We start from the raw sequence: 144,179 nt of genomic DNA on the forward strand, positions 1-144,179 counted from the left end.
CTTTCTGTGTCATTGAACCTTACTATTGTTGATAAAACAAGTTTACTGGAGAACGGAGAAAAAGTAGAGACTTTTGGACAAGGTGGATAATTGTATAATATAAGGCAGTTTATTCAGAGGTAAAGATATCTGCAATCGCGTTCACGGACCCGTTCGTCAAACTCTTAGGGAGCTATAAATCAAGCCCCATTACTTACCATATCAGATAAGAGAAATTGCTGCAGCTACATATATTTTACATCCTGGCCCTACATAGTTCACTATTTGCATCACTTACCAAAATATTACATGTGGTCATATATGCTTGGAAAGTGGAGATGCCATAGAACGTCAAAAAAGTAAACATTGCTGGAGACACATTGCCGTTTTGGAGAAGACATCGCGTTTGCTAGCGAAGAGATTTGTTGTGGCAAATGAACTTGGGCTGGGAATTGCCAGGAACCTCACGATAAGATATATGCATCAGCATTGCGAGTCTCATGATTCTATACGTATTGCGATTCGATACTGTGATTTTATTGCGCACCATATGTCTGTTGCAGAGGGATCAGAAAGCCATGAGAACGAGTTTTGATCAGTCATGGAAATAAAAGTGCTGAAAACAAATTGGCTCCCAATGTGAAAAGATTGAGAACAAGCTATGAAGGAACAATAATGGTGTTTTGGTGCAGGTACAGCCAACTAGCGCTAAAATATTGCGATATTGTCAATACAGTATATCGTAAAGTATCACTATGTAACTCAATTTCTTTCACCCCAATCCCTCAAATTAACGGTAAATAACTGAATTGTTTGCCCCACATTTAGCTAAGATGATTAGCTAGCCAGCTAAAATGTTTTATTTAGTTAGCAGTCGCATCTACAATAGTTTACTGTCAATAACATGTCTCCAAAAATGACGTGGTGTCTCCAATTGTGTTGACATTTTACAATTGCAATGCGCATCCATGAGTATCCACTTTCTGTAGCTCAGCTGGTAGAGCATGGTGCTTGTAACGCCAAGGTAGTGGGTTCGATCCCCGGGACCACCCATACACAAAAATGTATGCACGCATGACTGTAAGTCGCTTTGGATTAAAGCGTCTGCTAAATGGCATATTATTATTATTATTATTATTATCTGAAGAGAGCCCTGAAACATTGTGTGCAGACATTTTATGCAATAAATGAAGTAGGTTCAATCTAGTAGTTCTGATCTTCTGATTGGTCCTGATGAGTTGGGCGAGGTCCCCTCCAGGCTACTGTCACTGTTGCATTGGCTCTGAGTCGGGTTCTCTGTCTTCAAATGTTCAGCCTAAGAGAGGGGATTTTTGTGTGTGTGTGTGTGTGTGTGTGTGTTTAACAGTGATGATGTGTGTGTGTGTGTGTGTGTGTCCTCAGAGCAAGAACTCGTGAGTTGGAAGAACTGAGAGGCCTATGGCGTGGGTGTTGTCCTTGGCCACCTGCTGACAAGGCTGACAAGATAGGACCCTTTTGTCCATTGTTATTGGATAGGAACAGAACTTATAACCAGCTCCTGACCTAAATAGATCTTAGCACAACATTTTACTCAACATATCATATTCCATATTCACTATAACAAATATATTTACTACGACATTAGCAAGAACCGCCACATCCTCAGCCGGCTAATCCAGTGTGTGAAGTTTTGCGGAGTGTTTGAGTTAGCTTTGCGAGGCAAAGATGAAACTGAGGGCTCCACCAACCCTGGTAAGCCAACACTTTTGAGATCAGTCAATAAATGCTTCTGGTATTGACTTATATGCTGCCCCTGTCTTCATGTTGTTGCTGGACATATCTTTTTTTAAATGTGTGTAGGTCACCTAAATCATCAGAAAAATTGCCCCTCCTGAGAATTTTTTCAGGAGCCGCCACTGCACATCCATATACATAATGTTTACATGATTTGACTATTGTAGGCCTGAAGGACACCTACTGGTTTTAAGATGTCTACAACACCTACTCTAGCCCAGAACACCTTGGACACTAGAAAATACCCATTGTCTCTCATTTCATCTGTTTGACTCGCTGACGAAGGCTAGATGCAAAAACGCATTAAAGTTCTTTTAAATTGGTTCTGTATGGCTTGGCCACTTGCAATACAAGCATTTTAATAGTTAAAAAATAGTAGTTTGAGCTTTCTTTTATTTTATACCTTTTCCATTAAAAAAGAAACTCAAACTAACTCAGATTTGAGTCCAGGAAGCGCTCCTATCCACATGTTCTCAAAATAATCTTTTTTTTTAAATACATCTTTCTGTTCCCTCTACTACTACATGCTACTCAAAGCTACATTATAGCCTTTATCATGGAGCTAATCATTTTAATATGTTTTATCATGTTTCAGAGATGCACCAGGACAATCAACAATTCAGCCTGGACAGGTAATAAGGCAGAGTGTGGCAGCATGACATTTCTTGCTTTCAGTGTTGTTGTTTCAGACATTTTAATCTTTTTTTCAGATAGTAATATCTGATGCTGAGGATCTGGATCCACCGGAAGCAAATCCAGAAAAAATGTCTTGCTACAGGTAAGTAAAAAAAAAAAGAAAAGATAATGACTGACATAATTTAAATGTATTGAACTGATTACATGGGGAAGACATTTTTGTTTGTAAGATGTTTTAACATGGAAATGGCAATTTCCCAACAGTAAATACACAGACCTGTATTCACCAAATGTTGAGCAGGAGGACGAAGAGCCGGTTGCTGTCAATGTGAAGAATTTCCAACACACAGCAATGTAATATGCTTTTGACTATAGCACTCCAGTTTTTTCACTGTACAATAGTTCTTGTATATCTGGAATATCCACAAATGAATTAACTTTTTGTCATTACAGGGAGGAGACGGACATTGCATTACCTGACATCGTAGCAAACCTGTCTCTTCCTATTGATCATAAAAAAGTCCGCCGGTTTAACATCTCAAGGGATAATGTTTGGGATGGGGCAGTCAGAGGTTTCAAGCGTACAACATATTCTGAAACCTGTGACATGCTGGTGAAATTTACTGATGATACTGGTGTTCTGGAAGAGGGAATTGACACTGGTGGTCCAAGACGAGAGTTTTTAACTCTACTGATGAAACACCTAAAAGACCGGCCCATTTTTGATGGACCAGAAGGACATCGGTTCTTGGTCTACAATGCAAAGGGTATGCATATTGGTTGGATGTGTACTATAGGCTACTAATGGTTGGTTAATGCTCATTGACCAGATATGTCACATGACATATGCTTGCATATTACAGTATATACAGTAATGCATTGTTTTAATTTTGCAATATGAATTCATTCACAGCTGTTAGGGAGGATGAATACTACTTGGCAGGAAAGATGATTGCTGTGTCAGTTGTGCATGGAGGTCCAGGACCCCATTTCCTGTCAGAAGATCTTGTACATTATTGATATAATCTTGCAGGCCAGCCTTCATTCAAAGCAACAAATAATTTAATAACTGATGAAGAAATAGGGAAAGCTTTGCAAGAGGTGAGAATAGCATAAGGGTATGGTAGGGCAGAGTTTTTCATACTTACTGCAGTGTTTTTGAGACAATGTTTACTTCCTATATCACGTGCGGAATATATTTAATTAATGTATTAGTTTTTGATAGTGTAAGATTACACCTTGCTATGTACGTTATTAAAAAAATAGGCAAGGAGATACAGTGCATACAGTTATTGACTGGGGTGTTTTTGCCCATTTTCATGTCTTTCAGATTGAGAATGCTGCTTCATTGGATGCTCTGCAAGAATGTATGATGAGACACAGCACAATGTTACAGACAGCAGGTTGTCTGAGACATGTGGCTACTGTGGAAGAAAATAAAGAAATCGTGTCAGACTACCTCCAATGGTATATCATTGACCGCAACTCATCTGTAATTGACAGGTAAGATGATATTTGTAGTGATGAGATTTTTATTTATTTATGTATGAATTTTTTGTTTGAAATGCCTCATGGTCCCCATCTTTGGTTTATGCAAGTATGTATATATGTTATCAATTTGTCCTTAATCAGAATTTGTACCTTAGTGTATTTCAACGGATATGTGATGTCACTTCATTCTGTGTCAAACTACAGTGCCTTCATTAAGTCTGCACACCTTTATAGATTCAATTTAAAATATATTTAAATCCTTTTCCTCATCAATCTACACACAATACATCATAATGACAAAGCAAAAACAGAAATTAGATCTTAGGTTTCTCCTCCTGACTAACTCTTCCATAGAGGAAAATCAGTCCAGTTACCCCTTAAAGTGATCCATCCACCTCTGCTGCACATCTGGCAGCAGAATGATGGTTTGAGGCTCACTTTACCCATCAAACCCTTGATGACTTGCTGCTGTTTATCCAACCACCTGCTCCATACTGTAGCAGTGTCATTTACATATGGATCTATTTCTGCCCTCAGTTCTCATAGAGATCCTGACATGCAGAGAGGTTTTAGTATCTCTTGTAAATGTCCCTGAAAATCAGATATAAAGAGTGTGGTGATGTTGTGTGTAAAGCCTGTAGCTTCATACACGAGGAATCCAGGCTGGAATTACTTCCAAAGGTGCTTCAACAGTGTGCTGAGAAAATGGTTAATTAACTTGTGCGAATGTGATATTCCAGTTTTTAATTTGTATTAAATTTGCTACAATTTCTAAAAACTTGTTTTTGCTTTGTCATTATGATGTATTGTATGTAGGCTGATGAGGAAAAATATTAATATTACTATTTTAAATTGAATCTATAACGAAACAAAGTTGTGAAAAAGTGCAATGGGTGTGTAGACTTTCTGAAGGCATCGTGTGAGTGCTCAAGCCACCCATCCGTCTGTGTCATTCCAGTCTTTTGTTTCTGTGTGTTATACTTACAGTTTGTAACAATTAACGTTTAATGTGCAATGCAAAAATAGGGTTTTTGAAATCAATTTTCAACAATGTTAAGGTGGATAGTAATTGTAGAGAAGAGAATATTTAATAGTTTTCTTTAGATAATTTTAAATTCAATTGGCACTACACAGCAGTGAAACAATGTTTGTGTTCACTCTGTAGATTCAGAGATGGTCTTTCAACCCTGGAGTTTTTGACTGCACTACAGCAACACCCTACTTTGCTGGCCCCTGTCATGTGCCACTCTGAAAGGCGACTCACTGCTTTTGAACTTGAGAGACTCTTCAAACCTGACCTCAGTCCTTCGGGGAGTAATCGAAGACTTAAAGAAAGTCAAACCATGGCCTACTGGGCAGACTATCTCCTTGATTGTGAAGGTTTGTTAGTTTGTTTTTTATAACTAGTTAAGAAAACACATGGCAGTGATGTATCTGAATTGTTTTTCTTTGCAGAAGGCCAGGCTGCTGTGTCTGTGGAAGATGTTTTGATGTTTGCTACTGGGCTGTCTTCACTTCCCCCATCTGGCTTGGAACCACTGCCTCAAATAGAGTTCCTGGAGGACTCTGCGTTCCCAATGGCAAATACATGTTCAAACTCCTTGAGATTACCACTCCTAGACTCATACACTTTGTTTAAGTCACAAATGGACTTTGGAATTCAAAATAGTCCAGGATTCGGCTGTTTCTAAGCTATATGATGGATGACCCCTAGAGTTAAGACTCTGAAAAAGTTGTTGTTGTTAAAGGTTAGGGTTGGGCATCATTTAGATTTTAACGATTCTGATTCCAATTCCGATTCTTCCTTTTGATTCCGGTTCTTATCGATTCTCGATTCCGATTCTTTGAGTGGTGGAGTTGAAACGGGTCACATGCTTATTTCACAAATAAGAGGAAAGTTTTATTTTGATTCAAAGGTGGGTTGCAGTTTGACGGGGCTTTTTCAATGTAAAATAAAGCCACACTAGAGCACCGCTTACTGTGCTCCATGGCTGCAACACAACAAGCACCTGGCCGCTACAGAAACCAAAACTTGCGCATGTTAAATTTGGAACCCATGATCAGATTTGAAACCCAATCCTCCAAAACGATTCCAATAAAGAAACAATTCCGATGGAATCGTAATTTTTAACTATTCCAAGTAGGAATTGGTTCTTGATGCCCAACCCTATTAAAGGTGCACTTTTAAAGTGCAGTTGCCAAAGTTGTTTTTATAATGTTACTGTATGTGAGCATGTTCTTTTCTCACAGTAAACATTTTGAAAATGTTTTAGATCCATTACTCTCAATACTACAAAAGTGTAATAAATACTGATTACTATTTTTGATTAATTTACTTCACACTTAAAAACTAAGCTTTGGGTGACAGATTCATAAATATTGTGTTCAGACAGACAGCAGTATTCCACCACTACAAAAAACCCTCCCTTTTTGATCATTTCATAGCTGAGCCATTTCTTTTAGTTTCATGTACAGTTCGGATGCAGACTCCCAGTTGTCTGGCTTCTGTAACTGATTGTGTTCCATGGCAAAGTCCAAGTACTCCTGCATGTTTGGGTCCCCACAAGGAGTCATTGACAGGCTAGCCTCAGGAAGGGCATCCAGTTCAGCTTGTTCACTTTGAAATCCGCAGTCTCTGGAGCCAAACCTATGTTAAATAGAATACATAATTGCATTTATTTTCATTTAAGCTAAAACGTTACATTAATGCTTGTATCTGTTTATTATCACCAATGTATCACCTGTGTGGTAAGTAGTAGAGTTCATTGGGCACTCCTCCTGGACATGCTGCTGTTCTGGAAGGGCGAATCCTGTGGCTGTTCCACAGTCTCACACACTCATCCAAGTCCTTCTGAATAACATCACCAAAGCAATATCTCAATAGGCATTGATGCTCATGACTCCCGTTGAAGTATCCGGCATCTCTAAGGTCGGCAAATAACTCCATCCAGAACTGAGACCTATAGAAATGGATACAAATGTTTAGTTATACTATAAATAATAAAGGTTAGTTATAATGAAATGTATGGTCTGTGCATCTTTTGGTCATTCGATTTTCTTTTCAGGAACAGCTACTTTTCCTGACGGGCAGGATTTGCTTTACAAATTTGTATTGATAATTATTGTGCTCGTTTTTCATTAATCGTTCCTGAGAAGAAAATCGAATGACCAAAAGATGCAATGACCCTTTATGAAGACAACTCACCTTCCCTTTCTAAATATAGACCACCAGGACTCAATACGCTGGTTATTTATAGATGAGCCGTACATGTGGCTGGACGCTCCAGAGTAGTAGTCACTGTGATGGTGGCGTAGGGTACATTGAATTGCAGCCATTATGCCGTTCTCAGTGCCGCAATCAGTCCTCAGTCTCATGGGGATGACACCGAGGTTTCGCACACATGACATGAAATAGTGAGCAATCACTGTTGGGTTATTATTTGTTGGTCCACATTGAAGCCACAATACTTTACGTGAAAATCCATCTATGCATCCCGAAATGGCCAAACCGAATGGCTTAAGTTTGTCATAACCATCTGCGTGCCACATATAGTTAGGTCCCATTGAGTAGTTGTCCAGGTCCACGAAGTTCAAATCTGATGGCGTTACTCACGGCGTTTGGCGAGGAATAATCCTTTCTGCGGTACAACCCGGCTTCGTTCAGTTTACTTTTAAGAGTCCTCAAGCTGATGTTTACACCGTGTAGACTTGACATCATGTCCACGATTACAGCGTACGAGTGACCCTCGTTAAAATATTGAACGCAATGATGCAGTATGTCTGGTGTTTCCGTCTGGTCCGCGTCCTTTAAAAACTCCAAACACCGACCACACGTAAAGCAAAACCGCGTTAAGCTGTTCATGTGTTTGCCACAAAACGGGCAAAACATCCCTCGGCCGCAGTCCATGTTCGGGCGGTCACCATAAACTCCACAACAAAAACACGAAAAGACCACGCTCGTCACTTCCGGTATATGGTACATTCCCTTTCCGTGACGAATCTGTCATTTGTAAATTTGTTTCGGGACTGGTAAAAGTGTTTTGCGTCTTGTTAATTTGTTTTCTAAAATGTAAATTTGTTTTCTAAAATGTAAATTTGTTTTATAAAATGCAAATTTGTTTTATAAAATGTAAATTTGTTTTCCAAAATGTAAATTTGTTTTCCAAAATGTAAATTTGTTTTCCAAAATGTAAATTTGTCTCGAGCTTTGTAAAAGTGTTTCATTCTTTGTAATGTTGCTTTGCACTTCCCGGCCACCGTACAAAACGATAGTTTGTTAACAAGAAATTTGTGGGGTGGTTGAAAAACGAGTTTTAATGACTCCAACCTAAGTGTATGTAAACTTCAGATTTTTTTGTTAAATTCTTTTTTAAATCACCAGGAATTCAGCAAAAAAATTGTTTAATTTAGGAAATCTGTTCCTAAGTATTCCCACAAATAAAAAAAAAGGACAGACAGTGAGCTCCAAAAGTACGTAGTCCCCCATTTTAGGGGACCAAAAGTATTGAGACAAATTCACTTACACTGAGTGTACAAAACATTAATAACAACTGTTCTTTCCATGACATAGACTGACCAGTTGAATCTAGGTGAAAGCTATCATCCCGTATTGATGTCATTGTTGCCTTCACTTCAATCAGTGTAGATTAAGGCGAGGAGACTTGTTAAAGAAGGATTGTGAAGCCTTGAGACAATTGAGAAATAGATTGTGTCTGTGTGCCATTCAGAGTGTGAAACAACTTGATAGGTATAAGCAATAGGGTGAATGCACTTTTACCTAAATCTAATTACTGTTAAAAGTATACTCAAGAAAACTTTTATGGATAATAGTGAAAATTCAGGAGTATCATTAAAACAGGTTAATATACCCCACCAACATTAGACAACTATACAGAAAGTCCTTAAATTGTTTAAATAAGTAAATCAAATCAATAATGAGAGAATATTCAAATGAACTGACAAATGACAGAGACATGTTGGAGTAGCAGGAAGATCTGAATGCCGTGAACCGAGTGGTTGTGAGTTGAAATCCCGGGTGAGGACATGTTGAATGATAATTACTGTATAAACGAGCTTGCACAATGTAATCATGTATGTCAAATATGTTATCCCTAACCTTGCCAACAGACAAAAAGAGCTGTGAATGGATCAGTGGTTCACCAATCAAGGCCTTGATGGGCTTGGCAACAGTAACAAGGCATGATGCATAATGACAGGGGGGAAATGTTTCTTTGGGACACTCAGGCGATGTCCTGACAACTGATACACAGAAGTGTTCTTGTAACGTTCCCATTATACGTATCTAGACTTTAATATTGTAAATTCTGAGAATATGGCAACCATGTTCTGTGTATGTTTGATGTGATGTTGATGGAATATTCTTCTCACACTCAGAAAACTGAACACAGGAATGTTCTTGCAACATTCTCATTGGCAACCCGTCATTCAAGGCACCTATTTTGAGCCCCCCCTGTCATTTTTTTTTTGAGGGGGTTGCCTGTTTTGCATGTTATTTTTGCATTAATTTGTGTCACATATCAGTTTGCAAACAATGTAAAAGCAAATTTATTGAGTGAATAAAGCCGCATTCAAACATTCTCTCTTTCTTGCTTTCTTCAGTAAGGCAGCTCCAAAATACAGGTGTATCAGCCTAGCTCAGTGCTTTCTGTGGTGGAGGGGCAGCCAGTGGAAAACACAGCGAGTAGGCGTTGGTAATCTTCTCTAGTTGCGCCGTGATTGGCTCAGTGTTCTGTCATTCATGGGGACACTACATCACCGCAGAATCTACAGGGAGAGATAGGCATTTCAAACCCCCTTGGGTGCTGCCATAGATTTACATAAGAAATTCCCATCCAAGAAGGCTCAAGGTCATTGGCCAAAGATAAAATGACGTCAAATCACGTTATATCTACCGTAGCTTTCATTGATCACGTCAACATCATACTTTCAAAATCTTAGCTAGCAAGCTAAACAAGCAGTCATCATCATGAATCACGTTGACAATCTACTGGCAAATCGTTTTCAAGCCTTCTCATATGAAGAGAAATTATAGATAAAACATATCGGTGCTCATCTGCCATTGGACATAAACATTACACAGCAAGTCTGAAATTGCAAACATCTGTCTGAAAGGGTCTCTTTTCCAAGCTTAAAATGATAAATATTCACACGCAACACCATGGGCCAGAAAATATTTAATACATTGGCCATGCTGTCAATCCAGCATGACTTCTGCCAAGTTCAAAACAACTGGAAACTCTGAACTGGAAAATCTCAGACTTCAGTGAGTTCAAGACAACTGGGAACTCGGAATAAAACGAGCTCCGACTGGGAAAATACGTTTTGAACGGTTATCCAACTCGGAATTCCAATTCGGGAACTCAAGCCTCTTTCTAGAGCTCCGACCTGAAGATCACTGACGTCATCATGATTTGACTTTTTTTTTTTTTTTCAAGTTCCCAGTTGTCTTGAAAGCACCTTAAATCCAGAGAACGCCAGACTTTGATGACAAAGTATGATGACAAAATTTGCCCACAAGAAGGACTGCCGCGCCACCTTCCTGTTCAAATGAGCACAGCACAACAACGGTGAGTCCAAAAATGTATTGTATGCTGCTGCATAAATGATGTCATATGCCAGGGAGATATACTGTAGCTAAGAAAGTAATACTAAGTGTATGTTGTGTAGTAAGCTGTTAGTAGCCCATGTGTCTCACCCTAATAATTTGGTCACTTTCCCCCTCAGAATTTTGCCTACTGTTCTGACTTGGTGGTGCACAAGTAGCCTATAGCCTGTTTTAGAGAAATGTCATCATCGAATATTGTAAGGGCTTTCTTTGTCTGCTTATATGCCCCCTTTCTTTATCCTACGGTTCTGACTTGGTGTACAGGGAGAATATTGTAAGAACGGCCCATGTTCTGAATTCTGTCGCTGTACATTTCAAAAGTGCTGAACAAATAGTTATATTGACTATGTCCATCTTAGCTCGCTCATTAATGTCGTAATTGAAATTACGGATTGCCTCTTATCCACTCATCGTTCCCTTATGCCATAGTTTGTACTTCTCAATTGTAATAGGCCTATTGCTTATAGAGGTCTATCTCATTAGTATCTTATTCATCATTTTAGGCAATGTTGGAATTATTTGTTTTGCTTACTTTGTGTATTATAATTAGCTCATGTGCTTTTCTTGACGAGTATAATGTTGTTGGGTCTGTAACCATGTTTGCCAGTGACAGTCTCTTCCCTTTCAAATATTTGTTTTCCAGTTGATATTGCAAGGGTTGTTTTGTTTGCGCAATGCGCTTATCTGTGCGTCGGTATATTGTATATAAAAGTGGATCCTCATGATTGATTGTATTGTCCTTCCTTTTTAGACCAAATAGGCCTAATAAAATACTTCAAATGATAGGCTAACTGAGTCTATCTCTCTCTCTCTCTCTCTCTCTGTGTGGTGACTTAAAGAAGAGTAAAGTTAAGGCCTCAACGTCTTGCTGAATCTATCTGAACTAACATCTATCTGAATTTCTGTCGGTCTCCATTTTGAAAGTGCTGAACGAATAGGCCTACCTCATTTGCTTCACTTTCTTATACTTAGAGCTAAGTGTTAATGATATAAGAATAAACATAATGAATTTACTGAACATAAATGTAATGTTTGCTTTGCTGGCATGCGTCCCCCCCAAAAATGTTGAGTTTGCCCCACCAAGATTTACATGCTAAAATCGCCACTGGGGGCGGTAAATCCTGTATAAACACAAACTCACTTCCTTGACAACTTCCTTCACAACAGCTCTGCACTGCTCAGCAAAGCGCAAGAAGAATGAATGCCCTGATTTCTGCTGAGGCGTATCACCACAAATGTTGCATGGCAAATGCAGATGTCGGATTGACCATGCGCCCAGATGCACAATGCACTTCTCTCTCCAGAATGTGCTTTCTCCCGCCAATTTGTGCAATTCATTGTTTCATAACTTAATTGTGTGAATTATTTGCGTTATGTATAGTAGTGTATATCAAGTCCCCATTACATATCACCAGTTGTACATTTACCATCAATTCCTATCATTTCTAATCTACCTTGTTTGTTACTTTGGTTATGGTAATTTCTGTTAATGCATTCAATATTACTATTCCAGTTTTACAGTTCTCATTGTCGGAGTGGAGACATTGTTTGCAGAGCGCACAACCTATGCTACACTTGTGAATAACATGTTTTGGTTTATTTAATTCCATTTATGAATTTTGTCAATTTAGACATATTCTTTTGTTTGGAGCGTACCTGTCAATGTTGAGTAAGGACGCATAGAAGTAGGCCTATAGGCCTGCGTGCAAATGTAGGCATATAAATGTGCCCATTTGGGGATATGATAGAATTTCTGATTGGCTTAACGCACCACCACTAATGAGCTGTGGAACTTCTCAGTAACGTTTTCTTCACCTCAAACAGCAAGCAAACAAAGTCTGTTTTTACATCCGTTGAGAATTACAATAGTTCCTCATATTTGAAAAATCTTTCCAGCTCTCTCCCTTTTGATAACCACTCAGCGTGAAAGGGAGAAATGTCATGCTCTGATCCAGTGAAAACATCATAAAATAGGCATACCTGATTGCTTCTTATCAGTGCTTGACCTAAAATAGGTTCCGGTACTCATTTTGGGTGCTGGTACTGTTTATATTTCGGTGCAGGAGCGCCACAATACTTTTGAGCTAATATTCTACAAGAGAAACAGGAGCTCAAGCAGTAGAACATTTGAGGTGCCGGTACTCAGCTCCTGTGAGCTCCTGCCCAAGTCAAGCACTGCTTTTTATCCCTTGCGCAAATAGCCTACAGCTGTGTCTGTCCCGAGCTCACTGGTGTGGGAAACTCTGAGGACCCAGAATATTTTATACAGTTGCAAGTTCGCTAACGCAACATTCGGGCCAGACCCAAGTTAATAGTTGATACAATGTGTCAAGTTCGTTGCAGAAAGGCCATGTGGATCCAATATATTTTATAGGATATTTATTTTTATCAGGATATTTTCTACCTGCAGGCTGTAATATTTTTATTTGTTGGCTTTATGTAGGCTATTTTTACATAGTTGGCAATGGCAATAGAAGTTACTTTTTAGGTTTGTATCATTTTCATTTAGATTTGGATAGAATTTTGATTAACCACATGACAATGATTTTGAGATATTATTATAAATTAAATTAAACTGTTCCACGAAAATGTGCTTATGAAAACCATAACTGGCACGGAGATCGGTAGAAATGGTAAGATAAGTTGGCATTCCACATGAGAAAGGTTGCCGACTCCTTCTGTAGCCTAATACCAGCAACTTCAGGAGAGTAATGGCTGAATCTTCGAAAGCCAGTAGGAGTGGGAGGAGAATGGTTGGGTTATGCTAAGTTTTTTTTCTGGTTATCTAAATCTTTGGCTCCCTCTTGAGGCATTTGTGTCTTATTTCATCAAATAGTAAGCTTAAAGCGTCACACAAGCTCAATGCATATAGTTGATTTTATTAAAACACATCGGGTGTGTCTATATATGGAAAAATACACGTTTTTTGACCAATCAACTTTTGGTCGACTAAGATTTTTGTTGTTGTTGGGGACAGCCCTAGTGAATAGGGAGTACAGGAGGGGACTAAGTACACACCCCTGACGGGCCCCATGTGGAGGGTCAGTGTTGTTGCCTACCCTCACCACCTGGGGCCGGTCCGTCAGGAAGTCCAGGATCCAGTTGCAGAGGGAGGGGTTCAGTCCCATGGTCCCTAGCTTGGTGATGAGCTTGGAGGGGACTATGGTGTTGAATGCTGAGCTGTAGTCTATGAACAGCATTCTCACATAGTTATTTCCCCTCTTGTCCAGGTGGTAGAGGGCAGTGTGAAGTGCAATTGAGATTGCGTCATCTGTGGATCTGTTGGGGCGGAATGCGAATTGGAGTGGGTCTAGGGTGTCTGGGCTGATGGTGTTGATGTGTGTCATGAACAGCCTTTTAAAGCACTTCAGAATAACATATGTGAGTGCTACAGGGTGACAGTCATTTAGGCAGGTTTCCTTGGAGCTCTTGGAAACAGGGACAATGGTGGTCAGCTTGAAACATGTTTGGATTACAGACTGGGACAAGTGTAGGTTGAAAATGTCTGTGACGACACTTGCCAGATGGTCTGCGCATGCTTTGAGAACCCGCCCTTGTATTCCGTCTGGCCCGGTGGCATTGTGATTGTTAACCTGTTTAAAAGTTTTGCTCACATCGGCCACGGAGAGCGAGATCACACAGTCATCCGGAAAAACAGGGGCTTTCACACAAGGCACAGTTTTATATTCCTCAAAGCGAGCATAAAATACATTTGGCTCGTTTTGGGAGTTCTGCATCCCTGGGCAACTCATGGCTGGGTTTCCCTTTATAAACCATTATTGTCTGCAAGCCCTACCACATACGACGAGCATCGGAGTCGGTGTAATAGGGTTCCACCTCCTATATTGTTATTTTGCATGTTTGATGTCTCATCTGAGGTTGTAGCGGGCTTTCTTGTATGTGTCCATGTCCGTGTCCCGTTCCTTGTAAGCGGTAGCTCTAGCCTTTAGCCCTGCGCGGATATTGCCTGTAATCCATGGTTTTGGGTTTGGAAATGCTAGTGGCCATGACTGAATTCAAATGTGAGTTGGTTTTGGGGTGTGGTTTGATGTGGTTGTCTCGTGTGTGTGTTCGCAGGTGGGAAGAGTTAGCCAAATTATTTAGCGAATTAGCTTCAGCTAATGCGACCTGACTTTGGATAGCAGTGCAACCTGACTTTGGATAGCCTATCTCCGGGGCTAGTTAGGGACCGTCAATAAATGACAAAATGTTCATGTTGTACACCTTTTAGTTTCTCATTAAATGCTTTCAATATTTGTATATGGATTTCTACAATTTATAGTTGGTTTTATGTTTTTAAGTTATTGGAATTTTAACATATTGCCCCAATTACTTAGTGTAATTTACCGATGGTCCCTAACTAGCCCCATAGGGATATCCAAAGTCAACCCAAATTTACCACAGGCATTACGATTGGTTTGTGTGCAGCTGCACACCAAATGTATGATTACTTGTGTGCTGCCAGCTGTGGGCATGTGGGCAGGACTGAAACAAACCCAACCTTAATTTACATTGTGATGCAGTCACGACCACAAGTCAAAAAAAAACTCAGTTTTGGACGAGACTATGACTTTGTAGTCAATTTTGACAGTAGAATAACTGTTTCTGACTCATATTGATGCCACATAGTCTGTTTTCAAAGTGAGAAGTTGGTTTTTTGGGGGCAGTTGCTCTTTAAAGTTACTGTACACTGACACGACCAGGGTAACTAAACTGTAAATAAAAATGGAAGTGTCTGCATAACAGCGCAACACAACTCCAAACATGCCAGATAAGAAGCTACATAGTCCCTAGGCTATATGAATATAAAGATACATGAGACCCAAAAAATTGACCTGTAGAATGGAATAAATCAAATCAAATCAAATTTGATTTGCTACATGCGCCGAATACAACAGGTGTAGACATCACAGTGAAATGCTTACTTACAAGCCCTTAACCAACAATGCATTTGTTTTTGTTGAAAAAATTCAAATAAAATACAAAAGTGTTGAGTAAAAAAATTAAAGCAAATAACGACAGAGCAGGGAGGCTATATACAGGGGGGTACCGGTGCAGAGTCAATGTGGTCGACCGGCTAGTCGAGGTAATTGAGGTAATATGTACATGTGGGTAGAGTTAAAGTGACTATGCATAAATAATAAACAGAGTAGCAGCAGCGTAAAAGAGGGGGTAGCCATGATTAGCTGTTCAGGAGTTTTAACCACTCAGCTTGCCGTGCGGTAGCAGAGAGAACAGTCTATGACTAGGGTGGCTGGAGTCTTTAACAATTTTTAGGGCCTTCCTCTGAAACCGCCTGGTATAGAGGTCCTGGATTGCAGGCAGCTTGACCCCAGTGATGTACTGGGTCGTACGCAGTACCCTCTGTAGTGCCTTGCGGTTGGAGGCCGAGCAGTTGCCATAACAGGTGGTGTTGTAACCAGTCAGGATGCTCTCGATGGTGCAGCTGTATAACTTTTTTAGGATCTGAGGACCCATGCCAAATCTTTTCAGTATCCTGAGGGGGAATAGGCTTTGTCGTGCCCTCTTCACGACTGTCTTTGTGTGTTTGGACCATGATAGTTTGTTGGTGATGTGGTCCCCCAGGAACTTGAAGCTCTCAACCTGTCCCACTACAGCCCTGTTGATGAGAATGGGGGCGTGCTGAGTCCTCTTTTTTCCCCGGTAGTCCACAATCATCTCCTTTGTCTTGATCACATTGAGGGAGAGGTTGTTATCCTGGCACCACCCGGCCAGGTCTCTGACCCCCTCCCTATAGGCTGTCTCATCGTTGTCGGTGATCAGGCCTATGCTGAGGGAGACTATCTACATTTAGTTAGCTACCACCAACCCTGCACAGACCTGTGGCTAACTCTGTGCTGCTGCTGCTTCACTTTTACTTTCTGGCTGTTTTGCCCTCCCCACCTCTTTCAATGCTGCCTCAATCTGCTCAACCTGCTTGCTTTTTTTGCCACTCTTTCGGGAAGAAGTTTCGAATATCCGTATTTGCTCTGTGCTATGCTGCTGGCTCTGACTTAGTGACAGGAGTAATGACATTGACATCTAACTGGTTTTGTAGGGGTGGGGGAGGGGTCAAGGAATGTGAGTGGTCCACTGCGTTGTGAAATCTCTACCAATCACAGCAGGCACTGTGTCACACCAGGGGCTTCTTGCAGTTCCTGCTACAGCCTAGCCTAGCATAGTATATTGTATTGTTTATTTTTGTCAGTAAAACTTGTCAGTAAAATAAATGTTGTTTAAATACTGCATAGCGCAAGTGATGTGTGGTTATGGAAACTCATATCAGACTGACATATATTTTTTTATTTACATCTGGGGCTGAATCCCCAGAAGCCCAGGTCTAATGACGCCACTGTCTGTGTATCTAGTCTGTCAAAAACCACATGAAGAAGAAAAAGATAGACCTTATGACAGACTGCACCAAAGATTTGTATAACTAACCCAAGATAGACCAACGCCTGTCATTTCCAATGGGAGCAAATTAATCATAGTGTGCAGAACAAGCAACGAGGTGGGCAGATCCAAGCACAAGCTAGTGAGATCCTATTGGCTCATTCTAACGTTTGCATATTTCCGTTAGGGAATGCCTACTCAATTCGCCCTTGCACTCCTTCTAAACAACGCTATTTATTTATTTTACTTTGGCAAAGGGTAAAGTCTACTAAACTTAGTCTACTCTGTTGGTAACATATTTTAGTTTTGGGAACAGAAAACTACATTGAGATCAAATGTTGGCCAAAATCCATCTTGCTCCAGCTTCTCCCACTGCCAGCCACTGGGCTTCCTCTCATCACCATATTTGGTGGTGAGTGGAACCTCCGTTCTGCCAACAAGAATAAGCAAGACCTAGCAAGAATAAGGTTGTGACCGTGGCGATTTCCCTTCAAAACAAAAGTCCCTCAGTGAAGATGGTAAAAAGTAATACAAATGGTCGAAATTCGTGACATTATATGTGAAAATGTTAGCAGACTTAGAATTTTGTTTAACCAGTGGAGGCTGCTGAGGGGAGAACGGCTCATAATAATGGCTGTAATGGATCAATGGAATGGTATCAAACACATCAAACGTGGTTTCCATGTGGTTGATACCACTCCATTGACTACATTCCAGCAATTATTATGAGATGTCCTCCCCTCAGCAGCCTCCACTGTGTTTAACAATATGAAAAAAGGGGGAAAAAATAATTGCCTTTATAGCACAAATAGCATTATAGCATTTACATTATTGTTAGCAGTAATTAAATTAATGATTACTAGATGGTTATCATCATGGTAACAACAGTAATACAAATAACCAGTGCTTGACTTGGGCAGGAGCTCACCGGAGCTGTGCCAGGCACCTCAAATGTTCTACTGCTTGAGCTCCTGTTCCTCTTATGTAAGGGATAATCAACAAGGCACTATACGTTCTATGGAAAATAATGAATGACGTGGAAGGTGTGTTCAGATATTTGCATTATTTTCCAGAGAACAATGACATGGTATAAATCATATTAGCTTAAAAGTATTGTGGAGCTCCTGCACCTAAATATAAACAGTACTGGCATCCAAAATGAGTACCGGCACCTATTTCAGTCCAAGTCCTGCAAATAACAAAACATTATTGCTAATACTACTGTTAATAATAATAGTAATAACAATATAAATACTTTATTCATAACTAATACCACAAGGAAGTTCATTAATCAAATACTTTTAGTGAAATTGATAATCAACAGCAGGGGCACAACTTTCACTGGGGATGGGGGCATGTCCCCCCCACATGTTGAAATTGCATTTTTGTCCCCCCCAGCTTTATCATTGGAATGTGATACAAAAAGCGGAAAAGGTATCTTTAGGACCATGCGGACGCCTCCGAGCGGTGGGGTAGACTGTTTGGAGTGTTTTCCCATGCTGGATTTAGGACCACGCGGACCCCACAGAGCGGGCTGACAAGCTGGCTGGACCAGCACAGGAGAGTTGAACATAGGCCATCTGGTCCCGCAGGCATCCCGCGGGAATGCAACCCTCTAGTGCAGTCAGTACATAACACTATGCTCATCATGTCTTAGCAGGATCAGATGGTGTCAGGGGACCCAGCAGGGTCAGACAGCCAGGGAAGACCAGTCTACAGAGTGCAGGTGAATTTTGCAGTAAACTAACAATATCAGTGAATGATACAAAAATCCATCTTGAATTGATGGGGAGACCTACAGTAGCTACAGGACAGCAGCTTAAGGTTAAAGCTACAGTCTGGGATCTGGGAATAATGGTCATTTCAATTATTGAACCATTGATTATATTATTGGATAATATCATGTATAAATGTACAGCAAGGTAATTATTTGTCATGCCTCATTTTAGGAGGGTCAGATGGTGACAGGGGTCTCAGCAGGCTCAGGCAGCTAGGGAAGACCTGTCTGTGATGGAGGTGAGGTGAAATTTTGCAGATACAACACTTTATTCTCTCTGTGCAGCAAACACTGGACAAGCCAGATGCTATTTTAAGGCAGTCTGACAAACTTCCAAAGTTGATTTCCAAACAGTATCAAGGGTTGATAGCGGCTTTCCCTGATGACACAAACCATGTAAAACAAAAATGTGGGGAAGACTTGGGAGAAGCTATTGATGATGATGAATGGATACAGATATGTTTGAATGCCCAGGATGTTCATATAATCTCAGACATAAATTATTGCCATTTAAGGCCATCCATTGAGCGTACTATATGCCAGTGAAACTTAATTACATTCACTCAGAAATGTAATTCCTCTGCTGGAGCTGTAAAACACAAAAGGGGACATATTTGCATATCTTATGGTCTTGTGAAGGCTGGCAGAATTCTGGCAAAGAGTATGTTCTTTTATCTCAGCATGTCTACAGATTCTCCCTTCTCCCTGTTTTTGTTTGCTTGGAAATGTTGATACTGGGAGACTTATGTGAAGAAACTGTGTAACCAAGAATTTATTGCGGCTAAGAAATACATTGCCATTAATTGGAAGGTTGGCTATCCTCCCACAATGTCAAGTTATGTATCACTAGATTTTATTTATTACAAGATTGAGGGTACACTGGGCAACTTTCATAAGGTCTGGATGCCTTATATGGAATAAAGTACGACTAAAGGAGACTGTATTAAAAAAACATGCCCACGTCAGGGGAGATACCTATTTAGGCAATCCCTAGCTGCTAGGCTGCTCAGTCCTGGCCCTGGGGGTCTGCCATCCTGTGTGTTGTCACTCTGGCCTTGGCCTAACACACCAAAATCAATAATGAATGTTTCACTAAGATCCTAAAGCTGAGTGGGGTGTGTTGAGTTGGGGCGCTGCAGGGTGGTGGACCCCTGGGGACAGGACGGGGCAACCCAGCTATATTGTGTTCAAGTAAAAAGAGCTCTACAGTACTATTAGTCCTATGAGATTAATTATATGGAGGAATTGCTGTTTCTGTGTGTTAATGTGTATGTGTTTTTATTTATTATTATTTATTTATTTTACCTTTCAGTTGGGAAGTATAACAATTAAATGTGTGAACTGGGAAGGAAACTGTGTTGGGAGAGAGTTGAGTTATTGACTAGATTGGTGTGGGTTGGGCATGCAGGTGGCTCGGGCTGGCTGGTCGGTCTGGCTGAAATGTGATATAGAGGATGTCTTAATAAAGTCTTTGTATTTTTTCAAGAGTTGTTCATTTGTTAGGCTATTGGTTAAAGGTGCAACACAATATGTATTAATGAATTACCTTTGATATAGTTCAATCTTATTAATCACTTAAACATTTTTAATAGCTTGATGACTGTGGAATGGAAGACCCAGAGTTACCTCTGCTGCAGAGGATAAGTTCATTAGAGTTACCAGCCTCAGAAATTGCAGCCCAAATAAATGCTTCACAGAGTTCAAGTAATAATATAATAATAATATGCCATTTAGCAGACACTTTTATCCAAAGCGACTTACAGTCATGTGCGCATACATTTTTTTTAACGTATGGGTGGTCCCGGGGATCGAACCCACTACCCTGGCGTTACAAGCGCCATGCCTGTTCAGAGGGGACTGTGTGAATCAGGCCTTCATGGTTGAATTGCTGAAAAGAAACCGCTACTAAAGGACACCAATAATAAGAAGAGACCTGCTTGGGCCAAGAAACACGAGCAATGGACATTAGACCGGTGGAAATGTGTCCTTTGGTCTGGAGTCCAAACTGGCGATTTTTGGTTCCAACCGCTGTGTCTTTGTGAGACGCGGTGTGGGTGAACTGATGATCTCCGCATGTGTATTTCCCACCGTAAAGCATGGAGGAGGTGGTGTTATGGTGTGGGGGTGCTTTGCTGGTGGCACTGTCCAGGCCTCCAGGCTGTGTAAGGGCTATCTTACCAAGAAAGAGAGTGATGGAGTGCTGCGTCAGATGACTTGGCCTCCACAATCCACCGACCTCAACCCAATTGAGATGTTTGGGATGAGTCGGACCGCAGAGTGAAGGAAAAGCAGCCCAACAAGTGCTCAGCATATGTGGGAACTCCTTCAAGACTGTTGGAAAATCATTCCAGGTGAAGCTGGTATAGAGAATGCCAAGAGTGTGCAAAGCTGTCATCAAGGCGTGGCTATTTGAAGAATCTCAAATATAACATATATTTTATTTGTTTAACACGTTTTTGTTTACTACATGATTCCATATGTGTTATTTCATTCTACGATGTAAAAAATAGTCTAAAAATAAATTCAACTTGAATGAGTAGGTGTGTCCAAACTTTGACTGGTAGTGTATACATATAAAAAAATATATATAAATCACATAACATCTCATATAAATATTTAAATTATTATTTGTATGATAACTAGTATAAAATATATCGATAATTGTGCAACTTTTCCATCATTTTCACCCGAATTATTCATTTACAAAGTATACAGAACTGGACTTATTCTGAAGGAGCCCAAAAACACTTGACCCGGAAGTACTTATTTATTCTTGCCTGCTTCACAGCTGTGTGAGTGGAAATATCAACCGGATGCTTCACATTTATACATCCGGTAAAATATCTGGTTCTGTCTGTGACTGCACTGGTACAGTGCGTATCTTCCTAGGAACATGGCCGATGGTTAGTTAATGCTGGTGCTTAACCCGATGAATGAGTTAAAACTGTTTTGCTACATGAGAAGGTACAAGAAAAAGGAGTTCAAACTTGGCAAGGTGGTTAGCTAGCTAGCTACCGTCGATCGAGCAGAGGGGGTGTTGCTGGCTGGAGAAAAGGAAAACAACATGGCGGCATTGGAGCTCGAATGGATCCCAGAGACACTGTACAACACTGCTATATCAGCAGTGGTGGACAATTACAGTCGATCGCGAAGGGATATTCGATCCCTCCCTGAGAATATTCAATTTGATGTGTATTACAAGGTATGTTCATAGTCTAGTTTGCTAACTATAAAACGTGATGTTCGCGAGAAGTGACTCGTTTTAGCTAACGTTAGCTAGCAAACGCTTTGCAGAGCAAAGCAGCTGATAACTTTACTTGCTATTCTGCTAGTTAGCAAGCTTAACCATAAACCAAAGACTAACGTTACTGGATAGTCAGTTAACATGACTTAAAATTACATTTGCTGTTGATGTCCTAAATAATAGCAGATGTGCTCATGATTTTCATTGGGGTGTCTCTTCCCATCCTATGTTTGTGTGATCTGTGAAAACATTGTCTTTTGGACAGTAGCTAGTGGAGTTGTGGAACGTCGCACACTCATTCTGTGTGTTGGAAATAATTCTCTATGACACTCCTGTCCTTTTTTGCTTTCATAACCTAATGTTTTCATGTTTCCCCAGCTGTACCAGCAGGGTCGGCTCTGCCAGCTGGGAGGGGAGTTCTGTGAGCTGGAGGTGTTTGCCAAAGTTCTACGGGCATCTGATAAAAGGTACTTGGTTGGTTCTGTATAGGTCATTATCAATAAAACGTCACAAAATGGTGCAGAGCGTTCGATTTGGCTGCTCGGGGGCAAGGAGACCCCTGTCTCTGCTAAAACCATTGACAACTGCGTGCTGTTTTCAAGGGATTGTTAAATAAATGTTATAACTAGGCCTATTTGGTTTAAATATCATCAACTCTTGAAGAGCATAGTCAGAACTACGGATTTTAGATTATTCCACATTTAGCTCTATCATCAGAGTTATACAGCAAGTAACTGCATGCTTTTCATGATCAGTAAACATCAATTGATCATGTAATTTCAGATATGTGAGGGTAGCTTATCCATTTGGCGTGTAGCTAGCTAGCTAAGCAAAGGTGTATCATTTAGCTTGCTTCATCAGAGATTATGCTTTTGGAAAGAGCTTGACATCGGCAAGTCCTCGTCCTGGTAAAGTTGTCAGTCGGACTTCTGTCATCACCACTATAGATGGCAAACAAATCAAAAAGTTTATCCCCTGAAAGTTAGCTTTTTAACTAGCCATATTGACTTGATCTGTTATTAGCTAGCTAGCCAATTTGCAAACGGACATCAATCAATGTAGCCCGTCATGTCTGTCAGCAGCAATCGTGATTAAACACTCTTAAAAACAATGTTGAAAAGGGGACAATGTTAGTTAACTTCACTAGGTAGACCTGCTTGTTGCCTTTGGAGTCCAGAGTGGACCAACTTAAACTCAATCATATGTTTGACATCTTAAATGATTGCGCCCCAGGTTTCTATACAGGGGGCCAGTATGATTTTTTTTTACTCACTAACTGTAAGTCTGCTAAATGACTAAAATGTAAATATGAAAAAACACATTGATATGGTCTATAACCAGCACAGTTACAATACCAGAGCTAGTGTTATGTCTTGTAAACAGTACTGTGAGGAGCACGTTTTTCAATACGGACATTTGTCTCCCCTTGGAGATCAAGCAAAGGAAAAGTAGAAATGGCGTTTTGAAAGATTGTTTTTTAAGGTTAGAAAATGTGTAATGATATTATATATGTTTGTTTTTTAAGGTTAGGGAAAAGTGCAATGAATAGTGCCGCTTTCTAGGATGTCAATATAAATACATTTACATTACATTTTAGTCATTTAGCAGACGCTCTTATCCAGAGCGACTTACAGAAGCAATTAGGGTTAAGTGCCTTGCTCAAGGGCACATCGACAGATTTTTCACCTAGTTGGCTCGGGGATTAGAACCAGCGACCTTTCGGTTACTGGCACAACGCTCTTACCCACTAAGCTACCTGCCGCCTGGTTGTTTGTAATTTTGGCTTGCATTTTAATAATTGTGTTATAGTTTTTACCTTTGATGACCACTTAGGAAATCATTGTTTTAAGCCTTGTTTTACTATAGAGAGTTACAGCTGATTTCGGGATTGTATTTTTAGTCTCTGAATTGTTTAATTTAACTTTTCAAGCCAGCTCCTGATATCAGGGCATAAAAACTACAATCTGTCTCCTGAATTAGTTTTTGTCCTCATTGCCAAACTTCATAATTACTGCAACTTCAACTTCAAAACTCCTTTGCTAGTTATACAATCATGTAACTAAGAAATATGCTGGAAAAGAGCGTGAAAATGATTTATTGTTTTGTTGAATGGTCATGACTGGTTATCATTGCTACTTAACGCGTATCCAAGTTGAGTTTTGACATCCATTGGCGTAGGGTTAGCTGGATGTTTCTGACAGGTCTTGGAACTGTGACAACGGGCATCCTCTCCCCGCTTGGCTCTATGGGATATGTAGTGATTTTGCCAACACAGCCACATACACTACCGTTCAAAAGTTTGGGGTCACTTAGAAATGTCCTTGTTTTTGAAAGAAAAATAAATAAAAATTCCATTAAAATAACATCAAATTGATCAGAAATACCATGTAGACATTGTTAATGTTGTAAATGGCTATTGTAGCTGGAAACGGCAGATTTATTATGGAATATCTACATAGGCGTACAGAGGCCCATTATCAGCAACCATCAGTCCTGTGTTCCAATGGCACGTTGTGTTTGCTAATCCAAGTTTATCATTTTAAAAGGCTAATTGATCATTAGAAAACCCTTTTGCAATTATGTTAGCACAGCTGAAAACTGTTGTGCTGATTAAAGAAGAAATAAAACTGGCCTTCTTGAGACTAGTTGAGTATCTGGAGCATCAGCAATTGTGGGTTTGATTACATGCTCAAAATGCCAAAAACAAAGAACTTTCTTCTGAAACTCGTCAGTCTATTCTTGTTCTGAGAAATGAAGTCTATTCCATACAAGAAATTGCCAAGAAACTGAAGATCTCGTACAACGCTGTGTACTACTCCCTTCACAGAACAGCGCAAACTGTCTTTAACCAGAATAGAAAGAGGAGTGGGAGGCCCCGGTACACAACTGAGCAAGAGGACAAATACATAAGGGTGTCTAGTTTGAGAAACAGACGCCTCACAGGTCCTCAACTGGCAGCTTCATTAAATAGTACCCGCAAAACACCAGTCTCAACGTCAACAGTGAAGAGGCGTCTGTTGACAGAGTTGCAAAGAAAAAGCCATATCTCAGACTGGCCAATAAAAAGAAAAGATTAAGATGGGCAAAATAACACAGACACTGGACAGAGGAAGATTGGAAAAAAGTGTTATGGACAGACAAATCAAAGTTTGAGGTGTTCGGATCACAAAGAAGAACATTTGTGAGATGCAGACCAAATGAAAAGATGCTGGAGGAGTGCTTGATGCCATCTGTCAAGCATGGTGGAGGCAATGTGATGGTCTGGGGCTGCTTTGGTGGTGGTAAAGTGGGAGATTTGTACAGGGTAAAAGGGATCTTGAAGAAGGAAGGCTATCACTCCATTTTGCAACGCCATGCCATACCCTGTGGACGGCGCTTGATTGGAGCCAATTTCCTCTTACAACAGGACAATGACCCAAAGCACAGCTCCAAACTATGCAATAACTATTTAGGGAAGAAGCAGTCAGCTGGTATTCTGTCTATAATGGAGTGGCCAGCACAGTCACCGGATCTCAACCCCATTGAGCTGTTGTGGGAGCAGCTTGACCGTATGGTACGTAAGAAGTGCCCATCAAGCCAATCCAACTTGTGGGAGGTGCTTCAGGAAGCATGGGGTGACATCTCTTCAGATTACCTCAACAAATTGACAACTAGAATGCCAAAGGTCTGCAAGGCTGTAATTGCTGCAAATGGAGGATTCTTTGACGAAAGCAAAGTTTGAAGGACAAAATTATTATTTCTATTAAAAATCATTATTTCTAACCTTGTCAATGACTACATTTCCTATGCATTTTGCTATATTTCCTATTCAAACTCATTTCATGTATGTTTTCATGGAGTGATCCCAAACTTTTGAACAGTAGTGTATGTACACAGTCTTGTACCCTAAACTTTTTTTAAACTGACTATCGTATTTGTTGATTAAATCGTACTTTATTGATGTCATGAGTAATCCAGGAATGTGAAGTTAATTGACACGAAAACTCGAGAAAATAGCAACTCCACATAGCGCAATAATATTTACATAATTTAGCAGACGCTCTTATCCAGAGCGACTTACAATGAATGACTCAATTACTTCTGGAGACGAAGGATCCACAGACGACCTCCTCCTCACCACTCTATGGGAATCTGGCCCCATAATCATGTGAAATAAAAGGGATCTGACAAGAGCCTTGAACCAACGTTGAATGTCCTTGTCACACATTTTGACTGATAAGTCTTTATGCTGCTGTTCTCATGTATGTTTGTATCACATCTTCATGCCCTGTCTTTGTGTGTGTGCCTGCAGACACCTCCTCCACCACTGCTTCCAGGCCCTGATGGATCATGGGGTAAAAGTCGCCTCTGTCCTGGCCAACTCCTTCAGCCGCCGCTGCTCCTACATTGCAGAGTCTGATGCCCATGTGAAAGAGAAGGCCATTCAGTTTGGCTTTATTTTAGGTAGGCACCTGCACCCATCAACTTTCCTCACCTTTCTTCAACTTTTGTGTCTGGTTGTACTAATGTTGACCCTGTCCTGTAGGTGGCTTTCTGTCTGACGCAGGCTGGTATGGTGATGCAGAGAAGGTGTTTCTGTCATGTCTGCAGCTGTGCACACTGCATGATGAGGTTCTGCACTGGTACCGTGCGGTGGAGTGCTGTGTCAGGTCAGTTGGTCACAGAGAGTTTGTATATTCCGTTCTGATTCTAGCTCTATGGCTGGTAACTCCTAGTTTGTATTTGCCCACAAAAGCTTACCAGACTCACCAGTTTCTCTTAGGTTGCTTCATGTCCGGAATGGCAACTGCAAGTACCATCTTGGTGAAGAGACTGTCAAGTTGGCCCAGCTGTACATGGACAAACTGGCCAAACATGGTCATCAGGCCAACAAAGCTGCACTCTATGGAGAGCTGTGTGCTCTGCTCTTTGCTAAGAGCCACTATGATGAGGTATGTTGCCTGGTAGAGATACTGTATATCAAAGGGTTATGTAATTTTTTTTGGTGTTCTGGTTTTTCATGTGGATGTCATCACCTATATAATGTCTTGTGCAGGCCTACAGGTGGTGCATAGAGGCAATGAAAGAGATCACAGTGGGTTTGCCTGTTAAGGTCGTGGTAGATGTCCTAAGGCAGGCCTCCAAGGTATGAGTGTTACTTTTTCCTGTGTTATAGACTATGAATGGATAAACAAATACTTTTTGAGCTGTCCCCATACTCTTCCCCTACTGTCACATGAGCCACTGTAATGCTGTGTTAGTCATACAGTGGGGGAAAAAAGTATTTAGTCAGCCACCAATTGTGCAAGTTCTCCCAGTTAAAAAGATGAGAGGCCTGTAATTTTCATCATAGGTACACGTCAACTATGACAGACAAATCGGGGGAAAAAATCCAGAAAATCACATTGTAGGATTTTTAATGAATTTATTTGCAAATTATGGTGGAAAATAAGTATTTGGTCACCTACAAACAAGCAAGATTTCTGGCTCTCACAGACCTGTAACTTCTTCTTTAAGAGGCTCCTCTGTCCTCCACTCGTTACCTGTATTAATGGCACCTGTTTGAACTTGTTATCAGTATAAAAGACGCCTGTCCACAACCTCAAACAGTCACACTCCAAACTCCACTATGGCCAAGACCAAAGAGCTGTCAAAGGAACCAGAAACAAAATTGTAGACCTGCACCAGGCTGGGAAGGCTGAATCTGCAAAAGGTAAGCAGCTTGGTTTGAAGAAATCAACTGTGGGAGCAATTATTATGAAATGGAAGACATACAAGACCACTGATAATCTCCCTCGATCTGGGGCTCCACGCAAGATCTCACCCCGTGGGGTCAAAATGATCACAAGAACGGTGAGCAAAAATCCCAGAACCACACGGGGGGACCTAGTGAATGACCTGCAGAGAGCTGGGACCAAAGTAACAAAGCCTACCATCAGTAACACACTACGCCGCCAGGGACTCAAATCCTGCAGTGCCAGACGTGTCCCCCTGCTTAAGCCAGTACATGTCCAGGCCCGTCTGAAGTTTGCTAGAGTGCATTTGGATGATCCAGAAGAGGATTGGGAGAATGTCATATGGTCAGATGAAACCAAAATAGAACTTTTTGGTAAAAATTCAACTCGTCGTGTTTGGAGGACAAAGAATGCTGAGTTGCATCCAAAGAACACCATACCTACTGTGAAGCATGGGGTTGGAAACATCATGCTTTGGGGCAGTTTTTCTGCAAAGGGACCAGGACGACTGAACCGTGTAAAGGAAAGAATGAATGGGGCCATGTATCGTGAGATTTTGAGTGAAAACCTCCTTCCATCAGCAAGGGCATTGAAGATGAAACGTGGCTGGGTCTTTCAGCATGACAATGATCCCAAACACACCGCCCGGGCAACGAAGGAGTGGCTTTGTAAGAAGCATTTCAAGGTCCTGGAGTGGCCTAGCCAGTCTCCAGATCTCAACCCCATAGAAAATCTTTGGAGGGAGTTGAAAGTCCGTGTTGCCCAGCGACAGCCCCAAAACATCACTGCTCTAGAGGAGATCTGCATGGAGGAATGGGCCAAAATACCAGCAACAGTGTGTAAAAACCTTGTGAAGACTTACAGAAAATGTTTGACCTGTGTCATTGCCAACAAAGGGTATATAACAAAGTATTGAGAAACTTTTGTTATTGACCAAATACTTATTTTCCACCATAATTTGCAAATAAATTAATTACAAATCCTACAATGTGATTTTCTGGATTTTCTTTCCTCATTTTGTCTGTCATAGTTGACGTGTACCTATGATGAAAATTACAGGCCTCTCTCATCTTTTTAAGTGGGAGAACTTGCACAATTGGTGGCTGACTAAATACTTTTTTCCCCCACTAGATGCTGCTTCAGACTGTAGTTGGCACTTAATGTGGTTTCATGCCTTCATGTGTTTGGACCTACAGGCCTGTGTGGTAAAGAGGGAGTTCAGGAAGGCAGAGCAGCTGATAAAACATGCTGTTTTCCTGGCACGGTAAGTTAGTTTCACAACACTTTTTGTTTGTGTGTTGTAGAATGTATGGGCTAGTAATTTCTGTCTCCTTCACTAATGTCTGTTTCCTTATTGTTTTGCAGTGAGCATTTTGGACACAAGCATCCCAAATATTCAGACACTCTCCTTGATTATGGGTTTTATTTGCTGAATGTGGATAACATCTGCCAATCAGTTGCAATATACCAGGTGAGAGTTAGTCTGAGATGTAGATGGACAGCAGAGAGGGGAAGTGTATCAGATGTGTGATATTGAAACTGTGTTAATATTCCAGACGGCTCTAGATATCCGGCAGTCGGTTTTCGGGGGAAAGAATATCCATGTGGCCACAGCACACGAGGACCTGGCATACTCCTCCTATGTGCATCTGTACAGCTCTGGCAAATTTGACAACGCACTGTGAGTAATCCTTTTGTCACCATAGGGCTCGGCAGTATACAATATTTTACTAAATACCGGTATTGATACACAGACCGGTTTGGGTTTTTACTTTACCTTGTATAACGGTATTTGAATGTTTGGTTTGTTAAATGTGTAATGTCCGTTTTTATAGTTTACTCCATTTGCTTCTTGAGTCGTCTCTCTCCCTCCTTCCACACACACCAAGCCCCACCTCCTGTCACTCAAGGAAAGCACTTTTTGCGCTACCACGAGTCACAACAACCACTCACAGTGACAGTCTGCATGGTCAATGCTGCTTTCCACTTTGCTTCTTTATATAAATCCACAAGCTTTCTATAATAACGCTATTAGTTTGTATCTTACTGTTTGCAAACAGCCTCTATATTCCAACTTTTGGTTAAAGTTTCATTGAACAGTATAAAACAATCAGAACATTTTTGAAAACACATCAAATGTATGTGTTGCCACCCTAGAGTCATACACTACTCATAAAGCAGATTTAGAACTTTTATTATTAAAAAAAAACTCAAACCATTAAAGAAATTGAAAAGTATTGTAATATGATATTTTGGCCATATCGCCCAGCCCTATGTCACCATCTCTTATGACCTTAAAAATATACACCAAGGTACTTGGATTCCATTCATGTTATGTACTCTTACTTGTATTTTGACCTCTGAAGTTCATGCAGGCCATGTTTGTGCTTTTAGCTACTGATGTAACTGTGTCAATTAGTTCAATTTGTTCCCCTGCTGTGCCCTCTGGGTATGTTGTGTACAGATTCCATGCAGAGCGGGCCATAGACATCATCACTCACATTCTCCCTGAGGATCATCTGCTGCTGGCCTCCTCCAAAAGAGTCAAAGGTACAAACGGCTTTCACAACTATCTGTGTACTCCTGTCCCCCAGTCTCCGTGATGGGCTCAAGGATGTCTGTGAATCTCAAAGATATCAAACACGTTCCACTGCGGTAGAGTAAATTACTGTAGAGGAGTTGTTTTATCATGGAGGTGAGGAGAGGTCTTTGTAATTTGGAGAATAAATAGATTGGATCAGTAGATATCTTTCATTTCCTAACTAACTTGATGTTCAGATGATCATCTATGACTCTGTTTCTGGCTGTGCTGTTCCCTCAGCGCTGATCCTGGAGGAGATTGCTATTGACTGCCACAACAAGGAGACAGAGGAGAGGCTGCTCCAGGATGCCCATGACCTCCACCTCTCCTCCCTCCAGCTGGCCAAGAAAGCCTTTGGGGAGTTCAATGTTCAGACAGCGAAGCACTATGGCAACCTGGGCCGCCTCTACCAGTCCATGAGGAAGTTCAAGGTCAGATTTTCCCTCCCTTTCAACCCCTGCAACAACTGTCTGTAGAAAACATGTAGAGGGTGACCTCTGACACACTGTCATCTTATGCTCCATCTGGTAAACTTCCATCCAAATGTTCTCCACAGTGTTTAGCAACCCTGTGATTTCACTTTGGGAACAGGAAGTATTACTGCACTGTTGGAGCTAGAAACACAAGCATTTCGCTACACCCGCAATAACATCTGCTAAATGTGTATGTGACCAATACAATTTGATTTGAAGTGAATCCTCTTTCTAAGGAGGCTTAAATGTTACAGGGTCTCTGGGGTTTTATGGTAGTTGAAAAGCCTTATGCAGACCACAAGGCTGTGGATGACTGTGAGGTCTCACTTAGCCTGTTTGTTTCAGGAGGCAGAGGAGATGCACATCAAGGCCATCCAGATCAAGGAGCAGCTTCTGGGTCAGGAGGACTATGAGGTGGCTCTGTCTGTGGGCCACCTGGCCTCTCTCTACAACTATGACATGAATCAGTATGAAGATGCAGAGAGGCTCTACCTGCGCTCCATTGCTATCGGTCAGTCTTCAGGCTAGATTGGAGTCTATTCTACCCTTGTGTACTCTTTTGTGATCTATTCTTCCTCATTCTCCCATTCCACATTCTTACCAGTGTGTGTGTGTGTGTTTCCTCCCTGCAGGTAAGAAGCTGTTTGGCGAGGGCTACAGTGGACTGGAATATGACTACAGGGGCCTAATTAAACTTTACAACTCTGTGGGGAACTATGAGAAAGTCTTTGAGTACCACAATATTTTATCCAATTGGAACCGGCTGAGGGACCGGCAGTTTGCTGTGGCTGATGCCTTGGAGGACGTCAATACCAGCCCCCAGGCCACCGGGGAGGTGGTGCAGTCCTTCCTACGGTCACAGAACAATGGGGCCGGCCCACCTGCTTAGGCTCACCACACAGACACACACATGCCCACACACATAGAAATGCTAAAGGTGTTCACTGCTCACTTAAATGTGTTGAACACACCCTCTCTCCACATCAAGCTACATGGTTGGCCTTGCAATGGGACACCTGGCTATGGGAAAATGCACTATAATCTAGCCTTTTTGTCCTCACTTTCGCGCCCAACAGTGGGCATTCTCCTGTGACCAACCCGGTATTGAACATTTGATGGAAGGAACCTCTTGCCATCCACTTTGCATCACCTAACACCGCTTTCATCACCTTCAGTCTTCTGTAAGAGGAATTGAGAGAAGGGGGGAAATAAAACAGACATCATAGTGTGTTCTAGCTATAGAATAGAAATTGGTTTGTTTTTGGCTTCATTTTTGGTCAGAGCTTGCCCTTTTATTGACCATTGGGATGACCCCTACAAGCATGGATTGAGCACCTCTTGGCTTTTTGCTTTGGTCAATTTTAAAAGAGACAGTTACTTTTTCTGGGTGGAATCCTTATTTTATTGTTCTAATGTCATGAGGGAGTTTACAAAAGAGCTTTCATCCATGGACCAAATCTTCAGTTCTTTCTTTTTGTAACACCTGTTTCTGTCTCAATCTAAAGACGTTGGTGCAGTCTGTATGCTTGTGCTTAAAGGTTGTCAGTGATTTGAAGAATTTGAAATGCACCAGCATGTGTATTACATTTTACCACAATTGTGCTCAATAGATTTGTTGTTGGAGCACTGACGTGTAGTATATTTGAAAGTGTATGTCAGTACCTTTTTGAGGAATTAAAATGCCAAGTATTTATAAGGAATTTCATAGAGCTAAACCAAAAACAAGTGAGCTTAAACCTGCTATTCAGATCACTCCCTCCTGGTGTTCCAGTGCAAACGCCCAGAAGGAGGTCCTCTAACCTCGTCCCCAGGCTAATGAGCACAGTGCATATAAGCCTGGTACATCAACGATTCAAAGTTGGCCTTAGTGGGAGTGACCATACTGAGTAAAGTATTTGGCGTCATTTAATTTGAGCGAATCACATGACTGCGAGGCATGGATCTGTGCTTGTGGTATGCTAGCGTACGGGGGAGGGTTAGGGGGAAGGTGTTGTGGGAGATGATTGGTTGGTAGATTAAGCCTATGTGTATGGGAGTTTCTCCCAGGCATTCTGTACTGGCTAACAAAGGCCAAGTTTGACCCGTTGGACTACCAGACTCTTCAGGCATTTGGGCGGAGGTGTCTGGGAATGAGATTAGAGGTCCTCAAACACACCATTAACAATAGAATAGGCCTTGTGTTTTCATTTTAGAAACCATTTGTTTAGTGAAGGATTACCTATTTCAAAGTAAAGTAGTAAGTACCCCATTGTGTATGGAGTAGGGTAATGGAAATTATTGCCTTGCTTTTGAACAAATGCATGTCTGTAATGTTACATGTGCTGTTATGTTTCAAACTGAAGTCCAAGCCTTGCCTTAAAGGACGATCAGCCCAAGGTGCTTTTGTTCTGGTTCTTAGCATGCTTGCTTTCCAAATCCCCACACTGGAGAGAGACAGGAAGGTCATATGTTTGACATACACTATATATACAAAAGTATGTGGACACCCCTTCAAATTGGTGGATTCTGCTATTTCAGCCAAACCCATTACTGACAGGTGTATAGAATCGAGCACACAGCCATGCAATCTCCATAGACAAACATTGGCAGTAGAATGGCCTTACTGAAGAGCTCAGTGACTTTCAACTTGGCACCGTCATAGGATGCCACCTTTCCAACAAGGCAGTTCGTCAAATTTCTGCCCTGCTAGAGCTGCCCCGGTCCTCTGTAAGTGATGTTATTGTGAAGTGGAAACGTCTAGGAGCAATAACGGCTCAGCCGCGAAGTGGTAGGCCACCCAAGCTCACAGAACAGGACCACCGAGTGCTGAAGCGCGTAGCATGTACAAATCGTCTGTCATCGGTTGCAACACTCACTACCAAGTTCCAAATTGCCTCTGGAAGCAACGTCAGCACAATAACTGTTCGTCGGGAGCTTCATTAAATGGGTTTCCATGGCCGAGCAGCCGCGCACAAGCCTAAGATCACCATGCGCAATGCCAAACGTCGGCTGGAGTGGTGTAAAGCTTGCCGCTATTGGACTCTGGAGCAGTGGAAACGCGTTCTCTGGAGTGATGACTCACGCTTCACCATCGCAGTCCGACGGACGAATCTGGGTTTGGGGGATGGCAAGAGAACACAACCTTCCTGAATGCATAATGCCAACTTAAAGTTTGATGGAGGTTAATTAATTAATTTCCTTCTTAATGCGTTTCAGCCAATCAGTTGAAGGTCAATTAATACGGAACATTTCAAGAACTTTGAAAGTTTCTTCAAGTGCAGTCGCAAAAACCATCAAGCGCTATGATGAAACTGGCTCTCATGAGTACCACCACAGCAATGGAAGTCCCAGAGTTACCTCTGCTGCAGAGGATACGTTCATTAGAGTTACCAGCCTCAGAAATTGCAGCCCAAATAAATGCTTCACAGAGTTCAAGACCGACACATCTCAACATCAACTGTTCAGAGGGGACTGTGTGAATCAGGCCTTCATGGTCGAATTGCTGCAAAGAAACCACTACTAAAGGACACCAATAAGAAGAAGAGACCTGCTTGGGCCAAGAAACACGAGCATTAGACCGGTGGCATTTGTCCTTTGGTCTGGAGTCCAAACTGGCGATTTTTGGTTCCAACCGCTGTGTCTTTGTGAGACGCGGTGTGGGTGAACTGATGATCTCCGCATGTGTATTTCCCACCGTAAAGCATGGAGGAGGAGGTGTTATGGTGTGGGGGTGCTTTGCTGGTGACGCTGTCTGTGATTTATTTAGAATTCAAGGCACACTTAACCAGCATGGCTACCACAGCATTCTGCAGCGATACGCCATCCCATCTGGTTAGGGCTTAGTGGAACTATCATTTGTTTCTCAACAGGAAAATGACCCAACACACCTCAGGCTGTGTAAGGGCTATTTTACCAAGAAGGAGAGTGATGGAGTGCTGCATCAGATGACCTGGCCTCCACAATCCCCGACCTCAAACCAATTGAGATGGTTTTGGATGAGTCAGACCGCAGAGTGAAGGAAAAGACGCCAACAAGTGCTCAGCATATGTGGGAACTCCTTCAAGACTGTTGGAAAAGCATTCCGGGTGAAGCTGGTTGAGAGAATGCCAAGAGTGTGCGAAGCTGTCATCAAGGCAAAGTGTGGCTATTTGAAGAATCTCAAATATAAAATATATTTTGATTTGTTTAACACTTTTTTTTGGTTACTACATGATTCCATATGTGTTACTTAATAGTTTTGATATCTTCACAATTATTATACAATGTAGAAAATAGTAAAAATATAGAAAAACCCTGGAATGAGTAGGTGTGTCCAAACTTTTGACTGTTACTGTATATACACAGTATCTACATTTACATTTACATTTTAGTCATATCAAGGACAACCAATCTTTCTGAGTGAAGACCCCCAGCACCATTTGTCAGCCAGCTTTCCTCAACAGATTTGGTATGAAAAGTATTTAACCATGGGCGATGCATTAGGATGAACCGAGTTACAGAGATTAACACTGAATTACGGCTTAGAAACAGAAGGTGACAGCGAAGGCAGAACAAGGGACCGACAGAGCAGCTACATAGTCATAATCTGAACAAGTGAAACGAATAGACATCGTTGTTATCTCAATTTTTTACCGGTTTACACCCAAGTGCTTTGCCTGTGTACATCTGACAATAGAAAGTGTTGATTTAGGAAATTAGATGTTGAAAGAGGTGATCTACCTTGTAAGCAGAGGTTGTGGTCACCCCTGACTGCTATATGGTTGTCTGTATGTCCCTAGTTCTGTTTACAAGGCTCTAATTGTTTCTGGTGAATGTTACTGTAAGGTCTCCTTAGAAACTGTAATGGAATTTGTGATTGCTGCACACACCCTGTCCTTTATCTGTCAATGTCAGCAAGACTGCTATTAGATTCATTGAAGGTGTCTCTGGAACCAGACAGCTCTTAAATCAGGAGTTTCATCTTGGTTTGTTATAGGTGAAACAACTGAGTTTCTCTTCAAGACAAGTTTTCCACTGGAACTGGAGCAAATACAGCCCATGTAGCGTTTTTATTTTGTTTTTAATACATTACTATATTCTCACATGCATTGAAGGCACTTTTGTACAGCACATTAATTTCCACACTAACATCATTTTAACCATTACTCACTCTGAAACTCCCCTGTATATACAGTTGAAGTCAGAAGTTTACATACACCTTAGCCAAATACATTTAAACTCAGTTTTTCACAATTCCTGACATTTAATCCTAGTAAAAATTCCCTGTTTTAGGTCAGTTAGGATCACCACTATATTTTAAGAATGTGAAATGTCAGAATAATAGTGGAGAGAATGAATTATTTCAGCTTTTATTTCTTTCATCAAATTCCCAGTGGGTCAGAAGTTTGATAATTTTCCTTCCTCATGATGCCATCTATTTTGTGATGTGCACCAGTCCCTCCTGCAGCAAAGCACCCCTACAGCATGATGCTGCCACACCCGTGCTTCATGGTTGGGATGGTGTTCTTCGGCTTACAAGTTTCCCCCTTTTTCCTCCAAACATAACGATGGTCATTATGGCCAAATACTTCTATTTTTGTTTCATCAGACCAGAGGACATTTCTCCAAAAAGTACGATCTGTGTCCCCATGTGCAGTTGCAAACCATAGTCTGGCTTTTTTATGGCGGTTTTGGAGCAGTGGACTCGTTGATATAGGACTCGTTTTACTGTGGATATAGATACTTTTGTACCTGTTTTCTCCAGCATCTTCACAAGGTCCTTTGCTGTTGTTCTGGGATTGATTTGCACTTTTTGCACCAAAGTACGTTAATCTCCAGGAGACAGAACGCGTCTCCTTCCTGAGCGATATGACGGCTGCATGGTCCCATGGTGTTTATACTTGCGTACTATTGTTTGTACAGATGAACGTGGTACCTTCAGGCGTTTGGAAATTGCTCCCAAGGATGAACCAGACTTGTTGCGGTCTACAATTTTTTGATTTCTTGGCTGATTTATTTAGATTTTCCCATGATGTCAAGCAAAGAGGCACAGAGTTTGAAGGTAGGCCTTGAAATACATTCACAGATACACCTCCAATTGACTCAAATGATGTCAATTAGCCTAACAGAAGCTTCTAAAGCCATGACATCATTTTCTGGAATTTTCCAAGCTGTTTAAAGGCACAGTCAACTTACTGTATGTAAACGTCTGACCCACTGGAATTGTGATACAGTGAATTATAAGTGAAATAATCTGTCTGTAAACAATTGTTGGAAAAATTACTTGTGTCATGCACAAAGTATATGTCCTAACCGACTTGCCAAAACTATAGTTTGTTAACAAGAAATTTGTGGAGTGGTTGAAAAACGAGTTTTAATGACTCCAACCTAAGTGTATATAAACTTCCGACTTCAACTGTAGGTTGTCTAATTCTACAAGTATAAATATGGGCAAGTTTCATAGACCTACATTAAGGCCACTCTTGGACTAAAGTTTTGATTAAGATCATGACGAGATGGCTAAACTTCATTTAAAAAAAGGTTTGCATCAGAAACGACCCTGTATTTCATCCACAGTTAACTATGTTCTTGAAATCACATTTTAAGGTCTTGATTATTAACATCATTTGGCCAACTCCTGGAATCATTTTATCTTGCTCTGTGTTCCTACATGTGTTAAGGGGAGTATAAGTACTGTGCCTCAAGGTTACAAGTGCAGACACATTTTGAGTTTAGTTATGACCCTGAGAGAAGTATCTGGCAGCGTTTGCAGAACTAGATTGGCGATATTTCATGCATGCATTATCATAGTTTAATGGGATTGGGTCTTTAAATGAAATTGCACAAAAAAATATGAAATGAGAGGACTTTCAAGAATCGACTTTTGTTTCATGTCAACACTGTAGCTACCATGTTTTTGTACATTTGTTAACATTGGAAATATGGTTCTCTTCAAAGCACGGTAAATATGAATATTGACATGTCTATAAATTAAAGACGTAATATTGCTGAGCGACTTAAACGACATTTCGTTGATTAAACAACTGATTGACAGACATCGGTTCAATTAATTAAATTCCATTTCGGTGTTTTTTTTTTACGCGCCGTTTCTCTAGAGATAAATAAATCACGTGAGAAATGAAGTCAATAACCATATGGGACGCTGGGCTGAAGGGAGTTGTAGTTTTAAATTAAGCAAATATTCGGCCTAGTTCAGTGCAGAAACATGGTAATTAACTACAATGACCATGATCCATTGTGCCTGTTTTCTGCGACGGATAGATAGATGGATACACTTTTACCAATGACCAAACAGTATGATTAGGAACTCTGTGCTTATACGCTTGGTACGTTGGTTAGATAGACACAGAACGCATACACCGCAGCATGCATGGGGAATGTACACAATACAACGAGGAGAGAGGGGGATAGAGACAGTTCGTGAAAGTATGCCTTATCTACTTTGAAAAACGAGTAAAATGATTGTCGGACAGCTCTGCAGACGGTAGGCTAGCCTACCTAAATAGGATGACTAAAGACAGTACAGTATGGGGAGAACAGAGGTAAAGTTAGATGGTTGTCTGTCTGGCTACTACTGCCTGAGCAGCAACCTGGTCTCAGAGCATTTGGTATTATTCTGTCCCTAAATACGAAATACTGCATTTAGTATGATATGTTACGTTTCGTATTGTATGTATTAATTTGTGGATATCCATCATCCAATTCGTATCATATGTACCAATTGCAATTCGTACGATGTTACGAATTAGCAAAATGTACAATATTTTAGGAATTTTCTAAATGTATGATATGTTATGTGGGGATCTATTCTCTTACAACTAGATGTGATGTCTAGCTTAGAAAGAATACATTAATGATTAAACATAATAGGTTTGTGCTGTACTGATATAGATTGTTTAACATAACAAGCTGTGATTAATGTGAGGAACCGTTAGGGGGTAGGCTGAGATAGACTTGTGACACACACACACTGCCTCTTTGTTAAACTGCTCAAGGACATGTATACTGCTACAATGAAGAAGTGCTGACTTTCTAGACAAGTTGCAGAAACAACTAATGCCCGGCAACAGGGATGCGCCAAGGGGCTGGGACCAGCCTGAGCGTTTAGTTTAAAACCACACCCAGCCTCTACTCTGACAGGCCCAGCCTGGAGCAGGAACTATCACTGTCAGAGTATTAAAGAAGAATCTTGGGTTGAAAAAGTTAGTTCTCTGACTGCCCTGCGTGGTGTTTCAGTGGGCCCGTATATACGAACATCAGCTTTACCATTCAAGTGTTTGCATTAATTAAAATACTAGTCTATCTTAGAAGACGTGTATTGACCTCTTTTTGTTCCTATACCAGATTTGAATTGACGCAATTTGACAGTTACTAATCCAATTTGTTGTAACTAACGTTAGCTAGGCTAGGGGTTAAGGTTAGGAGTTAGGTTAGGGGAAGGGTTAGGGTTAACTAACATGCTAAGTAGTAAAAAAGTAGCTAAAATGGTAATGATGAGATTTGAACACGCAACCTTTGGGTTGCTAGACGTTCACTTTATACATATTAGTCATTTAGCAGACACTTTTATCCAGAGCGACTTACAGTTATTTTTCATACTGGCCCCCCGTGGGAAACGAACCCACAACCCTGGCGTTGCAAACGCCATGCTCTACCAACTGAGCTACATCCCTGCCGGCCATTCCCTCCCTTACCAATTGTGCGCCGAGATAATTAAGTTAGCAAGCTAGTTTCTAGCTAGCAATAATAAGGCGCAGTCCTACTGTTAGCTAGGTAAGTGCCTTAGACCACTGCGCCACTTGGGAGACTACACCCACCCCGACCAACCACCCTCCTTTAGTTTTTGCCTTAAGTAACCTTCTGTCTTATGTAACCATACCAAATGTAACATATCATACTAATTTGAGTTTGATGAATTTACATTTACTATGTTATGTCTAGTCTGAGACCAGGCAGTGTGCATCGATGATGAGTTTAAGGAATGAAAAATTATAAAGTAGTTAAGTAAAACAAATATTTTATTTCATAGTAATGTCCTATTTTTCTATGTGGACATGACAAAGACAATGGCATACTTTCAATTTTTTGGCAATTGAATGTTCACTATTTTAGGCTTTGGAATGTCCATTGAAAAGCTCATCATTTTAATGTAATTATTTCATAATGCATTAAATGTAACAACAAAAAAAACATCAAAATTGAAAACAGTGTATATTGTTTAATAATTAAACCGAAACGACCTCAAAAAGCATTAATCGCTCAGCACTAACATGTAAACATTGACATCATCATCAGTGCATGAACGTTATTTGGCTTGTGTATGTAACGCGGGCTCCAGCAGGACTCTGCTAGACTGGGTAGCAGTCTTGTTAGCTAACATTCCAATGCCAGTAGGTAGGCGTGGAATGTTAGCTAACAAGACTGCTACCCAGGCTAGGACTCCGCCACTGCATAGTCCAATGCACCACCATTAAATTATAATGATATTAAACTTGTTTGTACATTATGAATCTGTGTCCGTTATTCTTTGGCAATAAATACAAGCTTTACTAAATAGCTAGTCAGTAAGTCTTGAATATGTAAACGCACATTCCTGAAATAATTAAAGGGCCTTGACTGGTGATCACGTGACTCAGGGGGGGGGGGGGGGGGGGGGGGTGGTGTTGGCAAGGCGTCAGTAGACACATAGCTAGCTAGCTTGCAACGTCATTAGATAGATTTGACAGCAGTGTACAAGCTAAACGAATAAAGCAGTTGCTAACATCCTATTATATTTGTTAAGCTGTTGCTATGAAATGAGTAAAACATGGGAGCCAAAGAGTCAAGGATAGGTTTCCTCTCGTACGAAGAGGCCATCAACAGAGGTAATATAATTGATGAGTTGCTAACCTTGGCTAGCCAGCCAGTTAGATGTAAACACTAGCGTTAGCTTCATTAGCTACCTGGCTAGCTGTCTCTAAGGCTAGCTGACGTTAACTGTTGGATGGGGAATGTGTAACTAACGTTATTAGCTATAGATGGCGAACAACATTGGGACAGGCAACTAACTAGCTAGATAACCGTGTCAAGTGAACTAAGGTGTAATTAAAATATACTAGCTGGTCCAGGTTAGCTAACTAATTAAGTTAGCAAGCTAGTTTCTAGCTAGCAATAATAAGGCGCAGTCCTGCTGTTAGCTAGGTAAATTAACCCTCCTATTATGTTGTGGGTCAATTTGACCCATTTCCACTTTTGAGTTGTCTAAAATACTGGTTAACCTCTCTTTTTCTTCGTGAAATTAAATGACTTTTCCTCATTTAGGGTCATGAACCTAACTGCAAAATGTGGACACACTGATGTGTTGTGGAATGTATGTGTAGATTGTGTATACAAACATGATGCTGTGGGTCATTTTGACCGGAGGCTTTTATGAGTATAGATAGTTGCACAGGTCCAAAATAAACAAGTGTCTTTGATGTATTTTGTTTTGACTGGTTCTGGTTGCACTTTTATAATTATGTTTGGGTGAAAAGGAGCTTTCCCAAGCTTCTTCTCAGTGCGAGAGCAGCAGACCTCTGACACAGACAATCAAAAATGAGCTCCAAAATATTTTGTCAATGAAGCCTTATCAGTAATTTTGGACTGTGACAGTGAAATAGAAGAATAGGTTTCAGAGAGAGGATATTTCAGAGATAGAGGACAATGCTGTTGATGATCCAGATTGGGAATTTTTCTTTGGTGAAGAGGATTCAGAGGAGGAGTCTGCCATACATCCCCTCCATCAGATGAGAGAGAGCGAGAGCATGCAACAACCATCATCCAGAGAAGAGAGGACATGGAAGTCTAAAGATGGTAACATAGTATTGTTACCGTCACCACAACGAAGTCAAGGTAGACTGTCAGCTTCCAATGTAATCAAAATTGACTGTCTTGAGTGTGTTTAAACTGCGGGTCAATCTGACCCATACCACAATGGACGTAATTTTTTTTCAGAAGGCTATCTTATTGACCCTAAAAATGCTACTGCCCTCTGGATCAGGTAGAGGCCAACGACTGGTAACTAAGACCTAGAGCTATCTGCATTTCTGTCAACTAGAAGTACATTTATGACACCAAGTAGCCGCTGCACTGAGAGGCTAACGTCAACGCTAGCTGTTTGTTGACATTGTGTCTGCTTGGTGGTAATGTGTGGATGGGCGTATTCGATTATGCTGAGACGCGGGGCATCGGGCAAAGGCCAGTCACGTAATCGGGCGAAAACGGGGAGGAGCGCCATTTTCAAATCGAACAGTAATCTGTGCCGCTCAGTCATTTTATCAACAAGGCATCGTCCAGAAACATACATTTCTTTCCATAAATGTTTAAATTTTCGAACTATTTGCATTTGGAAGGCAGATTAAGCATTTTTATCAAAAGCAATAACTTTTGCATGGGAAAACACAGAATCCTACTAATTACTACATGTGCTTAATTATGTGACCTTTGTTTTGAGCTGACATCGCGGGGGCTTTGAAAGGGGCTCCTGGCTCACGCCCCGGAGGCAGCCCAACTCCAAATCGAATGAAATCAACTTTCATCAGATGCCAAACACACCTTCATGGGCACCCGGGCGAGATTAATCGAACCCCCTCAGTGTTTCAATTTGACATATTCATTAAACACTATATATACAAAAGTATATGGACACCCCTTCAAATTAGTGGATTCGGCTATTTCAGCCACACCCGTTGCTGACAGGTGTATAAAATTGAGCACACAGCCATGCAATCTCCATAGGAAACAATTGGCAGTAGAATGGCCTTACTGAAGAGCTCAGTGACTTTCAACGTGGCACCTTTCCAACAAGTAATTTGGTCAAATCTCTGCCCTGCTAGAGCTGCCCCGGTCAACTGTAAATGCTGCTATTGTGAAGTGGAAACGTCTAGGACCAACAATGGCTCAGCCGTGAAGTTGTAGCCACACAAGCTCACAGAAGGGGACCGTAGAGTGCTGAAGCGCGTAAAAATCGCCTGTCCTCGAGTTCCAAACTGCCTATGGAAGCAGCAACAGCACAAGAACTGTGTTAGTCGGGAGCTTCATGAAATGGATTTCCATGGCCGAGCAGCTTCACACACTTCTAAGATCACCATGCGCAATGCCAAGTGTCGGCTGGAGTGGTGTAAAGCTCGCCGCCGTTGGAGTCTGGAGCAGTGGAAACGCGTTCTCTGGAGTGATGAATCACGCTTCACCATCTGGCAGTCCCACGGACGAATCTGGGTTTGGCAGATGGCAGTAGAACGCTACCTGCCCGAATGCATAGTGCCAACCATAGTTTGGTGGGGAAGGAATTATGGTCTGGGGCTGTTTTTCATGGTTCGGGCTAGGCCCCTTAGTTCCAGTGAAGGGAAATCTTAACGCTACAGCATACAAATACATTCTAGACGATTCTGTGCTTCCAACTTTATGGCAACAGTTTTGGGAAGGCCCTTTCCTGTTTCAGCATGACAATGCCCCCGTGCACAAAGGGAGGTCCATACAGAAATGGTTTGTCGAGATCGGTGTAGAAGAACTTGATTGGCCTGCACAGAGTCCTGACCTCAACCTCATCGAACACCTTTGGGATGAATTGGAACGCAGACTGCGAGCCAGGCCTAATCGCCCAACATCAGTGCCTGACCTCACTAATGCTCTTGTGGCTGAATGGAAGCAAGTCCCCGCAGCAATGTTCCAACAACAAAACCCTGGGATGAGTAGGTGTGTCCAAACCTTTGACTGGTACTGTGTTATATATAAACTCAGCAAAAAAATAAACATCCTCTCACTGTCAACTGCGTTTATTTTCAGCAAACTTAACATGTGTAAATATTTGTATGAACATAACAAGATTCAACAACTGAGACATAAACTGAACAAGTTCCACAGACATGTGACTAACATAAATTGAATAATGTGTCCCTGAAGAAAGGGGGGGTCAAAATCAAAAGTAACAGTCAGTATCTGGTGTGGTCACCAGCTGCATTAAGTACTGCAGTGCATCTCCTCATGGAATGCACCAGATTTGCCAGTTCTTGCTGTGAGATGTTACCCCACTCTTCCACCAAGGCACCTGCAAGTTCCCGGACATTTCTGGGGGTAATGGCCCTAGCCTTCACCCTCCGATCCAACAGGTCCCAGACGTGCTCAATGGGATTGAGATCCAGGCTCTTCGCTGGCCATGGCAGAACACTGACATTTCTGTCTTGCAGGAAATCACGCACAGAACAAGCAGTATGGCTGGTGGCATTGTCATGCTGGAGGGTCATGTCAGGATGAGTCTGCAGGAAGGGTACCACATGAGGGAGGAGGATGTCTTCCCTGTAACGCACAGCGTTGAGGTTGCCTGCAATGACAACAAGCTTAGTCCGATGATGCTGTGACACACCGCCCCAGACCATGACAGACCATCCACCTCCAAATCGATCCCGCTCCAGAGTACAGGCCTCGGTGTAGCGCTCATTCCTTCGACGATAAACACGAATCCGACCATCACCCCTGGTGAGACAAAACCGCGACTCGTTAGTGAAGAGCACTTTTTGCCAGTCCTGTCTGGTCTAATGACGGTGGGTTTGTGCCCATAGGCGACGTTGTTGCCGGTGATGTCTGGTGAGGACCTGCCTTAAAACAGGCCTACAAGCCCTCAGTCCAGCCTCTCCCAGCCTATTGCGGACAGTCTGCGCACTGATGGAGGGATTGTGCGTTCCTGGTGTAACTCGGGCAGTTGTTGTTGCCATCCTGTACCTGTCCTGCAGGTGTGATGTTCGGATGTACCGATCCTGTGCAGGTGTTGTTACATGTGGTCTGCCACTGCGAGGACGATCAGCTGTCCGTCCTGTCTCCCTGTAGCGCTGTCTTAGGCATCTCACAATACGGACATTGCAATTTATTGCCCTGGCCACATCTGCAGTCCTCATGCCTCCTTGCAGCATGCCTAAGGCACGTTAACGCAGATGAGCAGGGATCCTGGGCATCTTTCTTTTGGTGTCCGTAGAAAGTGTCCGTAGAAACTCTTTTTCAGAGTCCGTAGAAAGGCCTCTTTAGTGTCCTAAGTTTTCACAACTGTGACCTTAATTGCCTTACCGTCTGTAAGCTGTTAGTGTCTTAACGACCGTTCCACAGGTGCATGTTCATTAATTGTTTATGGTTCATTGAACAAGCATGGGAAACAGTGTTTAAACCCTTTACAATGAAGATCTGTGAAGTTATTTTGATTTTTATGAATTATCTTTGAAAGACAGGGTCCTGAAAAAGGGGCGTTTCTTTTTTTGCTGAGTTTATATATACAGTTGAAGTCGGAAGTTTTACATACACCTTAGCCGAATACATTTAAACTCAGTTTTTCACAATTCCTGACATTTAATCCTAGTAAAAATTCCCTGTCTTAGGTCAGTTAGGATCACCACTTCATTTTAAGAATGTGAAATGTCAGAATAATAGTAGAATGATTTATTTCAGCTTTTATTTATTTCATCACATTCCCAGTGGGTCAGAAGTTTACATACACTCAATTAGTATTTGGTAGCATTGCCTTTAAATTGTTTAACTTGGGTCAAACGTTTCAGGTAGCCTTCCACAGACTTCCCACAGTAAGTTGGGTGAATTTTGGCCCATTCCTCCTGACAGAGCTGGTGTAACTGAGTCAGGTTTGTAGGCCTCCTTACTTGCACACGCTTTTTCAGTTCTGCCCACACATTTTCTATATGATTGAGGTCAGGGCTTTGTGATGGCCACTCCAATACCTTGACTTCGTTGTCCTTAAGCCATTTTGCCACAACTTTGGAAGTATGCTTGGGGTCATTGTCCATTTGGAAGAACAATTTGTGACCAAGCTTTAACTTCCTGACTGATGTCTTGAGATGTTGCTTCAATATATCCACATAATTTTCCTTCCTCATGATGCCATCTATTTTGTGAAGTGCACCAGGCCCTCCTACAGCAAAGCACCCCCACAGCATGATGCTGCCACCCCTGTGCTTCACGGTTGGGATGGTGTTCTTTGCCTTGCAAGCAACCCCCTTTTTCCTCCAAACATAACAATGGTCATTATGGCCAAACAGTTCTATTTTTGTTTCATCAGACCAGAGGACATTTCTCCAAAAAGTACCATCTTTGTCCCCATGTGCAGTTGCAAACCGTAGTCTTGCTTTTTTATGGCGGTTTTGGAGCAGTGGCTTCTTCCTTGCTGAGCGGCCTTTCAGATTATGTCGATATAGGACTCATTTTACTGTGGATATAGAGACTTTTGTACTTGTTTCCTCCAGCATCTTCACAAGTTCCTTTGCTGTTGTTCTGGGATTGATTTGCACTTTTCGCACCAAAGTACATTCATCTCTAGGAGACAGAACGCGTCTCCTTCCTGAGCGGTATGATGGCTGGGTGGCCCATGGTGTTTATACTTGCGTACTATTGTTTGTACAGATGAACGTGGAACCTTCAGGCTTTTGGAAATTGCTCCCAAGGATGAACCAGACTTGTGGAGGTCTACAATTTTTTTTCTGAGGTCTTGGCTGATTTCTTTTGATGTTCCCATGATGTCAAGCAAAGAGGCACTGAGGTTGAAGGTAGGCCTTGAAATACATCCACAGGTACACCTCCAATTGACTCAAATGATGTCAATTAGCCTATCAGAAGCTTATAAAGCCATGACATCATTTTCTGGAATTTTCCAAGCTGTTTAAAGGCACAGTCAATTTAGTGTATGTAAACTTCTGACCCACTGGAATTGTGATGCAGTGAATTATAAGTGAAATAATCTGTCTGTAAACAATTGTTGGAAAATGTACTTGTGTCATGCACAAAGTAGATGTCCTAACCGACTTGCCAAAACTATAGTTTGTTAACAATACATTTGTGGAGTGGTTGAAAAACTAGTTTCAATGACTCCAACCTAAGTGTATGTAAACTTACGACTTCAACTGTATATATAAAAAACCATAGCCAGTTGTGGAACCCAAGCCTAAAGTTTTAGAGCTTGGCCTACTGTGCAATCACAGACCTATTAAGGCTATCTATACTGAACAAAAATATAAACGCAACATGTAAAGTGTTGGTCCCATGTTTCATGAGCTGAAATAAAAGATCCCAGAAATGTTTAATATGCACAAAAAACGTATTTCTCTCAAATTTTGTGCACAAATGTTTACATCCCTGTTAGTGAGCATTTTCCTTTGCCAAGATAATCCATCCACCTGACAGGTGTGGCATATCAATAATCTGATTAAACAGCATGTGCTGGGGACAATAAAAGGCCACTCTAAAATGTGCAGTTTTGTCACAGAACACAATGACACAGACGTGTCAAGTTTTGAGGGAGCGTGCAATTGGCATGCTGACTGCAGGAATGTCCACCAGAGCTGTTGGTAGAAAATGTAATGTTCATTTCTCTACCATAAGCCGCCTCCAACGTCGTTTTAGAGAATTTGGCAGTATGTCCAACCGGCCTCACAACCGCAGACCACGTTTAACCACGCCAGCCCAGGACCTCCACATACGGCTTCTTCACCTGCAGGATTGTCTGAGACAAGCCACCCGGACAGCTGATTAAACTGAGTATTTCTGTCTGTAATAAAGCCCTTTTGTGGGGAAAACTAATTCTGATTGTCTGGGCCTGGCTCCCCAGTGGGTGGGCCTATGCCCAGCCATGGCTGTGCCCCTGCCCAGTCATGTGAAATCCATAGATTAGGGCCTAATTAATTTAATTCAATTGACCGATTCTTATATGAACTGTAACTCAGTAAAATCATTGAAATTGTAGCATGTTGCGTTTATTTTGGTTCAGTATAGCTAGCTAACAGCTGACAGAGCTAACATTAACTAGCAGTATACTAATGTTGTTTGTGTATTTGTGTCTCTTCCTGTACTGTATTGTTGACATTGTGTCTGTCTGGTGCTGTGCCAATGTTTAAATTTATGTTATGTTATGATATTCAGGCCTAGCCTAGAGCTGGAACTTGTGCAATCAGGGACCTAGAAAAGCCATATAGCTAACAGCTGATGTAGCTAACTAGCAGTATACTGTTGTTGTTATTGATGATGGTGGTGTATGTGGCTCTGCCAGTACTCTATTGTAGTGCTGAGCACTTGCAAGCATTTACAAATATGGCTGGGTGGCAGACATAAACCTTCCCGCAATTACTGATTAGTTATGATAGTTGCTATAGTAATACAATTTAACAGCCATGGTAGTCGTGGTTGTAGGTTTGGTTTATGAAGATAGCCTAAGCTTGTATTGGTGACCATGGTTTAATGCTCTGCCTGACCATACAGTCCATGTTTAATTTACAGAAAAGCGATTGTGTATATTCCTCACAATCACTGTGTCTCTAACCCTCCCAGTCACTGATGTGGAGCTCCAGCGTCTGAAGGATGCCTTCAGGAGGACCAGTGGCCTGTCCTGTTACATGAGCCAGCAGTGCTTCCTCAGGGAGGTGCTGGGAGACGTCGTACCACCCAGGGTTGCTGAGGTGAGCCTAGTTCAACAGACAAGACGGCCCCGGTGTTACATGAGGTCTGATGGGAGAGTCTCCATGTCATTTCAGCAAGCCATGGCACCCACCATCTCAGATTGTTCTTATATCGTTTCTGTAGTTAGAAACAGATAAGATTAGCATTCCTGCTAGAGGTCTTCACGGATCCACCTGTACCCGAGACCACCTGTCCGGATCCAGAATTCTAAATAATGTCACAAGTCTGGTTTGGATCTGATATGATTGTGATAGGTCTCGGGTATGTGTAATTTTAACTGACTTGTCAGGAAGGCCGAACGCGACTGTTGCAGTAGAGAGAGAGCGAGAGAGAAATGTTATAATTTATAATTTGTTTTTCACGAGAGTGGCGCATGTAGCTTGTTGTTGGCCAATCATAAGTCATCAAAGCGGCAATAGGCTACAGCCATAGAGCCTCGCTCCGTGTGTGGCAAAAGTTAGGAGATATCTAATCGATGGAAGATGGAATTAAAAGTTAAAGGAGAAGGATAGGCGTCTCTAGCAACCGAACCGATAGAATGAACGACCAGCCGGCTTGGGTAGCAACCCTAGATTTGTGTTGGGACTATATATTGTGGAAGGATGAAATAGTAAGTTAATGAAAATATGTCAATCATTATTTGAATATGTTGGTATCCCGTTATATAACGGGTTACCAACACCCGTGCCAATATATCCTCCAAACACCGGCTTCGAGGGCATGATCACTTAACAATAGGATGAGAAAGCGCATGCACTGCTTCCTCAGTTAGCCTAGCTAGCTAACGTTGGCTAATTTAACTAGCTTCTCCCGGTTCGACACAGTCAAGACAGGTACTACGTAATCATATTTGATGATAAATAACCTAGCTATGGAAGCTATTAGTCTACTATAGCGCGAGTCAGGTTGGTTGGTTGCTGTCTCTCCCTCCTCCTTTTTGGACACGTGAAGACCTCTAATTCTTGCAACATTATCTGAGAAATTAAGCTAATTGATTGCACCCAAATTGGCCATTTTAATTGATAGGATTCACATAATATTAAATAAATATAGTACCTAACATCCGATTTTGACCAAACTTCTTTCCAGACATGAAGAATCCAAAGTAATGGTGAAAAGCCACCCACAGATCCCCACACCCCATGCCAATCACACCCCAACAACCAGTATACAGTATCAGTTCTCCATGTCTGACAAGTAGTATGGAGCTGTGGCTTGGGAGTATTGCTTCTTCATCCTTTGTAATGTATTCCTTGTTAATCTGATGTCCCCCCCCCCCCCCCGTTCAGAGAAATTAGTCATTGAAGTTAGGTTTATGGCCCATCAAACAACCTGATTAACATATTCTGACCACTAGATGGTGCTGTTCCTGTCATTAGGTAAAAGTGTTTAAAAAAAAATCCACCTCAATGTTATTTCAAAACATAACATTCAGATGATAATGATTTATACATGTAGAGTGAATCGTTAAAGTTATAACTATTTTAACTATCTCAAAGAAAAATCATATGAAAATAAAACCACATTGAGGACTACTCATTCTTCAGTTAATTATTTCACTTTCTTTTCTTTCTTCAGTGCATCTATTGCAGTGATGTCGCCATATCCTAAATTATATTGATGACCCGTTGCTGTGGTTGGTGCCTTAAAGGGATACTTCGGGATTTTGTCAATGAGGCCCTTTATCTACTTCCCCAGAGTCAGATGAACTTGTGGATACCATTTTTGTGTGTCCAGTATGAAAGAAGTTAAGAGGTAGTTTTGTGATTCAATGCTAACTAGCGTTAGCTCAATGACTGGAAGTCTATGGGTATCTGCTAGCATGAAGTATCCCTTTAATGGTGCAGATTATGCTTGTTTTTGGAACATAACATGTGTTCTCTCTATTTGGCCAAGAAAAGAACCTTGCTGGATAACTTGGGATGCGTTAATTTCACCTTTTATGTCCATGTTATCATCCACAATTACAATCCAGTATTCATCATCAAAGCAGCAAACTAGAAAATCAGATGCTCGCACATTCACCATTGTATACTCATCTATGGGTTTTACGAGGACTAAGTCAAACTTAATGTCAGTAGCTAGGTTTCCATCCAATTTGTGACAGATTTTCATGCAAATATTCTAAAATCTACATTAAACAATATGCGCCTTTTCCCACCAGAGATGTTTCCATAAAACTGACGTATTGTGGATAAAAGTGTGCGTTTTGACGTAGTGCACATAAAAATAACTTTTGCAGTTAAACTCCTATGTACCGAATGAAAAATACAAGTTAAATGGGTATTCATCGCATTTAATGCTACTGATGGCTCTAGCCAACAGCTCGCAGATACAGTACGGGTAGGCTACCTATATTGAAATTATTATGGATATAGCGATATCATTTTTATTTGTCAAACGGCTGCCAAGCATCGATCATCATGTCACTAGAATAAGACCCTCGCTATTTAAAGGAGCATCAAGCACATCAAATGCACTTTGACCACCCTGTGAAGTTCATCATAACTTATTTCATCTGTAGCCTACAAAACTGCATGGTTTCCCAAGTCGTAGTGAGAGGACCACACAACATATCGCGTGACTCCAAGTTTACTTCGATTTGATGGTTATTATATCAATATTTGCCCATAAATGCGTTTCCACTGCAATTTCTCGCATAACACATTTTACTGACACCATGTCGAATGAACAAATTGTCTGTCGGCATTTATAAATTTGTACCTGCATATCCTGTTTCCATCAGCCCGGTCGTGACTTTTTTCTTGCGTCAGGTAATTCAGTCGCATGAAATGGTTGGATGGAAACCTGGTTACTGGAGACTCTTGATGAGGCTTTTGGAGAGTGGAACAAAGTGATGGAAGCTGCGTGTTCCTGGCAGAGGTCTTGTGTCTTTCACTGAGTTCTATGTGCACATTTTCCATGTCCTGTTCTATGATAAACACTTTCACATCACATCTATGCACAACACCATCAGGTCCACTAATGCATGGCAGTCCTTATCCACCTTAACTGCATTTAGCATTAGTGACATTTTGGTGTATTGTACATACACACAGAGTGTGTTCCAGATGAGCTGACTGCCACACAATGCTTCGGACATAGACTGCATAATTTGGAAAAAAACTATTTTGTATACTGGACATTTATTTTTGAAAGCTGCATACAGTTCTTTAAGGTTGCACAGAATGAGTCTCTTCTGCTCATGAACTTTGAATTTGACAAAATCCTTTTCCCCTGGCATAAGTCTACTATATATTACATTGTCATTGTAGAATCTAATGACCAAATCCTCCATTCTTTGGCAATGATTTTCCAGTTTTCTGCTTTGGCAACTCCATGATACCTTTCTCTGAAGCCAGTTTTCTTGCTGCCCATATGTAAACACGGACATTAAAGACCTCTTTAGTTTTGACTATAGACCATGATGGTGGAGCCATTATTATTTTTGAATCTTTTACTTTCTGCTGGATAATTAGTTTTTATTTCATTAAGTAAACGAGCCTGTCAAGATCTTCAGCATTTTGCTGAATTTCTTTAAAGATCTCAGGCTGCTCTGAGGCGCCAGTTCCTCAGGAGATACATTAACAGATTGAGCAGCCTGCTGATGTATGGTGGATTGTGCATCTTTGAACTTCATCTGCACGTGAAGATTTATTTTTGCACAGCATACCTTGGAATGAGATGCCACTCCATGGAGCCGTAGTGGACTTACACCAATGTCACTTAAACTGGAGTCAAGACAGGACTTCATTCTTTTAGCAGCCCCTCAACATCATGACCAGATTAATTATGTGGCTCTCCATTGTCACTTTTTTCATTGAAAGCAATGTGACATCATGGACACAGTTTCATTCCAGGGATGACATTGTCACTGAACATTCCCTTAATTCTTAGCCACCTACACATTTACTTCTGAGTGATCTATTTACTGCTTTCATGTGTTTATTAAATGAATCACAACATTTTCTTTGGAAGTTTGGGTAGATAATCAATAGCTTTTGCTCATGATGAAAGCAAATTGTGTGGTCATCCTCACAAGTCAAACCTGTCCTCCATGAAAACAATTTAGTTTGTCCTTCTTTTAGCAACCTAAAATGCTTCAAACTAACTTTCCTTGAATAGTCCAATGAATGGCAACTCTGAGGTCTTTCCCTATGGTGCAATTCTCATGAAGACATTTCCTACTAGCCCAAAACGTTGGAGCAATTGGCAAGTGGCTGAAATGCTGAGCGTGACAACCCTATAAAAAAAAAAAAGAACCAATTAGAACATTTACCATTAAATCCATTAGAAACCATTAAACCTACGCAATACACCATTATATAAACAATTTAAGCCACTCACCAATAGAAACTATTGCAAAACACAATGCAGTGTGTTTTTGGGATATTTACCTTTTGAAGACCATTAGAGACCACAACCATTAAAACCATTAGAACTGCTGTAGCCTAGTGGTTTGCTTGTTCACTGGAAAAGGTCTAACTGCTCCAGACCTTTTTTGAAGGGAATAGGCCACACACTCAATGTATTCTCAACCAGTAAAAATGTTGCTCATGAGGTTGAAAATCCCTGAGCCTATCCCTCTACCTGGGTAGTACCCAACTTCCGTGAGTGGCTTTTGACAATTTCTTTGGATTCCTCATGTCTTACTCATTGTTAGAAAAAAGTTGGGTCCAAATCGGATGTTAGGTACTATATTTATTGAATATTATATGAATCTTATACATTTAAAATGGCCAATTTGATGCACTCAATTAGCTTAATTTCTCAGAGTTCAAATGGTCTTTCAATAAAATGTTTCAGGAACGCTTATCTGTTTCTAACTACCGAAATGATTTCAGAACAATCTGAGATGGTGGGTGTCAATTCTCTTTCTTGTGCTTTTTAAGGTGAATGACTCGGGAGAGATTGTAGCCGATAGACTCATATCAGAAGAGCACAAATTTAGCAAACTAGCTAGCTAAGCTGGCATATTTTAATTACATTTTAGTCCACTTGACAGGGTTATCTAAGATAATATACGTTTTTATCGATTTCTAAGAGGGCACTCACTCTCCAAAAAACAATCCGTCAAATAAAGTAGGTCAGGACTGGACAGGAATAAGTTGACATATTTACCTGAATTGAACCCAGCTCCCTTCCTCTGTTTCTAGGTGATATACAGCTCATTCGGTGGGACCTCTAAAGGCCTGCACTTCAACAACCTCATTGTTGGCCTGGTTCTCTTGACTAGAGGACGTGATGAGGAAAAAGCTAAATGTGAGTATTGTAACAGACAGACTGATGGAACCACTATAGATGTTTGTGTTGACCATGTAATTGCAAGAATAATCATAGAATGACATAATAATTTAATAGGATCTCTGAGAATAATCTTTAAACAAAGGCTTTGTATACAATATGTGAAGTTTTAACAAATAGACCCTCTTCACACAAATGGACCCCTCTTTTGGACCCCCATTGTGAATGTCACCTGTGACAGAGTTTCATATCAGGCTAAACTTCTTTTGTGGCTCTCCTTCAGATATTTTCAGTCTGTTTGCCAGTGATTCTGGCAATCATGCAACGCGAGAGGACATGGAAAGCATGCTACAGACTGTGGATGGAGAGATCCCACTTTCTCTTAGGAAGTGTTTCTCTGAGGTTAGCTCATATGCCTTATTTGAATGAATATGTACGGGTAACTGCCAAAATAAAGGAAATGCCAGCATAAAGTGTCTTAAGAGGGAGTTGGGCCACCACGAGCTGCCAGAACAGCCTCAATGCGCCTTGGCATAGATTCTACAAGTGTCTGGAACTCTATTGGAGGGATGCGACACCATTCTTCCATGACAAATTCCATAATTTGGAGTTTTGTTGATGGTGGTGGAAAACGCTGTCTCAGGTGCCACTCCAGAATCTCCCATAATTGTTAAATTGGGTTGAGATCTGGTGACTGAGACACACACCCTTTAAACCCCCTATGCTCCTTTGAGACCCCTCTTTCAAAGTTACTAAGATCTCTTCTTCTATCCACGGTATCTAAAATAATGGGCAACTGGGCATTTTTATACATGACCCTAAGCATGATGGAATTTTAATTGCTAAATTAACTCAGAAACCACACGTAGAAGCACCTGCTTTCAATAGGTTTTGTATCCCTCATTTACTCAAGTATTTCCTTTATTTTGGCAGTTACCTGTATTTTACTGTTTTAAACACACATTTTGACAGCCATGTTTTCACATACTGTATGACCGCCAGGGTGGGTGCAAATCTGCTATTACTCGCTTACCAGGTCAATTTTAATCTGCAACTTTTGTTCACTACAAACATGCCACATATCCTAATGTATCCTCATGTCTTATCTAATTGTAAGCTGCTGACAGGACTTCTGTTATCTGTTTAACCAAGTGCACATGGCTGCTAATGCTACTTGACATAAGAAGATAATTCCAGTATGTGTTTTGCACCTTTGTTCAAGGCTTAGTGGAGGTCCTGTCAATATGTTGATCTCTCTTGTTATTTTCTTTACCAGGGTGAGAAGGTAAACTATGAGAAATTTAAGAGCTGGCTCCTGAGCAACAAGGATGCCTTCACCTTCTCCCGCTGGCTCCTGTCCAGTGGGGTGTGTGTCACCCTGACAGACGATAGTGACACACCCACCTTCTACCAGACCTTGGCTGGAGTAACACACTGTGAGTGACTGTCATCCTGATCCTTTGGGAGATACACTACCAGTCAAAAGTTTGGACACACCTACTCATTCAAGGGTTTTTCTTTATTTTTACAATTTTTTACATTGTAGAATAATAGTGAAGACATCAAAACTATGAAATAACACATATGGAATCATGTAGCAAAATATATTTTATATTTGAGATTCTTCAAATAGCCACCCTTTGCCTTGATGGCAGCTTTGCACACAGCTTTGCACATAATTGCCTGTTGTTAAGCACGACGCAACGCCTGGATACAGCCCTTAGCCGTGGTATATTGGCCATATACCACAAACCCCCGAGGTGCCTTATTGCTATTATAAACTGGTTACCAATGTAATTGGAGCAGTAAAAATAAATGTTTTGTCGTACCCATGGTATACGGTCTGACATACCACGTCTGTCAGCCAATCAGCATTCACGGCTCGTACCACCCAGTTTTTAATAAATAATAGGCTAGGGGTCAGATTTGATCTCTAGTCTTGTCATGCCACTTATTGATTTTCTCTTGCAGTAGAGGAATCAGATATCATTGACCTGGAGAAGAGATACTGGCTGCTGAAAGCTCAGTCTCGGACCGGACGATTTGACCTGGAAACCTTTGTCCCTTTAATTTCTCCCCCTATTCATACATCCCTAAGTGAAGGTAAGAGAATACGCAGGATGTGGATTTGATTTATTGGATACTTCTTTTGAAGGCGATCGTTACGTCCATTTCTCCTTCTGTGTAGGTTTGTTTCATGCCTTTGATGAAAACAGGGACAATCACATAGATTTTAAGGAAATCTCGTGTGGACTATCTGCTTGCTGCAGAGGGCCTTTGGCAGAGAGACAGAAGTGTAAGTAGATACACAAGCACTAAGCCTTGCTGTTTGTCATTCTTTCATCACATTGACAGTTTCAATGTGTGACTTTCCCCTTGTTTCTTTTCCCCAGTCTGTTTCAAAGTGTTTGATGTTGACCATGATGGGCTTCTGTCTCGAGAGGAAATCACAGAAATGGTTGGGGCATTACTGGAGGTGTGGAAAGACAATCGCACAGATCTTCTACCTGTAAGTTCCATTTGGCCAGACTGGACATATGATGGACATACTGTAGAGAATGATAACTGTTGTAATGTTTGTAATTAGATTGTTTTGTTTGTTTGAACCTGTCCCATTACCACTCTGGTTTCTTACCTAAGCCTTACCCTGCCTCTGTCCCTTAAGGAAGCGCACAGTAATGTCCATACCATTGTGGAAGACATCCTGAAGGAGCATGACACCACTAAGGTATTACCTTACTGCTTGCATGACTTGGCATTCATACAGATTTCTTTAATGTTGTCAGAAAATTTTGAAACCGGCTATTGGTGGTTATTGTGTTCTTTAGCAAGGGCATTTGACCCTGGAGGACTACCAAATATGGAGTGTGAAGAGTGCATTTGCCAATGAGTTCCTCAACCTGCTGTTTCAGGTAAGAGCCAGCCACTGTGTGTTTCTACTTTGGTCTCCATTATGTGCTGTGCATGCTTTTATTGTTCTGCTGGATCACCAGTCTTCTGCTATCGTGTTGGTCACTAGGTGTGCCATATTGTCCTGGGGCTGCGGCCTGCTTCCCCTGAAGAGGAGGGACAGATAATCAGGTATGTGTGTCTGTGTCACCATGTCATTGTCCTTTCCTGCTGTCATACACATGCTTACTTATCCCCTCATCAATCAATCTAACACTCACAAACTCACTCACTCGTGTCTGCAGGGGCTGGTTGGAGAGGGCGAGCAGACACGGCCTCCAGCCAGGAGACTACTGGTTCCTCATAGCAGTGCCATGGTGGCAGCAGTGGAGGGACTACGTCAAATATGTAAGCAAGGCTTTTTCACTGCTTGACACCATGATCATCTGTTTATCATACTGTGCCCATTCTTTACTGATGTGATTTTGGTTGTTGGAATCTCTTCCAGGACAACAAGCATATCGTGGTGGAGCAGCCATTAGTGTTTGGCACGGTGAGGAGTGGTGTAGGGACCGGAACCCAGGCCAGGGCGGAGCAAGGCCCAGAGGGGGAGAGCATGGCCAGCTCCCACAGCTTCCCAGAGGAGAAGTTCGCTGACAACATCTCCAGTGCATCAGAGGCCTCCGAGACCACCACCGGCAGTGAGTGGCTAAGAATTCTCAGCACCCAGTGTTACACTAGTATTAGCAAAACAGTTGGATACTAGTATAGCTTAATAATAAGTGAATTTACCACTCATTATACCTGACTTGACTTACACACTGTGTGCTGAGAGTGAGTTTACCACTGAATGTCACTGAAAACCATTAATTTGCTCTCCTTAGGCCTTCTTCCCCTGGGCTCGACTGCTACGGATATCTGCTTTGCCCGTCTGCATGACACCCCAGACACAGACAACCAGTGCTTCCTGGGGGCTGATGGGAACATGGTGGTTCTAAGGCCTGGGGCCATCGATAACCAGTCTCTGGTCACATCAGAGCCCTTAAAGGTACGTTAGGCACCACAAACAAAACTGTGGAAAGGGATAGACTCAATTAGAGATTAGAATGTTCCTCTTCCTCAAACTGACCTTGCCATATTGTTTCAGTTTTAAACCTGTCCCTCTTGAACTGTTTCCCCAGGCTCCCACATTGACCATGGAGGGGGGCCTACTGAGGTGCTCCCCGTCTCTGATTCTAGGCCGGGACTTTGAGGTTGTGCCAGAGCCTGTGTGGAGGGCACTCTACCACTGGTACGGAGCCAACCTGAGTCTCCCCAGGCCGGTACGTACAGTTCAACTCTGTAAAGCAGGACCACTTGTTGGATTTGCCCTTAAACAGTCACCATTATCATCCCTATTCAAATCACATTTTATTGGTCACATACACATATTTAGCAGATGTTATTGCGGGTGTAGCGAAATGCTTGTGGTGTAGCGAAATGCTTGTCATAATCCTGATATTGTGATAACCTCACATTCCCATCCCCTCCCCTTTTCTCCTGTTGGCATTCCCAGGTGATCAGAAACACCAAGACAGACTGTGCTGAGCTGGAGCTGTTCCCCCGACACCTGCTCTTCCTGAGGCAGCAGCAGCCCCCCGCCCGCACCCCCCAGAACAACGTCTGGGTCAATATGGGTAAGAGCTTCCCCTGCATGTGTCTCCAGCACTTCCCCAAAGGTTACAAAGCAAAGGAGGGACAAGAATAGCACAGTGCCCTAGTGACTTTCTGCCCCAAGAGTGTCCAGGGTCAGTGCCATTCAGCATTTTGATCTCAAAAGCAAGTCCACTCCCGACTGTGGATGATTGAAAGACTGCTTGTGCAATAGATGCATTCAGCCTACAACACAATCACGAATCAATCTTACAAAGTTAGAATTGGTTTGGTTTGTTGCATTGAAAGGGGCTGATATTATATAACATAATTCACACATTAGAGGGAAACATTGATCTGTTTAAGGAAATATGTAACGGGGCAAACTAGTAAAGTTGAATCACTAGAGTTCTCTGCACGGGCTGGCATTTCTTCTGCAGCAGTCCTGGAGGAGGAAGGCACTTAGAGGGAACATTGGTCACAAGACTTGGGGCAGCACAGGAACACATAAACATCTCAGTCATGTGAGGTCATTTCTGTGTGGGTTCCCACTATCAGGGCATTAAATTAACTTTTTGGTCCACCAGCCACTGTGGCAGGTAGATAAAGAAATCAGCCAAAATATATTTTTGCCGCTAAAATTACACTAACAAAACGGATGAACATGCTTTGTAATATTTCTAAAACAATAAATGTATTACTAGTAAGAAGTAACTAATGTGGTATATTGTTTAATTACTATTTTTTTGTGACCTGAGTCTTTTAACCAAAATATCACAGATTAGATAAATATTTTCACCTGCCCCTGTAAGGGCGGGGGGTTACCGTGGTAGCACGACTAGTCATGTTTGTGCCTGTGAGATTGAGTCTGACTAGTAGAAGCGTTGTCTTCTCTTCGCTAGCAGTTGAAACTAAAACATAGAAAAACAACCTAGCTTGTGAACAAAACAATGTCAGTAGCCAAGAAACACGAGGACAAAAAGTCTCACTTCAGTTAGACAAACTTAGACAAACTTTTATGCCTGTGCGCAGCGCTTCTAAAAATGAATCTTTCACTCAGCTCTTCACATGCGCTCAGCCCCCAGCCAGGCAGTGTTGCAGCGCGAGGTGGAATAGGCTAAATAGGATTCAAAGTTCTTTTGACTTTGTGCGATTCATTTACCAGCTATGAAACAAAATGGCAGAAATATTTTGAAAACAGCTACTGCAGCATTTATACTTGACTATTGTTATTCACAAATGCGAGTGAAATGCTCGCACAGTGGAGCCCTGACCACCCGCCAATGTGGCTGGTGAAATAGATGTCTTACCTGCCAATGCCAAAATCTACCTGCATTTGGCAGGTGGTGGGTGTTAATTTTAGGCCTTGCACACCGTTTTATCTGTGACACTCAGGGCAATATCCTAAAATATGCACGCTCCATTGACGTCAATGAATGGTATACGCGATAAGCTAAGTGTGCAGATCACAAATTAGGATCTGGGCCTCATATGGCAGAGCATTTGGCCACAGCAACATAGTCTGTGAATATGCTACCACGACTTTTCCTGTGCTTTTTACCAATCATGTGTGCAGAGCAGTGCTCTATGTATCAATGGTTGCTCCCTGTCCTCCCCCAGGTAACGTCCCCTCTCCTAGTGCCCCCCTAAAGCGTGTGTTGGTCTACACGGGCTGTTTCAGTAGGGTGGGCACCATCAAGGACATCCATGAATACCTGTCCCAGAGACTCCGCATCAAGGAGGAAGAGATGCGCCTGTGGCTCTACAACGATGAGGTGGGTGTGACTCAGAAGGTTGACCCTTCATCAACATACACTGCAAGGTTCTACCCAAATAATGTAAGAGGGGCACTGTGCCACCTTGTGGACTTGGCTGCACCACTATGCATAAAAAAAATACAAAAAAACAACAACATGTAAACACACTCACAGTGAACACACACTGTGAATTACTTGAATTGCTCTTGCCTGGACATACCTATGGTCCCTGTTCTGTTGACCATTGAGTAATGAAATTAGTAGAATAATTCTAGGAAAAATACTGTGAAAAATATTCAATAATTCATTTGCACTTAACCAGTCAGTGTTTGCTACTTTATTTGTTATCATTTAAGGCTCTAGATTGCAGGAAATTGCAGTTACAGGTGTTCAAAAACACACAAATCTCTGAGTCCAAAAGGAGCCACAGCCCTCCTTGGGACCTCCCCCTCGACTGACTCCTCAGCACCACCTTGTTATGAAAACCTGGGGAGAACCCTGCACTGCAAACACAGACCTGCACAAGTGCACAGTAAACACTCAAACTCAAATGCAAACACAAATGCAATCACAAAAATGTTACAGTTCAACAATCTCTCATTTCTTTCAAAACAATGTTATCCACAGAATTATCTGACCCTCCTTGATGATGAAGACCATTCCCTGGAGGGGTTGAAGATCCCAAATGGACAGTATGTGGTCATAGAAGGTATGCATAACGAATCTCTGTGTTTGAATGGCTCCATCATCTATTGTCAGGATGAGAAGATGAAGATGGTTTCTTTTGTGTTCATCAGTTCGGAACAAGGACATGAGCTGGCCTGAGGAGATGTCCTTCATCGCTAACAGCAACAGGATGAATAGACACAATGGTATGCCCATTACTGCATATGTATTCCTTATTGATAATTTAACATTAACTGAGCTGATTGGTACTTTGATGTATTATAGATAAGTCTGTCAGACAATACTTGTTTTGCTTTCTCCAAACATTAAAGGGGTCATACTGACTGCTGTAGGAGCTTTTGATGGTTGAATAACCTCCTCAGACTGTTGCCTCCTCCTGTTGTTCACAGTCCCTACTGAGAAAGGTGCTACTGGATTGAGCAACCTTGGCAACACGTGCTTCATGAACTCCAGTATCCAGTGTGTGAGCAACACCAAGCCTCTCACAGACTACTTCACCTCAGGAAACTACCTCTACGAGCTCAACAGGTATGTGTGTGCATTATTTTAGACTTAAAAGAATACATGCTTATTATACAAGAAAGTATTATTATACAAGCTTATTATACTCTTTGGGCAAAATGTTGGTCAAATAAATCCACAGCAAGCAGAAATGGATGTGCGAGTTTCTTTTTAATTTGTGCTGTTTGTCTCCATAACAGGACCAATCCAATTGGGATGCGTGGTCACATGGCCAAGTGCTATGGCGATCTGGTTCAGGAGTTGTGGAGTGGAACACAGAAGAACTTGGCCCCTCTGAAACTCAGAGTATGTCCACTTACAAGCCTCCAACTGACACCCCCAAATAACACTACAGACTACCAACCTAAAAAGTACAGACTACCAACCTAAAAACTCAAATGGTTGTCTTTTTCCCTTTTCTCCTTGTCCTCCGTCTCTTCCCTCAGTGGACGATAGCGAAATACGCCCCCCGGTTCAATGGCTTCCAGCAGCAGGACTCCCAGGAGCTGCTGGCCTTCCTACTGGACGGCCTTCACGAGGACCTGAACCGTGTTCACGAGAAGCCCTACGTGGAGCTGAAGGACAGCGACGGACGACCAGACTGGGAGGTGGCTTCTGAGGTCAGAGTTTATACACACTGTTCCTATCTTCATGGTGGGGAGATCCAGAAATAAGGCCTTGGGTGAATCACATCATGTAGCTGTTGGAGTATAAATATTGATTTGGAGGTGTAATATTAGCTTTCTGTGCCATCTTGAACTGCTAGAAGTTGTCCTTTGTAGCTCAGTTGGTAGAGCATGGTGCTTGTAACGCCAGGGTAGTGGGTTCGATTCCCGAGGACCACCCAAACGTGAAATGTATGCACGCATGACAGTAAGTCGCTTTGGATACAAGTGTCTGCTAAAAGCCGTATATTATTGTCTGGTGTGATGATGGTGAGTTGTGTTCCCCCAGGCGTGGGAGAATCACCTGAGGAGGAACCGCTCCATCGTGGTGGACCTGTTCCATGGCCAGCTCAGGTCACAGGTCAAGTGCAAGACCTGTGGCCACGTCAGTGCACGCTTTGATCCCTTCAACTTCCTCTCTCTCCCTCTGCCCATGGATAACTCCATGCACTTAGAGATCATAGGTGAGCCTTATAAATCAAATCAAATTTGATTGGTCACATACACATATTTAGCAGATGTTATTGCGGGTGTAGCGAAATCCAGTGTATACAGTACTACAGTGCAACATCCAGAAGATATATTCCAAAAGATTAAAAATTAGCATAATATTGGAGATGCGTCTCAGGAAGTCTGTCGCCTGTCCACCCTTTCCTGTACTAGACTCTGAGCTTTACAGTAACAATGGGGTGTTGAATAGAAACCTCATTTGTTCCTGTTGTCTTGTGAGAGAAAGTATATTGTATCCTGTGCCTCTGCAACACTTTGCTCTTTGCTTCCTCTGTCCAGTCATTAAGCTGGATGGGTCATGCCCAGTGCGGTATGGGCTCCGGCTCAATGCGGATGAGAAGTACACAGGCCTGAAGAGACTCCTGAGTGAGCTCTGCTGCCTGAATCCTGAGCAGATCCTCCTGGCTGAAGTCCATGCCTCCAACATCAAGGTAGAGCCATCATCTATCCTCCAGCACTGTACATCCATCCATCACACTGTCAATATCACCGTCTGCACATAGACTAGTGATTGATTGTCTGTCTACCCAATTTTTAGAATTTTCCACTGGACAACCAGAAAGTTTGTCGGGCAGTGAGCGGCTTCCTGTGTGCGTTTGAGATCCCGGTGCCAGGCGCACCCACGTCTGTGGTGTCCACCCCCACACAAACAGATGGTATACCGATTGGTTCTTCTGTTTATCAGCAATGTTTCAGCCTTTAACATAAGCCACTTTTAAAATGTATTCAATCAAAGCCTTTGTCAGAAGGCTCTTTTTTAAAGGCAATCAGTAAGAAGTGATGAAAGAGGTTTAGAATACAATGAAGTAGCAAACGAGCACATCTTGGAATGTAAACAAATGCACAGGTTCTATAAAACAGTTGAAAAAGGTAGATACTTTGACACTGGAAAATGTTTGTTTTTCGTGTCATCTCCAGAAGCTCAAGCCCTAGCCTATGGGAACGCTACCATGGTAACTGACAGTAACTCTCTGAACCTGGGACTGATCCCCAAGGGCATGCCCAGCACCGTCGTGCCCTGTGGCACAGAAGGCAGCCTTGCTAACGGTCTCCCCAACGGCCACGTGGTGCCCCCTCCGGACAGCCCCTTCACTGGGTACATCATCGCCATCCACAGGAAGATGGTAAGAACTGCAGGATGGGCTAAAGATGGAGAGAAGATTAGCAGTGCATCAAGATAAGTCAGTCTATATAATGCTCACTTCTAAACAATGTGTTATTTGTGTTTGTTTCCTAGATGCGGGCAGAGTTATACTTCCTGTCCAGTCAGAAGAATCGCCCCAGCCTGTTTGGGATGCCGTTGATCGTGCCATGTACAGTCCACACCAGGACCAGGGACCTGTATGATGCTGTGTGGACCCAGGTGTCCCGCCTGGCCAGTCCTTTGCCCCCTCAGGAGGCCAGCAACCATGCCCAGGACTGGTCAGTCTCTCCAGACCACTCTCTGTGTTCTGTCAGGTGGCTTTGCAGTGCTCAGTGTTATCCTAAAGGTACAGGTGTGTGATGCTGATCGGTGTGTATGTGTGTGTTATTGATTTTTTGGGGGTGTCAACACACAGTGATGACAGCATGGGCTACCAGTATCCCTTCACCCTGCGTGTGGTGCAGAAAGATGGCAACTCCTGCGCTTGGTGTCCATGGTACAGGTAATTAAGTCTGTCACACAGTACAACATATCACAATACGGTTGAAGATAGAGAATGTGTTAATTGATACCCTGTGTTGTTGTCCCCCTCAGGTTCTGCAGAGGCTGCACAGTGGAGTGTAATGATGACAGGGCTGCTGTGGGAAATGCCTTCATGACTGTGGACTGGGACCCCACTGCTCTGCACCTCCGCTACCAGACCTCTCAGGAGAGGGTAAGAGAGACAAGAGGCTGAGGATAACAGCAGCAGTGGAACCCTAGGGGTCATATCAATGTATTTATTAAATATCTAATGGAAATACTACATACACTAAGTAATGTGTGTGTCCTGCAGATAGTGGAGGAGCACCCCAGTGTGGAACAGAGTCGCAAGGCCCAGGCAGAGCCCATCAGTCTTGACAGCTGTCTGCAGGCCTTTACCAGTGAGGAAGAGCTGGGAGAGGATGAGCTCTACTACTGCTCCAAGTGCAAGACCCACCGCCTGGCCACCAAGAAACTGGACCTGTGGAGGCTGCCGCCCATCCTGGTCAGACATACAGCTCATTCCCTCTGCATTAACTTCCCAGTCCTCTCCCTATTCATGTTTGTGTCAATAGGCAACAGTTATATGCAAATATAAATGAATAAACCCCCAATCAAAATGTCTGCTATGTCTGAAGTGCAAAATTGCACAGGACCACCCACTCTAAAACTCCTTTATTCTGTCCATTTGAATTGCAGATAGTTCATTTAAAACGGTTCCAGTTTATGAATGGGCGGTGGATCAAATCCCAGAAGATTGTTAGGTTTCCCAGGGAGACGTTTGACCCCAGTGCTTTCCTGACCCCGAGAGATGCAGACCAAAGCCAAGAGAGCTGGAGGGACGAGCAGGGGGAGGAGCTACACGACACCGAGGGAGGAGTGCCAAAGTCTGGGGGTGGAGACACTGTCTGTAACTCTGCCCTGACTCTCAACAATGGGAAAGGTTTGTATAGAGTCTTGACTGGTTTCAGATGTACCTGTCATATCCCACTTATTATTTTAAAGAGGCGTTCTTCTATGAATGTATGTGTCTGTTTGCAGACTCTCTGTGCTCAGGGAGGATGGCCAGCACCCCCCCCAGCAGAGACGTCAGCCCCAACTGCAGCCCTCAGAGTGAGGGCAGGAGGCAGGGCCGTGGGCGGGTGTTTCCCCTGGGAAGCAGGTTCCAGCTGTCCCTCAGTAAGGAGAGCCTGGACAGTGGCAGGGAGAGCCCCATGGAGCTGGAGGCCAGCAGGACTGGGATGGGGAGCAGGGGAGAAGGCCTCAGTGACTCCACCTCTGGTGAGGACACGGCCAGGGAATGTGACAACACAATGTCTGAGCTAGAGAGCAATGGCTACACCGAGGACAGCATGGATCTGGAGGCCTCTCATGGCCAAAGAGACAAAATCTACCTGGATCCCATGTACAACTTGTATGCAATTTCAGTAAGTTTTAAGTGGGTCAAATATTTGTTTTTCTCTGTAAGAATATTACTCTTCTAACCTGAAGACACAGTAGAGCAAAGTGACTGTCTATCTACCATCTGAAATATCCTCTAACCCCCAATCACTTTTGGTTTTGCAGTGCCATTCAGGGATCCTAGGAGGAGGCCACTATGTGACATATGCCAAAAACCCAAATGAAAAGTGGTACTGTTACAACGACAGTAGCTGTAAGGTAAGCGAAGTCCTGAGTTTGTATGCCAAAAACAGAACTTATATCTCTGCTTTGTGATGCAGTGTCCATTGTCATCTGCAACTCAGTTATTTAAAGTTCAGAAGTATAAACAAAGCCTCACTGTGTTTTCTGTGTTCAGGAGTTGCGGTCAGAGGAGATTGATGCAGACTCTGCCTATATCCTGTTCTACGAGCAGCAGGGAGTGGATTATTCTCTGTTCATGCCCAAAACTGACGGCAAAAAGATGGCCGACACAACTAGCATGGACGAGGACTTTGAGTCTGACTATAAGAAGTACTGTGTTCTTCAGTAAAGGACTGTCTGTTGATATGTGTCAATGTGTTGCCGGTTCATCGACATGCTTGTGCTAGAAAACCACCTTACTATTTAACTCAGAAATCTCTCAGGTTGAGTTGAGCTGAAGCTTAGAAATCATCCCTGGTGGTTAGAAGTGGACAACAAACCATTTTTACACCTCTTCATAGTGGATGGACCTTTTTTCAAGCAATGGTACTCAAGTTATTTCTCGCTAGCGATGTCAAACAAAATGGAGGGTATATTGGTTTGTTTTGGCACCAACATCTTGTTGCAGGGTGACAATGCTTAGGCCCATAGTTCTGGTCCTAGGCCAGATGTGACAAATGTGGGACTGTGTTTTTGTTTGTAAACCAATGTCAGTTGGAATATGCCATTAATGTTTCAACACATTTTGATTGGTACGCTCTGCAGTTAATAATACAATTGATATAGTGAAATTTAACTGAGAAATCTCCTCATTGAATAATACAAAAAATGATTGCAGTAGAAGCAAGTGTTCTCACTACCTCATCATACCCTGCTTTGGACAGTAGTCAAATCCAATGTAACAATTCGAAAATGTCTCTTTAGAAAATTCCCTTTTTTGTTGTCCTCCTCAAATGTACATTATTTAGACTCCAGACCGATAGTCCTGGATTATATTCAGTGTTTCTGAACTGTATGTATTTGCATTGCAATGTACCTTTTGTCTTTTGTGTTTGTTTATCATGTCAGGTCTGCTAAGAACAAAGCCTCACTCTCGCCCATCTGAGAGAATCTTCCTGTAGAATCTGCTTGTACCATTTATGTGTGCAGGTCCATTCTAACAACATATCAGTCTGTGCCATCACAACATTGTGATGTTATCCCATCACATCAACAGCTGTGTCATTACAGTAGTGCCACCAACAGGCTATATCATACTTTATCATTGTGCTCAATTTAACAATTCTTTATGCAAGTCATGAGATCACAACTTCGAAGGGCAGAAGTTGTGGATAATGTTGCATCTCTCTGAATGCCATAGGTATGAGGTATTTGATTTAGGCAGAGTGGGACATTTGACAGTTTATGAGTGGCTATACCTTACCGTTATGCGACAAGTGAATAGGTAGCTTTTCCCTCCGAGCTTTGGAAGACATTGTATTTACTGTAACTATATTGACATACACTCTATGTGAAACATAGGAGTTGAATTGAATCTAATCAGATGGAGAAAAAAAATCAAACTGTTTAGGCCTTGAGCTATAGTATATCCATTACAACACACAGCTATCATTTCTGCTCGGTCTTAAAAGTCTTGTTGAGGTATATGCTTTATTTGGTAAATAAATTACTGATTATAACAACTGGACAGAAATCTACCCACTCTACCTGGCCTATGATGGTAGAATGATGCGTATTCTGATGTCTAATTTTTAAAAACATTTTTAACCTTAGCCAACTGTTGCGGTGGTCATTTTCAGTATTGTCCCCCTGAAAAGCTTGATGCAGTGAATACTACTGAATGATTTATTTCTTTTGTTTTATGTCTATTTAGTTGTTTTTCTTTGATTTATTATTAATTTAATGTACTTTTGTAAAATGTTTAAATTCAAAGATTATTTTGCACTGACCCTTGAGGAAAAACAAATGTAAATAAATACTTTTGGAAAAAGGATGTATTGGAATATGAACTGTAAATATCTGTCTTGTATATGGAGTGAATTAGGTTATCTGTAACTATTAAAGCAGCCAATGAAATACACAGCCTATCTCCCTTTTCTTGTACAGACTTATTAGGATGGTTAACATGAAAAATTGGATGTAATGTACATGTATAATGACTTAATAACAATGTCATAACTAGCCTAAGATAGACAATATTCTCAGAAAGGAGTTAGTAAACCTTAGGGCCACATACATTTGATAAGCAAAGCTCAAAGAACTGTTGTAGAAGAAGCATTCCCTCAAAGGAAACCACAATATAGATACCATGTCATCCCCCTTACAGCCCAGCACTGTGGGTTACGTCAATCTGCTCAGACCTGTAAGTGTTGGTGAACGTAAACATCAGAGCACTGCAGGGAAATGCCTCCCACCTCATAGCCCTCTGACACACACACTTGATAACCACAGAGAGATGACTTATGGAACATGTTTGTAAAAAAAAATATATATATTACGGTCATATTTCCAGCTTTCACTCTTAATGTTTAATTTGAAACAGTAAGTGGCCTGTCATAAAGTGTGACAACTGCCATTGTCACCCAAAAGCTCATACTAGTGCATGAATGTAGGATGACTTGAAAGCTAAATTGTTCCAGCAAGACAGTAGTGCTGAAGACTAAGCACCTCCTTCCTGTGAGTGAGGAACTACAGGAAGTGAGGTGAAGAACGTACGTATAGAAAAATATTTAACATGAATTTGTACAGGAGGTGTTTGAATATCTATCTGCATGGGCTCTATGGGTGAGATTTCCTCTCTTTCTACATCAGCTTTAACATAACTCTTAAAAAGTAATTATAGCTCTATGCCAACTTGAAATCACATTTTATTGGTCACATACAAATATTTAGCAGATGTTATTGCGGGTGTAGCAAAACGCTTGTGTTCCTAGTGCAGTAGTATCTAACAATTCACAACAATACACAAATCTAAAAGTAAAAGAATGGAATTAAGAAATATATAAATATTAGGACGAGCAATGTCGGAGTGGCATTGACTAAAATACAGTAGAATAGAATACAGTATATACATATGAGATGAGTAAAGCAGTATGTAAACATTATTAAAGTGACTAGTGTTCCATTATTAAAGTGGCCAGTGATTCCATGTCTATGTATATAGGGCAGCAGCCTCTAAGGTTCAGGGTTGAGTAGGTTCAGGTGGCGAATCGCATCTCTGCATGTCTGGCAGACATATCAGTATGGATGACGGATCACCACCTCAAGCTGAACCCTGGCAAGACGGAGCTGCTCTTCCTCCCGGGGAAGGACTGCCCGTTCCATGATCTCGCCATCACGGTTGACAACTCCGCTGTGTCCTCCTCCCAGAGTGCGAAGAGCCTAGGCGTGACCCTGGACAACACCCTGTCGTTCTCCGCCAACATCAAGGCGGTGACCCGCTCCTGCAGGTTCATGCTCTACAACATTCGGAGAGTGCGACCCTGCCTTACACAGGAAGCGGCGCAGGTCCTGGTCCAGGCACTTGTCATCTCCCGTCTGGACTACTGCAACTCGCTGTTGGCTGGGCTCCCTGCCTGTGCCATTAAACCCCTACAACTCATCCAGAATGCCGCAGCCCGTCTGGTGTTCAACCTTCCCAAGTTCTCTCACGTCACCCCCCTCCTCCGCACACTCCACTGGCTTCCAGTTGAAGCTCGCATCCGCTACAAGACCATGGTGCTTGCCTATGGAGCAGTGAGGGGAACGGCACCTCTGTACCTTCAGGCTCTGATCAGTCCCTACACCCAAACGAGGACATTGCGTTCATCCACCTCTGGCCTGCTGGCTCCCCTTCCTCTGCGGAAGCATAGCTCCCGCTCAGCCCAGTCAAAACTGTTCGCTGCTCTGGCACCCCAATGGTGGAACAAGCTCCCTCACGACGCCAGGACAGCGGAGTCACTCACCACCTTCCGGAGACATTTGAAACCCCACCTCTTTAAGGAATACCTGGGATAGGATAAAGTATTCCTTCTAACCCCCCCCCCCCCCAAATTGTAAAGTGGTTATCCCACTGGCTATAGGGTGAACGCACCAATTTGTGAGTCGCTCTGGCTAAGAGCGTCTGCTAAATGACGTTAATGTGCCCTTGAGCAAGGCACTTAACCCTAATTGCTCCTGTAAGTCGCTCTGGTTAAGAGCGTCTGCTAAATGACTAAAATGTAAATGTAAAATGTAGCCGGCTAGCGATGGCTATTTAACAGTCTGATGGCCTTGAGATAAAAGCAGCAATTACAGCTGCAAGTCTCTTGGCGTATGTCTCTATAAGCTTGGCACATCTAGCCACTGGGATTTTTGCCCATTCTTCAAGGCAAAACTGCTACAGATCCTTCAAGTTGGATGGGTTCCGCTGGTGTACAGCAATCTTTAAGTCATACCACATATTCTCAATTGGATTGAGGTCTGGGTTTTGACTAGGCCATTCCAATTCATTTAAATGTTTCCCCTTAAACCACTCAAGTGTTGCTTTAGCAGTATGCTTAGGGTCATTGTCCTGCTGGAAGGTGAACCTCCGTCCCAGTCTCAAATCTCTGGAAGACAGAAACAGGTTTCCCTCAAGAATTTCCCTGTATTTAGCACCATTCATCATTCCTTCAATTCTGACCAGTTTCCCATCCCTGCCGATGAAAAATATCCACACAGCATGATGCTGCCACCACCATGCTTCACTGTGGGGATGATGTTCTCGGGTAAATCAGTATTTCTGGGTTTACTGTTACCATTGTCATTTTACTGGCCATTCTGTGGACAATTAAATAAGTTTATAGCTCAACTACTTGTTAACATATCAAACATTTGTACCTTTCCTTAATACAGTATCGGCAACAGATGTGTTTATTCCATACTGGATGCAGTAACATACAGTATAACACTAACTTTCTTCATACCCTATCCAGGTATCGCACTTTGATTCACACCATTCGAGAGCTGCGGGGTGTTGAGGGTCTATTGGGCAGAGCTCCTCCATCCAACCCCCCAGCCAGAAGTCCCCTAACCTTGAGGAAGTGTCTGGTGCGTGAGACTAGAAGCCCACTAGAGCTTGTCTCTGTCACTCTGGGACAGGAGTATCAGAACACTAGCTCGGCCACTCCCCTGCACAGGCAGACAACCAAGTCAGCTTCCAGGTCTCTCTGGAGACCACGGCAAACAGTAAACTCACTGTGAAGAAAAAGCTACAGTGTAAAAAAACATTATCATATTTAGCTGTGGAATGTTGTAACAGTGTGGACTTAATTTCCCAGGGTTCCTGCTTCAACACGTCAGGGCTGGGCATACAGCAACTCATCAAAGCAGGGAGGGAAGGGGTGTACTACAAGGCTACAATGACACGTGGCACCAACAAGGGCCACTCCATTGTCACCTGCAAGATGACCAAAGAGGGTAAGGACAAATCCACCAAGCTTACTACTAACATTCATAGTCAATACCAAAAAGACAATGCACTGTTCTCCTCACAATAATACATTTACCAATCACAGAGTAATGCCCTCCAACCCTCATCGTCAGAGGTTTACTGTTGCATGTGGTCACCACACATACTGTACATATTTGACTACAGTCCCCATCAGCACCATTGTTCATACTCCAGGTGGTGCACTGTGACCTAGCCCTGAGGAACATTGTGGTGAACCATTTCCCCAGAGAGGTGAAGCTGGCAGAGTTTGAACTGGCCCAAGACCTGACTCGCATGAGGAGCCGTCGCAGAAGCCACAAAGGAGACCACATGGTGAGGAGGACTGTCTTGGAGTCACCCAGACGTTGTGACCAGAGCATAATTTAACTTGGCTGTTCATTATGGATCATAGCTTTCACCTGGATTTACCTGGTCAGTCTATGTCATGGAAATATGTCTTGCACACTCAGTGAATAATGCATCCAAATAGGCTACAGATCCCCTCAGGTACAAATAATAAGAACATTAACATGACTAGTTCACAGGATTTGGTTCCAATGCAACATTTGCATTGTGTGTGTTTGAAAAGCTGTACATTTCATTAAATAGCCTACAATTGTTCCGTAGTGTTAATGTTAGTCATTTTGATGCACTTTAAATCAAATAGGAAGCTAGGGAGCAATTTATGTGTAGAGTAGGCCAGGACTCTGGGTTTTGGAGATTGAGTTTTGTCCAGTGGGTCATGCAAGGATTAGGGTTACTAAGATTTATGAACTTGAAATGAAAGCAAGTGGTTAAATTCTTAAAGGGCCAGTGCAGTCAAAAATTTGATTTTCCACACTATGAGGTTGGAATAACATTGTGAAAAATATGATAATGCCTTTTTAGTGTAAAAGCTAATTGAAAAGACCTCCTGAAATTTCAGCCTGTTTTGGTGGGATTGAGTTTTGGCCTGCCTGGTGACATCACCAGGAGGTAAATTAGTTAATAGACCAATAAGAAAAAGAGAGTTCCAAACCTCTCTGCCAATAACAGCTAGTTTTCAGTTTTCCCCTCCCCACTCACACCACTCTCAGACAGTCCTAGCAGAATTACTGCTTGAGAAATTGCTCTTGCTAAGGGACATAAAAACTCAAGGTGTCATAAAAAAAAATGTCCCCCCCTCCCGAACTTAAACAATATTCTCACATGACCCTCCCCTTGTACTGTAAAATAAATGGAACACCCTCCCCCCTCATATAATTAACTCAAAATAATGTTTACGACCACAAATAACAATAACTGTAGTGACCCTGTGTTTATAAACGTGGATATCGACTTTGCCACTTCAGCATGCTTTTGTGGCACAGTCGGTGCCACTCAGGACTACGGGCCAGAAGGTTGAGGGTTCGCTGACCACCACAGACGAGCTCACTCTCCCTGCCTGTTTCATTACTTCATGATCAGAGCCAGTTGCAGACAATGATCAGCTAGGGGGGAATCAGATTTTCAACATTTTGATGCCATATTTATTATTATATAAATTATATGCAACAAATTTTCCACCAACAGGTTTCTGTGCCAATGTACCACACAAACAATAAACAACACATACCGACTTCGGGTCTTCAATATAATGGTTTGCATTTTCAACACCACAATAAATTGACTATCTCAACAAATTGAAAACACAGCCCTCCCTACCTTAGGCTTACACAGTATCGAAGGCTTGGCTTGACAATCTCCAAATGTCATTCAACTTTTTGGTGTTTTGTAACAGATGTCTCTTTCCATTTATCAAAATGCCACTGGACAGTTTGGAATGATTGATTGATTTTATTTGGCAGTAAAATAAAATACATATACAGTATTAGCAAATAATTGTAAAAGTGACCGGGATTGCACAATAAAGTCGGGGACTTATTTCCATTGTGGTCCCTACATTTGCTACAGCATATGCTATAGTAAAATAAGGACTAAATGCGCGTCTAATTTACACATCACCATCTGGCTTTCGGGGTTCAACCTATTTTTTATTGTAAAGATGCTGTTTTATTTATTTCAGCTGTATAGTTTTAAAACAGCATATCACTTGAATATTGTTGCTTTAAATCAGTGTGCACGAGAGCACTCTGTCATAGTCTTCCTCTCTCTCCATCAATTCCATTCAAATTGCATCCAAAATAGATAATCCTGTTCAAAATGTATATAATTTATATCCTAGCCTACCTCTTTCAGGTAATAATTTCAGGTAATAAATTACATTCAGTTATTAGCCTTATATTTAGCTAATGCATTATGGGCTATAAATAAGCTTCTAACTTATAGCCTCTGTCTCTTGCACAATACACACCATGTGCTCTGCTGGCTTCTCTCCTTAAAAAATGCTCCTTAGCTCTTGGAGTCCCAGGAAAAGCTAGACTACAATAGCTTGCTTGAAGAATTTCTGCATTTCTTATACTAATAGGCTATTGGAAGAGGGATGCAAGCTCTTGTTTGCTGAATGTTAACTACAGCAGCCAATAGAACTCACGGCTGGGGAGTTTGAAAGAAGAGAGAATGCGGGATGGCGGTAGGCTATAGCAGTTATTTGTTCAGGCCCGTAACCATTCAATCTTAATGCATCTTATTCTAGTCCTATATTATTCAAGCATGTCATTACAATGAAGATCAGGACAACGAAACATTTAATTTAACTGTTGAATGCGAGGACATAATGAAGCAACAATAGAGAAATAGCAGGTATGCAAATACGCACATTCACAACATTAGGGGAAATATTTTGAAAGGTATGCATGCGTCAGCCTATAGCCTAATTGTAACTTTGTAGGCTGCATGTCCTGCACCAGCAACACATGTTCACTCCCAGGTTCATGGTTTGAAAGAGGTGTGTAATTCCAGTCCATATAATACAGTATAATACAATACATTAATAGAGCACCCACAGTGGAGGTGTCATAATACCCATAAAACCTAGCGGTCAAAACAGGGAAATGATTCCAATCTTTTTTCCACCATTCATTTGTCCGATAGGGGATTTTAGATACCCTTAAAATAAGGGCTGTGTTTCGTGTAGGCTTACCCTGGCGTGACATTTTGATAACCATGTAAATCTCTTTCGGACAAGGTGACTTATCAATATCTTTGGCTCTATTTGCTCTCAGATTTGAAAATGCTAATTAGCATCAAAGTAGACATCATGCAAAACTACAAATCCCTGCAAGTCATCTCTAGCTGACACATTTGCTAACAGGTATTGTGTCAATTTCAAACTTGCACAAGACAGTTGACAGAATTGTCAATTTAAAGAAATGTAGCCAATGTATTCATTGCTACATTTAGCTAACATTAGATCCTTAATCCAGAGATTTTTACCTTTGCCTCGATTCAGCAGTCTCGTCCAGATCATCATGGCATTTGTAGTTCTTTATGATAGCCACATTAGCAGCTAATTAGCGTTTCATTTATTATGATAAATGGGGGGGGTAAATACAGGCGAATATATTGAGAGATTTAGAAGGTTATCAAAGCGTCACACCAGGGTAAGCCTACACGAAACACCACCCTTATTTTAAGCTTCTAAAATCACCTATGGGAAAAATTAATGGTGGAAAAACGATTGGAACCATTTCCTGTTTGAACGCTAGGTTTTATGGCTCATACTGTGGTACTCTCTATTCAGTCCACACAAAAAGATTAGCTTACTGTGGAGCTTGTTTCATTTACTTACCCAAGAGAGCATAGCTACATCTATGGGCGTTTTTGTTTTTCTGTCTTGCATAATGTATGGTAGCCTATTTTAGGCTTTGTGTTGCACTGTCGGAGCTAGAAGCACAAGCATTTCGCTACACCTGCAATAACATCTGCTAAACACGTGTATGTGACAAATACCATTTGATTTGATTTTGGTAAAAAATTAAATAAAGAGATGATGGCACAATCCTTTGGGCTTTTTTTGGGTTTGGGCTCATACAATGTCTTTAACGTGGGGATTATAAAATACATATATTTAATGTAAGGCTCATCAGGCTCAAGTAGCATCATACTTGAATTTTCATGCTGATCAAAGCTGGTTTAGGGCCAAAGTAGTAGGATGAAGTGGTGGGTTTTGGGGGATAGTGTATAAATGCAGGGTTAGATGGTGGTGTAATATACGTTTTTACATTCCCCTTTTTTTTGGTGACCAAAATGTGCAATCCGCATTCCGACCTGCGAAAGGCAGCAATACGCAACACAGCGTCGCGTCTGCCGGAAAGCTACACGAAGAAGATCTATTTACCACTGAAATAAAGGTGGGAGGAAAACTAAAGAGGAAAATACAATTTAGGGTAATTTACCATGTCATTTAAGTTATTTAGAGAGCGTCGCTGGCACACACGGGTGTGTTTATAATGGGAGAATGATGGTGTTACGAGTCAACTAGCTAACAAACATTAGCTAGCTTGCCAACTCGATTCATTTTGACGGCGTATAAGCTATGATACATCATCTAGTTCTAAAGCTAGATAGATAGCTATAAATGTGTGCCACACGTGATTAGATATAAATATTGATAGCCTCCCCCCCTCCCCCCTTTAGCTAGCTAGCAAACTAACGTTAGCTGGCTAAGTTAGCTAACGTCAGCTAGCTACATTCCAGGATACTGTATGTTCTTCTGTTGAACTAGTTAGATGTGCTATCCTCTGTCCGTCATTTTCATTGCATAGTAGCATCTAGCTAATATGCAGTGGGCCTTTACCTAACTAGCCTACAGTTTGTGTTGCATGTATCCTTGGATTCCTTGTGGTAGGAGCTGAAATCACTGCATGACAGTCGTTGCCAGTAGCTAGCTAACGGTTTGCAATCATATGCCTGCTATATTTTTGTAATCAGATGAGGCTCAAATAAGATCTATCTAATGCAGACCATTTAAACACTGATAAATGGAGTTCTCCATACATGTGTGCATGTTGTGGTAAACAAACACCTTTAGGCCTACCTCTGTTTGATTTCCTGTTTCCCCCACATCCCAACAGTGGTTCTCAGCTCTCTGCCATGTCTTTGGAGAAGACCTCCGATCTGGCCAATGAGAACACATGTCTGCCGTCCTCACTGACCCTTGACCTCCGCTCCCCACATAGTGCTCTGCTTGATTCTGACCTGAGCAAGAAGGCCAAAGGCATCTCCTCCACCAAGAAGCGGCACAACTATGCCACATCCACTCCTCTGGACCTGCTGAATGGCACCAAGGTCGGCAATGACATCGATGAGGATGAGTCCAGTCAGCAGCGAGAGGAGGAGAGGGTCCGGAACCAGGAGAACGAGCAGGGCCAGCACGGCACAGGGACCAATGCCAAGTGGCTCAAGGAGGATCAGAATCAACTGCGCAAGGTGGCAGAGAGGCAGCAGGACCAGAATAGAAATTCTGACCAAGATCTGAATCACAACGAGAGCCCAGAAGGAAACCCCAACCAGAACTCTTTAGTGGTGGACCAGCAGGAAGAGGACAGTGAGCAGAACCCATCTTCTAAGACCCTGAGGTCCCTGTGCTCTGACCTGAATGAGCCTCTGCTGATCGAAACCTCCGAGGCCCCTCATGGGAAGGAGGAGAAAGAGGAGGATGGGGATGAGGAAGAGCCTCTACTTCTTCCAACAGGTGGAGAGAGGGACACTGACTCGTCTGAGGCGCAAAGTAGCAGTGAGTCTCGGCGAGATGACAGTAGAGAAGTCAAGGAAACCTGCCTGCTGTTTCATGGCAGAAATGCTGCACCCAGTGATGAGGACTCCAGCTGTATGTCACTGTCTCAGGGCAGCACAGCCAACAGCACGCCAGATGGTGACCCAGGTAACAGGGGCAGCAAGATGTCTTAACAATGGATGGGCTTTGAGTGCAGGGTTGTGTATAAGACTTGTGCTTTGCTTTAGCCATAAACAGGAATTGGGACACAATCAAATTGTTTTCCAGGTTTGTGGAACATTTGTCATCTCTTATTTCCTAGTTATCTCTTTACATTTATCTCACTTGTTTCTCCTTGTTGTAAAGAGTCTTACTGGGATCGCAGTGCATTTGAGACTGACACAGACCTGCCTGCAGGGTGGATGCGGGTCAGAGACGAGTCCGGTACCTACTACTGGCACATCCCCACAGGCACCACCCAGTGGGAGCCCCCTTCTCCCCTAGAGGAGGGAGAAGCCCCAGAGAGACCCTCCAGTACCTCCCCTGCCATCACACCCAGTGAGGAGCCACAGGTGAGAGCTAGAGGGCAAAGAAAGTTTAGTTTATTAGGATCCCCATTAGCTACTGCACATGCAGCAGCTACTCTTACTGGTGTCCACATAAAACGTACAAATACATGACAAAGTACAGAACAGTTATAGACAAGAACAACATAAGATATTACATTTTAAAATAAAATAAATAAAATGTTTTGCTAGGTCTTTCATTGCTGCACCCGACCTTATTACCGGAAAGTAATCAAGATGGGACAAGATCAGAGCCTGAACAAACTAGTACAGTTGATCTTTGTGTCAAAAACGCATATTATCTTTTTATAACAGACATACCTCTCCTCATCTTCACAACAACTTTGTCAATATCACTTGACCATGATAACTGACCATGCAATGTTACTCCTAGGAGTTCAGTTTCTTCAACTTGTTCAATGGTCACACCCTTTATGCACAACTCCAGTTGAGGTTTAGGTCTAAGAGAATGCTTTGAACCAAATGTTCCCGAACCGATTTCACTTGGTTTCTAAATCTAAACTAATTTTACATATTAGTAAAGACACGATTAAATTGAGAATAGTCTGATGGGTGAAAATATGATCACTTGATGCAAGAATGGTGTGTGCAGCCTGAAGCAAGGAACAAAGCGCAAGCTTTTTCTGCGACTTTCTCAAATCATCAATATCCTATAGTCGCATCATGCAGCACATATATGTTTTGATTTCCAAGTCATTCTAAGGTTTGTATCATTCACAACTAAAGTAGCCAAATAACTCTAAATCTAACATATAGAACCTGTTTCAAATGATCACTTTTACGTTCAACATAGCCACTTCGCTCCAGAATGGGAAAAATATTAATTATATTTTATTCAGCGAAGTTCAATTATATTCTTCTTACTATAATGTTATATAAAATAATGGCACAGGACTTAAGCATATATTGTCTGGTAAATGAACTAGCCTATGACATGGTACATGGCTAGATAACACAGAGTAGGCCAAATCATATTCTGTTCTTCTGAAATACATTTTCTTCATATCATTATGTTTATTTAGACCTGCCTAAAATAAATAATGGATTTATTGTGATTGTGTATATTAAATTGACTTATTATACTTTTTTATTAGATTCAAAGGCGCGCATCAGCGGCTTGTATGTGGCTTGTATGCGTGGAGTCCTGGAGATGCTAAACGTGTTTATGTTAATTAACGGTCAATTATCGTGAGACCGGCAGTCTTTTGCATGACAATCACCAGCTGACAAAATGTAACGACCGCCACAGCCCTAGCTCCAACTACAGTATCTAATATTACATTTATTTTAGCCAATCATCAGTCATCTCAGTCAGTGCAGTACAAGTTGAGTGCCCTTTCCTAATGCATGCTGAAAGTCAGTCATTAACTTGTTCTTTGAAAAATAGCATTGTATTTGTTCAAACACAAATTTCTCCATCAGTTTGCTAAGAACATGCAGCAAACTGATTGGGCGGCTGTTAGAGCCAGCAAAGGGTGCTTTACTATTTTTAGGTAGTGGAATTACTTTAGCTTCCTTCCACGTATGTGGACACACAGTTCTTTTAGGTTTTGGCCTGCCTGTGTCAATTAGGGTGCACAGTCACTGTATTTCCATTTAAGCACCCACTGCTAGTGCTAACTGATTTAGTTTCCTACTTTTAATTGAACCTTGTCTCCTTTTTATATTTTCAGTTGACGTGGAGTAGTCTCACCCAGTCCCGCCCCAACAGGTTTAATGACGAGGAGTTCTGGAAGGTGAGTGCCAAATGTACTTGAAACAAGCCTAACATCAATGCAGTTTGCAAACCTTTTTTCAAAGAGATTTTCAATGTTTAGGTGTCAACTGCTTATTTTCTATCTCAAATGTAGAAATGTGTCTTCTTACTGTTGTTGTTATGTCTTCAGGAGGAAGATGCGATGGCTGATCAGACCCTGAAGGATTTTGAAGGAGCCACATTGCGTTATGCCTCTATCAATCTCAGGTGAGTTGTCCGCCCCCCCCCCCCCCCCTCCCCCTCCCCCTCCCCCAAGTAGAGTGTCTTATTATATGCTTGTATTGTCTGATTCCTTTCACGTCCAGCTGTTCACAGTCTGAAGGAAAGGAGAAGATGCATTCACTCATCAATGACCTGGACGCTAAGGTATGTACTCTCACTCAGACAAATAGACATAACCAATCATTCCACTCCCATCCCACACACATTTTTCTCTCTTTCAACACTCAACATGCTCTTAATCACTCTCTGTCTCCTTGTGTCTCTCAATAGGTTTTTGCGGTGCGGTCTCTGGGCTGGGTGGAGATATCAGAGGAGGAGATGGCTCCAGGGAAGAGCAGCGTAGCTGTCAACAACTGCATCAGACAGCTCTCCTACCACAAACACAACCTGCATGACACGGCTGGGATCTGGGGAGAGGTCAGAGAATGGCTTGTGTGTGGGAATATGACTGAATGACGTGTGTGTGTGGGAATATTACCTGGATAGTGTTGGTAGAACAATGTTAAGAGGAATGTTATGTAATGTGTTTCCATACAGGGAAAAGACATGCTCCTTGTTCTGGAGAATGAGACATTGAACCTGATTGATCCGTTGGGCCAGACTCTGCTGCACACCCAGCCTATCGTCAGCATCCGAGTGTGGGGAGTGGGCCGGGACAACGGCAGGTCAGTCCCCTGCTACTCTAACTACACTGAACAAAATATAAACGCAACGTAAAGTCCCATGTTTCATGAGCTGAAATAAAAGATCCCAAAAACGTTCCATGCGCACTAAAAGCTGATTTCTCTCAAATGTTGTTCATAAATTTGTTTACGTCCCTGTTTGTGAGCATTTCTCCTTTGCCAAAATAATACATCCACCTGACAGATGTGGCATATCAAGAAGCTGATTAAATGGCATGAACATTACACAGGTGCACCTTGTGCTGGGGTTGTGCAGTTTTGTCACGTGCAATTTGCATGCTGACTGCAGGAATGTCCACCAGAGCTGTTGCCATAGAATTGAATGTTCATTTCTCTACCATAAGCTGCCTCCAAGGTCGTTTTAGAGAATTTAGCTGTACGTCCAACCGGCCTCACAACCGCAGACCACGTGTATGGCGTTGTGTGGGCGAGCGGTTTGCTGATGTTTACGTTGTGAACAGAGTGCCCCGTGGTGGTGGGGTTATGTTATGAGCAGGCATAAGCTACGGACAACGAACACAATTGCATTTAGTCGATGGCAATTTGAATGCACAGAGATAATCCTGAGTGGCGCAGTGGTCTAAGGCACTGCATCGCAGTGCTAACTGTGCCACTAGATCCTGGTTCGAATCCAGGCTCTGTCGCAGCCGGCCGCGACCGGGAGACTCATGGGCGGCGCACAATTGGCCCAGCGTCGTCCAGTGTAGGGGAGGGAATGGCCGGCAGGGATGTAGCTCAGTTGATAGAGCATGGCGTTTGCAATGCCAGGGTTGTGGGTTCGATTCCCACGGGGAAGTATAAAAAAATAAAAAATATGTATTCACTAACTGTAAGTCGCTCTGGATAAGAGCGTCTGCTAAATGACTTAAAATGTAAAATACCGTAAAGAGATCCTGAGGCCCATTGTCGTGCCATTCATCCGCTGCCATCACCTCATGTTTCAGCATGATAATACATGGCCCCATGTCGCAAGGATCTGTACACAATTCCTTGAAGCTGTTAAATGTCCCAGTTCTTCCATGGCCTGCATACTCACCAGACATGTCACCCATTGAGCATGTTTGGGATGTTCTGGATCAACGTGTACGACAGCGTGTTCCAGTTCCGCCAACATCCAGCAACATTGCACAGCCATTGAAGAGGAGTGGGAAAACATTCCACAGGCCACAATCAACAGCCTGATTTAACTCTATGCGAAGGAGATGTGTTGCGCTGCATGAAGCAAATGGTGGTCACACCGGATATTGACTTGTTTTCTGATCAACGCCCCTACCTTTTTTTTAAAGGTATCTGTGACCAACAGATGCATATCTGTATTCCCAGTCATGTGAAATCCATAGATTAGGGCCTAATGAATTTATTTCAATTGCCTGATTTCCTTATATGAACTGTAACTCAGTGCAATCTTTGAAATTGTTGCATGTTGCGTTTTATATTTTAAGTATAAATTTCTTTATATTTTCTTCATATTTGAAAACTAGAAATATCTGTTTGTGCCAGTTTGCTATAGGCAATGTTTCTTATTTTGGTTTTATTTATCTGGCTTTTAATTTAAACTCCTGTTGCCTTACTTTGTGAACCCTGCTTTTTCTGTTGAATTGATTGATTTGGGGTTTTCTCTCTAACCGGCTGCGCTTCGGCACACAGGGAGAGGTAGTGTATTGTTATTGTCGTATCCACCATCTTCCGTCATGTCACGTAGAATAGATCATAGTCGTGGTTGTCATAGTTAGCATATTGATTCCACACCCCCATCCCATAATGTTCAACGTTTCTCACTCACACCCATAACTTTCTGATCAGTTTCACTTTGTAAGTTTTACATATAGACTAGAATAATGTAGACTTTTAGCTATTAATAATATTGTGACTACAGTAAGTGTTCTCAGTCCTAATTGTTAGTACATTTGTTCATTGTTGTATTCGTGAAAGCTTACACTATTAGGTTGATAGTTCTCTTGAGTAGATCCTGATATTATCTAAATTTATTTCAGCATTGTCCATTTCATCAGCCTCATTTGTCATGATCAGCCTTTATAACAGCCTCTTTCTCTAGTGACACCTCTTTGTTTGTGTGTGTTTGTGCTAACTTTAGGGACTTTGCCTATGTCGCGAGAGACAAACTGACTCATGTTCTGAAGTGCCATGTGTTCAGATGTGACACACCTGCTAAGAACATTGCCACGAGCATGCATGACATCTGCTCTAAGGTAAGCCCATCTGCTTTGGTGCACTGCACCATACTGTGGTCTTCAGATTGAGCCTGAGTGAAATCTCCCTTTTTTTTACATAACTTCGAGACTGTGGTTCAGGGGTTGTTTGTCTTTTTTTTTTTTTATGTTGAATCGGTCTTTCCTGTCATTCCTTTTCTGTAGATAATGGCCCAGAGGAAATCATCCAAGTCCTCTCTGAACAGACTCAACATAGACCCCTCTAAACTGGTGGACATTCCTTTCCAGGGTAAAACACTGGCACTTACTGTATGACTTAGGCTTGGCGGTATATCATACAGTGCCTTAGGAAGTATTCAGACCCCTTGACTTTTTCCACATTTTGTAAGGTTACAGCCTTATTCTAAAATTGATTAAATTGTTTTTTCCCCCTCATCAATCTACACACAATACCCCATAATGACAAAGCAAAAACTGGTTTTTAGTTTTTTTTGCTAATTTATTAAAAATAAGAAACAGAAATATCAAATGTACATAAGTATTAAGACCCTTTACTCAGTACTTTCTTGAAGCACCTTTTGGCAGCGATTACAGCCTCGAGTCTTCTTGGGTATGACGCTACAAACTTGGCACACCTACATTTGGGGAGTTTCTCCCATTCTTCTCTGCAGATCCTCTCAAGCTCTGTCAGGTTGGATGGGGAGTGTTGCTGCACAGCTATTTTCAGGTCTCTCCAGAGATGTTAAATCGGGTTCAAGTCCTGGCTCTGGCTGGGCCACTCTAGGACATTCAGAGACTTGTCCCGAAGCCACTTCTGCGTTGTCTTGGCTGTGTGTTTAGGGTCGTTGTCCTGATCTCTCTGTACTTTACTCCATTAATCTTTGCCTCGATCCTGACTAGTCTCCCAGTCCCTACTTCTGAAAAATATCACCACAGCATGATGCTGCCACCACCATGCTTCACCGTAGGGATGGTGCCAGGTTTCCTCCAAATGTGACGCTTGGCATTCAGGCCAAAGAGTTCAATCTTGGTTTCATCAGACCAGAGATTCTTGTTTCTCATGGTCTGAGAGTCCTTTAGGTGCCTTTTCGCAAACTCCAAGTGGGCTGTCATGTGCCTTTTACTGAGGAGTGGCTTCCGTCTGGGCACTCTATCATAAAGGCCTAATTGGTGGAGTGCTGCAGAGATGGTTGTCCTTCTGGAAGGTTCTCCCATCTCCACAGAGGAACTCTAGAGTTCTGTCAGAGTGATCATCGGGTTCTTGGTCACCTCCCTGACCAAGGCCCTTCTCCCCCGATTGCGCAGTTTGGCCGGGTGGTCAGCTCTAGGAAGAGTCTTGGTGGTTCCAAACTTCTTCCATTTTAAGAATGCTGGAGGCCACTGTGTTCTTGGGGACCTTCAATGCTGCAGAAATGTTTTGGTACCCTTCCCCAGATCTGTGCCTCTACACAATCCAGTCTCGGAGCTCTACGGACAATTCCTTCGCCCTCATGGCTTGGTTTTTGCTCTGACATGCACTGTCAACTGTGGGACCTTTATATAGACAGTTGTGTGCCTTTCCAAATCATGTCCAATCAATTGAATTTACCACAGGTGGACTCCAATCAAGTTGTAGAAACATCTCAAGAATGATCAATGGAAACAGGATGCACCTGAGCTCAATTTCATGTCTCATAGCAAAGGTTCTGAATACTTATGTAAATAAGGTTATTTTTTAAATACATTTTCAAAAATTTCTAAACCTGTTTTCGCTTTGTCATTATGGAGTATTGTGTGTAGATTGCTGAGGAAATTGTTTTATTTAACTTATTTTAGAATAAGGCTGAATACTTTCCCAAGGCACTGTATGTACCGTATACCGGGGTATTTGTGAGTTAGTCCCCTGTCACATGTCACGTGGTGTTTGTTTACAAGCACAGAACAACGAGAGACTGGAGCCTTGTGAGTCAATGACTGTTGTGCAGCATGTGCCAGGTGGTCTAATTACATTATGGAATTCAATTAAAATCAAATCAAATTGTATTTGCCACATGCAACAGGTGTAGACCTTACAGTGAAATGCTTACTTACAAGCCCTTAACCAACAATGCAGTTTTAAGAAAAAAAAGTGTTAAGTAAAAAATAAAAATAATTAAAGAGCAGCAGTTAAATAAAATAACAGTAGGGAGGCTGTATACAGGGGGTACTGGTACAGAGTTAATGTGCAGGGGCACCAGTTAGTTGAGGTAATATGTATATGTGGGTAGAGTTAAAGTGACTATGTATAGATAATAAACTGAGTAGCAGCAGCGTAAAAGAGGGGGTGGGGGGGACAATGCAAATAGTCCGGGTAGCCATGATTAGCTGTTCAGGAGTCTTATGGCTTGGGGGTAGAAGCTGTTAAGAACCCTTTTGTACCTAGACTTGGCGCTCCGATACCGCTTGCTGTGCGGTAGCAGAGAGAACAGTCTATGACTAGGGTGGCTGGAGTCTTTGACAATTTTTAGGGGCTTCCTCTGACACCACCTGGTAGAGGTCCTGGATGGCAGGAAGCTTGGCCCCAGTGATGTACTGGGCCGTACGCACTACCCTCTGTAGTGCCTTGCGGTCGGAGGCCGAGCAGTTGCCATACCAGGCGGTGATGCAACCAGTCAGGAAGTCTCGATGGTGCAGCTGTAGAACTTTTTGAGGATCTGAGGACCCATGCCGAATCTTTTCAGTCTCCTGTGGGGGAATAGGCTAAATGTTTGCCAGCTAGATATCTTATACCTATTAAGTTAACTGTCTAAAATGTGCTAAATGCTCTGCAGTCGTGCATTTGGTTTGCTAATTTAGTAGCTAGTTAGCTATGTAGATAAGTGGTTAGCTTCTTCCAAATTCAAGCATTCGCTTGGTAATAGCAGAAAATCTCCTCCTGGATCAAGAGCCTTGCTGTCTAATATTTATTCTGTGCGTGAAGCGCACAGAATAAAGTAGCATTTTTTTAGAGTAGCATTTTTGAGTTACTGGTATAGTTTAGGTCAGACGCTATAAAATGTTTGCGGTGTGCTTTCTTAGCATTTAGTTACCATTCTCTATGGGATTTTACATGTACTTGTTAGCATTGCTAACCTTCGGATTACTGAGTATCAGTGGGGTTTGAAAACAGCGCCCCTTGTGTTCAGTGCCGGTATTACAAATATCCCAGTATGGCACAAGTCGGTATGACAATCTGGATACTCCCAGAGCCTAGTATGACTATATACTTACTGAATAATCTGAAACCAAATGGATCTATGGGCACCTTCAGGTCCTTTGTATGGTTTTAGCAGGTCACAGTGGTTTTCTGTCTCTCCTCTCCCTTCAGAATTCCCTGCACCAAAGAATGAGCTAGTCCAGTGCTTCCAGGTACGTTACCTGGGTACCGTGCCGGTGGCTAAACCCGTAGGTAAGGAACGCTTTGGTAAGGAATGCTTTTTCTTCTCTTTCCTAGCTGTTGTGATGGTGTATATTGTGGTGTATTGAATTACATTTCAGGTAAACTTGTGTGTGTTTCTCAGTCACTGCCTGTATTTAACCTTCCATTTGTCCTCCCGTATGTTGGTACTGCATTTCAATTAATGCTGAATTTCCACTAAGTTGGGGTTCACTTATTGAATGTCTCTCAAAGTATTGCATGTATTCTTCTACTAATTTCTCCAACATATTGTGATACTGATTTCTTACTGTGTGAAGTCTCGACTGCTATGAGCTATTCTCGTTAGGGATATTGAGCTATTAGCTAACTCTTGGTTTTCTGTGAAGTATGAACTAACACAATTCCTGTAATTCCTTCCCTTTTCCTGACATTCTCAGGTATTGAGTGTACTCAGATGTGCAGCTAACCTGAGTGGTTGTGTATGTCCTATCCAGGTATGGACCTAGTCAACGTAGCCCTAGACACAGCAATGAATTCCAAAGAGAAGGATGAGTGGACGCCAGTTACTGTGAATGTGGCTTCAGCCACACTTACAATAGTCACAGCTGAGGTGAGCACACACACACGTACACGCACAATCTCAAAAATAAGTTTTTTAAATGTCTTTCCAATTTGAAGGTCTGAGGTTGTTTAAATTGCTATGGGAATAGTCTGACCCAAGGTGTTCTGTTGTGCTCCCTGCAGACAGAGGAAGTTCTGTTTGAGTGCCGCGTGCGGTTCCTGTCCTTCATGGGCGTGGGGAAGGACATCCACACTTTTGCCTTCATCATGGCCGAGGGCCACGGGGACTTCATCTGCCACATGTTCTGGTGTGAGCCCAACGCTGCCAGCCTCAGTGAGGCTGTGCAGGCCGCCTGCATGGTGAGTGCAATGTTTCTGTCAGCCAGCAATTGACAGCTTTTGGCTGATACAAATGCACATTGTCCAGCAGAAAATATCCTGATGAAAATAAATGTCCTCTATAAATCACATTGGCTATGCACAGAGGTTGGTTCAGGTTGTCTTTCAATCACATAATCTCTCTACTCCGCCTGTCTGTATTGAGTTCACACTGTCACTAGCAAACTTTCAACATTGTATCAGCTGGTGCTGCCCCGCAAAGTTACCCATGTCAGTGAGTTTGTGACAGCTCTATGCACACAGGGGAGAAGTGTTCCGCTATTTTATGATCTTTTGCTAGACATCCCTATAAGAGACTGTACAGAAATGTCATTCAAGTCCTGCATGGTGTATTTAGATGAAGTGATTTTGCTTTCCTACGCTCATGCTAGTCTAATGCTTGGTTGTGTAGTTGGCTTAAAAATGCCAAAAACAAAGTTGGCTAACTAGCTACGGTACCAAGGCTGGAAGCACAGACAAGTGGAAAAATAAATTGACACTGAAACAGAGGATATTGATAAGCCAGATGGACAGAGAGATGCGCATTGTGCAAGGAGACAACGTTCACTTGGTAGGCTATCATTCCTCCTTGCATAATTATTGTAGTCACTTCCATGTATTGTCAATGAATCGGCAGTGAGCACTCCTAAAAATGCAAATGGTTTCTATTTCATATGGCAACTTTTTCAGAAACATTAGGTGAGTGGTTCTTCTAAATGGGAGGAGTTTGCAGGGATTGGACCGTTTTACTACGTGCCGATAGTAAACATACACAGCCTTGTTGCACCAAATATTTTGAGTCCAAGTATATTTCTCTATTCAGATTTAGTGCTAATGTTGTGTGACTTTTGACAGCTGCGCTACCAAAAGTGTCTTGACGCCAGGCCCCCCAGTACCAGCTCCTGCCTGCCAGGGCCGCCGGCCGACTCCGTGGCACGTCGTGTGGGCTCCAGTGTCAAGAAGGGGGTTCAGAGCCTGCTGGGCAGCTTCAAGAGGTCTGGGTCCCAGACGCCCTGAGAGGTGCCAACCAACTAACCCACTCCACTCCTCCCCCAGGCCCAACCCACCATGCCAGCCATGGCACTCCTCACTCCTCCACCCTGAGGTGTTATGGTATAACCTGCTTCCCTCTCAACACCTGTCATCTCTTTTAGATGTGATGTCAGAGGCATGGGCAGTGTGGGCTGCCTGTGGGGTTGGGGTATCAGTAAGCCTAGCACTGCCCACAGCTGCTCCATGCTTTTCACTTCCTTCACTTCATCCTTGGTTGGACAAGTAGGCCATGTTTTCCTTCCCTTGTTTGTTTAATCTGTCAGTTATTAAGAGGAAACTGCTTGACTCTTGGATAGAGGTTTGAATGACAGCAATAGTTGGTTAAACTTGGTCTAGTTTACCAACACTAATTATGCTTAGGAAAACAGTACTGTTCTGTAACATTGTCTCTGCTATTTGTTTTGCAGAACAAATATAGTATATTATTTGTGAAGATAGAAATGGAAGATGTGCAATTGAATTGTGAATGTTGTTGAACTCATGCCATTAGCTTGTGGCACTCATGTTGGTTTTCATTTAAAAATAGATTTTAAAGAAATTATTGAGAAACAAAATGGCATGAGAAGTCTGTATAATATGCATCATGGTGGATGTCTGAGTGTCAGAGGTGGAAGAACTGAGACTTGCTAGCTACCAATATAATATTCTGCAAATAAAATGCTAATCTTTTGGGGCATTAAAATCTATAGTTTGTACAGTACATTTGTTATAATACCATTTGTTCTAAATAGCTTAGCATCCCCTCTTCCATCTGATGGAGCTGGTAAATCAGAAAGTGCATTATCTTTATTTTATAGCTATATTTTTTATTTGTATGTGTATTGCAAATTGCAGTAAAACGTGTAGTTCAGCTCCTCAGATCTGAAATGGAGATAGCATACTTTTAGAGCATGGCTCGAGTTTTAACGAAACCTCTCAAATCTCAAAGAAAGCGTAGGCTATCTCTTACTGCACTCCAACTGTATACCAAGTTGAGGGTACTGTATGTTGGAGTCAAGGAATATGTAAACTTTGTGATGCCAAAGCGAGAAGAATCATGTGTTTTATGGTGTTCCTCTTCAGATCTATTGTGTGGAAATGGACCTGAAGCTGATTGTACCATCCTTTTGTAATGTTCAGGTAACCAAAAAATGTTTAATCTGTTTAACCACGTTTTTCTTTTGTATACGTTTTTACACAAATGTGTCAAGTATTATACATTTTTCCCTTTACTCCATTCTCTAAGCATGTTTAGTGTTTATTTTTGTTACGTCTAAGCAGAGTGACAGAGCTACTGATGGCTACCCCCTTGTCCCTGCACACTGATAACATCTGCCAACTTTTGTCTCCTAATCAATTGGGTCTAAGTGCAGATGGAACGTTAGTATCGTTGCGATAGACATGACACTGACATGACACCAACTTCTGTCAGTACCACACACTGTTCATCTAACACCCACCTTTTTTTTTATTTACATTTTTGTAACTCATGACTGCCCTCGGGTGGGTTTTATAATACTCTTGTTCATGAGCAGTGTGTCTGACAACACTATAGGAGAGCTAAGAAGCCTGACACATTCAGTCTTCAGAAGGCATTTTGTTATGCAAAGATTGTAATATGGAAAGTGTTGCTTACCCACAGACAATGTTTGTCTGAAAGAGACAGACTGAAAGTATGTGTTGGAGTTTCCTCCTTGCGGTATGTGTAAGTCATATGAACACTTCACTGCATATGAATGCGACATCTTCTAAAATACTTTATCCCATAGTTGACTGACTAGAGTTTCCCTTTTTGCTTTTGAATGCAGTTGGTTCAAAATAAGTTATACTTTTTATGAAATTATTATATTTTTCTAAGTGTGTATAATATACTTTATCTGTGAGGTAGAGATTCCTTTTTAGCCTCTGTTCTTACAACGGTGGTCACTGATGCAGCAGTGTTTCCAAATCTGTATCGCCAGGCTATAGTTATCCTCCTCCTCCCTCTCTCTGATCTGTTTTGGACAGCAATTTGACCAGACAATAATGGGTTTGGCTAATGCTTTGCTTCAGTTGCTCTGTCACTAACTTTTGACTCATAAAAACATAACTGAGTATGTACAATTTTGTTTTTTTGTTTTACACATTGATAACTACATTTTTGTTTGTTTTTTGTGTAAGTGTGATTTCCCTCGCTCCTATAATTGTTACTCCTTACTCTACACACTATGTACTCCACTACTTACTGTAAGTGTCAGACATTGGTTGCCTTATACTAACAGAGCTTCCTTGTGTTATAATTTATTTTTAATGCACACGTTGTAATATTGTGCCATGCTTTGAGGCTTTGCTTCTGGAGGCCTCAAGAATACTTTCAAGAAATCTTGTGGGTTGTGGCTATAGATATGACTGTACATAAACTCAAATCTTTTTCCTCCCATTTCAATAGTGACTGTCACTACACATCTCATCCACTTATTTCTCACTCGTGTCTTTTCAGTTTTGCTGTTTGCACCCATACAGTACATTCGGAAAGTATTCAGACCCCTTCACTATTTCCCTTGTTACGTCACAGCATTATTCTAAAATTGATTAAATATTTTTTCCCCCTCATCAATCTACACACAATACCCATTTATGACAAAGCGAAAACAGGTTTTTAGAAATTGACAATTTATTAAAAATAAAAAATGGAAATATCACATTAACATAAGTATTCAGACCCTTTACTCAGTACTTTGTTGAAGCACCTTTGGCAGCGATTACAGCCTCGAGTCATCTTGGGTATGACGTTACAAGCTTGGCACACCTGTATTTGGGGAGTTTCTCCCATTCTCTGCAGATCCTCTCAAGCTTTGTATATATTCCCTCCAGTGTAGATGTCAACCTATGGGAGCACATTGCATGGCTGATCCATAGATGGTATATAAGGACTGACCTCAGACTCTCAGAACAGGGGAGCTCAGAGGTCTTCTGTGTGTTTTAGCTCTGTAAGGACAAATATAGGACACGATGGGAAGTCTGAGTATACGTTTAACCTACCCATTGGATTCTCTATTTAGATGCCTTTTTGTGTATGCTCGAGATATTTAGGTTGCTTTGGTGACATTAAAGGATAAATATTTGTCTTATTAAGGATTAGTCATAACAATAAAAAATGAGTAATAAATGCTTTTCTTTCATTTAAGATCAATATTATTGAATGTTAAGGATGAGAAACAGACTGATCCAAATGAACTGCAACACTAATATGATAGGGATGTGATCATGTCCTCTGTCATAAGCCATGAAAAATATATGTACGTTCTCTTGACAAACCTGAACTTTTGTCTGCCTTTTTGTTTGTTTGCATAATGTGTTCAAAGAGTATTAAGAAAACCTTGAAGTGATAGCTTTTGTTCATACTGTATGTCAGCCACATGAGAGTATGTGAGCATTTTTAAAAAATGTTTTTGTTTCCTTTAATATCCACTGATGACTGTATTGTAAGAATTTCTATTTTATTTTATTATATGTAAAGAATGTAAATGAGATGTTATGTGCATTCGGAAAGTATTCAGACCCCTTGACTTTTTCCACATTTTGTTACGTTACAGCCTTATTCTAAAATTGATTAAATTGTTTGTTTCCCCCTCATCAATCTACACACAATACCCCATAATGACAAAGCGAAAACAGCTTTTTAGAAATGTTTGCTAATTTATTAAAAATAAAAAACTGAAATATCACATTTACATAAGTATTCAGACCCTTTATCAGTACTTTGTTGAAGCACCTTTTGGTAGCGATTACAGCCTTGAGTCTTCTTGGGTATGACGCTACAAGCTTGGCACACCTGTATTTGGGGAGTTTCTCACATTCTTCTCTGCAGATCCTCTCAAGCGCTGTCAGGTTGGACAGTCTGAGATCCTGAGCGCTCTGGTGCTCTGTTTAACGTTCCCTTGATCCTGACTAGTCTCCCAGTCCCTGCCGCTGAAAAACATCCCTACAGCATAATGCCGCCACCACCATGCTTCACCGTAGGGATGGTGCCAGGTTTCTTCCAGATGTGATGCTTGGCATTCAGGCCAAAGAGTTCAATCTTGGTTTTATCAGACCAGAGGATCTTGTTTCTCATGGTCTGAGAGTCTTTAGGTACCTTTTGGCACTTTCCAAGCGGGCTGTCATGTGCCTTTTATTGAGGAGTGGCTTCCGTCTGGTCACTCTACCATAAAGGCCTGATAGGTGGAGTGCTGCAGAGATGGTTGTCCTTCTGGAAGGTTCTTCCATCTCCACAGAGGAACTCTGGAGCTCTGTCAGAGTGACCATCGGGTTCTTGGTCACCTCCCTGACCAAAGCCCTTCTCCCCCGATTGCTCAGTTTGGCCGAGTCTTGGTTGTTCCAAACTTCTTCCATTTAAGAATGATTGAGGCCACTGTGTTCTTTAGGATCTTCAATGCTGCAGAAATGTTTTGGTACCCTTCCTCAGATCTGTGGTTTGACACAATCCTGTCTCTGAGCTCTACGGACAATTCCTTAGACCTGATGGATTGGTTTTTGCTCTGACATGCACTGTCAACTGTGGGACCTTTTATATAGACAGTTGTGTGCCTTTCGAAATCATGTCCAATCAATTTAATTTACCACAGGTGGACTCCAAACAAGTTGTAGAAAGATCTCAAGGATTTTCAATGGAAACAGGATGCACTTGAGAATAATAATAATAATAATAATAATAATAATATGCCATTTAGCAGACGCTTTTATCCAAAGCGACTTAGTCATGCGTGCATACATATTTTTTTTGTTTATGGGTGGTCCCGGGGATCGAACCCACTACCTTGGCGTTACAAGCGTCGTGCTCTACCAGCTGAGCTACAGAGGACCACCACCAGAATAAGGCTGTAACATAACAAAATGTGGAAAAAGTCAAGGGGTCTGAATACTTTCCGAAGGCACTGTACATGTATATTAAAATCAGCTGTCACAGGACAAAATAAAAAGTGGAGCTGTTCTGTTTTATGGGCCGTTGTGTCTGCTGAATAGCACAGTGAGTAGCTGGGTACACATCACCTCATTCAGGATGCACTCCAAGCATGGTTTAAAAACAAACAAAAATGGGTTGACTTGTAAAAGACTAGATGCATACACACAGTTTGCAATGAATGACTTGGATATGTTTATTTCATCATCAATGTGAGTGCCTCTATTCAAACGACTGAACAATATTGAGAATTCTCCTCATGCCCCTGGTTGGCTCAGTTTACAGCTGAAATGAAAAAATCATACAAACAAACATGAATATTTATGAGGCTGTGTCAATAAAACAAAGGCAACACCATCTACAATTATTTCAACATTTGATTTCCTCCTCTCCACGTTGCCTGCTGTTCTAAATGAGTTACACACTGCCAGGGGTAAATATAATCACATGTAGATATGCTGTGTTCCAGTTGACAGTCAGTGGATTACCATTTCCATAGCCTCCTCTACCTGTATTAGCTTTCATCTCGTTTCTCTAATTGTCCCAGCAGTGCTTCTGTTGTCTTTCACTATGCAGCCTCCTCGGTCCAAACTCCTCTGTTGTCTCACAGACCTTTATGTTGGTCATCATAGGGCATTACTTTTAGATTTTTTTTTGTGTTACAGCCTGAATTAAAAGTGGATTAAATTGAGAGATTTTTTGTCACTGGGCTATACACAATACCCCATAATGTCAAAGTCGAATTATGTTTTTTGAAATGTTTACAAATTAATTAAAAATGAAAAGCTGAAATGTCTTGAGTCAATAAGTATTCAACCCCTTTGTTATGGCAAGCCTAAATAAGTTCAAGAGTAAAAATGTGTGCATTAATAGTGTTTAACATGATTTTTGAATGACTACCTCATCTCTGTACCCCACACATACCATTATCTGTAAGGTCCCTCAGTTGAGCATTGAATTTCATACACAGATTCAACCACAAAGACGAGGGAGGTTTTCCAATGCCTCGTAAAGAAGCGCACCTATTGGTAGATGGGTAAAAATAGAAAAAAAAGCAGACATTGAATATCCCTTTGAGCATGGTGAAGTTATTAATTACACTTTGGATGGTGTATCAATACACCCAGTCACTACAAAGACACAGGCGTCCTTCCTAACTCAGTTGCTGGAGAGGAAGGAAACCGCTCAGGGATTTCACCAAGAGGCCAATGGTGACTTTATAACTGTTAAATGGCTGTGACAGGAGAAAACTGAAGGTGGATCAACAACAATGTAGTAACAATACTAACCTAATTGACAGAGTGAAAAGAAGGAAGCCTGTACAGAATAAAAATATTCTGAACATGCATCCTGTTTGCAACAAGGCACTAAAGTAATACTGCAAAGCAATTCACTTTTTGTCCTGAATACAAAATGTTATGTCTGCTATAGATGAAATAATTTATGCTGAACTTCATAGGGTGGTGAAAGTGCATGGTGATCTTGATGCTCCTTTCCAATAAATACCGAGGGTTTTATTCTGGTGACATGATGATCGATGCTTGACTGCCGTTTGACAAATTAAAATATTCTTGCTATTATCCATAATAATCTCATCATACAGACTAGGATACCTGCACTGTATCTGTGAGCTGTTGACTAGTGCGCACGTGCCAAGACCAGAGTAGGCACATTTGCTATTTAACACAACAGTTTTTGTGACAAAACTATCAGTAAAGTTAAAAATGATGGAAACGCATTGAACTTTAGATTTTTATTTGGTGCATGAAAAGGTTTTGTGTGTGCTACGTCATCACGCACTGACTTTTATCCTCTGGTGGAAACACACCACTGGTGGAAACAATTTCTTTGTGGATTTTTGAATATTCGCATGAAAATCTGTCACAAATTGGATGGAAACTTAGCTATAGACTGACCAGGTGAATCCGGGTGAAAGCTATGATCTCTTATTGATGTCACTTGTTAAATCCACTTCAATCAGTGTAGATGAAGGGGAGGAGACAGGTTCAAGAAGGATTTTTAAGCCTTGACGATTGAGACATGGATTGTGTATGTGTGTCGTTCAGAGTGAATGGGCAAGACAAGATTGATGTGCCTTTGATCAGGGTATGGTAGTAGGTGCACCGGTTTGAGTGTGTCAAGAACTGCAACACTGCTGGGTTTTTCACGCTTAACAGTTTCCCGTGTGTATCAAGAATGGTCCACCACCCAAAGGACATCCAGCCAACTTCACACAATTGTGTGAAGCATTGGAGTCAACTTGGGCCATCATCCCTGTGGAACGCTTTCGACACCTTGTAGTCCATGCCCCAACGAATTGAGATTGTTCTGAGGGCAAAAGGGGGTGCAACTCAATATTAGGAAGGTATTCCTAATGTTTTGTACACTCAGTGTAGACTGGAGTTGCTTACCAAGAAGTCAGTGAATGAGTGGCCGAGTTACAGTTTTGACTTAAATCTACTTGGAAAATCTATGGCAAGACCTGAAAATGGTTGCCTCGCAATGATCAACAACCAATTTGACAGCGCTTGAAAATTTTTGAAAATAATAATGGGCAAATGTTTTTCACAATCCAGGTATGGAAAGCTCTTAGACTTACCCAGAATGACGCACAGCTGTAATCGCTGCCAAAGGTGCTTCTACAAAGTACTGACTTAGGGGTGTGAATACTTATGTAAATGAGATATTTCTGTATTTAATATTCAAAACATTTGCAAACTTTTCTAAAAACATATTTACACTTTGTCATTTGGGGTATTGTGTGTAGATGAGTGAGAAAAAAACTACGATATTTAATCAATTTTGAATTCAGGCTTTAACAAGAAAATGTGGAATAAATCAAGCAGTATGAATACTTTCTGAAGGCACCGTAGCTGATAGGCCTACAGCTTCCCTGGGAGGAATTGGGAAACAGGCTCTGTTTTGATACTCTGCCTGCATTCACAAGGTGCCAATCAGGATTTGATATGATTCAGCTTTCTAAGATGCTAATCACATCATTAATTATTTCCATAATGGTCTCCTCTATTTGGAGGCTTGTTTGAACAAGGAATAAGAAGTCTGTGTCTCCAAGGGGATGTGGTGTTTGTAAAGTGTCCCTACTGTACATTCTCCTCTACATGAATTAGAATAGATGGATCCATAGTCTGAGTGAGAAGGACCCTAGAGTAAGGACCCACATTCACAGTAAAGACCCATGGGGCGGCGCACAATTGGCCCAGCGTCGTCCAGGGAAGGGGAGGGAATGGCCGGCAGGGATGTAGCTCAGTTGGTAGGGCATGGCGTTTGCAACGCCAGGGTTGTGGGTTTGATTCCCAAGGGGGGCCAGTATGAAAAATAAACTAACTGTAAGTCGCTCTGGATAAGAGCGTCTGCTAAATGACTAAAATGTAAAAATGTACTGTATCTCCATTCAAACTGCACCACATGCCAGCCCAGCACAAATGAGAAATCATAAGTCTTACAAATGTTATGTTAATATCTTTATGCAAAACATCTGTCTGTTGTTTAAGAAGCTCTTTGTTCCAAGACAATATATTTCCTCCACCCTTTTCTAACCTGTCCTCCTTCCTCCAGCATACAGTATACCTGTCAAAAGCATTTGAATACACTAGTGAGCCCTGCCATGGCTATGGTGATGATGAAGCTGGTGAGTTAATTTTGTATATCTTTTTTGTCCTTGGGTTAATGGTGATGGGGAGAGGGTGATGTGAGGCAGGGCCAAGCTAGCCTTAATCCACAGCACTGGCTCCAGAGGGAGTCTGCTAGCCTTCTAGGGGGTTTCCATGGGCGGTAATCTCTGGGAATGACATGAGATGACATGTCCAAGGTGCTTCATAACTCTAGAGAAATGGTTACCTTGTCATTACTTACTTTCTCCATCATCTCTCCTTTTTTACCCAGCTACCTTCTTTTTTTCTCTTCTCAATTTCTGCCTTGTGTTTTCTCCGTGGATTTGAAGCCTTGGAGCAATGGATGATATACAGAGAATATAGAGTGTACTGTAAATGTTGTTTGTATTTATCTTGGTGTGGCATGCCTGAGTGTGTGTGGTTCTGGCAGCAGTGAGATATGGCCCCCAGCTCTCTGATGTGAAGCAGTCACTCCTGGGGTATGCCTCTAATTGCATACAAATGTGTGAGTTTAATAAAACGTTGAGAATCATCTAATGATGATTTATTGTCAAAGCCGGAGGATGCTGCCTGCCTATAAGAGCCAGGGGGAATAGAGGCCCATCGCACAGCCAAGAGAAGAAATCTAGTAAACGTGAACCCACAACTATAGTCTGTTTTCAGCTCGCAATCGAAGCACAGAGATACAACCTTCATGGTACTGAATAATTTCTCAATTGGATCAGATAAGGACGTTTTGTTCATGCCTGGATAAGGAACCTTTAATTTGCCATGTAACAAGTTCAATTTCTGTTGCCTTTGTCACAGAATGAATGCGTATAGATTAAGGAATTACTTTCCTTAAAATACTGTATTGCGGTGAAATTGAAAGGCAGTCTTTAAAATCACTATAGACTATCAAAGACACGTTTGTTTTTGACCCTCCACTATGCTGTTCTACTCTCCTTGTATTACCTTTGGTTCAGATGTTTATGCTCCTAGACTCATTAGACTTAAATTATCTCCTATTTGATTATTAAAGATTTAATGGGGCTTCATTAATCACCTTTTAGCTGCTGGCAGTGAGAACTTTCTGTTACACAAACACATACATACACATACACACAACTGAACATTATAGAGGGGGAGAGCTGAAGGAGAGAAAAAATAAAAACGTATGACAACTGAAGAAATAGCTTTAACTGATAGAGGTTGGGCGCCCCATATCTCACCTGCACGGCATCATCAGCTCAGATTCAGGACCAATCTATCGACATGAGTGATGGTTCTGTTGAAATAGAACGGGGTGATTTGGAGTTCACCTGTGTCTTCACTTTCAACCCTTACAGCACTCAATCCCACACACCCTTTCCCAGTTTCTCAGTTTACAGAAATGTTCATTCTATTCCGTTTTTGCTGGCATGAAATATCCACAATTGTATGTCCTTTTGGACTTGGTATAGGCAAGACTAGAGACCAGATGGCATGTGTGGAAAGAGTTCTACATGTAGCAATACCAAAGACAGCTTTAAACTCTCATGAAAGGAAATACTCCAGTATTTGCTCCACTATTGTAGTTTAGAACAATGTTACGTTGCCCGTGATTTAAGCATGATCTCCTCTCATTCTCAGAAGACATGGAGAAGGACAAATGAGGAGGAGATGAAGAAGGCAGGAACCACCTGGAATGAGGTCAAGAAAACCGCCCAGACCAGAGTTCACTGGAGAGTGGAGATATACCGTTGAGGCCCTTTGCTCCACTAGGAGCTGAAGGGAATAAGTCGAGGCCTCTCATTCCATTAGCCATGTGACCATGTACTCATTCATTTAGCCACTTCACTCACCTATCCATGAAGGTGTGAAATCATTTTCATGGCAGACAGAGTCTGTAACGTCAAATCCAATGTGGGTGGATGCTAAACTAAGGACATGACTGACTCCGCTGTGAATGTATAGTCCCCAGGGTGTTGAGTGGGTTGGAGGCTATTTATGAATCCTACCATTCTCGGTTGAGTCTGTGAAATTATACTCTCAGGAGGAGAACATTACAGATTAGAAAATATTGAGAGTAGGTTATGGTCTAAATACTGAAATGGGCTCTAGTTCCATGTTATCTGAGAAGCAGCAGCTTTGCAGTATTGTCAGAATGGATGCTGAGTTCCGCTTGAATGAGCTTGAACATGAGCTAGGCGGCTCTGTGAGTGGCATTTGTCTTCCGCTCAAATACCCGTCCCCTTATCACTAAATGACCTGAGCTAATTGACCGAGTGCCATGGAAATCTATCTGAGGATGTTGTTTACGCGTAAACCCCTCGAAATAGTACTCAGTTCAAACACAGTCACACTTGCACCCACACACATGCACATTCATCAGATACCAGCAGAGGGCAATCATGAGCCTTATCTATCTTCTCCTCCTTTGTGAGTCCAGACCGTCTGGATCAGTGGAGGCTGGTGGGAGGAGCAATAGGAGGACAGGCTCATTGTAATGGCTGGAATAGAAATTCATGGCACGGTATCAAACACATCAAACCACATTTTTGACTCCTTTGCATTTATTCCATTCCAGCCATTACAATGAGCCCGTCCTCCTATAGCTCCTCCCACCGGCCTCCACTGGTCTAGATGTACCTGATCCTGTCATACTATTTTACCAATGGATTAGATATACCTGAGAGCCACTCAAAGTAGGAATAGTGTATGTTTTACAGGGCTCAGGTCCTCTGTAATGCATTATCCTCAGCATTATACCTGCTCCTAACCATCACTGTCGTCCAGTGGGAGGTTGAATTCTGGGCCAGCCCAGCCGTAGATGTTGGCTCTCTACTTGGCTTTATGTGTGTCAGAGGCAAATGCCAGATCACTGTCTCTCTCACAGTTAATCAATAAGCCTATCTTGATTAGTCAACTGTCTACCAAGCATCAAAGTCAGATCTCAGGGAGGTGGAGGTCTATTTGCTGTGATCTTTCTGCTGATGTGTGTAGTTCTACTGTCTTGTTGTTTTGAACATGGTCAGGACATGGTACAGCTGAGCTCCAGTATGGGGTGGGGACCCCACTGGGGGGGACTGGGGCAGTGTGTGAACACACTAATCCTTGTAGTGGATGTGGGGACACACAGGGCCTGTGCAGCCAGCTGTCCCAGCAGATGCTGAGAGTAGAGGAGAGATGGAGTCACACACACGGGCATGGGCAGCATCAATCAGTGTGCTTTGGTGCATGTTTATTTCTGTGCTAATGCAGTGTTTTGTGAAATACAAAGTGGACATTCCATGTGACCTCTGTTGATGGGTAATGTCTGTGTATGGCAACATAAGGAATGGGTGGTAGACCTGGAGAGAAACGTGCATGTTAATAGCAACATAGTTTACAGAGCAGACATGACTACATCTAAACCAAATTATATATTGCAGCAACCTTTATTTCAATTTTTCAGTATTCTCAGTGTGCAATGCTAGGCTAGCTTGGAGCTTGTAGGCTGGAACTCTCCTTTGTCCACATTTTGAAATATAAAAAGAGAGAGGGAGGTAGAGGAGTTGCTACAGGGGTTGACTGAGGCATGTGTACCATGAAAAATCACATAGTGAAAGAGGAGAAAAACATGTCTCTCTGACCTCCTCTGGATCAAAAATACCATCACACGGCTTGTTAGAAATACACATGAAACCAGCTGCACATAACCACCTGCACGTAAACGCACACACACAAACACACACAGACAGACAGACACACGTACACACACACACACAAAAGGCACAGCCTCCCATTCTCTCGCCACACAAGATCAAACATTTCCAAGACTCCCTCCTGCATCAAAGACACTGTCGGTGAGGAATACAACATCATTATGTACTCCTACCCTCTCCTTTAAGGTAGAGGGAGTTTTAGTGAAAAATGTACAAAATGTTTACTTGGATATAGCGTGTACGTTGTTCAAAAACCTTAAACATAGTCAACAAATGGTCCAGTTGCTCTTTCCACTAGAATGGCAGCTCAGTACCTCAGACTTTCTGAAGTGTTTGGCCAATAATGTTTTTACACAGTTTTAAGCATTGATTGCTGCCTGTGAGATATTTAATTGTCAGTGAGTATGCAGTGGAGCCAGTGTTGAATAATGCTTCTCCACTGTAGTCTCTTTGTATACCTCAAAGCTTCTCTCCCATATCTCCTCCACTGTTGCCCCACTAGGCTCACAGCCCCTCCCCTCCCCCAGCCTCTCCTCCAAGACCAGCGCAGTACTGTGGGGGTGCGTAGAGGGGAGAAGAAAATATTTATGGCTGAAATTAAACACAGAGACACGCACATCAGGAGAACAGAGGTTAGGGGGATCAGCAATGTGGAGAACTGAGGAGGTGTAGGACTGCCATAGCTCATGAATGCTAATACTGGCTCACTTATGAATCACTGGTCTACATTAAAATAAAAATGGCTGTCCTCTCCTCCAACCTGTAAGAGGAATGCACAAAAACCTACCAGGAGAGTGTATGAAGTTTAAAGATGAGGAAGTTATGGGTTTTACTCTAGAGGAGAACTTTCAAAAGGATATTGCAACATAAAAGGATAAAGGATTACATTGATACCATTTCGTGTTTGTGTTTTCATAATGGAGGCTGTTTGTGAAGTTGACAGAAGGGGCTATGCTGGGAAATCACACGTCTCTTCGTCATCAAGCAGACAGGTCACACTCATCTGGGCGAAACCTGGGCGATTAATCTCCTCTGTCTGATCATTGCTTTTCTATTCTACCATCATCTCCTCTCATCTCCATCATCTGTCTCATTTGTCATATGCAAATGATGCCACAGATATTTACTGCTTGGTTTCCCAAAAACCATTGATGAATGCTTCGACCAAACAAAGGCATTCCCATAGAAAGGAAACAACATTTAAGGAGACATAAAGGAGATGACATCGGAGTGTCAATCTTTTATCCTTTCAGATGGCTCTGTGGGCTATGCAACGTGACTGGAGCTAGATATTCAACAGGCCAGGTGTGGGGGCATCAAGCCAGCGTTTGTTTATGTTTGTTTATATCACCAGACGGCTAGACTTTTTGTCTGGCTGTCATGTCTTCAGCCGCTCAATCCCAGGATGTTATCAGTGCTTGGTGCTAACGAGGCCCTCTGTCTGCTCTGTCTGGCTCCCCACAGGTAAAGGTCAGGCCCAGAGCAGAGACATGCCCTTCCTTTCACTACATCCACACATAGCCCTCCGCTCCAACCAACAACGGGCCTCCCAAACACTGTCTAACACCCTGAACCAGACACTGCAGCCTTCTAATCTGCTTCCTGCTCCTGTGATTGACACTATTCATCTCTTTATTGTTGCTCTTGATTGTCTCATTCACAATCAGCTCCGTCATATTTTCCTATTCTACAGGGTTTCTGCTGATTCAGGTACCATACACAAATAGGTGAGATGCTTCTCTGGCAGGTGAACAAAATGTGACTCACCATCACATCTAACTGATAGTTGTAGACAGATACCATACGACCAAACAGCAGAGCATTCTGATGCAAAAGTAACGCAACACTTTATTTTCCTTCGTCAGAAATTCACACTGCAACCATGGCTTTGTGGGGAGAAAAGTGGCTGAAAAGTCTTAGCTTGGTCTGTAGCTAGGTAATTGCTGTACCGTGTTCTTCATTTCTTTAGTTATTTATATATGACCAGTGGGGATTTAGCATTTTGCTGCATAGCTTTTGTATCCCAGGTCTTAGAGCAGTCATTCCCCATGTTTCAACTCTCCTCATCGATACCTCTATCTGTTCGCAAACACATGGCCTCTATCTGTATAATTACAACATGGATTTTCCTGCTTGTCATTTGCCTTAACATTGATTTGAAGAATAATTCTCTCTTTCTCATCTCTCCTCTCTCTCTCTCTCTCTCTCTCGGTTTCCCTTTGTCATCATAACATCCTTCTGAAGCAGAACAATAATTACTGATGGAGAGGTGGGGGGGCATAAGAGAAGCTACTGAGAGCATATCGACCATTTGACAGGGTGTTTTGTTTTGGGTGTTCATGAGGGAGGCTTCCTCACTCCTCAAGGGGGTAAATTAAGAGCCAGTCTCTATGCATGAGTGAGTATGAGTTTGGCTTCCCAGAAGCCCACTCTGCTGTGGAGGTTTGTGCCTGCTTGCCTGGGTATAGCCTGGGGGAGGCGCTGCCAGGTGGAACGATAGGGAGGGTCTGCTTACTGAAACTCACATGCCCCCCAGGAGACCATGCTGATTGACAGTTACTAGCTTGTGGTGATCTACCCTGGCACTGCATCAGTAATGAGAGGGTGTGTGCTAAAAGAGAGCTTTAAATAGAGGATGTAATATTAGAAAGGGATGTGAGAGCCTTGTGAATTAGACAGTGAATTCTCTTTAACACAAAGGAGCTTGTGGTTTTAAACCCATAGTTACCAAAGTGCATATGCGCGTGCGTGTGTTTGTGTACGCTGTGTGTGTTCCTGCCTGTGTCTAAGATCTTTCCATCAGGCAGCTCTGTCATGCCACTGCAGTATCCAGCACAGAAGCTGACAGGCATGCAGGTCAATAACACGGTTCACTAATGCAGAGAGAAAAGTTCTAACACAGGTTGGACACAGAAAGTATAGTATCTCCAAAAGATAGGGCATCTCTCTGAAAACCCAAATGTCTGAAGGAAAAGTGAGATTCAAAGCAGAACATGTGCAAAATGTGTCACAGAGGAGACGCCGCATGGCACAGAGCTGAGACAGGTTAGATGCCTGTGGTCTATTACTGTCGGCGTCAAGTTATTGAGTGTTCGCTGTAGGTCTTTCTCTCTGCCTCATATCGAGAAGTAACACTCACAGAGGACTATTCAACAGATTGCCTAATTAATAATTTATATAACATCACTAATCCATAATAAAAAACCTTTATGAAAACTTGGAGGAAAGTGAATATGTTATATTATCTATGGATTTATTGGCAACAGGATTGCTATAAGATACTGTATTTCTTAAATAGCAAATCTTACCATTTTCACAAGGAACAGGTAGGGATGGGGCCATTATAGCTGCATTTGATAGGTACAGTATTTTGACTGCACAATCCCATTGTAACTCAATGATTTGGTAGGGTTCTTAGCACTACCTAAGTATTGTATTTCTGATTTTGAAATGACTTCGTCTTCCTCATAGTACTGTATGTGCTGTGAATGTCCTAACAGGGTTTTATGGCTCAGTTGAAATTCCTGTTAGGTGTGAGGGATTCACCTGCAGATCTGTCAGCAGAAAGCCCCTATTCTGTAATCGAGTGTGTGCTTAATTTTTATCTCACGCTCAGCAAAATCCATATTGTTGAGCGGTGTAATCATAAAGCTTTGGAGCTTAGAGAAATGGCTGAATACTCCATTCTCCAGCTGCTAGTTGGGCCTTTCAGTAAGTACTGGATATCCTGTCATTTATCCTCTCTCAATTGCCAAGGTAACTCTCAACAACCGGCTTTAGATGCCAACAATCCCCAAGTCAGCAAGTCTACCCAGCATAGCTTTTTGAAACAGAAACTAAGCAATCCCTTTTAGTGTTGAAACAAAGTTGAAACATCGTTACTTAGAGGTAAGTGTTTAGATACAGATGACTTAGTGCAGATGTGAGGTCATCAGGAAGTACATGGCCAGGATTGGCTGATGAATCTCCACAGTCATTATTTTGGAATGCAGCGCATCACAACAGGGGTTGACTATTAGTGAAGCCCATGCGGTGAGCCATTGACAGTCTGCATCCGTGCAGGGTGGTTCTGAGTTGTGCTGAGTTAGGTCTGGAATCTCTGAACTAATCTAATAGAAACGGTAAATAGTGTTAGCTAAAATACTGTTTCTGCTGACACCGCAAGTCAGTTTTTTTTGTACTTCTACTCTGACCTTGTTGAAGGATTCACGTGTTTGACAGGTCTGTGTGTGGGAAGGGGGGGGGGGGGGGGGGGGGGAGACAAACATACACAGACAGGGACACATAGAGGAATAGCTAGATTGAGTTTGTGCAGTGGCACCATTATAGAGCGGGAGGATGTCTTTGCAGACAGCTTGATAGTGAAAATTGGAGTGAATGTGGCCTGATGGGATGTGACACTTTGCTGAATGGGAGGATGAGAAGGTCAGCGGCTGGAATGAATAACTCCTCCTCCCACATGGGAACAGTACCTAGAGCTCTATCAGCCTCAAAAGCCATGGAGGCTGTAACAGAGATTTACTGAGCAGCTTCAGCTTCGCCTGCATGGTGGAGTCAGAGAAAGTCACTTCCTGCTCCTCAGCATTAACAACTACTGTAAAAACACAGGCCTCATGTACAACTGAGGAGAGGAAACATATTGATTATCAAGGATTGTAGTAATTGGCTGACTACATTGAGTGTACAAAACAATAAGAACATCTGCTCTTTCCATGACATAGACTGTCCAGGTGAATCTAGGTGAAAGCTATGATCACTTATTGATGGCAGGAAGGAGTTCCTACATTTTATTTAACTTACAGTACCAATCAAAAGTTTGGATACACCTACTCATTCAAGGGTTTTTCTTTATTTTTACTATTTTCTACATTGTAGTATAATAGTGAAGACATCAAAACTATGAAATAACACACATGGAATCATGTAGTAACCAAAAAAGTGTTAAACAAATCAAAATATGTTTTATATTTGAGATTCTTCAAATAGCCACCCTTTGCCTTGATGACAGCTTTGCACACTCTTGGCATTCTCTCAACCAGCTTCACCTGGAATGCTTTTCCAACAGTCTTGAAGGAGTTCCCACATATGCTGAGCACTTGTTAGCTGCTTTTCCTTCATTCTGCGGTCCAACTCATCCCAAACCATCTCAATTGGGTTGAGGTCGGGTGATTGTGGAGGCCAGGTAATCTGATGCAGCACTCAATCACTCTCCTTGGTCAAATAGCCCTTACACAACCTGGAGGTGTGTTGGGTCATTGTCCTGTTAAAAAACAAAAGATAGTCCCACTAAGTGCAAACCAGATGGGATGGGGTATCGCTGCAGAATGCTGTGGTAGCCATGCTGGTTAAGTGTGCCTTGAATTCTAAATAAATCACTGACAGTGTCACCAGCAAAACACCCCCACACCATCACACCTCCTCCTCCATGCTTCATGGTGGGAACCACACATGCGGAGATCATCCGTTCACCTACTCTGCGTCCCACAAAGACAAAGAAATCTCAAATTTGGACTCATCAGACCAAAGGACAGATTTCCACTGGTCTAATTTCCATTGCTCGTGTTTCTAGGCCCAAGCAAGTCGCTTCTTGTTATTGGTGTCCTTTAGTAGTGGTTTCTTTGCAGCAATTCGACCATGAAGGCCTGATTCACACAGTCCCCTCTGAACAGTTGATGTTGAGATGTGTCTATTACTTGAATTCTGTGAAGCATTTATTTGGGTTGCAATCTGAGGTGCAGTTAACTCTAATGAAGCTGATTTACCTAACTCAGTAGAGACCAAAGTAATATTCTGAGTTAGCCATTCCTGAGACTGGGTGTGGTAACTTGTATGTCTAAAGTACAGTATGTTAGGTACAATGGGACTTTTTGTAAAAGGGATTTATAAATGAAAACATAGCATGTATCAACCTATGTGACATCAAAGAGGGCCAACCAACTTTCTGGTAGAGAATGCATTGATGAGTACTAAAATTGTCGCCCGTAATAAAGCGCAGTACGCTATGATAAACTGCATCTAACGGCTTTAATGAAGTGGCAGCTGCGTTCAAATAGATGATGTCGCCATAGTCTAGGACCAATAGGAACGTCGACTGAATAACCTGCTTTTCACTACTTAGCGAGAGGCAGGACCTATTTCTATAGAAGAAGCCCATTTTTATTCTCAGCTTCTTAACTAACTCATCAATATGCTTTTTAAAAAACAGTCTTTCATCTATCCAGATGCCCAGATATTTGTAAGCAGGGACACGATCAATATGGACACCATCCAAAGTACATGCTTAAATCATCAGTTATTTTTATGTGCTCTAGAGAACAACATATACTTAGTTTTACCTGCATTCAGTAATAATTTCAGGTCGATAAAGTTTTTCTGTAATACAATAATAATTAATAATAATAATAATAAATAGATAATATACAATGAAGGCAGACTGTAGTTCAGATGTATGGTATACTTGGTGGATATTGGAACGGTTAACCTTTTTAGCCATTGCATCACAGTAACTCTGTGCTGGGTTGTAGTGAGAGTGCGACAGATGGGTCCAAACTTTCAACTCATTTTATGTTGCCAGATGCTGCCAGATGTGGATCTCTGAGAAACAGAGAAAATGCACTGGTCTTGATTTCTCCCTCTCCTACAGAGATGATACACTGCAGTGTCACTGCTGAGACTGGCTCTGACCTGAGATGTACAGGCAGAGAACGTTTCTCAGTTAGTTTCTGAACAGTCCAGGGAGAAAAGCCAAGCAACAATCTTTATCTCACTTCTTGACTGTGAGGATGAATAGGATTCTCTCCGAGAGCATGTGAATTGTGTGGCCTGGACACTCAAAGAGGTAGAGGTAAGGGTTTCTGTTTGGCCCTGGTCAAGGGTGTTAATAGAGTGGATTTGAGACGCCAATCAAGGTGAGAGCGTGATAGTTGTCTCTCTGTCAAATATCACTTACACTGTGGGTATGGGAATCAATTAATGTGGGATGTTTGGTGCAAATGTTATTCCCTTTGGTAACATCTATGTTCAGCATGGGATGTTCCTGTCCTGTGTATGCTGTCAGTCCACCTGATCAGTGTGACCAAGTGAAAGACGTCTGCTCTAAGGAGGGAGTCCACTGTATGAAATACAGCTAGGTAGGTCACCCTGAGTAAGAGTGGGATAATGCAATTATAAATAGCTGTGTTGGCTGACTTCCAAATCTGTAAAAAGTACTGCCTTGTACCACTGATTGATCAGGTGCTCTCTCGCCATGTCTTTTTAATGATGAATAACTCTCTGAGACAGGGCTCAGCTCTATAAGTCAAGCTTTAGAGACTTTTTCCACATTTTGTTATGTTACAGCCGGAATTTAAAATTGATTAAATTGAGATTTTGTGTCACTGATCTACACACAATACCCATAATGTCAAAGTGGAATTATGTTTTTCGAAATGTTTACAAATTAGTTAAAAATAAAAAGCTGAAATGTCTTGAGTCAATAAGTATTCAACCCTTTTGTTATGGCAAGCCTAAATAAGTTCTGGAGTAAACGTGTTTAAAAAGTCACATAATAAGTTGCATGGACTCACTCTGTGTGCAATAATAGTGTTTAACATGATTTTTGAATGACTACCCCCTCTCTGTACCCCACACATACAATTATCTGTAAGGTCCCCCAGTCGAACAGTGAATTTCAAGCACAGATTTAACCACAAAGACCAGGGAGGTTTTCCAATGGTTCGCAAAGAGGGCACCTATTGGTAGACGGGTAAAAAAAAGAAATATGAATATCCCTTTGAGGATGGTGCGGTTATTAATTATAATTTGAATGGTGTATCAATACACCCAATCCCTACAAAAATACAGGCATCCTTCCTAACTCAGTTGCCAGAGAGGAAGAAAACCGCTCAGGAATTTCACCATGAGGCCAATGGTGACTTTAAAACAGTTACAGAGGTTAATGGCTATGATAGGAGATAACTGAGGATGGATCAACAACATTGTAGTTACACCACAAAGAGAAAAAATAAGTAAACCTGTACAGAAAAAAATATTCCAAAACATGCATCCTTTTTTGCAACAAGGCACTAAAGTAATATTGCAAAAAATTTGGCAAAGAAATTAACTTTTTGTCCTGAATACAAAGCGTTATGTCTGGGGCAAATCCAACACAACACATTACTGAGTACCACTCTCCATATTTTCAAGCTTAGTGGTGGCTGCGTCATGTTATGGGTATGCTTGTAATCATTAAGCACAGGCAAAATCCTAGAGGAAATCCTGGTTCAGTCTGCTTTCCACCAGACAGTGGGAGATAAATTCACCTTTCAGCAGCACAATTACCTAAACCACAATGTCAAATCTACACTGGAGTTGCTTACCAAGAAGACAGTGAATGTTCCTGATTGGCAGAGTTACAGTTTTTACTTAAATCTACTTGAAAATCTATGGCAAAACCGGAAAATGGTTGTCTAGCAATGAGCAACAACCAATTTGACAGCTTGAATAATTTTTTTAAGAATAATGACAAATGTTGCACAATCCAGGTGTGGAAATCTCTTAGACTTACCCAGAAGAGACAGCTTTTCACGCCCTGACCTATAGAACTTGTGTTTGTTGAGTCAGGGTGTGGAATTCTATGTTAGACATTCTATGTTTAAGTTCTAGTTTTTCTATTTCTATGTCTGGCCGGGTATGATTCCTAATCAGAGGCAGCTGTCGCTCATTGTCTCTGACTGGGGATCATACTTAGGTAGCCCATTGCCTACTGTGTATTGTGGGATCTTGTTCCTGTTAGGCTGGTATGTGTATAGCCCTTTGGACTTCATGTTACGTTGTTTTCTTGTTTTGTTGTATGTTTATTTGAGTTAATAAACATGTACGCTTTTCACGCTGCACCTTGGTCCGACCCGTCTCTCAACGTTCGTGACAGAAGATCCCACCACAAAAGGACTAAGCAGCGTGCCGAGGCGGAGCGAAAAGCTTTGTCACAGGTGGGCGAATGGTGGTCATGGGAGGAGATATTCGCTGGGAAAGGACCCTGGGCGAAGGTACAGGCTCTGGCAAGAGAGGATCAACGACAACGCCAACGGGACCAACCGCTGAGGAAGCCCGAGAAGCAACCCCAATAATTTTTTTGGGGGGGCTAGAGGGGTGGTCGGGGATCGAGAGAGAAGAGCCCCGACCACTGCACCCGGTGGGGTTCCAGTTGGAGTCCCTACGACCATGGGAACAAGAATGGGAACAGTTTTACACTGAGGAGTCGGAGGATGACGACGACGATGAGTTTCTGTTCCCTAACTCGTGGGGGCTCCCGGAGGAGTCCTCTCTGGAGGAGGATTGGGCGCGGAGAGAGGAGGACTGGAACAGTTGTGGATCTCCAACGCCAGTTCCCAGTCCGGTACGCCCCGTGCCTGCTCCTCTCACCAAGCCCGTGGTGCATGTTCCCAGTCTGACCCGTGCCTGCTCCTCGCACCAAGCCAGTGGTGCGTGTTCCCAGTCCGGCACGGCCCGTTCCAGGACAGAAACACGCACCTAAAATGGAGTCAGCAGGTACAGTCGGTCCGTCCGGATCTTTGGAGGAACGTATCCAACGGCAGGCGAGCAGAATCCAGGCTCTCGGCAGCGCAATGGAGCGCGTGGTGAGTACATTGGAGCGATGGGAGAGAGGTGGCGTTTCAACACCTCCTCCAACCACACAACTCACCCGACCTCCAGCGACGGTCCCCTGCAGGGAGCACTTTAGCGTGTCGGTGCCCAGTCTGAGGCCGGCAACCAGCCCAACTACAGGGTTGGAAACCACCTCTGCGTCGGTGCCCAGGGTGGGCACGACGTACAGCCCCGTTTTGGAGCAGGAGCTCCTGAACGTGTCGGTGCCCAGTCTGGGGCCGGCAACCAGTCCTACTACAGGGCTGGAATTTTCCTCTGCGTCGGTGCCCAGGCTGGGCACGGCGTTTAGTCCTGCTCCAGAGATGGGGATGGATACGGATCCGGAAGTTTGCTCCACTCCAGAGCCAGAGCAGACCGCTCCACCGGGGTCCAGTTCAGCTCCAGTCAGCGGCTCCACTCCGGAGCCAGAGCAGCCCTCTCCACCGGTACCCAGTCCAGCTCCGGTCAGCGGCTCCACTCCGGAGCCAGAGCAGTCCGCTCCACCGGGGTCAAGTCCTGCTCCGGTTAGCGTCTCCACTCCGGAGCCAGAGCAATCCGCTCCACCGGTGCCTGATCCAGCTCCGGTCAGCTGCTCCACTCCGGAGCCAGAGCAGTCCGCTCCACCGGTGTCTAGTCCAGCTCCGGTCAGCGGCTCCACTCCAGAGCCAGAGCAATCCGCTCCACCGGTGCCTGATCCTGTTCCGGTCGGTTGCTCCACTCCGGAGCCAGAGCAGTCCGCTCCACCGGTGCCCAATTCAGCTCCGGTCAGCAACTCCATTCTAGAGTCAGAGTAGTCCGCTCCACCGGTGCCCAGTCCAGCTCTGGTCAGAGGCTCCATTCCGGAGCCAGAGTAGTCCGCTCCACCGGTGCCCTGTCCAGCTCCGGTCAGGGCACCGGAGCTCCAGACCCAGAAGTCAGCCCCTCTCCAGGGTCGGGGCCTCCCACACCAGGGTCCAGACAGGGCTTGGTGCATCGTGGGGGGATTGCCGATCCAGGCCCAGACGTCAGCCCCTCTCCAGGTTCGGGGTCTCCCAAACCAGGGTCCAGACAGGGCTTAGTGCATCGCAGGAGGATTGCCGATCCAGGACCAGACGTCAGCCCCTCTCCAGGTTCGTAGTCTCCCACACCAGGGTCCAGACGGGGGGGGGGGGGTACTGTCACGCCCTGACCTATAGAACTTGCTTGTGTTTGTTGAGTCAGGGTGTGGAATTCTATGTTAGACATTCAATGTTTAAGTTCTAGTTTGACTGGGTATGATTCCCAATCAGAGGCAGCTGTCGCTCATTGTCTCTGATTGGGGATCATACTTAGGTAGCCCATTGCCTACTGTGTATTGTGGGGTCTTGTTCCTGTTAGGCTGGTATGTTTATAGCCCTTTGGACTTCACGTTACGTTGTTTTGTTGTATGTTTATTTGAGTTAATAAACATGTACGCTTTTCACGCTGCACCTTGGTCCGACCCGTCTCTCAACGTTCGTGACACAGCTGTAATCGCTGCCAAAGGGGCTTCTACAAAGTATTGACCCAGGGGTGTGAAATGTATGTAAATGAGATATTTCTGTATTTAATTGTCAATAAATTAGCTAACATTTCTAAAAACATGTTTTTCTTTGTCATTATGGGATATTTTGAGTAGATGGTTGAGAAAAATATATATTTAATTCAGGCTGTAACACCATTTTTGGTGGAATATGTCAAGGGGTATGAGAACTTTCTGAAGGCACTGTATACACTGGAGTTCCTTACCAAGATGACATTGAATGTTCCTGAGTGGCCTAGTTACAGTTTTGACTTAAATAGGCTTGAAAATCTATGGCAAGACTTGAAAATGGTTGTCTAGCAATGATCAACAACCAACTTGACAGAACTTTAAGAATAATGTGCAAATATTGTACAATCCAGGTGTGCAAATCTCTTAGACTTACCCAGAAAGACTCAAAGCTGTAATCATTGCCAAAGGAGATTCTAACACGTATTGATTCAGGGGTTTGAATACTTATCTAATCAAGATATATTAGAGTTTTATTTTCCATATATTTTTGTAAATGTTAGACTTTTTTTCACTTTGACATTACAGAGTATTTTGTGTAGATCATTGACACAAAAAATACAGTTAAATTAAACTTTGTAACACAACAAAAAAGTCAAGGGGTGTGAATACTTTCTGAAGGCACTGTATGGGATCGTATACAAATGTAAGTAAGGTTTGAAATTATTATGTTTTAGTCAAATATTCTATCTATTTTGGCTTCTTGTGGTCAATTTGCAGTCTACAAATTATTTGTAGTTATGTTCCGGCCCCCTACCTTCTACTCAAAAAAAATATAGTCGGCCTGTGGCTGAATCTAGTTGATGATCCCTGCTTCAGAGGCAGACAATTTTCTTTTGATGTGCTTCTTTTTATCTTTATCTTCTTGGAGGACATCTTTATCCCTGGAAATCTTAATCAATCTTGACCTTTAGATGTAACATGTTTGATATTCACATCCTTACAAGTGAAAAATATTACATTGCCTCCTCTTGATTCAAGGAACCCAATTGGTGTTCATAGAGTAGGCCTCCATGCAATTTCCCCCTCAAAATTAAATTCCTCATACAAATATGATTAAAGCAAAAATGTGCCTGTTCCACTCCAATAAGCTGAATCACATCAATCTACTTCAGCAAACACATTGAAGCTTTCCAAGGAGGGTAATTATCTTTCATATACTTCAGAATTTATGGTTTTTGTTCATGTTTTCCTTCTGATTAATTGATGACATGTTCGATAGCAGACATGTAGGCTTAAGAAAACTTTACTATAGCAAATCACGATATACATAATGAAAGTCTCTTGGATTTATTTTTGGTGAAGGATAAGACTGAATATCAAATTGTCAATTAATTTAAGTGTTCCAATTTCTCATTATGAGTTCAAATAATGAGTAATAATGAATAATACAGCACTTCAGAATAACTCGATTTTTATAACAACATACTGAAACAATAAAATTGTCAATGATGAAGATAGATACAAAACATACATTATACTGTATAGGGTGTCCACCCACTCTGCCCAGAGTGGGTGAAAACGCACTTTGGTGATGAAATGTCACTTGGGGTCTTTCTCTAACATATAATTTACATCACACTAAGTATACCAGAAATTAGGAACACCTTCCTAATATTGAGTTGGGTTTCACAGAGGAAACTGTTGAGCGTGAAAAACCCAACAGCGTTGCAGTCCTTGACACAACCTGGTGCGCCTGGCACCTACTACCATACCCCGTATCCTGCCCATTCACCATCTGAATGGCACACATACACAATCCATGTCTCAACTGTCTCAAGGCTTAAAAATCCTTCTTTAACCTGTCTCCTCCCCTTCATCTACGCTGATTGAAGTGACATCAATAAGGGATCATAGCTTTCACCTGAGCTGTGTTCGAATATTCATACTAACCCCACTAACCATACTATTTGTGACGTAAATTGAGTATGTAGTATGCTTATTGGTCATAGTATGGATATAGTTAGTATGCCAAAAGTTATTGGATGTCGTACTAAATTTGCCAAAATACGAAGTATACAAGCAGTGGACACTATTTCCGTGCTTTTAGGGCCCATAATGCAATTCTTCAGAAAATGGGTGTGGCTTCACACCATTTTCAGATTTGAAGAAAATGGCGGAAAATATGCAGCCGAAGTCCGACGAGAGAGGATACAAATTCATTGCTTTAACTAATTATGACAAATGTTAAGAAAATGTTGAGCAATGTAATAAAGTCATGACTTTTCAAATAAGTTACGTTACACGTTATGTTGGCTGACAATTTGTTAGCTACACTATCCTTATGAACCGCATAGCATTACAGCAGTATGTACCGGTATGTTAGCTAGTTGGCTACTAATACATCGAACTTGCCAGGCAGTATATTAACTATAATCTAACTAACTACCCAACGTTTATTGACTTGATTATTCACGTCATTCTTAGCTAAGTGGTATAGTCGTTGTGCATTCTCAATGGACATTATTAATTCTGGCCATCTACTCTGATTTCAGAGCACTCTCGTCTGACTGTGCCAGAGTGCAATAACTAATGAATTTACGAACGCTCAACACCCGTTGAATATATGGCAGTGTCAGTAAACGTCAGCAGAAAAAAAGCGTAATTAAATTGTTGCAGTCACCAACACTCTGGATAACATAAACAGCCCAACCAGCTCTGCTAGGGCAAGTAAAATGGTCAGAGTGAGGTGTTCTCTCATTTGTGTCTGGAAATAGCTAGCCAGTTAGCTTGGGTGCTTGACTGCCGTTGTGAGGTCAGAACGCTTGGATCAACCCTACTCCTCGGTCAAAGGAGTCCAGTGATGCGCTCCGAGAGCGAAACGCTCTGAATTTACGAACGACCAGAGCACACTCTGGCACTCCAGATTGAATTTACGAACATACCCGAAATCGTAAAATGTCTAGCTAGTAATTTGTTATGCTAGCAAGAGGTTGCATAGCAACAGCATCAACTTCCGGTAGACAGGCTACGCTCAGTGCTCTGTTGACATTTCTGGTGCAAATAGTCCGGGTAGCCATGATTAGCTGTACAGGAGTCTTATGGCTTGGGAGTAGAAGCTGTTGAGAAGCCTTTTGGACCTAGACTTGGCACTCCGGCACCGCTTGCCGTGCGGTAGCAGAGAGAACAGTCTATGACTAGGGTGGCTGGAGTCTTTGACATTCTGAGGGCCTTCCTCTGACACCGCCTGGTATTGAGGTCCTGGATGGCAGAAAGCTTGGCCCCAGTGATGTACTGGGCCGTACACACTACCCTCTGTAGTGCCTTGCGGTTTGAGGCAGAGCAGTTGCCACACCAGGTGGTGATGCAACCAGTCAGGATGCTCTCGATGGTGCAGCTGTAGACTTTTTGAGGATCTGAGGACCCATGCCAAATCTTTTCAGTCTCCTGAGGGGGAATCGGCTTTGTCGTGCCCTCTTCACAACTGTCTTGGTGTGTTTGGACCATGATAGTTCGTTAGTGATGTGGACACCAAGGAACTTGAAGCTCTCAACCTGTTCCACTACAGCCCCGTCGATGAGAATGGAGGCGTGCTCAGTCCTTTTTATTTTCCTGTAGTCCACAATCATCTCCTTTATCTTGGTCACATTGAGGGAGAGGTTGTTATCCTGGCACCACACGGCCAGGTCTCTGACCTCCTCCCTATAGGCTGTCTCATCGTTGTCGGTGATCAGGCCTACCACTGTTGTGTCGTCGGCAAACTTAATGATGGTGTTGGAGTCAGGAGGGGACTGAGCACGCACCCCTGAGGGGCCCCCGTGTTGAGGATCAGCGTGGCAGATGTGTTTTTACCTAGCCTTACCACCTGGGGGCGGCCCGTCAGGAAGTCCAGGATCCAGTTGCAGAGGGAGGTGTTTAGTTCCAGGATCCTTAGCTTAGTGATGAGCTTTGAGGGCACTACTGTGTTGAACGCTGAGCTGTAGTCAATTAATTGCATTCTTACGTAGGTGTTCCTCTTGTCCAGGTGGGAAAGGGCAGTGTGGAGTGCAATAGAGATTGCATCATCTGTGGATCTGTTGGGGCGGTATGCAAATTGGAGTGGGTCTAGGGTTTCTGGGATAATGGTGTTGATGTGAGCCATGACCAGCCTTACAGACGTCAGTGCTACGGGTCGGTAGTCATTTAGGCAGGTTATCTTAGGGTCCTTGGGCACGGGGACTATGGTGGTCTGTTTGAAACATGTTGCTATTACAGACTCAGTCAGGGACATGTTGAAAATGTCGGTGAAGACTCTTGCCAGTTGGTCAACACATGCTCAGAGTACACATCCTGGTAATCCGTCTGGCCCTGCGGCCTTGTGAATGTTGACCTGTTTAAAAGTCTTACTCACATCGGCTACGGATAGCGTGATCACATAGTCATCCGGAACAGCTGGTGCTCTCATGCATGCTTCAGTGTTGCTTACCTCGAAGCGAGCTAAGGATCCTGGGACTAAACACCTCCCTCTGCAACTGGATCCTGGACTTCCTGACGGGCCGCCCCCGGGTGGTAAGGGTAGGTAACAACACATCTGCCACACTGATCCTCAACACGGGGGCCCCTCAGTGGTACGTGCTCAGTCTCCTCCTGTACTCCCTGTTCACCCATGACTGCAAGGCCAAGCACGACTCCAACACCATCATTAAGTTTGCCGATGACACAACAGTGGTAGGCCTGATCACCGACAACGATGAGACAGCCTATAGGGAGGAAGTCAGAGACCTGGCCATGTGGTGCCAGGGTAACAACCTCTCCCTCAACGTGACCAAGACAATGGAGATGATTGTGGACTACAGGAAAAAAAAGAGGACTGAGCACGCCCCCATTCTCTTCGACGGGCTGTAGTGGAACAGGTTGAGAGCTTCAAGTTCCTTGGTGTCCACATCACCAATTAACTATCATGGTCCAAACACACCAAGACAGTCGTGAAGAGGGCACGACAAAGCCTATTCCCCCTCAGGAGACTGAAAAGATTTGGCCTGGGTCCTCAGATCCTCTAAATTTTTTACAGCTGCACCATCAAGAGCATCCTGACTGGTTGCATCACCGCCTGGTATGGCAACTGCTCGGCCTCCGACCGCAAGGCACTACAGAGGGTAGTGCGTACGGCCCAGTACATCACTGGGGCAAAGCTTCCTGCCATCCAGGTCCTCTGTAGCTCAGCTGGAAGAGCACGGCGCTTGTAACGCCAAGGTAGTGGGTTCGATCCCCGGGACCACCCATACACAAAAATGTATGCACGCATGACTGTAAGTCGCTTTGGATAAAAGCGTCTGCTAAATGGCATATTATTATTATATTATCCAGGACCTCTATACCAGGCGGTGTCAGAGGAAGGCCCTCAAAATTGTCAAAGACTCCAGCCACCCTAGTCATAGACTGTTCTCTCTGCTACCGCACGGCAAGCGGTACCGGAGTGCCAAGTCTAGGTCCAAAAGACTTCTCAACAGCTTCTACCCCCAAGCCATAAGACTCCTGAACAGCTGATCATGGCTACCCGGACTATTTGCACTGCCCCACCACCCCATCCTTTTACGCTGCTGCTACTCTGTTAATTATTTATGCATAGTCACTTTAACTCTGCCCACATGTACATATTACTTCAACTACCTCAACTAGCCGGTGCCCCCGCACATTGACTCTGCACCGGTACCCCCCTGTATATATAGCCTCCCTACTGTTATTTTATTTTACTTCCGCTCTTTTTTTCTCAACACTTTTTTGTTGTTGTTTTAATTTACTTTTTTATTAAAAAATAAATGCACTGTTGGTTAAGGGCTGTAAGTAAGCATTTCACTGTAATGTCTGCACCTGTTGTATTCGGCGCATGATTTGATTTGATTTGATTTGAGAAGTGGTTTAGCTCGTCTGGTAGGCTTGTATCACTGGGCAGCTCGCGGCTGTGTTTCCCTTTGTAGTCTGTAATAGTTTTCAAGCTCTGCCACATCTGACGAGCGTCAGAGCTGGTGTATTACGATTCAAATAGCTGGAATTATGAATTATTATGAAAATTGTATACTAAAATATGAAAATACTATGTCATGTCTGTCTCAAAATCGATATCCATCTTACCTCTATATTGTTTTATGTCCTGCGGATTCGAAAAGAAAGATGACGAGTTCAACTGGAAAATGAGCCTGTCAGGTAGTCAGTAGCCGTAATTCTTGCACAGATTCCAGCCTAGCTGATGCGATGCAACTTTCCAGATTTTTGACCACTTTTTTTCTCTGGCCTCCATTGATTTAGTCACCATAATTCTGACCATTCTACAAGGATAACAATTCCAATAACGATTGAACGGATTATGATAGAGCCATGAGGTTTGGACAATTGGTTTTCTTAGAGGTTTATCAACACAATTAACATATTATTTTACCCATTGGTCATAATATGTGTTTTTGATTGGAGAGCAAAAGCTGTATACATACTTACACTATTAAATGAACAAAACACATCAGAAGCAAGATAAGGACAAATGTAACAACAGTAATTTCAAGATAATTACAATCCAGATGGAAATAAATGGCTTGATAAGAAACACTTTAGCAAAACAACAATATGAACAAAGAGTGCATATTGAATATTGACACAATGAGGCTGAAAATGACTGCTTCATTTCTACATAGTGAGCTGGAAAGATAATAACAGAACAGGTCAGGAAATAGGCTGTGTGTGTGTGTGCATTCGTGGGTAACTGCATGTCTGCCTATCTTTGTTGTGAGTGTATGTATATTTATGTGTGGTTGTGTGTACCTTCTCCTTTGTACTGGCCAACCATAGCAGACATTCTTAGGGAGCAGAAATGAGGTACAAGGTTCCTCTATTATGTCTCCCACTCTCCTCTTCTTTCTACTCTCTCTCTCTCTCTCTCTCTCTCTCTCTCTCTCTCTCTCTCTCTCTCTCTCTCTCTCTCTCTCTCTCTCTCTCTCTCTCTCTCTCTCTCTCTCTCTCTCTCTCTCTCTCTCTCTCTCTCTCGTATTCCCCAATAAGTCATTATCCAGTCCAAACACACACACACAGACAGGTCTCTGTGAGTGGCTAGGGCTTCTAACATCCAGTGACTTCAAAGCCTGCAGGAGCACCCCGTTCTTCCGATAGAAATGGCTGTAGCTCAAAGGCCTGTGTCTGCGCAGATAGAGACTGGCGTTAGGAGGCAGAGAGGCAGGGTGCTCCATTATTCCCCAAGCCTTCCATCACTCAGCCATTGTGATGTACCTGTACAAAAACCTCTGCTTCACAGAAGATAAAGAACAGGTCAAGAATTCCATTAATTGTTTTAATTACCATTCCCATGCAGAACTATCTCTGATTAATCTAAATTAGATTAAATAAGAAGAGTTGTGGTCTTTGGAGAGGCTGAAGTTATCAACTAATGTCAAGCAACAGTTACTGATTCACATGTGGGAGGTGGCAGCAGAGGTAGAAACAACAGTCATATTGATGCAAGAACAATGTCACTGAATAAACTATTGAATGACGGGATAATTAGGTGTCTCATTTTGACCTGCTCACAATACAGTTACGCCATCAACAAGCAATAGAATATAATTATCGTTCAATCGTTTTTGGAGTGACATTTTGCATTAATCCATAACTGTTGTTTCTACCCAGTCTGCTCTCACGTGTGAATCAGTAATGGTTTATTCCATTACGTTGATTGTGTAACTGTATTGTGGGTAAAAAATTTGACAACCAAAGATCCCGTTGTGATGGACCAAACTCATTAAACAATGCCTCTCTAAAATCCCAGGGGAGCAGGGAATAAGTCTTGCCTGCCACTCTGTCTTGTTATTATCACAGATCGGTTCAGTACAAGCTGAACTTGTACAATTATAATCAAAGAGGGGATTAATCACCCAGACACTTAGTTAAGTATAGGAACAGCACATCCTCCATTCTCTTTTCTTTTGGCTATTGTCACAACAGCATCGAGAGGTGTTTGGCTCAGATGAACTCTGACCCTGTGAAGGTCAGGGAGGTAACAGCCAGCTCAATGTGTTTTTAATCGTCTAATTTAGTTGGATAATGAGCTTTTGTATTGGAGCCAAAGAGGCACCGGGAGCCTCCAACAGCCATGAGGCCTCCAATTAAGGATGTTGTTTTGTTATCTAAAGGAGATACTCATCTATACTGACCTTCATTAATCAACAAAAATGAATTAACTTAAAAATAGCATACTACAATCATCAAGTTAATTATTCTTTAGGAAAAACAAAGGATAGGGTAAGAGAGCACACAATAGAGAGAAAGAAAGAGTGAGATAGAAGATTTTGAATACCTTGATGGATGGATAGAGGGATGGACAGAGAGGCTTGAGTAGATGGATACATGGTTTGACAGATGAAAACATAAAGAGTTAAATAGTGATGGATGGGGTGATGGTAAAAATAGAGAGATGGTTTGATAAATAAGATACTGTATGAGTGATGGATATCCATGGTTATGGCAGTGACATTACCAAAGGTGGAGCGGCAGGGACGGCTGGTCCACAATCAAACTATTGTATTTCACTTCTCTGTGTTTGGTAACAATGAAACATGACCATGTAGGCCACACAGACAATGGCTGTACATTGGTATCACACAATAACACATATTGGATTTCAAGTATTTGAGTTTGCACTGTTTGTAGCTCCCCTGTAGCTCAGTTGGTAGAGCATGGCGCTTGCAACAACCGGGGTTGTGGTTTCGTTTCCCACGGGGGGCCAGTATGAAAATGTATGCACTCACTAACCATAAGTCGCTCTGGATAAGAGTGTCTGCTAAATGACTCAAATGTAAAAATGTCAAACACACAAAATACAGTGGTTCTCTAGGCAGCAGAATGCCGGCTGTGCCAGTGATGTTGGGGGTCAGCTCATGTAAAGCCTGTGTGGTCATTACAGGTCTTGGTCTTCGCCACGCTACACAGAGATACAGCACCCTGACTTAATGTCTGAGTGTCTACAGATCCTGGGTGTCTCTCTGCAGCTCTTTGTGTGTCCTTACATGATGTGACTGGCCAGAGGTGCTGACCAGTCATCAGGAGAATGTGGCAAGTGGAGAAATGTCAATGAGCCTCTGCATAAAGAAACAGGAGGGTGGGGCGTCGGGAGTAGTGTGTGAGAGAACATGTGAAGGTAGGACTGACTGAGACACATGAACACTACATGTAAACTGTTGTAATACAACCTACCTACAGTAAACCACTTATTGCATCAACATAACTTTGTATTTCATTGATCCATTCAATACAGTCCAAGCCAATTCCAGGCTGGTTAGCTGAAGAAGGGAGAGAAGGATAGGGGAATGACTGCCCAGTCCACACCCTGGTATTGGTAGAGTTATCTAAGCTTATCCGGCAGTTCTCTGCTCTCGCCTTGCCTTTACTCAATACCACTGTGTCGCTGCCTGATGGCATGTATGGATTTCTGTCTCTTCATCCATCCACTTTGAATGCTAATGTATTCGCAGCTAAAGAATCGCTTGTCTGTAATGCATATTTATCGGCACCCCTGGGTGATGTCTTTATTCTGCAGTGGTAACCCCTTTTCAGCCTTTAGGTCCTGTTGCGGTGGACTATGGGAAAAGTCCATATGTCATAGGTCTTGGTAGGAGAGCACAGAGCTTATGCACAATGGAGTAAGTTTAGCATTCATAGCATTGTGTAGCAGTGGCTGCAGATGAGTATAATAGTCTGCTGGTTCCAGCAGTTTAAATCATTGTGATTGGTTGGATGATTGGATAGGTCCGGCTCTGTCTCTCTTTGGGTCTGACTCAGTTGTCAGCACAGTTGGTATTTATGCCACCCAGCGGGCTGTGTACATATTCAGGAAATACATTTGAATAAATCTCCAATAGATCACAACTCCCTCAAGGTCTTTGGCTGAGACACAGCAGCAATCTCCAGAGCCTCCACTTTCAACAGGGCCAGGAAATGATTTCTCCTCACATTTTGTTGAGAAAATATATAATAAGCTTCTTGAGATGGGAGATCTCACCTTCCATAATGAATTCTCGCAAAAAGACAAACATGGCCTGGGTGCATTTGAATTGGTTTAGTTTAGTTTTTTAAACTGTCATTGTTGTTCAGTTATATTAGTGCTAAAGATGACTCAAGGTTTAACCTTTTGCCATACAGACAGAGAAGCATCCTGTAATATCTAGACAATTTACAATTTTGCTGACGTTTGCAAATGGTCTTAGAGGATGTTGACTCAGCTTGAGGAAGCATCTGGAGAGCATTTCTATAGGGGCACCATAAAACAGAGGAAGTCTGTTATGTGGAGTCCTGGGATTGGTCTGTAGGGGAAAACACCCATATCAGGTTACATAGGATATATATGCTATGGTTTGGGACAAAGGAGGGGAGACCAACATATTAAGAGATTGGGCCGTTGTTCTCCAGATGTCTGCAGAAGTCTGTAAATTGGCGCTGAGATCTTCAATGTAATAAATAATTATAATCGAGGACTGTGTCAGCGGATTTCTTGTTCTCACAGCATCTCAGCATAGTTCTCGACACTACAATTCCATTTACTCTCCCCTGCTGCCTCCCTCTAGCCATTAGCCTTACACCTGATTCCAGGCTGTTTGGTTAGGTGACAACAGATAGGAATCGAAGAGTTAGTCACCTGAGTGACATCCCATCCAGAGCATGTAGAATGGGCTGGCTGTGTTGCAGGTGCAGAGCTATGTCTGAGATCAATAATCACACAAACAAAATAGATGCTTTGTTCAGTGCTGTAGAGTTAACCCAGTCATTTGGAATCCATAGATTAGGGCATAATAAATGTATTTCAATTGACTGATTTCCTTATATGAACTATACCTCAGTAAAATATTTGAAATTGTTGCATTTTGCCTTTATATTTTTGTTCAATATATATACATATATATATATATATATATATATATATATATATATATATATCCTTGTTTACCATATATATACACTACTGTTCAAAAGTTTGGGGTCAGAAATGTCCTTGTTTTCGAAAGAAAAGCAATTTTTTTGTCCATTAAATAACATCAAATTGATCGGAAATACATTGTAGACATTGTTAATGTTGTAAATGGCTATTGTAGCTGGAAACGGCTGATTTTTTATGCAATATCTACATAGGCGTACAGAGGCCCATTATCAGAAACCATCAGTCCTGTGTTCCAATGGCACGTTGTGTTTGCTAATCCAAGTTTATCAATTTAAAAGGCTAATTGATCATTAGAAAACCCTTTTGCAATTATGTTAGCACAGCGGAAAACCCATGGTGTTTATCCTCCCCCCAGCAGCCGTACAGTACCAGTCAAAAGTTTGGACACACCTACTCATTCAAGGGTTTTTCTTTATTTTGACTATTCTTTACATTGTAGAATTGTAGAATAATAGTGAAGATATCCAAACTATGAAATAACACATTTGGAATGATGTAGTAACCAAAAAAGTGTTAAACATTTCAAAATATATTTGAGATTTGAGATTCTTCAAATAGCCACCCTTTGCCTTGATGACAGCTTGCATACTCTTGGCATTCTCTCAACCAGCTTCACCTGGAATGCTTTTCCAACAGCCTTGAAGGAGTTTCCACATATGCTGAGCACTTGATGGCTGCTTTTCCTTCACTCTACGGTCCGACTCATCCCAAACCATCTCAATTGGGTTGAGGTTGGGGGATTGTGGAGGCCAGGTCATCTGATACAGCAATCCATCACTCTCCTTCTTGGTCAAATAGCCCTTACACAGCCTGGAGGTGTGTTGGGTCATTGTCCTGTTGAAAAACAGATGATAGTCCCACTGAGCCCAAACCAGATGGGATGGTGTATCGCTGCAGAACACTGTGGGAGCCATGCTGGTTAAGTGTACCTTGAATTCTAAATAAATCACAGACAGTGTCACATGCAAAAGCATCCTCACACCATAACACCTCCTCCTCCATGCTTTACGGTGGGAACTACACATGCAGAGATCATCCGTTCACCCACACAGTGTCTCACAGAGACACGGCGGTTTGAACCCAAAATCTCCAGACCAAAGAACACATTTCCACCGGTCTAATGTCCATTGCTTGTGTTTCTTGGCCCAAGCAGGACTTTTCTTCTTAATGGTGTCCTTTAGTAGTGGTTTCTTTGCAGCAACTCAACCATGAAGGCCTGATTCACACAGTCCCCTCTGAACAGTTGATGTTGAGATGTGTCTGTTACTTGAACTCTATGAAGCATTTATTTGGGCTGCAATTTCTGAGGCTGGTAACTCTAATGAACTTATCCTCCGCAGCAGAGGTAACTCTGGGTCTTCCTTTCCTGTGGCGGTCCTCATGAGAGCCAGTTTCATCATAGCGCTTGATGTTTTTTGTGACTGCACTTGAAGAAACTTTCAAAGTTCTTGAAATGTTCAGTATTGACTGACCTTTATGTCTTAAAGTAATGATGGACTGTCGTTTCTCTTTGCTTATTTCAGCTGTTCTTGCCATAATATGGACTAGGTCTTTTACCAAATAGGGCTATCTTCTGTATACCCCCCCCCCCCCCCCCTTCCTTGTCACAAAACAACTGATTGGCTCAAGCACATTAAGAAGGAAAGAAATTCCACAAATTAACTTTTAAGAAGGCACACCTGTTAATTGAAATGCATTCCAGGTGACAACCTCATGAAGAAAAACCCTTGAATGAGTAGGTGTGTCCAAACGTTTGACTTGTACTGTGTATATACACTGCTCAAAAAAATAAAGGGAACACTTAAACAACACAATGTAACTCCAAGTCAATCACACTTCTGTGAAATCAAACTGTCCACTTAGGAAGCAACACTGATTGACAATACATTTCACATGCTGTTGTGCAAATGGAATAGACAACAGGTGGAAATTATAGGCAATTAGCAAGACACCCCCAATAAAGGAGTGGTTCTGCAGGTGGTGACCACAGACCACTTCTCAGTTCCTATGCTTCCTGGCTGATGTTTTGGTCACTTTTGAATGTTGGCGGTGCTTTTACTCTAGTGGTAGCATGAGACGGAGTCTACAACCCACACAAGTGGCTCAGGTAGTGCAGCTCATCCAGGATGGCACATAAATGCGAGCTGTGGCAAGAAGGTTTGCTGTGTCTGTCAGCGTAGTGTCCAGAGCATGGAGGCGCTACCAGGAGACAGGCCAGTACATCAGGAGACCCAGCAGCAGGACCGCTACCTCCGCCTTTGTGCAGGGAGGAGCAGGAGGAGCACTGCCAGAGCCCTGCAAAATGACCTCCAGCAGGCCACAAATGTGCATGTGTCTGCTCAAACGGTCAGAAACAGACTCCATGAGGGTGGTATGAGGGCCCGACGTCCACAGGTGGGGGTTGTGCTTACAGCCCAACACCGTGCAGGACGTTTGACATTTGCCAGAGAACACCAAGATTGGCAAATTCGCCACTGGCGCCCTGTGCTCTTTACAGATGAAAGCAGGTTCACACTGAGCACATGTGACAGAACTGACAGAGTCTGGAGACGCTGTGGAGAACGTTCTGCTGCCTGCAACATCCTCCAGCATGACCGGTTTGGCGGTGGGTCAGTCATGGTGTGGGGTGGCATTTCTTTGGGGGGCCGCACAGCCCTCCATGTGCTCGCCAGAGGTAGCCTGACTGCCATTAGGTACCGAGATGAGATCCTCAGACCCCTTGTGAGACCATATGCTGGTGCGGTTGGCCCTGGGTTCCTCCTAATGCAAGACAATGCTAGACCTCATGTGGCTGGAGTGTGTCAGCAGTTCCTGCAAGAGGAAGGCATTGATGCTATGGACTGGCCCGCCCGTTCCCCAGACCTGAATCCAACTGAGCACATCTGGGACATCATGTCTAGCTCCATCCACCAACGCCACGTTGCACCACAGACTGTCCAGGAGTTGGCGGATGCTTTAGTCCAGGTCTGGGAGGAGATCCCTCAGGAGACCATCCGCCAACTCATCAGGAGCATGCCCAGTCATTGTAGGGAGGTCATACAGGCACGTGGAGGCCACACACACTACTGAGCCTCATTTTGACTTGTTTTAAGGACATTACATCAAAGTTGGATCAGCCTGTAGTGTGGTTTTCCACTTTAATTTTGAGTGTGACTACAAATCCAGACCTCCATGGGTTGATACATTTGATTTCCATTGATCATTTTTGTGTGATTTTGTTGTCAGCACATTCAACTATGTAAAGAAAAAAGTATTTAATAAGATTAATTAATTCATTCAAATCTAGGATGTGTTATTTTAGTGTTCCCTTAATTTTTTTGAGCAGTGTACATACAGTGGGGAAAAAAAGTATTTAGTCAGCCACCAATTGTGCAAGTTCTCCCACTTAAAAAGATGAAAGAGGCCTGTAATTTTCTTCATAGGTACACGTCAACTATGACAGACAAAATGAGAAAAAATAATCCAGAAAATCACATTGTAGGATTTTTAATGAATTTATTTGCAAATTATGGTGGAAAAGAAGTATTTGGTCAATAACAAAAGTTTCTCAATACTTTGTTATATACCCTTTGTTGGCAATGACACAGGTCAAACGTTTTCTGTAAGTCTTCACAAGGTTTTCACACACTGTTGCTGGTATTTTGGCCCATTCCTCCATGCAGATCTCCTCTAGAGCAGTGATGTTTTGGAGCTGTCGCTGGGCAACACGGACTTTCAACTCCCTCCAAGATTTTCTATGGGGTTGAGATCTGGAGACTGGCTAGGCCACTCCAGGACCTTGAAATGCTTCTTACGAAGCCACTCCTTCGTTGCCCGGGCAGTGTGTTTGGGATCATTGTCATGCTGAAAGACCCAGCCACGTTTCATCTTCAATGCCTTTGCTGATGGAAGGAGGTTTTCACTCAAAATCTCACGATACATGGCCCCATTCATTCTTTCCTTTACACGGATCAGTCGTCCTGGTCCCTTTGCAGAAAAACAGCCCCAAAGCATGATGTTTCCACCCCCATGCTTCACAGTAGGTATGGTGTTCTTTGGATGCAACTCAGCATTCTTTGTCCTCCAAAAACGACGAGTTGAGTTTTTACCAAAAAGTTATATTTTGGTTTCATCTGACCATATGACATTCTCGCAATCCTCTTCTGGATCATCCAAATGCACTCTAGCAAACTTCAGACGGGCCTGGACATGTACTGGCTTAAGCAGGGGGACACGTCTGGCACTGCAGGATTTGAGTCCCTGGCGGCGTAGTGTGTTACTGATGGTAGGCTTTGTTACTTTGGTCCCAGCTCTCTGCAGGTCATTCACTAGGTCCCCCCGTGTGGTTCTGGGATTTTTGCTCATCGTTCTTGTGATCATTTTGACCCCACGGGGTGAGATCTTGCGTGGAGCCTCAGATCGAGGGAGATTATCAGTGGTCTTGTATGTCTTCCATTTCCTAAAAATTGCTCCCACAGTTGATTTCTTCAAACCAAGCTGCAGGTCTACAATTTTATTTCTGGTGTCCTTTGACAGCTCTTTGGTCTTGGCCATAGTGGAGTTTGGAGTGTGACTGTTTGAGGTTGTGGACAGGTGTCTTTTATACTGATAACAAGTTCAAACAGGTGCCATTAATACAGGTAATGAGTGGAGGACAGAGGAGCCTCTTAAAGAAGAAGTTACAGGTCTGTGAGAGCCAGAAATCTTGCTTGTTTGTAGGTGACCAAATACTTATTTTCCACCATAATTTGCAAATAAATTCATTTAAAAAAATTCTCGATTTGTCTGTCATAGTTGACGTGTACCTATGATGAAAATTACAGGCCTCTCTCATCTTTTTAAGTGGGAGAACTTGCACAATTGGTGGCTGACTAAATACATTTTTCCCCACTGTAAATGTACAACTAGTTAAAAATTCTACACAGTTACTGCAGTTAAAAGTGGTGAAGTGTGTAAACAAGGATTCTGGTCCATAGCGTGACGAGTGAGTAACACGTAAAATGTCCGCGGGGGGAGCAGGGTAAGCAGGTAGCTGACTAGTGATGGCTAGTCTGTCAGTTTTTGCCATGATGCGCCTATATTGCCAGCATCTGAGTGATAAAAGTAGTTGGTAATGAGAGTGAGTTCTGTTACACCACCACAGATCTGCTTATCTATTCCCCCCCCCGACCTCTGACCTCTGACCTGACCTCTTCAGAGGTCGTCAGCTCCCCCGTAGAGGATATGCCTTAAAAGGCTTTCCTCCAAGACACCCATCGATCAGACACACATTAATCACTGTGTTGGTATGGAGGAACGCGCCCCTCCTATGGTAAACCCAACATATGTTTTTTTTATGAGACGGGAGGTTGACCCCTAAGCTGAGCGATTTGTTAAAAGCGTTTGACACACCATTTCTGGAAACAAGGGGGAATACAACAATGGATGGACAAATGAAAGGAATGATGATGAGTTAGAGGCAGGGGGTGAATGGAGCTGGTGGTGTGTGTTTGTGTGTGTGTGTGTGTGTGTGTGTGTGTGTGTGTGTGTGTGTGTGTGTGTGTCTGTGTGTGTGTGTGTGTGTGTGTGTGTGTGTGAGAAAGAAAGAGAGAGAAGAGACAGAGAAAGAAAGACTGAACTTGTGTAAGGAGGATGTGCATTTGGCTTGAGAGGTTGGGGGTGGTAGGACCATAAAACAATATTAGGCCCATTAAAGCTAATTGAGTGCGTTTAAAGGTCTTTGGGAAGCATGGTTCCATGTTAATCCTCTTTTTAGTGATGATGTGGGGACAGTGAGAGGGGGAGGTCCAGAAACACTCCTTCATCTCCGTCAGGGGTTAAACTGGACCCTCTGCGGTTTAACACCAAACGACCCCTCATTTTACACAACTTAACCTAATGAATAACACACATATCCCCTCATTACTAAAAGCATAAGTTCATACATTTTAGTCATTTAGCAGACGCTCATATCCAGAGCGGCTTACAGTTAGTGAGTGCATACATTATTTTATATACTGGGAATCGAACCCACAACCCTGGCGTTGCAAACACCATGCAACTGAGCTACAGCCCTGCCGGCCATTCCCTCCCCTACCCTGGGCCAATTGTGCACCGCCCCATGCGGTCTCCCGGTCGCGGCCGGCTACGACAGAGCCTGGATTCGAACCAGGATCTCTAGTGGCACAGCTAGCACTGCGACGCAGTGCCTTAGACCACTGCACCACTCGGGAGGCCTCATACAGCACACACCTGGATTTTACTGAATTTGTATTGATGCATGCATTTCAACTGTTTTCTTACTTTACTTTGATTAGCCTATGTATTTTGAAATGGTGTGGTAATGTTGTTGCAACAATATGAAATAGCTCATTTCTGAATGTACTCTAATTATTTTACTAAGTCATCAGTAGTTTTGTTTAGTCATCACCATTTACTGTGCTGCACATGCAGATATGAGGAGAAATGGCACCCTCACAGTTATTGGGGAATAAGCTTAACCTCAGTTGTATTGTCATCACATGATAAGGTTGAACACTGACAATTTTGTAGCTTCAATGAGGTTAACAGAGGTGTATGAGTTCCTCAAGAGCCTGTGCAAATCCTAAAGTTGGAATAGTTACCACTTTATTACTATACGTAATCAGCAATATATTATTAATATTATATTAGAATATGTAATATGCAAAAATATTCAAGGACATTTTTCATTTGCAGTGTACAAACTTAACATGATGAACAGGAATTACATTTACGCTAACGGGTGGCCAAAAATAACTATCTGAAAGTCAAGCCTCCAGTAAGCCACACCTCCAAGCTGATATGCTGCCACCTCTACAATATTTTATTAAAAAGGTAAAACATTTAAACCCTCCCATCACAAAAAGTCTGGTCTGGTTTGAACCTTTAAATAGGGGTTCCTCGAAGACCCTTTTCAGAGGGGTTCCTCTAGGAACCTTTTTGAACTAGAAAGGTTCCGCCGGTGTGGCAACCCAAAAGGTTCTTCCAGTCACCTTTACTTCTAAGAGTGCACTCCATCACAAAAACAGGCAATTATCCTGTCAGACAGTGATCTTCTCACATGGGCCACTGGTAGTGTATTTCTTACTGTACTGTATTACTGTCTTATTGGTCTAGTGCTGCCTGTCCTGGTGGCTCAGTGAGATAACAGGACAGCTACAGCCAAACACTAAGTTAGTTGCTTTGACATACAGTATGACACTAGCGGTCTCAGTTATCAGTGCTCCAAAGAACTCCACAGAGCCCATAGAATCCTCTGGTGCAGTTCCACACTGTCATTTTTGGAGATTAGCTAGGCCCCTCTTTCATGTGCCAATGCTGGTTTGATCTGGGCCCTTGTCAGCAAACAGCGTCGCTCCTCTGCTCCTTTTGAAGTGGAAATGTGGAGGCCATGCCTGGCTAACGCTCTCACCGAGTAAATTGACTTTCTTTAGCAGAGACACTGACTGATCTCCCTCTCTCTCCCGTGCCTGCGTTCACCACTGATGGATAACAGCTCTCTGTATAAAATATGTAGAGAAATGGCCGATAAGATCAAAGGGCCATATCTCCAGCGGGTCGCCAAGGAGATTTGCACCTATCAAAGGTGACTGCAGTCTCAGAATATTGATTGAGGGAAGCAGGAAGTTCATTTGTCTAAAGAAGAGAGTGTCTTTGTGAGGAAAGAGAAATCAGAAAGGCAAATATCACAAGTCCACAACGTAAATGTGAATGACTGAATACGAAAGCTTTACTGAAAATGTGTACAATTTTGATAGCCAATTTGACTATACCCACACTGATTTTAATTGGTTAAAATTAGTATGGACTGAATGGCTGCACTGAATGGCTAAGTTTGACCCTCCTAATACAAGAACATAAAGTACATCCCATCAATCTACACTCTCTGGTGAGCGCCTGAAAAGAGGTGTGCAGGCCGATCTCCATGATAACTGATCCAGAGGAAGACAGTCAGGCCAGAGTGGGGTTCCCTGGGTCTCCCTGGTCAGATTATGACAGTGTCCCACCAGGGAAAACAACAGATATAACACCACACTGAGGACACAAGACAGGACTGGGGAACATGAGAACATGACAGAGGCCAGACTGAAAACACATAAACTTTCAACTCTCACCTCCTACAAACACATCAGGGGTATTTGGTGGGATGGCCCAAGAGTGGCAGTGATGGGACCACTGCCACTCTTTTTTCACTCACACCAAGGAAGGTCAAATATTGTCTTTCAAACAGGTTATTGACAGGAGAGTAATTACATTAGGACGTGTTTGTAACTAAAGAATGCTGAATGTAATTATGCTATTCTGACTGTCTTTGTGTTTCCCTCACATCCGTCCCATTCACCATGTCCTCCATTCCATTTCATTATTGTGTCCCCCTATCTCTCACTTTCTCTCTCCCCCCCCCCCCCCACACACACACCCTCTCTCTTTCTCTCTCTCAATTCAATTGAAGGGCTTTATTGGCATGGGAAACATATGTTTACATTGCCAAAGCAAGTGAAATAGATAAGAAACAAAAGTGAAATGAACAATAACAAATTCACAGTAAACATTACACTCACAAAAGTTCCAAAAGAACTTGTTACAATGATGTGCAAATAGTTCAAGTACAAAAAGGAAAATAAATAAACATATAAATATAGGTTGTATTTACAATGGTGTTTGTTCTTCACTGGTTGCCCTTTTCTTGTTGCAACAGGTCACAAATCTTGCTGCTGTGATTGCAAACTGTGGTATTTCACCCAATATATATGGGAGTTTATCCAAATTGGATTTGTTTTTCAAATTCTTTGTGGGTCTGTTTAATCTGAGGGAAGTATGTGTCTCTATTATGGTCATAAATTTGGCAGGAAGTTAGGAAGTGCAGCTCAGCCTCCCCCCCCCCCCCTCTCTCTCTCTCTCTCTCTCTCTCTCTCATGTCTCTCAGTAGCAGCCCCTCCTCCCAGCAGGGACTATCTCTCCTCTCTCTCAGTTTCTCCGCTCCTCAACAGGCTGTGACCCATGTCTATACTGCTCCGCAGCAAAACCATGATGCAATATTAATGAGCCTGGAGAGAGAGTGTTTTGTTCTAATCCACTCCTCAGGCTTTAGGATAGAAATGAATAAAACTCCTCTCAGCATTAGCATTTTAATAATGATTTGCAGGTTTGATTATTTTCCATTTGTGGCTGTGGTAGGTTTATTGAAAAATCTTTGCTGATGTGGCAACCAGGGAATGATATATGAACAGCTTGGTTTTTGTCATGTAACATATTTACTGAATGTAGAGTAGCACACAGCAATATATATGTCCCAAGGATTAGATTACAGAGTCCCCACTGTGTTTGTGTTTAGATTTAGAAATGCCAGAGTTTGATTAGTTTGAGGAATGAAAGAATCAGAGACTGCCATGGACACCAATGGATGTATAGAGTATGATAATAGAGTTTGTTGCTGTGAATATAAAAAACAGGGGGGAAATTAATATAGATAATTTTTCAATAACATCAAAACACTATACATACCAATGAGCACATGAATATTGAATAGTGGCTGAATAGTGAATCCCCTGTATTTTACTCAGAGATGGACATATTACCCAAGGTAAAGAGTACACACAACTTGCGGCATTGAGATCAGTCGCAGACCAATTAGTTGCACATCGACTAACAAAGTAATGTATAAAATCCCACCTCACTAACATACCAGACACCACAAACACACTTGGGTTGGGTAGGAGAAGAGTCAGATCATAATTTTAAATTTCTCAACCTCCAAGTCTCTTTTTCGACAAATTAAAAACAGATTTAATTTCAGAGAATGCAGTAATGAATGAGAGGATGAGAGAGAAAGAGCGGAGAAGGAGAACACATTTTTCATTTCTTCACCCGTATCGGAATAGCTCTTGCCTATAACTCTCTTAAATTACAGGCGTGTTCTTTTAAACCTATTTCCCCTGGGGATTGTGGGAATTGATAAGGAAATCCTGATAAACAGAGCAGAGAAGGAAGAAAAGAGTAGAATAAATAGCAATCAGCCTCTGTAGAATTCAACATTTCTCCCACAAATAAAGTAGAATTTTTTCACTCACACCAAGGAAGGTCAAATATTGTCTTTCAAACAGGTTATTGACAATTTCTTGTGCTACCTCTCTGCAGTCATTGGCGCCGGAGGGGAGTGACGCCGTTTTATGTGCTCCTGAAAATGTTTGCTATTTTTTATTTATTTTCTTGCTGATCCTAACTTTTTTTGTACATTATGTTTCGGCCATTGTTTAATATGACCGAAAAAAGCTTCTGGACATCAAAAAAACGATTTGTAACCTCGATTTGGATGAGGACTTCTATTCAAATGAAACGGAAGCGAAGAACATAATGCTCATCCCAGATCAGGCCCGTCACTCAGGGTCAGCGTGTGGGATATCTAACGAGACTGCGATGGCGAGTGGATAAGTTGCCATTACTCTCCATTCTATTGGCGAACGTGCAATCACTGGAAAATAAACTGGATGAGCTCCGTTCGAGTCTATGCTATCAACGTGATCTGAAGAAATGTAATATTCTATGTTTTACCGAGTCATGGTTGAATAAGGCTCATGGGCGGCGCACAATTGGCCCAGCGTCGTCCAGGGTAGGGGAGGGAATGGCCGGCAGGGATGTAGCTCAGTTGATAGAGCATGGCGTTTGCAACGCCAGGGTTGTGGGTTCGATTCCCACGGGGGGCCAGTATAAAAAAATATGTATTCACTAACTGTAAGTCGCTCTGGATAAGAGCGTCTGCTAAATGACTAAAATGTAAATGTAAAATAAGGAAAAGGAAAATATACACCTAGCTGGTTTTTCTGTACATTAGCAGGACAAGACAGCTGCATCCGGTAAGCTGAGGGGAGGGGGTGTGTATCTCTTTGTCAACAACAGTTGGTGCGCAATCTTTAATATTAAGGAAGTCTTGAGGTTCTGCTCGTCTGAGTTAGAATAACTGATGATAATCCCGTCTGGATTACTGCAACTCGCTGTTGGCTGGGCTCCCTGCCTGTGCCATTAAACCCCTACAACTTATCCAGAACGCTGCAGCCCGTCTGGTGTTCAACCTTCCCAAGTTCTCTCATGTCACCCCGCTCCTCTGCACACTCCACTGGCTTCCAGTTGAGGCTCGCATCTACTACAAGACCATGGTGCTTGCCTACGGAGCTGTGAGGGGAACGGCACCTCCTTACCTTCAGGCTCTGATCAGACCCTACACCCAAACGAGGGCACTACGTTCATCCACCTCTGGCCTGCTAGCTCCCCTACATCTACGGAAGCACAGTTCCCGCTCAGCCCAGTCAAAGCTATTCGCTGCTCTGGCATCCCAATGGTGGAACAAGCTCCCCCACGACGCCAGGACAGCGGAGTCACTGACCACCTTCTGGAGACACTTGAAACCCTACCTCTTTAAGGAATACCTGGAATAGTATAAAGTAATCCTTCTTCCCCCACCCCCCCATAAACAAAATTTAAAAAAGGTGGTTCGCTAGCACAGATTGGAATATGTTCCGGGATTCATCCGATGGCATTGAGGAGTTTACCACATCAGTCACCGGCTTCATTATTTAGTAAGTGCATCGACGATGTAGTCCCCACAGTGACCGTACGAACATATCCTAAACAGAAGCCATGGATTACAGGCAACATCCTTACTGATCTAAAGGCTAGAGCTGCCTCTTTCAAGGAGCGGGACACAAAGACGGACACTTATAAGAAATCCCGCTACGCCCTCCGATGAACCATCAAACAGGCAAAGCGTCAATACAGGACTAAAATCGAATCTTACTACACTGGCTTGACACTCGTCAGATGTGGCAGAGCTTGCAAACTATCACAGATTACAAAGGGATACCCAGCCGCGAGCTGTCCAGTGACGCGAGCCTACCAAACAAGCTAAATACCTTCTATGCCCTTCAAGGCTAGCAACACTGAACTATGCATGAGAGCACCAGCTGTTCCGGACGACTGTGTGATCACACGACTGTGTGATCACACGACTGTGTGATCACACTCAGAGCATGTGCTGACCAGCTAACAAGTATTGTTTGGAAAGGGCTCGTAAGTAAGCATTTCACGGTAAAGTCTACACTTGTTGCATTCGGCGCATGTGACAAATATAATTTGATTTGGAATAATTTCTACAATATGTCAAAACAGTCAAGCACAGACTCTTCATTTTTTTCTGTTTCCCCCCAGTTTTCATCCACTCTGTTCTCACTATCAAAAAAAAAAGAGTAGCCAGTGTACAACTACTCATACTACCGCTAGGCTCCGGTAGCTTCTGCTTGTGCACCAGCAGGACGACGAGTGCAGTGCGCATTCGAATGGGGGCAGAGGGGTGGGGAGGGAACATTTTCTACGATATTTTTTTTTGAAATTCAATCATTTGATGGGCAATTATTTACATAACAGGAGAGAAAAGAGACAAAAGCTAAAATAAAAATGCATTAATAAAAAAAATGCTAACAATCTGAAAGGGCACTTTTCTCATAAAAGGGGAGAAGGGTAGGTGTTCAGGCACCCCTAGAGCCCTATCTGTGCACGTGCCTGGTTGCTAGGAATTATGACATTCCAATATGTCACAGAGAGTAATTTGGCCCAGATGACCTCAGAAAAAATTTGTCTCGATAGCAGGACTAGAAGAATTCAGCAACTCCCTCACAGTATTAGGAGCACTTTCTCTGTTGAATTGCCAGCCCATCACAGTCGAGATATAATGTATTGCAGGTTTGAGGGAGTGGTAAGACGATGGAAGTGTATATTCCCCTGGCCTTTACAAATGGAGAGAATGAACCAAAGAAGTGGAGATTAGGCTCTGTGGATGTGGGCTGAATAGCAATAGAGACAGCAACTTGAACAGGGCATTCTATCTTGTCTAGGCGATCATTGCCATTGTAAAGAGCCAAAGACCATGGGCATTTTTAGGTTCAAACTACAGATCTAAGATCTTAATTTGATCACCCTGTTGCAGGTGAACTTTCCTACAATGCAGGAAATGTAAAACTTGTAGTGCATTTGAGGTTAAAAAGGCTTCTGAAGTTTGAAATGTCAGACTTGATTTTCCCTTACAAGAAATGTATCAACATTTCCTCTTGCTGAAGGATTGTTTTCCTGCTGTAGCAAACTGGCTCTACTTAAGATCCTACATTTGTATTTAACATGGTTGTAACTGATTCAGTAGATATTTCAGCTAGTCTTTTGCACTTTCTATTCCATAGAACACGCACTACAAAATGGTTTAAATAATGCCATTAAAACCTGACATAAAAGCCTACCTGACATCTGTATACCGATCTATTCTTTTGAAAAATTTACAAATACGCACCTGCTCACAGGGGAGATATACGGTAGATATACGGTCTGTAGAGTTGTTGTATTTCTGCCTTCTCTCCTGTTCTCCACTCTTCTGTTTCTGACCTTGGCCTGTTCTCTCCCTCCACATTCCCTCTCTCCTTCAGTTGGGGGAAACTTGGAGAAGCACAATACAGTCCAGACCCCCCTGACCCCTTATCTTCACACATCTTCTCGGCGAGGCTCATGGGAAGTGAGATGAGCTTTCATCTCAGAGGAGAAAAACTGAAATAGCGATGGAGGAGAACTCTGGGCCCCCAGGCTGTGTGTGTCCCCCAGGACTCAAACCCAGAATTAGTTTATTGCTCTCCTCTCTGACTTCCTAACTGTGTTTGTTTGGTGAACAGACTTTTTCTGGGAATCACATAGGGCTATCTGTTTCCTAGTAGTATCGATCAGAATGGGAGCAGCAGATGAAGAACCTATCTGACTGGGAAAGGGTGCACTAGCAGAGAGAGTGAAGTGAGAATAAACACACTGAGCATCGTCACTACATGGGCTGACAGGTGTTGTCATTACACAAAAATAGTCTAGTTTTCTGTGTGTTTGTGTGTCTGTGTTTGTGTATGCGATACAAGAAAACAGAAATTATAAACCTGTATATCTCTTCCTTATTACCCTTATTGTCCAATACACTTCACACACTTAGTGATTCGCGTAAGAAGCAGCAACACTTGGATTTGTATAAACTGAAATAAATGAATATGAGTTTGTTCTTAATCAACCCCATTTCCAGTCTAAGCCCTGTGATGCAGCGGTTGATAAGCAGAGTGGGCTGTACAATCGCTACAGTATTGAACTGACCCCGCCTGTCTCCCTTGTGTTTGTCTGTCTCCTCTCCCAGGAGAGGCTGAATGGGGAAGAGGTGTATTGATTTAAAGGGGAGAGGGTGAGTCCTGTCTGTGTGCAGATACATTTGTCCAGCTTAAAGGTGACCATCAATGTCCTTTCCCAGGCAGACATTGTAAATTGTCATCAATTACCTATCCATAAAGCTGCAGGCCATTCTCACATTATGGAATGTGCTCTACTAGTTTAACTCTACAGGGTGACTCTCTGTGTGTCTCTCTACCGGGTTGTCTGTTATTCTGGATGTTTGTTATTCTGTTTGTCTAATAACCTGTTGAGTTCTATGTGACAGACATACAGACAGACACTGCTTATCTGTGTTGAGGGGATAAGTACTGCAGCTGCTCTGGGTCAAGAGCAGACCCAAACCCCAGACAGGTCTGTTGTCTCACATCTATTGTCACAGACAGACAGAAACAGCCACTGGAAAACACTCCCAAACGGCACACCTGTCTGTCATTACTGTCAAGTGCAACACCACTGAATGGTTGGGTTGGATAGAAATGAAATCCACCTCACCACACACTACACAGCCATTAAACCATTGAGACCCATTATACTAACACTAGAGCACTATAAAAGCTAATTCTATGATTATAGCACTAGGACATTAGTAGGGACCCACACAGATTTGTGAGGACTGTGAAGAGGTTAGAATAAAACATATGTTAGGAGAATAAGACCCGTATTATCAGATGTGCACATCCAGGCACAAAACCTTATCATATGTTGTAATAAACATCATAAAATACATTGTTATAAACATTACAAATATTGTACTATACAGTATTACCGTATACAGTAACAGAAAACACAAAGAGATTTTGTGGAAATTCAAAGTGGAAGAACAGTGAAATGGATATCTATAGATCTACCCAGAGCTTTGTGGTTATAGGAAGAGGTGGGAGTCAGATCCATCAGATACTAAAGGCTGGAATAACCTGCAGCACTGATTATGGAAGCGAGGGGAAAATGTTGTTGCACTGCGGTTACATCATCTCTGGGTTCTGGGTTTTATACCATCTTTCTCTGTAGAAGACAATACTTGTACTCTACATGTCTTTATCTACTCTTTGTGTGCATGCACACATGTGTGACCGTGTGTGTGTGTGCATATTGAATGCACATACTCCCTGTGCAGCAACAGTGACTGAGCCTGTAGATGGGTGAAGGGTGCTTATCATTTCAATGGCTTCAGCAGTGTCCCATCCCATGTTTCTCATGCAGAGGGTGGTACTCCTCTGCGTCAACTGGCCTGCCCTGTGTCTCCCTCTGTCTCCTGACACCTCATTAGGGCAGGGCTGGAGAACACAATAAACTATCCACCAGCAAGACACAGCCCGACAGCCAGCCTGGGAGGCAGCATAGATGGACACAAACAAAGTGACCTTGATGCAGTAACAAACCTGACTGGACTTCTCCCAGGCTCTGGTGAATAAGACCATGAGGCGAAGGACGGATGGAAAGAGAGATAATCAGAGAGAAGGGGATATGGAGGGGTTGGAGGATCACGTCGGGAAAGTTAAGGCAGGAAGACAACTCTCTTCACGCCAATCCAACTGATGTAAGATAGGAGACTGGAAAAAGGATGTGAAGTGGTTGAAGGATAGGGATACTGTGAGGATATGGGGAGGATGAAAGAGGAGGATGGGAAGGAGAGAATGGCAGTGTGGTGTAGATCGTGAAATTAGAGGTGAGATTAGATTCGGTAAGGTCAGAGAATGATAGAGGGAAAGAAAAAAAGAGGGGTAGAGAAGAGATGGGGATTGTGGTGTGATTCGATATGCTGGGGTTCACTGTTAAATAAGAGGTGAGATGGGATTTGGTGAGATCAGAAAGAGATAGAGGGATGGAGGAGGAAGGGAAGGAATAAAATATGAGATGAGATTTGGAGAGTTGAACTCCTGTGTCCCACTGCTCTCCTACACACTACAGCACACTGGCTCACGCACTCATTAAAATCAAATCAAATCACATTTTATTTGTCACATACACATGTTTAGCAGATTTTATAGCGGGTGTAGCGAAATGCTTGTGCTTCTGACACTGACAGTGCAGTAATATCTAACAAGGAATATCTAACAATTTCACAACATATACCCAATACACACAAAACTAGTAAGGAATGGGATTTAAGAATATATACATACAGTGGGGAGAACAAGTATTTGATACACTGCCGATTTTGCAGGTTTTCCTACTTACAAAGCATGTAGAGGTCTGTAATTTTTATCATAGGTACACTTAAAAAATCCAGAAAATCACATTGTATACTTTTTAAGTAATTAATTTGCATTTTATTGCATGACATAAGTATTTGATACATCAGAAAAGCAGAACTTTAATATTTGGTACAGGAACCTTTGTTTGCAATTACAGAGATCATACGTTTCCTGTAGGTCTTGACCAGGTTTGCACACACTGCAGCAGGGATTTTGGCCCACTCCTCCATACAGACCTTCTCCAGATCCTTCAGGTTTCGGGGCTGTCACTGGGCAATACGGACTTTCAGCTCCCTCCAAAGATGTTCTATTGGGTTCAGGTCTGGAGACTGGCTAGGCCACTCCAGGACCTTGAGATGCTCTTACGGAGCCACTCCTTAGTTGCCCTGGCTGTGTGTTTCGGGTCGTTGTCATGCTGGAAGACCCAGCTACGACCCATCTTCAATGCTCATACTGAGGGAAGGAGGTTTTTGGCCAAGATCTCGCGATACATGGCCCCATCCATCCTCCCCTCAATACGGTGCAGTCGTCCTGTCCCCTTTGCAGAAAAGCATCCCCAAAAAATGATGTTTCCACCTCCATGCTTCACGGTTGGGATGGTATTCTTGGGGTTGTACTCATCCTTCTTCTTCCTCCAAACACGGCGAGTGGAGTTTAGACCAAAAAGCTCTATTTTTGTCTCATCAGACCACATGACCTTCTCCCATTCCTCCTCTGGATCATCCAGATGGTCATTGGAAAACTTCAGATGGGCCTGGACATGCGCTTGCTTGACCAGGGGGACCTTGCGTGCGCTGCAGGATTTTAATCCATGACGGCGTAGTGTGTTACTAATGGTTTTCTTTGAGACTGTTGTCCAAGCTCTCTTCAGGTCATTGACCAGGTCCTGCCGTGTAGTTCTGGGCTGATCCCTCACCTTCCTCATGATCATTGATGCCCCACGAGGTGAGATCTTGCATTGAGCCCCAGAGGGTGATTGACCGTCATCTTGAACTTCTTCCATTTTCTAATAATTGCGCCAACAGTTGTTGCCTTCTCACCAAGCTGCTTGCCAATTGTCCTGTAGCCCATCCCAGCCTTGTGCAGGTCTACAATTTTATCCCTGATGACCTTACACAGCTCTCTGGTCTTGGCCATTGTGGAGAGGTTGGAGTCTGTTTGATTGAGTGTGTGGACAGTGTCACGATCGTCGGGAAGAGTGGACCAATGCGCAGCATTATTTGCGAAAATACTTATTTTTATTAGAATGAACACACGAACAAAAACAACAAACGATAACGTGACGTCCTCGGTTCTAACACAAACCTATACTGGAACAAGATCCCACACCAAACAATGCCAAACGGCTACCTAAGTATGGCTCCCAATCAGAGACAACGAGCTACAGCCGTCTCCGATTGGGAGCCACCCTGGCCAACATAGAAATACTAAACTAGAACAAACCCCAATGAAAACTCACACCCTGGCTCAACATACTAGAGACCCCAGAGCCAGGGCGTGACAGTACCCCCCCCCAAAGGCGCGGACTCCGACCGCGCCAACCAAACACAACAGGGGAGGGGCCGGGTGGGCACTCCGCCTTGGCGGCGGATCCGGTTCCGGGCATGATCCCCACTCCCTCTCTAACCCCCCAAAGTACCCCTGGTCCGGTCTGGCCCTGCTGGCCGAAGCTGGACTGAACACTGGTGGAGCGGATTGCTCTAGCTCCGGTGTGGAGCAGCTGACCGGTGCCGGACCAGGCACTGGTGGAACAGGCACGGGCTGTGCCGGACTGACGACGCACACCCCTGGCTTGGTGGGGGGAGCAGGAATGGGCCGGACTGGGCTGACGAAGCGCACCACTGGCTTGGTGCGGGGAGCAGGAACGGGCCGGACCGGGCTGACGAAACGCACCACTGACTTGGTGCGGGGAGCAGGAACGGGCCGGACCGGGCTGACGAAACGCACCACTGACTTGGTGCGGGGAGCAGGAACGGGCCGGACCGGGCTGACAAAACGCACCACTGACTTGGTGCGGGGAGCAGGAATGGGCTGGACCGGGCTGGCGAAGCGCACCACAGGCTCGGTGCGAGGGACAGGAACAAGCCGGACCGTACTGGGAACACACCCCACTGGCCCTACGCGGGGATCAGGAACAGGCCGGACCGGACTGGCAACACACCCCAGTACCTCTCGCCGTGCCTCTACATCCTCCTTCCCCCTGGTGACTAGTGACTCCCGTAACCTGGCGGCCTCCTTTGCCAACCCGGTGAACCACTCTATCCCGGCCCCCTGCTGCCCCGTCGTCCACGGCGTGAGCCCCCCCCTAAACATTTTCTGGGCGTCTCTCCTTCCCGTGGACCAGGTCTCCATGTCTCTCGCCAGACTTTCGCCCTTCTGCTTCCAAGTCCAGCCTCTCTCCTCCTCACACGGCTTGACCCAATCGAGGTGGCAAAGGAGATCCGCTAGAGATTCCCCTGGCGATGGCTCCTGGACACGCTGCTTGGTCCAGTTTTGGTGGGATCTTCTGTCACGATCGTCGGGAAGAGTGGACCAATGCGCAGCGTTATTTGCGAACATACTTCTTTTTATTAGAATGAACACACGAACAAAAACAACAAATGATAACGTGACGTCCTCGGTTCTAACACAAACCTATACTGGAACAAGATCCCACACCAAACAATGCCAAACGGCTACCTAAGTATGGCTCCCAATCAGAGACAACGAGCTACAGCCGTCTCCGATTGGGAGACACCCTGGCCAACATAGAAATACTAAACTAGAACAAACCCCAATGAAAACTCACACCCTGGCTCAACATACTAGAGACCCCAGAGCCAGGGCGTGACAGACAGGTGTCTTTTATACATGTAATGAGTTCAAACAGGTGCAGTTAATGGAGGGCTTCTTAAAGAAAAACTAACAGGTCTGTGAGAGCCGGAATTCTTACTGGTTGGTAGGTGATCAAATACTTATGTCATGCAATAAAATGCAAATTAATTACTTAAAAATCATACAATGTGATTTTCTGGATTTTTGTTTTAGATTCCGTCTCTCACAATTGAAGTGTACCTATGATAAAAATTACAGACCTCTACATGCTTTGTAAGTAGGAAAACCTGCAAAATCGGCAGTGTATCAAATACTTGTTCTCCCCACTGTATATGGACATGCAATGACAGAGTGGCATGGACTAAGATACAGTAGAATATTATAGAATAGAATGCAGTATATACATATGAGATGAGTAGTGCAAGATATGTAAACATTATTAAAGTGACATTTCTTAAAGTGGCCAGTGATTTCAATAGGCAGCAGCAGCCTCTAATGTGCTAGTGATGGCTATTTAACAGTCTGATGGCCTGCAATGAATTTCACCACACTGTTTTTCATTCTCTCGGTCCCAGCTTTGATGTACCTGTACTGACCTCGCCTTCTGGATGATAGCGGGGTGAACAGGCAGTGGCTCGGGTGGTTGATGTCCTTGATGATCGTTTTGGCCTTCCTGTGACATCGGGTGCTGTATGTGTCTTGGAGGGCGGGTAGTTTGCCCCCGGTAATGCGATCGGCAGACCGCACCACCATCTGGAGAGCCCTGCGGTTGCGGGCGGTGCAGTTGCCGTACCAGGCGGTGATACAGCCTGATAGGATGCTCTTAATTGTGCATCTGTAAAAGTTTGTGAGGGTTTTAGGTGCTAAGCCAAATTTCTTCAGCCTCCTGAGGTTGAAGAGGCTCTGTTGCGCTTTCTTCACCACACTGTCTGCGTGGGTGGATCATTTCAGTTTGGATTTTCACCCCCCTCACACTGCTTACTGCTCACACACTGACCCCTTGCATTACAAGGGCATTCTGCCTGGCACAGGTACCTACTGGATAGCATAGTGTTTGTGTGTTTGTATTTGTATACCTGCATGTGTTTGTGTGCACACAAACATGCTTGAGTGTGTGCTTGCATGCTCACCTGTTCTTTTACTCCTGGTGTATTATTCATTTGAGAAGTGATTGTTCTTACTATATTGAGATAATGAAGCTGACCTGCTCTTGTGAAAATAGACCCTAAACAATTCACAGAATGCTGTAGGCCTATTGGCAAGCTTTTGGCTTGCTTTGTGATAAGCTCTATAGGGAAACTATCAATGTTTGTGACACTGACTGATAAATTAAATCTCCCCTCCAGTTAAAATACATATCACATGAGTTAGTAGACAAAGATTCCATCTCCAGCCCAAGGGATCAGTGAGGTAATGGGAAGAGAAGAGAAGAGAAGAGAAGAGAAGAGAAGAGAAGAGAAGAGAAGAGAAGAGAAGAGAAGAGAAGAGAAGAGAAGAGAAGAGAAGAGAAGAGAAGAGAAGAGAAGAGAAGAGAAGAGAAGAGAAGAGAAGAGAAGAGAAAAATTCCAGCACTTGCAGACAGATTCCATGCAATACATGAGCTGAATGTATGTTCCATTCAGGGTGTACAAAGCAGTGATGTGCTGTGGATTCTCCCATCTTACTCCTGGCTGAGAGGGAGAGGAGGTTTAAAGGGATAAGCCAGGAGAACACTGAAAAATACATGATGTATTTCACATGAGCAGAAGGGAGATGGGGATTGGCCTGGGGGTAGGAGATGGGGATTGGCCTTATGTTTTCTCTCCCTCTCCCTCTCTATCATCTCTCGCTCTTCCTCTCCCTCTCTATCATCTCTCTCTTCCTCTCCCTCTCTATCACCGCTCTCTTGCTCTCCCTCTCTATCATCTCTCTCTTCCTCTCCCTCTATATCATCTCTCTCTTCCTTTCCCTCTCTATCATATCTCTCTTCCTCTCCATCTCTATCATCTCTCTCTTCCTCTCCCTCTCTATCATCTCTCTCTCTTCCTCTCCCTCTCTATCATTTTGCTCTTCCTCTCCCTCTATATCATCTCTCTCTTCCTCTCCCTCTCTATTATCTCTCTCTTCCTCTCCCTCTCTATCATCTCTCTCTCTTCCTCTCCCTCTCTATCATCTCTCTATTCCTCTCCCTCTCTATTATCTCTCTCTTCCTCTCCCTCTCTATCATCTCTCTCTATTCCTCTCCCTCTCTATCATCTCTCTCTTCCTCTCCCTCTCTATCATCTCTCTCTTCCTCTCCTTCTCTATCACCGCTCTCTTGCTCTCCCTCTCTATCATCTCTCTTCCTCTCCCTCTCTATCATCTCTCTCTTCCTCTCCCTCTCTATCATCTCTCTCTTCCTCTCCCTCTCTATCATCTCTCTCTTCCTCTCCCTCTCTATCATCTCTTTCTTCCTCTCCCTCTATCATCTCTATCTTCCTCTCCCTCTCTATCATCTCTCTCTTGTTCTCTCCCTCTCTATCATCTCTATCTTCCTCTCCCTATCTATCATCTCTCTCTTCCTCTCCCTCTCTATCATCTCTCTCTTCCTCTCCCTCTCTATCATCTCTCTCTTCCTCTCCCTCCCTCTCTATCATCGCTCTCTCTTCCTCTCCCTCTCTATCATCTCTCTCTTCCTCTCCCTCTCTATCATCTCTCTCTCTTTCTCTCCCTCTCTATCATCTCTCTCTTCCTCTCCCTCTCTATCATCTCTCTTCCTCTCCCTCTCTATCATCTCTCTCTTCCTCTCCCTCTCTATCATCTCTCTCTTCCTCTCCCTCTCTATCATCTCTTTCTTCCTCTCCCTCTCTATCATCTCTATCTTCCTCTCCCTCTCTATCATCTCTCTCTCTTTCTCTCCCTCTCTTTCATCTCTCTCTTCCTCTCCCTCTCTATCATCTCTCTCTCTTTCTCTCCCTTGTCCCTTCTTTCTCTCCCTACTCAAGGCTCTGCCCTTGGCGCTGGATAAGCCTGGTCTCAGAATCCTCCCACTCCCCTTTCTACTGATACTCTCACTCTCCACCAGTTCTTTCATACTCCCTTCCCCTATGTGCAACTATAAATTGTACCCTCTCTTTCACAGTTTCTTTCAGAATTGACTTTCCTCAATACTAACAGCAGTGTGGCCAGGCCTAATTACCTCCCTCAGTGGTTGTTTTCATGGTCATTATTTTCCCAAGTTGAGGTAAAAGACCACTCTCATTTCAGCTGGGCTTACCTGTCGCCCCAGCAGTACCATAGCAGGAATACTATAGCTCTCACACACAGCCCTCTTCTTTTATTTTCCTTTATTTCAGTTCTTTCTTTCTTTCTTTCTTTCTTTCTTTCTTTCTTTCTTTCTTTCTTTCTTTCTTTCTTTCTTTCTTTCTTTCTTTCTTTCTTTCTTTCTTTCTTTCTTTCTTTCTTTCTGGTGTTTACATCAGCTATTAGTTTTATTTTGTGATAGATTCTCACCTAGAGGAAAGGCCTGCCCACACATTTGAGTGTCTCAGTTAAAAAGTGATTTCCATG

General features: G+C 42.7%; 4 protein-coding genes across 7 annotated transcripts in view; all 4 read left to right on the forward strand.

Annotated features, from left to right (window-relative positions):
• LOC311136260 (G2/M phase-specific E3 ubiquitin-protein ligase-like) overlaps nt 1–6,199 on the forward strand; it is a 7,592-nt gene extending 1,393 nt beyond the window's left edge. Inside the window, exons 2-7 of the mRNA XM_084170391.1 lie at nt 2,348–2,384; nt 2,463–2,530; nt 2,653–2,742; nt 2,842–3,155; nt 3,719–3,891; nt 5,045–6,199. Coding sequence (XP_084026517.1) covers nt 2,517–2,530; nt 2,653–2,742; nt 2,842–3,155; nt 3,719–3,723 — 423 coding nt within the window. The 5' untranslated portion in view covers nt 2,348–2,384; nt 2,463–2,516 and the 3' untranslated portion in view covers nt 3,724–3,891; nt 5,045–6,199. The remainder of the gene's footprint in view (nt 1–2,347; nt 2,385–2,462; nt 2,531–2,652; nt 2,743–2,841; nt 3,156–3,718; nt 3,892–5,044) is intronic.
• A 15,305-nt stretch (nt 6,200–21,504) lies between these two features.
• On the forward strand, nt 21,505–33,059 carry LOC311135753 (amyloid protein-binding protein 2-like). Its single transcript, XM_084169798.1, has 13 exons — nt 21,505–21,876; nt 22,297–22,385; nt 26,210–26,361; nt 26,444–26,567; nt 26,681–26,849; nt 26,954–27,043; nt 28,829–28,896; nt 28,998–29,103; nt 29,189–29,313; nt 30,097–30,182; nt 30,454–30,644; nt 31,032–31,197; nt 31,319–33,059. Exons 1-13 carry the CDS (start codon nt 21,739–21,741, stop codon nt 31,573–31,575), a joined length of 1,761 nt encoding a protein of 586 aa, XP_084025924.1. The 5' UTR covers nt 21,505–21,738; the 3' UTR covers nt 31,576–33,059.
• A 7,255-nt stretch (nt 33,060–40,314) lies between these two features.
• On the forward strand, nt 40,315–67,374 carry LOC311135754 (ubiquitin carboxyl-terminal hydrolase 32-like). 3 transcript variants are annotated; one of them, XM_084169799.1, is made up of 35 exons: nt 40,353–40,528; nt 41,388–41,534; nt 47,994–48,121; nt 53,279–53,384; nt 53,650–53,768; nt 54,643–54,802; nt 55,338–55,469; nt 55,555–55,662; nt 55,760–55,875; nt 56,032–56,094; nt 56,195–56,278; nt 56,386–56,447; nt 56,561–56,663; nt 56,764–56,956; nt 57,140–57,303; nt 57,437–57,577; nt 57,811–57,931; nt 59,508–59,662; nt 60,272–60,353; nt 60,442–60,516; nt 60,721–60,859; nt 61,033–61,138; nt 61,279–61,452; nt 61,787–61,961; nt 62,287–62,438; nt 62,546–62,663; nt 62,926–63,131; nt 63,245–63,429; nt 63,567–63,653; nt 63,746–63,866; nt 63,987–64,178; nt 64,373–64,616; nt 64,715–65,100; nt 65,240–65,332; nt 65,472–67,374. In XM_084169799.1, the coding sequence occupies exons 1-35, from the start codon at nt 40,471–40,473 to the stop codon at nt 65,643–65,645; spliced, it is 4,869 nt and encodes a 1,622-aa protein (XP_084025925.1). In that variant the 5' UTR covers nt 40,353–40,470; the 3' UTR covers nt 65,646–67,374. The 3 variants fall into 3 exon arrangements, with proteins under 3 accessions (XP_084025927.1, XP_084025925.1, XP_084025926.1); XM_084169800.1 differs by having other exon boundaries at nt 62,567–62,663; XM_084169801.1 differs by lacking the exon at nt 41,388–41,534 and having other exon boundaries at nt 40,315–40,528.
• Nucleotides 67,375–74,907: 7,533 nt separating this feature from the next.
• On the forward strand, nt 74,908–87,848 carry LOC311136262 (amyloid beta precursor protein binding family B member 1-like). 2 transcript variants are annotated; one of them, XM_084170392.1, is made up of 14 exons: nt 74,908–75,034; nt 75,722–76,530; nt 76,729–76,934; nt 78,623–78,685; nt 78,836–78,912; nt 79,011–79,071; nt 79,198–79,344; nt 79,465–79,592; nt 81,706–81,820; nt 81,986–82,070; nt 85,107–85,202; nt 85,652–85,767; nt 85,902–86,078; nt 86,952–87,834. In XM_084170392.1, exons 2-14 carry the CDS (start codon nt 75,741–75,743, stop codon nt 87,111–87,113), a joined length of 2,223 nt encoding a protein of 740 aa, XP_084026518.1. In that variant the 5' UTR covers nt 74,908–75,034; nt 75,722–75,740; the 3' UTR covers nt 87,114–87,834. The 2 variants fall into 2 exon arrangements, with proteins under 2 accessions (XP_084026518.1, XP_084026519.1); XM_084170393.1 differs by having other exon boundaries at nt 74,945–75,034; nt 85,107–85,187; nt 86,952–87,848.
• Nucleotides 87,849–144,179: the final 56,331 nt, after the last annotated feature.

Source organism: Coregonus lavaretus, assembly GCF_964263955.1.
Source record: "Coregonus lavaretus genome assembly, chromosome: 10".
NCBI classification, from domain to species: domain Eukaryota; kingdom Metazoa; phylum Chordata; class Actinopteri; order Salmoniformes; family Salmonidae; genus Coregonus; species Coregonus lavaretus.

Excerpts from the sequence above, each read along its gene's own strand:
- LOC311135753 (XM_084169798.1), top strand. The coding sequence starts at position 21,739 with ATGGCGGCATTGGAGCTCGAATGGATCCCAGAGACACTGTACAACACT. Across the intron at positions 26,850-26,953 it reads CTAAGAGCCACTATGATGAG|GCCTACAGGTGGTGCATAGA; the intron begins GTATGTTGCCTG and ends TGTCTTGTGCAG. Across the intron at positions 31,198-31,318 it reads CCTGCGCTCCATTGCTATCG|GTAAGAAGCTGTTTGGCGAG; the intron begins GTCAGTCTTCAG and ends TCCTCCCTGCAG.
- LOC311135754 (XM_084169799.1), top strand. The coding sequence starts at position 40,471 with ATGGGAGCCAAAGAGTCAAGGATAGGTTTCCTCTCGTACGAAGAGGCC. Across the intron at positions 55,470-55,554 it reads TCATACATCCCTAAGTGAAG|GTTTGTTTCATGCCTTTGAT; the intron begins GTAAGAGAATAC and ends CCTTCTGTGTAG. Across the intron at positions 56,279-56,385 it reads TCCTCAACCTGCTGTTTCAG|GTGTGCCATATTGTCCTGGG; the intron begins GTAAGAGCCAGC and ends GTTGGTCACTAG.
- LOC311136262 (XM_084170392.1), top strand. The coding sequence starts at position 75,741 with ATGTCTTTGGAGAAGACCTCCGATCTGGCCAATGAGAACACATGTCTG. Across the intron at positions 79,593-81,705 it reads GTGGGCCGGGACAACGGCAG|GGACTTTGCCTATGTCGCGA; the intron begins GTCAGTCCCCTG and ends TGCTAACTTTAG. Across the intron at positions 85,203-85,651 it reads CGTAGGTAAGGAACGCTTTG|GTATGGACCTAGTCAACGTA; the intron begins GTAAGGAATGCT and ends TGTCCTATCCAG.